Source organism: Tiliqua scincoides, chromosome 2, assembly GCF_035046505.1.
Source record: "Tiliqua scincoides isolate rTilSci1 chromosome 2, rTilSci1.hap2, whole genome shotgun sequence".
In the NCBI taxonomy this organism is placed as follows: Eukaryota; Metazoa; Chordata; class Lepidosauria; order Squamata; family Scincidae; genus Tiliqua; species Tiliqua scincoides.
Window position 1 is genome coordinate 256,147,046 of NC_089822.1, and position 102,947 is coordinate 256,249,992.

General features: G+C 47.9%; 1 protein-coding gene, 2 long non-coding RNA genes and 1 pseudogene across 5 annotated transcripts; all 4 read right to left on the reverse strand.

Annotated features, from left to right (window-relative positions):
* Positions 1-12,305: 12,305 nt before the first annotated feature.
* LOC136640658 (uncharacterized) lies at positions 12,306-17,348 on the reverse strand. 3 transcript variants are annotated; one of them, XR_010793816.1, is made up of 7 exons: positions 17,296-17,348; positions 17,178-17,204; positions 17,005-17,100; positions 16,875-16,916; positions 16,687-16,785; positions 16,398-16,502; positions 12,306-16,265 (listed from the first exon to the last, which is right to left on the reverse strand). It is a non-coding gene; the product is annotated as an uncharacterized lncRNA (long non-coding RNA). The 3 variants fall into 3 exon arrangements; XR_010793814.1 differs by having other exon boundaries at positions 16,398-16,505; XR_010793815.1 differs by lacking the exon at positions 17,005-17,100 and having other exon boundaries at positions 16,398-16,505.
* Positions 17,349-17,434: 86 nt separating this feature from the next.
* LOC136640659 (uncharacterized) lies at positions 17,435-56,699 on the reverse strand. Its single transcript, XR_010793817.1, has 5 exons — positions 56,380-56,699; positions 17,807-17,853; positions 17,679-17,720; positions 17,552-17,596; positions 17,435-17,467 (listed from the first exon to the last, which is right to left on the reverse strand). It is a non-coding gene; the product is annotated as an uncharacterized lncRNA (long non-coding RNA).
* On the reverse strand, positions 19,559-21,826 carry LOC136641702 (uncharacterized). Its single transcript, XM_066617695.1, has 2 exons — positions 20,528-21,826; positions 19,559-20,406 (listed from the first exon to the last, which is right to left on the reverse strand). Exons 1-2 carry the CDS (start codon positions 21,065-21,067, stop codon positions 19,885-19,887), a joined length of 1,062 nt encoding a protein of 353 aa, XP_066473792.1. The 5' UTR covers positions 21,068-21,826; the 3' UTR covers positions 19,559-19,884.
* On the reverse strand, positions 29,318-29,434 carry LOC136643046 (5S ribosomal RNA; annotated as a pseudogene).
* Positions 56,700-102,947: the final 46,248 nt, after the last annotated feature.

A 102,947-nucleotide genomic window follows, 5' to 3' on the forward strand; every position in this document is an offset into this window, starting at 1 on the left:
TGTTGGGCGGGTTAGGACAGACAAAAGAAAATATTTCTTTACTCAGCATGTGGACGGTCTGTGGAACTCCTTGCCACAGGATGTGGTGCTGGCGTCTAGCCTAGACGCCTTTAAAAGGGGATTGGACGAGTTTCTGGAGGAAAAATCCATTACGGGTTACAAGCCATGATGTGTATGCGCAACCTCCTGATTTTAGAAATGGGTTAAGTCAGAATGCTAGATGTAGGGGAGGGCACCAGGATGAGGTCTCTTGTTATCTGGTGTGCTCCCTGGGGCATTTGGTGGGCCGCTGTGAGATACAGGAAGCTGGACTAGATGGGCCTATGGCCTGATCCAGTGGGGCTGTTCTTATGTTCTTATGTTCAAGTAAAGATAAAAGAAGGGCTCCTTTGTAAGTGGCCCCGCTCCCTGCAGTGCATGCAAATCCAAATGCCCCAAATTCTCATTTCTTCCACAACTTCATAGGCAGTGGTGATGCAATGGCTATAGATTGCACTTCTCCTGCACTTTAAACACCTTGAGTGCCCTTTGCTGTCCCCACACTCCAAGTGTCAAGAGATGCATTCACGGGCATTTCAGAGAAGAAAGAACCATCCTCCCCAATCCACGTGTCTGCTCCTGCAGTAGAGCAGCACAGAGTTTGGAGCAGGAAGCTATACAATATGCTAGAGCAGTGTTGCTCAAACTGTGGGTCGGAACCCACTAGGTGGGTCTTGAACCAATTTCAGGTAGGTCCTCATTCATGTCAATATTTTATTTTTGATAGATTAGACCTGATGCTACCATGTTCTGTGACTGCATTTGGGGAAATGTTACAGAGCTGTACATTTAACAAGCTACTATGTATATTCTTTTAACAGTCAATAGGACTTACTCCTGGGTAAGTGTGGGTAGGATTGCAGCCTAGGACTGTTAAAAATTCTCCTGCTTGATGATGTCACTTCTGCTCATGACATCACTTCTGGAGGGTCCTGACAGATTCTCATTCTAAAAAGTGGGTCCCGGTGCTAAACGTGTGAGAACCACTGTGCTTGAGAAACCTTATGGTCCAATCATATGTTGTTATCCTTTGGCACGAACCTCTCAAGGCACAGCTTGTGTGAGGAGGTGCTGACAACTGTTCCTGCCTCCCCACAAAATTTTTCCCTTGAAACCAAACAGGAAAAAAGAAGGAGATGATTTGCCAAGCACTAACGCAGGCAATGAAAACTGGCCCTGATCCATAGGACAAAATAAGAAGTGTGAATCAGAATCCGGTGGAGCAGCTGCAACTCCATCCCCACCTGATTACTTACGCTATAAATCTGTTCTGAGGAGATTCAGAGAAAACATATGGTTGAAACAGAGTATTTGCGGTCGAGATGAGCCCACTGATCTGGTAGTCTCCTGGCTTGTAATAATTCAATGGGCTACTTCGATCACGGATCCTCCTAAGAGGGCATTTTGTCTTCAGCATCCCACAGAGAGTAAGGGGCAGCCACAAAAGCAAAAGCAGCAGCAGCATTGCTGAGAACCCCTGCCACACTGACTACTAGGTTAAATGGAGCCCAGTCAGAGCTTCGGATCTGAAAGGGAAGACGTTGAATTCCACATTGGCAGAAGTCCACATGCCCTGAATCTGACTCTGGCTCTTATCGGTGTAGGAGGTTGGTCTGCACCAGTCTTTTTAAGATCTGTACAGAAATTTCCCTCTCCAGTTGTTCTCAGCTGTTATCTTTGGGAGAATCCCTTGAGTTTTGCTCAGGAGAAGAATAAAGCACAGTATTGTTGATAATTGCTAGGGACAGAGTCGCTCTTGCACCATCCTGAACTCTCTGTGCGGCTCCATGCGCAGGTGTACGACTGGAGAAAACATGTTTGTGAAATGTCCCTCTGCTCAGCTATCATCTTCCGTGAATAAGGCAAGGAGTAGCTTAGCAGGGCTACAGTATCCCAGAAAATCCCATATGCACTCTATAGGTCACCTCCGTTGTGCCAATTACGTCGGGCATGATCAACAGAGAAGTGCCGCCGAAAGCAGAGGTGTCAGACATAAGGCTTGTGTGCTGGATGCGGCCCGTGGAAGCCCTTTATGAGCCTGTATGATATTTGGGCTCTCCCAGCACTACATCAGGTACTGAGCTGCAAACGGACACGGTGGCAGAAGCTACACTGCTAAAAGTGCGCCCCGTATGAATATTTGACTCTCCCGCATCTTGAAAATATGACCAAATTTTGTGTATTCTCTCTTCTGTCGCTTTCAGCTAATGAATGTGAAAAAGAGTTTTTTTATGGTCTTCACCAGCTTAATGATAGTGCCTGGGCAGGCATGTCCATTCAGGGATAGCAGGTCACAGACACCTGACAGACACCCTGCATCCACACCCAAAGCCTGTAAAGGCAGCCTTGGCCCCCAGAGTGAACTAGGAGATGGCACTGTCATGGGCCCTGAAGCATGAACAGGAGCTCTCCATGGGCTTTTCTACTGTGACCTCATCCAGGGCCATGGTGTGTACAGGGCCTGCGGGTGGCTGCTTGCGGGGGTTCTACTCTGGATCCCCATTCAGCTCTCTCTGCACTGTACCCTGAAGCAGAGCAGCAGACCTCACCAGCAGTGGGGAATCTTCCAGGACATACTTTACCTCCTGCGGCCCACCATTGTGGGCTGCCACCCCCCCCCCAGCTGGGGCTCAGCCAAGTGGCTGCCCCAGCCTTGCTGCCACTTGCACATTGGCCCCGTTGGCTGGCACTACTGCACGCAATGGCAAGCGTCTCTAGGCGAGAGCCTGGTAGTGTTCTAACTTTGAGGCGGTCCCATCCCCAGGTCCCCAGGTTCCACAGGGACTGAGGAATTTAGGAAGGGGGTGCAATCAGGCATCTTGCCCCAGGTCCAATGCCAGCTCTTAGTGTCTCTGCCTCAATTGGAAGCTGATGGCTCCACAGCTGGCACCAGGGGGCTCTGCAGGTGGCACCAAGGAGTGAAGGTTGGATCCTCATCCAGTTTAGCAAGGAAGAGTGGCACATTCAGCCAGCACAGGAAGGGCTCTAGGGCGGGGGGGGGGGTGGCAGGCAGGCTACACTCCAAATGTAGGCTCCATTTTGAATCTGCTTCTCTATGCTATGGAAAATCATACCACTGCACCCCAGTTGAATTTCTAATGTGCACCACATCAAGTAACACTTTTTATGAAGATTGACACAAGGATGTCCTGGAGTTCTAACATACAGTCATCATCCCCTTCAATTTCAGCAGATACGAGCATCCGGATTTACTGGCTGAAGGTGTGCCTGCAAAGCACAGCACAGTGTTATACAGGAGGGTCCTCTTTATCCGCGGATTTAGGACCAGCAGGTTTGACCCACTGCAGGTCCCAAACCTGCAGCTGAGGACCCACTGAGTCCTTCTTTTGGTCTCATCTGGGAGCACTTCAGAGACCCACAGAGCCTCATTTGTTGCTTCTTCTAATAATAATGCTCAGACATCCATGGACTGGCTTTCTCTCTCTCTGATTCTGAAACAAAGCCCAGGTGAAATAAACTTGCCCAACCTTTTTTTGATTTTTCTTTTTTTCTTTCTCTTTTTTCCTTTCGCTTCTGTGCTTCAGATTTAAATTTGTACTTTAATTTCACCTCCAAAGAGCACCAAAACACATCTAGATTTGATCTCATGCCAGATGGTCCAAACACACACTAAACTACAAGGAGTGGCACTGATTATTGGGGTCTGGGAATTCTGTGAACTGAACTGGGTGGCATACTACTGGGGCCTAGTAGTTCTGGTCTGAGGGTGCAAAGTTCACTTTCCCATGTTTGAACTGGTCTAATACATGTTGGTGCTTATGGAGAAGACCTGGGCTGTATTTCCACTACAGCTTTAATCCGCTTTCCATGCTATTCTTTTCTCCCACTGCATGTTTATAGCAGTGTTTCTGAACCAATAGTACTTGTATCACTAGTACTACCAGTGGTACTTGAAGTGATAACAAGTAGTACTGCGGGGACCCCCCAGATCCCCACTGTCTTGTGGCAAAACCAGCAATACAATGCAACAAGCAGTAGTCGGAGTCTTGGTTTGGTGGGCAGAGCTCCAGCATGCCCTCTTGTCTGCCCTGAGCCTCATACCGGTTATGCCAGATCCCAACCCCCATTCCTGTGGAGTTTGGAGTGGCTACAAGCTGCTCTGCTCTCCTTGGACTTGTGCCACCTTAGGGACCAGGTGCCTTACCCAAAGGTAAGGGGAAAAATTTCCCCTTACCTCTGTCTGAGCCACTTTGGACTTCTATCCCACGCTGGATACAGCACAAGCCTCTTGACTTGCCTGTTCCAGCGCATGATAGGATTGTGCCCTTATTCTCCATTCCTTTTCTAATGATCCCAAGCATGGAATTAGCCTTCTTCACTGCTGCTGCACATTGGGTTGACACTTTCATCAACCTGTCCACCAGCACATCAAGATCCCTCTCCTGACTTGTCACAGACAGCTCAGAACCCATTAGCTTATATGTGAAGTTTTCATTTTTTGCCCCAATGTGCATTACTTTACATTTACTTACACTGAAATGCATCTGACATTTTGCTGCCCATTCTCCTAGTTTGGAGAGATCCTTCTGGAGCTCCTCACACTCTCTTCTGGTCTTCATCACTTGAAAAAGTTTGGTATCATTCGCAAACTTAGCCACCTCGCTGCTTAACCTGGTCGCCAGGTCATTTATGAAGAGGTTGAAAAGCACCGGTCCCAGGACAGATCCTTGGGGCACACCACTTTTCACCTCTGTCCATTGGGAAAATTGTCCATTGACACCCACTCTTTGTTTCCTGGTCCTCAACCAGTTCCTAATCCAGGTGAGGACCTGCCCTCTAATTCCTTGACCGTGGAGTTTTCTCAGTAGCCTTTGGTGAGGGACTGTGTCGAAGCCTTCTGAAAGTCCAGACATATAATATCCACGCGTTCTCCAGCATCCACATGCCTATTGACCTTTTCAAAGAATTCTAAAATATTCATGTGCCAAGACTTACCCTTACAGAAACAATGCTGATTCTTCCTCAGCAAGGCTTGTTTGTATAAGGGCACAATCCTAATTTTCATTAGGCCAGCACAAGTTGCTTAATAAAAGTTTCTTTAAATATGTTAGCTTCAAATAAGTCCCTTGCTCCGGCCCAGAAGGGTCGCAAACATGCCATAAAACAGCCTCCCAAGTCACTCTAAGCTTCCTGGGAATGGGGGTTGGGATCCGGCACAACTGCCAAGTTCCATTCCCGCTCTCCACCGCCGGCCCCCAGGGCCACCCACCGCCCACCTTCCCCCCACCCTAGAACTCCTCCCTCTGACCTCCTCCTTCTCCCACCCCAGAGTCTTGCATTGACCAACCTCGGCCAATGCAAGACTCAGTGCCTCTGTTGGTGTGGAGGCTTGTGCCAGCCTCCACAGATGGGAATGCATCCATACGCCAGCCTTGCTGACTCACAAGGAGGCACAAACATGCCTTACGACACATTTGCGACACTCCTGGGCCAGCGCAAGGGACTTCCTCCAGCCCAAGTACTTCTCTGGATTGTGCCCTTAATGTATATAATTAAAACAAAATGTCATACAGGCATTATACTTTATTTCTACTAGATTCTTGCACAGAGTAGGTGTAGAAAGGAGAATGGTTTTGCAATAGTCTCTGGGGGTGGGTTCACTCACACAGCAAGGATTTAGATTTAGTAACAGAAATGCTCAGCCAGAATTGGAAGGGAGGTTTTCAAAATTAGATGGCATCTTTGGTGGCACCTTTAGCTTTAATAATTAGATGCTCCTTTATATTGAGCTCAGGTCTCAATACAATGATGTAGCATTTAGGAATAAAGATGCAGCCCAGTAACCCAGAACTGGAGGCCAAGATGGAGAAGACCTGCACAGCGACCATGTATTTGCCCTTCGTGCTCAGGTAGGTGGGCACAAAAGACACCCAAACACTGCAAAAACCAGCATGCTGAAGGTGATCAACTTGGCTTCAATGAAGGCTCTGGGCAGTTTCCTGGCTAGGAAGGCCACAGTGAAGGAGACGGCAGCCAGAAAGCCCATGTAGCCAATGGCAATGTAAAACATGGCGACACTCCCTTCGTTACACTGCAGTATGATGTGACTAGGCTGGGAGTGGATGTCTGAATCTGGGAATGGGGGAGAGATTCCCAGCCAGACAGCACAGATGCCCACTTGAACAATGGAAGAACAAAAGGTAATGGAGTTTGCTAAAGTCTTCCCCAGCCATATCCTCATCCTGCTCCCTGGCTTGGTGGCCATGAGTAGTATATAGTACATACTTCATTTCAAAACTATCTTGCCAGCGGAAGTCCCGCCCCTCTTTACCGGAAATCCCACCCCCTAAGGGGGTTCAAGTGACCCCTCAAACCCCCCCCCCACGACCGTCGACCACTAGGGAAGGGTTTTGTGGCGCCCCGACATTTGGTTTGGCAGGAAAAGGAGCCCGCCAATGAAGTGTAGGAAAGGGGTTCATGTGACCCCTCAATCAACTCAACCCCCCCTGACCACTAGGTAGGGGTTTTGTGGCACCCCGACATTTGGTTTGGCGGGAAAAGGAGCCCGCCAATGAAGTGTTGGAAAGGGGTTCATGTGACCCCTCATTCAACTTGCCCCATCCCCGTTGACCAATAGGCATAGGTTTCGTAGCTCTCGGACCACTGCAGGGACCCAATGGGGAAAAGGGGGAATGGGAACAGGCCCAGGCATGCCCCCTGTATTTAAGACCCTGGCCTTCGGGGAAGGGAGAAAGCCGTACAGCCTGCTGCAGCCATGGCATTGCCTCTGAAAAGCTCACCCTCTTTGCCTGCCGGGATGGAGACCCCCCAGATGCCCCCTGAGTCTGAAACCCCTGTTAGGGATTTGACCAAGATGGAGAATGTGCCGCCTTCTGGGGGGAGACCCCAGTCAGACCCACTGATTCTCAAAGCCCCCCTGAATCGCCTAACACCCGAGTGCTCAGATCAGTGTTTGAGAACCTTCCCCACCAAGCTTCAGTCTCTGAGCGTATGACGGGATCTCCACCAAGGAAGAATAGCCGCTGCTGTGAAATCGATGTCGGTGATGAATTTCGTAGACCGATACCTATGGAGCTTCTTTACAAGCTAGCATGGGATGAAGAGACTGTGTGTTTCCCCCCAATCGGCTGTGACTGTGGGTTTGTGCTTTTGCACACAGTGACCGAGTATCCTGAGGCAGCGGCAGTCAAGATTGCGCAGGTAACTTTTTTTTTTTTTTACAGACATGATTGAAACTCATTATTGTTGTATTAATGGGCTAGAAAGACAGAAATATTAGAAATTAAGTTTGTTTTTAAATTTTTTAAAGGAATCCCCAGAGGAGAAAGAATGTTCCGGTTCTCCAAAGACCCAGAAGGTTCCAGGAAATCATGAAGGCCGTACAAGTTTCCGTGATATTTTAGGCCTTCAGAAGACCCCCTTGGAGCAATTCAATTCAAATTGCCACTCAGGCGCTATGCAATCACTAATCAGAGCGACATTGTATGTGATTCTTAAGCATTGTTATAAGGGGTATTTACTTGACTGCTGCATTGGTTGTAAAATTCAATCCAAGGATAAGGAAGCTCATGAATGTAGAAATTGGAGGAATTACGATAGAATAGGATTCTTCGAAGTTGTGTGTCAAAGAATCTACCTGCAGGCAATTCTGAACACTGTGATTAATATAGCTTACAGTTTACGATTTTTGCATGTGACCGCCACAACCGTTGATTATATTTTAAGCCTGTTCGCTAGCATGAATGCCTTTTCTGATCCCCTGGTATGGCTTGATTCAATGATGAGAGAGGCGGATTACACTTACCTTGAGTATGTACAGCCCATGGTTTCAAAAAAGAGTATCAGAAGTTTCTTGCAAGAGGCCACTGTTGTCTAAGTGTTCGTGACAAGTGAAGGAAATGTAAGAAAACAATGTATGATTTTAAAAAAAAATAAAAGAAATGGAAGACCCACAATGTTTGCTTTTTGAGGGGGGAGGAATGGGGGCGTGGTGGAGGGGGAGGGAGGGAGGAATGAACCAATAGGAAATGGCTTTCAGGAACATGTCCGAGCATGCCTGGCACCGGCTATGTATTTAAGACACAGGACTGAGTGTAAAAAAATAAAACAAAAAAAAATGGAGAATGTAGACGGGCAGTGCTTAGGAACAATTATCAATTTTTATAATGCCATGGATCCGTGTAGTAATTCACTTGAATGGGGTACACACAAGGATGATTTAACTGAAAAGGTCCCCCTCGAGAGTGAAGAACCGGAGCCCTGTATTGGACCTCCAGAGGGGGTTTTATACAGGGGAAATTCTCTGTCTGACAGCGAGGAAATAGAAACGGATTCAGCACCCTATAGGACACATTCCATGGTAAGCAAAAGCGTTTTTTTTTGTGTGGGGGGTGCATGGGGTGGTTTCAATATTGAGCACATGGGCTGGGGTGGTAATAATTTGCATATTTCTTTTAAATAACCTGATGCGGGAACTAGATGTTGCGCCACTAGACTGGTTGGCTGATGGGGATACCGGTGAAGATATCTGGAAAGTCCCAAAGAAGACAAAGCCCTGGTTTCTGTGCATGTCTGTATGTAAATTTTACTGGGGGATCTGAAATATATGCACACGGTTATTTTTAAATTAGCTAAATACCTCAATCAGTGAGGAAAAAAATGTGAGCAGGGGTTGATGATGAGAAATGATTTTTTTGTCTTGTCTAGGAAATTGAAGAGGCTGTTGAGGGTCTTGAAAAACTGAGTCTCAGTGAACCGCTAGGCCACTCCTGCTCCCCTAAAATTCCTGAGGAATGAAAATAAATGTGAAGAAAAAATAAAATTGCATTACTTTATCTGATTGTGTGCATTTCTGTGCTAACTGGAACCATGGCAAAGCATGAGGAAATATATATTATACACCTGAGGCTGTCGGGAGCTTTGGAGGGGTAAACACCCTCTTTCAACAGGCCAAAAAGCATAGTAAATCTCTGACTCAAAAACATGTGGCTTGCAGAGCAAGGTGCTTACACATTGCACAAGCAACCTCGAGTACGATTTAAGAGAAACAAAATGGTTGTTTTGGGAATGGATACACAATGGCAGGCTGATTTAGTGGATATGCAGCAGTTTTCTAAGTACAACGCGGGGCACAAGTACATTTTAACGGTGGTGGATATACTTTCTAAATACTCATGGGCCAGAAGCTTGAAAGACAAATCAGGCAGACAAGTGGCTGCTGCTTTTCAGCACATTTTCAAACAGGGGAGAATACCACGCAAACTGCAGACTGATTCTGGTAAAGAATTTCTAAACCGTACTGTGAGAGAACTATTGAAAAAACAAGGCATCCATCACTTTGTTACAGGGAATGAGGTCAAAGCAGCTGTTGTGCAACGTTTTAATAGAACATTAAAAACAAAAATTCACAGATTTTTCACAGCTAACAACACTTTTAGATACAAGGAAGTGCTGCCGCGACTTATAAGCAGTTATAACCACACGGTGCACAGAACGACCAGGGTTCGACCTGCGGATGTGAACCATTCCAACGCTTTGTCTGTCTGGAAAACAGTGTACGGAGATTGGGTTAGAGGGAGAAAAGAGGTTTCTGTGTTCAGAAAAGGAGATCATGTGAGGATCTCTAAGCTCAAGGGGGTATTTGAAAAAGGTTACAAACAAAGCTTTACCAGTGAGATTTTCATAGTCGACCAAGTCAGCAGCAAGGGGAGAAGACCCGTGTACAGCTTAAAAGATTACAAGGGAGAGAGCATTGCGGGGACTTTCTATCCTGAAGAATTACAGAGAGTGAGGACGGGAGAGGATAGGGTTTACAGGGTTGAAAAAGTTCTAGCTACGAGGGGGAGGGGTAAGAAAAAGCAACACTTGGTGAAATGGTTAGGGTGGCCTGACAAATTTAATAGTTGGGACGCAGACTCTGAGCTGCGTGAAGCTAAGTAGCGAAGGGGGGGAAATGGCGGAAAACAATTTTTACATCACCCTTCCTAGCAACACCTACAATAAAATATTTCAACAGAACAACAGTGCTGCCTTCACGATCCATCTGGCATGCTCCCTGGATCTGCAGGGGGAGTGGGAAGTGGGATTAGCGGAGATACAGTACCCTCACACCTGGGACACACTCAGAGATGATAGAAAATTTCAAATTGACGATGGAAGGACAGAATGGCTCTTCACTCTACGGAGGGGTTATTATTACGCTTCAGTACCTGACATACTGGATAATATGAACAAGGTAATAACGAGCCATATAAATCCACCACCTGATACATCTCTGACCTATGATTCTGTGGATAGGAAGGTATATCTTAATGCTCCGTCGCTTCACAAAATTGAAGCAGAAGCAGAACTGTCTCATATATTAGGGCTGGACACGAGCTTAGCCACCAGAAAATCAACCTTCACTGCGGATAGTACAGGAGGATTTAGCACCCTGTATGTTTACACAGACATTATAGACCACCAGGTCGTGGGGGACTTGTATGTGCCTCTGTTGCAATGTGTTCCTATTCGCGGGGAGAATGGTGAATGAGTCACAATCACTTATGATAGACTGCATTATTTGGTCGTAAACAGGGACCATATAGATACCATCACAGTGGAGATAAAGACAGACCAGAACAAAAACGTGTCATTTTGTTTCGGCAAAGTGGTTGTGAAGCTGCACTTCCATACCAGGAAAAACAGGTTATTTTAAAACATGGTCCTTCTAAAACGTTACTGGGATCCCGCCCTTTATAGCAACTATTATAGGGTGCAGGCGGGGCAAGGCCTTCAAGGATTTCATGGAGCGCCTGTTATGTATGGAGCGGGGGTCGGCGGCATATTCCGAAGTCTTTTTCGAAAGGCAGTTCCCCTTTTGAGGAGGGGATTAGAGATTATTAAGCTGCACATAAAATTAGCTGCCCGCAATATTACCCGAGACTTGGTTGGGAACGTTTCTCAGGCCGTATTGAATAAAGCTATTCCGCAAAGGGGGCTGGGGCTGATGTACGTGGAAAGAAGGAAAGCGGTTAAATGAAAAGCATCATGAGCGCTGCTGACAGGCCCACCCCGCCCCTTTAAAAGAAGAGCTAAAAGTCGAAGGACAACGCAGAAGAGAAAAGCTCAGAGACTGAGGTGTAGCCCTCTCAGAGACTCTGAGACAGTCTCTCAGAGACTGAGAGAGCCCTCTCTAGAGACATATTTTAAAATGATCATGGCCTTTATTCACAGGTGCTCAGAAGAGTGTACAAAATCCGAACTAGACCTGTTCCAAATAGCCCCTACACAGACCAGCATTGAAGGAAGCGTTTATGTGGAGGTGCCTCCGTTGACGGCTTCCATTTGTAGTCAGCTGGACGTGACCCTGGGAGACAGACTCATCAGTCAAAGTAACAACTGCTACCCCTATAGGGCTTTCATCGAGTCTGTGTTAAACTATGGTGAAGACACGCTATCCAGCCAGTTCTCTGCAGGGCTGTTTTACAAAGACACTCCTGGTGAACACAACTCAGTGGACCTGGACGGCCACAACCAGGGGTTTATTAAAAGAGCGGGTCTGAGTGCTGAAAGTAGAAAAATAGAACTCCTGGGGCATCTCCACGCGGACCTCTTTTTTCAAGAAAAACTACTGTTAAACGGCGTGAATGTGAAAATTAAACTCACCTGGAGCAAAGACAGATTCTGCTTGATGACTGATGATGCCAATGTATGCTACAAGTTTAAGATTTTGGCAGCGTCGCTGTTTGTAAAGAAAGTGAGAGTCGCCCCGGGGGTACGGCTGGGGCACACCGAAGCTTTGCTTACAACCACCGCCAAGTACCCCGTGGACTGTGTCAGTATGAAATTGTTTAGTCTCCCTGAGGGGAGTCGCGTCTGTAACCAGGAGAACCTGTTTCTGGGGCAACTTCCGAAGATGGTCGTAATCGTCCTGGTGGACAACGAAGCTTTCAGTGGGACATTCAGCAAAAAACCGTTTAACTTTAAGCATTATGACATCAGTTTTTTTGCTATTTACCTGTCAGGCTACCAAATCCCTGCAAAACCGTTTCAGCCAGACTTTCAAGAAGGAAGCTGTGTGAGGGAGTACATGCCTCTGGTACATGCCTCTGGTAAGCAAATGAAAGACAAAGGGCTGATAGAGAAGACTTTGCGAGGGGTTACACGCTCTTCGCCTTCGATATGTCCCCTGACCAGGAATGTGGTGACCACTATTCCTTGATCAACACGAAGAACCTTAGGGCAGAAGTTCGGTTTGCCAGACCCCTCCTGCAGACTGTTAACAAACTCTGTGATTCGTTCATTTAGGGGTATCTCGTTTGTCAGATCCCCTAAGTAGTCTCCTAAGGGGGGATGCTAATCCCCCTCACGATGTACAAAGATCACAGAATCTGTGTCGTGGTACAAACACCTGTCTTGTAACTTGTCTAGCAAGTTGTAAAGCTCTAAGCGTGCGAATGCAGTTGCAAAAGCACCTATTAGTACATTTGTTCTCTCGGACCATGTGTATCTGTCTTTTGATTGTCTCCAGGATACACTGACAGCCGCCTCGTCAAGAATTTCAAACCCTGAAATTTCATAGGCAGGTGAGAAGGCATACTCCAGAAGCTGAGTAGGGTCCCTCACAATGCTGCTGTTCAGCAAGTTAGAACGCTGAGCAAATTTTCCCCATAAATAATTTAAAAACAACTTTGCTATCTGCCGCTTTGCGGGGTTCACAGCAAATTTTTGGGGCATAATTTGATGCCCTCTTTTTTATGATAATCAGAGCTATATTTTTTCTTCTTTGCCTCATCCGTGCACCACGATGGGTAGCCCGATGCATCTTGTTTCTAGCGTAGATGCATTTTAATGTAGCCAGAAAAAATCTCGTCAGATTTCCTAGGAAATTCCCAGATTTCTGAAATTGTCAAGACCCTGTACCCCTTTTCCAGGGCTTTCATCAGCTCAACAGTGCACCAGGTGCCTTTGAGGGCTCGTTCCTCATCTGAGTGACGGCAGGGCTCCTGCTGGCTAGTTTCGGTGCATTTCTGGCGCAAAGGGAACATGAGCTTTCCCCGCACCCTAACTGGTAATACTGGGAAAAAGAGACTTCTTGGGAGAAGCACTTTTGTTTTTACAACACCAAAGTAGCAAGAGAGGGGCAAAAAGTTCTTGGTGATAATATCCAGATGCCCCAAAGGATATTTCTTTGTTTTGTTCACATATGGGTACAGGCTCGTGAAGTCATAATAACATATTTCCTCCCCCTCTTTGGGCTTGTAATAGAGGTTTATGGCATTTGTTCTCCCACCAAACAGAGCATTTCTAGGCTGCTGAGGCTGCGGGGGGTTTATTTCAGATAGAAATGCTTTAAGCGCTGCATCGCTGGCTAACATAGTCCGCCATTCGTGTTCCCAAATGGTAATGATCTCAAAACCCATGTCTTTGATCTCACCCTGCCTGTGCATGGTATGATAATAAAGCATATGGTAGGTTGTGTTCCTGAGCGGGTTTATATCCGTATCCTTGTAACAAATGGGACATCCGTGATAAAAACACCCGTAAAATTCAAAAGCTGTCAGTTTGCCCCCAATCACTGCGTACCCATCCAGATAATATTCACCGGCCCGAAATTCTCCCCCTTTCAGAGCATGTCTGATCTTGATGGAATCTTTATGCTCCAGAAACATCAGCCATTGTATAGCCGGAGAGGAAAACCTTTTTCCTCTCAAGAGGTAGTTGTCCCACGGAAGAATAGCTATGGTATCGCTTTCTAAAAACATGTATCTAAACATGGCCATAGCAACGCTAGTGATGGTTAGGTACTGAAAGGGGTCTAGCCCGTCCCTCTTCTTCGATTTAGACATCCCTAGGATTTCATTCCTGAACAGCATACAGGCCTTCTGGAGTATTTTTACATCCTGCTGGCAGTAATGCCCTAGCTCTTTTTGGAGATTAAAAGTGTTGTTCTTATTTTCCTCATACCATGCGAGAAAATCTTTTTTCTCATCAGGCATCATGGTGTCATACCTATAAATTTTCGGGTGGGGGAGAGGCCCTTAGTAATCCCAGTTTTCAGCAGTGTTAAAAAAGTGGGGAAAATTACCTTTGCATCCCTCAAACCCCAAAGCCTTGGGAAGCTTCCCAAGCTTCATGGGGAGGAAGTTTAAGCTGTCTATAAAGTGAATTTTTAATTTTTTCACCATCACGCACATAAGTTTCCCCCCCTGAACAATAGGATTCACCTCCATCCTTTCCTTCACCATTTGGTTTAAGAAAAAGTAACTCTCATAGCCCTTTGCATTATGTGCCAAAAATGTGAATTCTTTGAAATCTGGGGAAATAAAAGTTGTGATGAAGTCTGTAAGACATCCTTCACCCTTGAACTCCCAAGGTGCCCCTTCCGTTGTCCCCATTGCATATATGTAATTGGGGATGTGAATATCTGTCTCCTGCGTACATTCAAAATCATAAAAGATATAGTTGTACGAAAGTTCAGGCTCCCTAAGAGGGGGTATGTGACAGAAATGGCCAGTAATAGGTATATTAAGACACTCCAAACACATTTGTGGCTTGCAATAGTGTCCCTTAGCAACATAACCTCCACATTATTCACACAGCTCTTTGGAGAAATAGTCAATCTCCTTTTTGGCCGCTAATTTTTTATGGATGTTTAAACAACTCTGAGAAGGGCATATTAGATTGCAGCTTTCACACTTTACCTCAACCCCCCTGGTACACTGTCTTCGCAAACAAAAACGACAGCAAAACCTACAAGTGTTTGTGTGAGCATAAGGAGTCCTGCAGAGGGAACAGTAATTTCTAGAGCCAAAGAATCCTTTTATGTTTCGAATTCCATAATAATGCTCATCGTGTAACAGCAGAAAGTAGGACTTGTCATGTATAGGGGGACCCGTTCTAAAGATTTCCCAGCCTTTATCACCATGAATGACAACCTCTACATTCACTTGTAAATACCTTTCAAATCTCCCCAGGTCTGATAGCATTATTTTTTTATCAGGGCCAATCCCTACCGCTGCATACAACTGTCTTGCACCCTGTAATAATTGATAATCAGTAAACCTTTGACCACCTATGACAGATAAGAGACTTCCCCCAAAGCACAGGTTGCTGTCCCCATTATTCAGGTCCACAAGGTGTTGCTTTTTCTTTTCTATGATCTTGCTATAAAGGATAGTGCTTATGAGTCTACGCCCTCGCCCACCTCTGTTTCTGATAACAGAAACAATGAGATGCAGCAGACCATTGAGGTGAACTTCTGCGTTGCTCTGAATGAGATTCCCAATGTTAGCAAAAAATGAGGCAGCGTCCAGAGCTCTCCTGTGTCTCCTCAAGGAGAAGAGAGGGTTATTTAACCCCCCTCCCTCAAGGCACAATTGCACTAAATCAGACTCCTCTATCTCATCACGTAACTCATCAAGCAATTGCTGAATGCTGTTGGTAATGGCTTGTTCCACCAACAAAGGGTGACTTAAGTGCTCCAAGTTTACAAAGTGGAAGGAAAAAGTGTATCTGGAGACAGGGAGTCTTGGAGCATGCCATTCCCAAAGCCCCTCCCTTTCCAGGCAGACTCTTGGCTGGACATCCTCCTCCTCCTCCTCCTCCCCCCCTGTAGTGCTTATGGTGGAATAACCGCTATCAGAAATCAGGGAGTCTGGGTGTGCATTGGAGGAATAGCCACTATCAGATTGATCTTCCACAGCCGCATCTGCCGCAGGGGCAACAGCAGCAGCAGCAGGAAGAGGGGACCCTTGGGGTGTGGGTGAAAGCCCCCTCTGCCCTGCATCAGATTCATCATCAGAACCCTCTGAATCAGAGGAGTCCTGTGGGGTGTGTGGGAGGCTCGCCCCATATTGGTTCACCCCTACAGCAAGTGGAGAGTTGTGTGGTGTCTGGCTCAGGTCCCCCTTCAGACTCTCAGGATAGATGTGGAAGTTTTTAATACTTTCTTGAAAAGAAACAAGCATCTCTTTATCAAGCCCCTTCCCCTGAAACAATGAACACCAATATTTTTTTAACTATGAATTCCAGTAGTTAATCTGAGCTACCATTTTTCTCTCATTCTCTCATTCTCTCATTTCTCTCATTCTCATTAACAGAATTCATACACTGGTTCAATATTCCACCCAATTCAAAACATTCTTCTGAGTCAAGGTATATGGATTTCTTCTGTTTTTTCTTAGGAACATCCGCAACAAAATCTTCGGTATCACTGCTATGCTTGCGGTCAGGGAGTGGTCTGCCAGTAGGTGTAACACTTCCTAGAAGGAAAAAATAATAATTTCTTTTACTGACTTGGTTGACTGTAAGAGTAGAATAAGCATTTTTTTATCATCATCATTATTATTAATTAATTTTTATTTTATTCAGGATGGTCATGGAAAAACTGTTACCTTTCTGAATCCCCGCTGTAGAGGTAGTTGCTCTTGGGGTCATGGGAGATTTTCTTTGGACCACATTAGCTCCTGCTGAATGTTTTTGCATAGGGGGTGGATTCCCTGCTTGTGAAAAAAAAAAAAAAAAACAACCAATTTTTAAAATCAAAATCTCTTAAAAAAACTGTCATTCCTAGAAAAAAAGAGGTGTCAGATTACCACACCCCACCCACCCAATCCAACCCATTATTATTATTAATATCAATATTATCTAATTTATACAGGCTGGAAATGGAACAGCTGATACCTTTCTGATTCCCCGCTGTAGAGGTGCCAGGTCTTGGGCTCATAGGAGATTTTCTTTGGACCACATTACCAGGTGCTGGAGGCTTTGGCCCTGGATTTCCTGCATGTGGGAAAAAACCAGATTTTAAAATCAATTCTATTTTTTTAAAACTGACATCCATAGAAAAAAAAAGAGAGGCCAGGGATTACCTCCCCCTGGACCTGTGCTGGATTTTGCTGAGCCTCCAGCAACTAAAAGAAGAAAGGAAAATATTTTTTAAATATTTTTTTATTGTAGAAATTCCAAAACATTTTTATGTTATTAATCAGGTTTTATTACCTCTCTTAAAGAGGTTTGTGCCACCATTACATCTGTCAGTATGAGCAAGCTTTTGAGTTAGGTTGATTCTGACTGCAGCAGCGGAATTTCCTACAACTGAAATAACCACTTTTATTTTTTTATACTGCTTGATTATATATGTGCAATAATAGGGACAAAACCAAATTCCTTACCTCTCGTGAAGGTGTTGGCTGAATCTCCTTCAAAAGAAAAAAAATAATTATGGTTTTTGTAGGAGACACAATTCTTATTTTTAAAAAAAAAAAAAATAAGAGGAAAAGTATAACACACCAGAACTTGGGGGAGTTAATCTGATACTTGAAGGAAGTCCTGCAGTTACTTTAAAAAGAAAAGAAAAGGGAGCTCACGTTACTGATATTTTTTAAAGAGAGACTCTGGAAACTTTTTTTTAAACACAGGTACAATTTACCTTTACGAAAATTAAATGCCTTTTGCTTACAGCCTGAAAAAAGTGGAAAACCAGTATTAAAAAAATAGACATGAATAATCAGTTAAATGTTATAGACCCCTCTTTTTTTTTTCTTACCAGAACTCCCACCTGACAGACTTGGGCCTGCTTGAGTAGGGGGATCTGAAAAAAAACATAAAAGAGCATTTTTTTTTTTGCTCAGTTTTTATCTAAAAAGGAAAATAAAAATTCCACTAAGAATTACCTGGCCTAGCTGAAACATCGTTGAGCACATCAACAAAAAGAACTAGAGAATTAAAACAGAAGACAAAAGATTTGTAACTTGTACTTTTAAAAATTAACAGGATACTAATTTTTAAAGATAATTCTCACCATCCGATTCTTGTGAAATGCCCTCTTCATCCTCTGACATATTCAGTCTGAAAATTATAACACAACAGGAAAAAACTCAAATAAGATTTTTCCCATATTAGCACACACACAGCCTTTGTTCAGCTGAAAAATGTTCAAATTTTCAAGACAGACAGCCCCCATGAAAAAAATCAACATTTCAGAGCAGAAAACTGTCTAATCTGTCCCACAGCCTGAATAAAAACAGCAAAATTTAAATCTAACAGGATCACACAGTCACACAGCCCCTGCAGTGTTGGACAATGCTCAAAACATTCCCACCCCTCCCAAAAAATCAGAGATTTCAAACAATTTGCCCTGACCATTTGTAAAGTGAAAAGACAAGACAGCCCCACATTGAATAAGGGATGCCTCTGCTGACACCCACACATACAATGCACAGACACAACAGAACACATGAAAAAGCATATTCCCTGAATAAGCCAGCATATGGAAGTTTTTACTCAGGACAAGAATGCCAAGAGCACATGAAAATCATTTCACACCCTCCTCTTCCCCAAAAAATGAGTAGCCTGACCCCCTTGAAATAGAGACAACATTTTTAGGAGTCTGAGCTTTCAAACAGCATGTATACAGCATATGAAAACTGAAAAAAGCATGACCCACCCTGCCCTGAATAAAGACATCAATTTAAGGGAATCTTAGTTTCACAGAGCCACACAGACACACACACACACACACACACACACACACACACACACACACACTCCGACAGAATCCATGGCAAGGAGAGAGAGAGAGAGGATTAAACTCACCAAAAAACTGCAGCCTTCTTTCTTTTGGAAGATGTACTGGCACCAAAAAATGTGTCCCCCTTTTATAGGAAAAAATCTCTGTACCCTCACACCTGGTCATTTCATTTTAGTGGATGTTCCCAGGCCTTGCATAAACAAGATATATGGTAAGATACTGTGTTTTTCAACCCATAAAACATAAATGAAGTCTCTGATGTTTTCTATGTTTCCCACTTTTGGAAAAATACCGTGTAACAGTCCCAGATCTAATTCCCATGTCATCCTGATCAATCACCAAAATATTGATGTTTTCCCCATCTAGAAAAATACCGTGTAACAGTCCCAGATCTAATTCCCATGTCATCCTGACCATTACCTTTTTTTTATTTTTCCATCTGGAAAAGAATGTGTGTGATCAGTTTTCTGTATTTTGTTTGTCAGCCTGGACATTTACCCATAGCTGTTAATCAATTCCATGTTTTTCCACCCCTTTTGTTGTTTTTCCCATATGGAAAAGGTTGTGTGTATCCCTGTGTGAGCAGCTTCTTTAGTTTTATTCTCCCAGGTCCCACAAACCCATGTCTTCTCTGTACTTCTAAATTCAAATAAAATAACCCCTTGTAATCAACAAACACACTCACAAAACTTGTAATGAATGTGATTTTATTTCCAAACATCATATGACTCTCCCAAAAAAATTTATTTCACAATCCTACGGTTTGATCATTTACCAGATGTTCTTATCCCTCTGGAAAAGGTTGTGTGTGATCAGCTTCTGTTTTTTCACCCCTTTTAGTGTTTTGTTTACACATTTGGGTAAAGAAAGTGTAACCATGGGTGAACAGCTTCTTTAGTTTTATTCTCCCAGGCCCCACAAACCCATGTCTTCTCTGTACTTCTAAATTCAAATAAAATAATCCCATGTAAGCAACAAACACACACGTGTCTTGTAAAGTTTTGATTTTATTTCCATACATTCATACACATAGAACAATAATAAGCAACCCCATCCCTCACACCCTCATGTCTTCTTCTTCTTTCTATACTTCTACATTTTTTTCATTGAAAGCATCAGCCTATATCTTCATTTTCCCTAACATGCAAGACCTGTATTATATTTTATTTCATACATACACAGAGAACAATAATAAGCAACACCCTCCCTCACACCCTCATGTCTTCTTCTTTCTATATTCTACATTTTTTTCATTGAAAGCATCAACCAATATCTTCTTCAATTCCCTAACATGCAAGCCCTGCATTTTATTTCCAATCAGCCACATATTAATAAACCACCCCACCCCATCAGTTCAGATAAAACCAGAAAGATTTTGCCTTGACTACTCTTCCAACAGAGAACAGCAAGACACGGTCTTCAAATCTGATTAATTTGTCTACTGTTTTATGGGGTTCAGAATCAAATTTTTGTAATTGATGTAGCAAGGACATCAAATATTCTGGAAAATCCTGCCTAATTTCCAGACACCCCAGTGAAAACGCTACACAAACACATGTATGGATAATACAGCCAATATTTATTTTTTTCATAACCCTATGCAATTTATCTCTAATAAAGTCCTGACTCCAGTCTAAGCATTCGTGCCCGTCTTGCGCTGGTGCCCGTGTTCTGCACCCCTCGCATGCCACTTCAAGATATTTGGACACACAGTACTTCACAATGGCGAACAGGCTTGCTCTCAGCACACTTTTTGTGATTCTTTGTCGTGTTTGTGATGTCAAATTGTTGTTATGTCTGTCCAGCGGGAGAACCCCCAGGATGCTACGTAAAGTTTTGTAAGCGTCTTGCTTCTCATACACTGGATTAGCCTACAGAAAAAAAACACACAAAAAAGTATTTTTTTACCTTTTTTGTGTGTTGTTTTTTTTTTACATTTCAGTCAACACACACACACATGCAAGCAGTTTGCACTCTAACACACAGATTTACCTCTGGCTCTGACCCATTCTCTGCTTCAGTTTTACGCGGTACAGGCGCATCTTCCATTGCAAACTGGTAAACCAGGTTCAGAGATGGAAACACGTCTGAAGTTTCATCATCATCATCACCATCACCACCCTCATCATCATCATCAACATAACGTCTGCGTTTCTGCTTCTTCTTCATAGGGGCCGGCGGTAGGCTTTGAGAATCAGTGGGTCTGTCCGGGGTCTCCGCCCCTGAAGGCTGCACAGTCTCTGGGTCTTCAGGGCTCTCCATCTTGAACAGTTGCCGAATGTAGTTTTGAGAATCGGCGGGTCTGACCGGGGTCTCCCCCCCAGAAGGCGGCACGTTCTCCGTCTCTTTGGGGCGCTCCATCTTGATCATTTGCCGAGCATTGCTTTCACACTCCATCTGGGGAGTCCCCCCAGAAGGCTGCACAGTCTCCATCTTGGTCAAATCCTTAGCAGGGGTTTCAGACTCAGGGGGCATCTGGGGGGTCTCCATCCCGGCAAGCGAAGAGGGTGAGCTTTTCAGAGGCGATGCCATGGCTGCAGCAGGCTGTACGGCTTTCTCCTTCCCCGAAGGCCAGGGTCTTAAATACAGGGGGCATGCCTGGGCCTGTTCCCGTTCCCCCTTTTCCCCATTGGGTCCCTGCAGTGGTCCGAGAGCTACCAAACCTACGCCTATTGGTCAACGGGGATGGGGTGTATTGAATGAGGGGTCACATGAACCCCTTTCCAACACTTCATTGGCGGGCTCCTTTCCCCACCAAACCAAATGTTGGGACGCCACAAAACCCCTACCTAGTGGTCAGGGGGTGGGTTGAGTTGATTGAGGGGTCACATGAACCCCTTTCCTATAATTCATTGGAGGGCTCCTTTTCCGGCCAAACCAAATGTCGGGGTGCCACAAAACCCCTCCCTAGTGGTCGATGGTCTTGAGGAGAGTTGTTTGAGGGGGCCACTTGAACCCCCTGAGGGGGCGGGATTTCCGGTAAAGAGGGGCGGGACTTCTGCTGTCAATATAGTTTTGAAATGAAGTATGTACTATATACTACTGCCATGAATGCCACCACCACGGTGACTCTTTTGGCCAACACAGAAGAGACTGCAACAGAAAAGGTGACACTGAAGACAGTTTGACGGAGAAGGCAGGTCACCTTCTGGGGATGACCAATGAACAGAAATGAGGAAAAGAAGGAAAGCAGGAGGGAGACCAGGAGCATGTAGGTGAGGTCACAGTTGTTGGCTTTGACTACTGGAGTTTCATGGTACATAATGAAGTTTCCAAAAACACAAGCAGTGGTAAGGGAGAAGAACAAAGTAAAGGAAACAAGAGCGGTCCCTAAAGGCTCTGTGTAGGATAGAAAGGTTATAGCTTTGGGGATGCATTGTCCTTGATCCTTGTTTAGATGCTGATCTTCAGGACAGCTGGTGCAATGGCCTGCATCTGCAAAGCACAAGAGTGACTTTAGCATTACTAATGACTACCCTAAATCCATAACAATCTGTGATCTACAATGAGATCTTCTAAGGCATGTTTGTGTCTCCTCCAGGGTCAGGTGGGCCAGCACAGAGTCAGGCCATGGCCAATGCTAGCACGGAGATGAGCTCGGCCAATGCAGGGCTCTGGGGAGGGTGGGAGGAGGCAGGGCGGAGGCGTTCCAGGGTGGGGAAGAGCACGCAGAGGGTGGTCCCTATGGCGGGTGTGTGGGGAGTAGGAGGTGGGGCTGGTACCTCATGAGGTGGTGCAAGCACAAGGACACCCATAGCGGCTGTAGTGGCTTACCTGGGAGTAGGGGAAAGAGATTCCCCTTACCTTTGGCTGAGTCGATTTTTCAGCCCTATCTTGTGCTGGGTACAGCACAAACCTCCTGGCTTGCCTGTTCCAGAGCACACTAGGATTGTGCTGCAAGTTACATACTTTGAGAGGAACATGTTGCAATCAGTTGAAAAGCAGCAGTGACCCTCCTGGCTGCTACAGTACCTTCTCCTGAACCCTCCGACCCCCATGGGCACTCAGGAAGTTTGCGCAGCACTCTGAACAGGCGACAAACCTTTTTGTATTTTTTTCTCCAAAAGGTGAAAAATGGCTTAAAAAGCCATCAGCCTCTCAACATGGCAAGCAACTGCTCTGAGTGCACCATAACCCAACTTTCAATATAATTGGTGGTGACATCCAATTACTTATGGGTCAGGCACTTCAGGGGAGCTAAGGTAGCGAGTCATGGCGTTGGGTGCCAGAGGGGCCAGCTTCACCACAGGTTGGGCCATATGTGGTCTTCAGTGCAGTTTTGGCATGTGCAAGCTTAGTCAAGTTTGAGTCCTGGTGCCAGGGTAAGGCACAGCGAGTTTAGCATCTGTGTGAGTTCAGCAGCAGGGCAAGGAAGCCAGGGCCCCAGATACTGTCCTTCACTTCCCTTGAGAAGAAGGGCAGCAAAACAGTGTAGGTTTTTTAAGTACCCCTAAAACAACAACAGCAACTATGCAGTCAGGCAGCCAGCAGCAGGGTGGGGGCTATCCAGTGTTTTGCATCGAGTGTAACACGTATGACTATATGCCTCTGGGGCATAAGTCATGGGTGTGTCCTCAGTGCAAGGAGCTCCAGGGACTCAGGGAACGCGTCCGCTCCCTTGAAGCCTTGGTGGCTGACCTGGAGAAGCAGAGGCAGGCAGAGAGGACCGTGGGGAGACTTCCGGGGACGATCAGGCTTCGTCCCACCCTCAGGCATGCAGCTCCTCAGCTGCCCAGGTGGGAAGTCTTGGGGCTGGAGGACGTCATCCTGGAGAGGAGGGAAACAATCCCCTAGGGGGTACCCCTTCTTCAGGGGACGGGCCCCTATCTGAATGCACTCAGGATACTACTCGGGGGTGGGGGCTTCTTGTAGTGGAGGATTCGATTATCAGAAACATAGAGAGGGGGTTTGCAACGGATGTGAGGACCGCATGGCGACTTGTCTGCCTGCAAAGGTTACAGAAATCACTTCTTGTCTGGACAGGCTGGTAGATAGTGCTGGGGAGGAGGTAGCGGTTGTGGTGCATGTTGGCACCAATGATGTGGGGAAGTGTAGCAGGGAGGTCCTGGAGGCCAAATTTAGGCTATTAGGAAGGAGGCTGAAAGCCAGGACTCCAAAGGTAGCGCTCTTGGAAGTGCTACCTGTTCCATGCGCAGAGCCAGCTAGGCAGGCGGAGATCATTGGTCTCAGTGTGTGGATGAGACAGTGGTGTAGGAAGGAGGGGTTTAGATTCGTTAGGCACTGGGGGAACATTTTGGGACAAGCAGGGACTGTACAAGAGGGACGGGCTTCACTTGAACCAGAATGGAACCAGACTGCTGGCGCATAACATTAAAAAGGTGGCAGAGCAGCTTTTAAACTGATCCCTGGGGGAAGGCCGACAGGAGCTGAGGGGCATCCGGTTCGGGACTCCTCATCCCTATGGGACGAGGATGGGGAGGTTAGAGAACAACAAGGTAAATACAGAGTAGGAAAAGAAATTGGGAAGGTAGCATGATGGAATGTGATAGATGGTTTAGCACAATGAGATGATGCAGGGATAAAGGAGCGAATAAGCAGCCCACCCTTGGGCATTCCATGTACAAATGCTTTCATGCAAATGCCCTAAGTCTCCAAGCAAAGATGGGAGAACTGGAATGTCTGGTGACTAGAGAAAACTTTGATATAGTGGGCATATCGGAAACCTGGTGGAATGCGGAGAATCAATGGGATACTGCAATCCCCGGCTATAAACAATACAGGAGGGACAGGGAGGGGCGTGTTGGAGGTGGGGGGCCATTTATGTTAAGGAAGGGGTAGAATCCAGCAAAGTAGAAATTGAAGGCAGGTCTGACTCCACCGTAGAATCTTTGTGGGTTAAATTACCAGGCCTGAGGAGCGATGTAATACTGGCGGCGTATTATAGTCTTCCAGACCAGAAACCTGAAGGGGATCTTGAAATGAGGAAACAGATCAGGGAGGTGACAAGCAGGGACAGGGTTGTAATCATGGGGGACTTAAATTATCCTCACATCAACTGGGTCAATTTGTGTTCTGGTTAAGAAAGAGAGACCGGATTCCTTGACATGCTAAATGACTGTACCTTAGAGCAGCTAGACATGGAGCCCACCAGAGGACAGGTGACTCTGGATTTAATATTGTGTGGTACTCAGGACCTGGTTAGAAATGTCAATGTTACTGAGCTATTAGGGAACAGTGACCATGCTGCGATCCGTTTCAACATGCACGTTGCGGGAAGTTTCTGTGGAATGTGGAATGGAACTATTAGATTCCACTCATCCCTAGAGGGACATTTGCTGGACAAGGTGCTTTCTGGTTTTCAGCGCTCATTACAGGACAGGAGAGTAGACATCTATCAACAAAGACATGGTAGTGCAGTGGTTCCTATACTGTGAGCCGCGGCTCCATGGGAAGCCAACCAGGAGAGCTGCGGAATTCTCACAAAAAACCTGCCTCCCTATACAATATATGGGATTGTAGTTCTAATGGGGAGCTGTGGCCCATGGCCCACTAGGCCAAGGGAGCTGCCAGATGAAAAGGTTTGGGAACCAATGGCATAGTGGGTTTGGGGTGGTGAGTATGACTGCATTCCCACCCCACTGACCCATACACTTTTCCTTTTGATACAGAGCACCACTTTTGCTTTCCACCTCTGCTGTTCCATCAGGCAGATGTGCAGGAATGGCTTGTGAGGCACATCCAGCATAAGAACATAAGAAGAGCCCTGCTGGATCAAGCCAAAGGCCCATCTAGTCCAGCTTCCTACATCTCACAGTGGCCACCAAATGCTTCAGGGAGCACACAAGACAACAGGCACAACCTGTGTCCTGGTGCCCTCCCCTGCATCTGGCAATCAGAGGCAGCCTACCTCAAAAACAAGGAGCTTGCACATACCTACCAAGGCTTGTAACCTCTTAAAGTCGTCCTCATTTGCTTTTTCTTCCGATAATAATGCTCAAGCATCCATGGATTGGCTTTTACTATCTCCCTCATTTCCATATGATGATTTTGAAAAATAAAAAATCTGTCACGTCCCCCAAGCTGCTCACTGCCTCCCCACAATACCAGCTCCCTCCTACTCACCCCCAAGCCCCTGGAGCAAGGGAAAACAAGCCACTGCCAGTTCTACGAAGAAGAGGTTGCTTCTCACCGCCGTCCCCTCTGAGGGGGCTCTTCCTCCTGCCTCCTCTCCTGCTACCACCGTCCTGGCTCCTCCAACCAGACCACTTGTTTGCTATGTGGGGGGGGGGGACTACGCCCACGTACCACTTCCTTTGGGCTGCTGCACATCATGGCTGGAGAGCCATCTGAGGGTGTAAAGCAGTGGAGCAGCAGTGGGCACAGGCACAGAGACACTCTGTTGGTGGGGCTGGATATAGGCTCGTGCCATATTTCCCTTGCTTCTATCCCCTTCCCTTTCACCTCCCATTCCATCCCTCCACCACTTCCTCCTCCCCATGAACCCTGTGTGCTGTTTCACTGTGATGTGGGACTGGCAACACTTGCAGTAGGTCGCATGTTTATTTGCCAAGCTGTACCCAGGAATTGGCCTCTGCAAACATGTCAGTACCATACATGACCACGCCATGATCCCAGCTTCCCTGCAGCAAGCTGCTGATGTACAGGAGTGCCTTGTGTGGGGGGCTAGATGGATCGCCTTGTACCTGTGTGTTGGAACATCTGTATTTATATCAGCTTGGAGGTGTGTTTCCAAGTGCAGGATGGGTATGCTGGGCTTTTTTCTGGCAGCTGTGCCCAGGGGTGTTGGCTGTTGTGCTACCCTGGGAGTGGGTTGCCCCATTGCTAGTTGCCTGGTGACCTTTGATGCTGTGGTAGCTGCTCAGACTTGCTAGGAACATGTGGGCCAGTCGCTGACCAGCTGCTGTGCATGCACGTTTCACTTGCCACATGGCTTTTGCTAGTCCACTGGTTGCTCTTCGGACCTTCAGTTGCTGAATGTGGGCTGGATGTTGCTAACTTTGCAGTCCATATGCATGATACTGTGTTCCTGCCAGCATTGCATATAATGGTCTCTATACGGTGTGTCTATCCAACGTTGGCGTGACAGTTGGATAGGTCTGGGCCATCGATCTTGTGTCTGTCCCCCAGGCATCTTCTTTCTAGACAGACGTGCCCCAAACATTGGGAGTCATAAAGCAGGTTCCCCAGCCCACTAACCATTTTGGTTGCTCTCATCTTCACCTTTCCCAGATCCATTGAGATATTGGTGCTGAGTGGGGAGGTTTCCAAAGGAGAGAGTCTGATCCGGCATGTGCCACTGCTGCCCCTCCTTGCCCTCCAGGTCCTCCCCCAGAATGCCCCATTCCAGAATGCCCAGGAGCTGGTTGGCAACTGTGGGCCACTGCGTCTTTTTGCAGTGGCAGCTCCAAAATGGCAGCAAGCAGTGCCCTTTGAGCACAACAAAATGGACAGTTACGACTGTGCAACCCTGCTATGCTGTTGTAAACTAGTTTTGGACTGTAAACTTCTTTAGGAATTCAGGTAGTTACTTTCAACTCATAAGAGCATAGGAGGAGCCCTGCTGGATCAGGCCATAGGCCCATCTAGTCCAGCTTCTGTATCTCACAGAGGCCCACCAAATGCCTCAGGAAGCACACAAGACAACAAGAGACCTGTGGCTACTCCTGTGGCTACTCCCTTCCACCCGGCATTCAGAGGTAGCCTCCTTCCTATGGCTTGTAACCTGTGAAGGACTTTCCATCCATGAATCTGCCCAGTTCCCTTTGAAAGGCATCTAGGCCAGATGCCTTTACCGCATCCTGTGGAAAGGAATTTCACAGATTAATTACAAGCTGGATAAATATTTTATTTTGTATGTTTTAACTCTCTCAACGCTCAATTTTAGTGGATGTCCCCTGGTTCTGTTGTTGTGCAAGAGGGAAAAGAACATCCCCTCTATCCACTTTATCTATCCCGTACATCATTTTATTTGTCGCAGGGCACAGGCCTATACATATCTACTCAGAAGAATGTCCTATTAAATAGAACCTACTGTGTTCAGTGAGATTTACCCCAGGAAAATGTGCATAGGATTGCAGCATCAATCATGTCCCACCTTAGGCACCTTTTTTTCTAGACCAGGGGTGCCCAAACCCCAGCCCAGGGGCCACTTGCGGCCCTCGGGGACTCTCAATCAGGCCCTCAGGGAACCCCCAGTCTCCAATAAGCCTCTGGCCCTCCAGAGACTTGTTGGAGCCCGTGCTGGTCCAGCGCAACTGCTGTCAGCATGTGAACGACTGTTCGACTTCTCACCTGAGCTGTGGGGCAAGGACTCCCTCCACTGCTTGCTGTTTCACATCTGCGATGCAGCAGTGACAGCAAAAAAAAGGCTGGCCTTGCTTTGTGCAAGGCCTTTTATAGGCCTTGAGTTACTGCAAGACCTTCATTCATTCTTGTAAGTACCATCTCTAATATATTCATTTATGTAAATTTATTCAAATTTTAAATTGTAAATTGATTCTTTTTTTCCTGGTCCCTGACACAGTATCAGAGAGATGATGTGGCCCTCCTGCCAAAATGTTTGGACACCCCTGTTCTAGACTGACAAGCCCCTAAAGCTGTAGTCTATCCACATAAGGGAGATGCCCCAGCCCACTAATTTTGGTCACTCACTCATATACCTTTTCCAGCTCTACTACATCCTTTTTGAAATGTGGCAGCCAGAACTGTACGCAATATTTCAGATGTGGCCTTACCATTAATTTGTATAATGGCATTATAATGCCAGCCATTTTATTCTCAATGTTTTTTTTTATGATCCCAAGCATGGAAGTGGCCTTTTTCACAGCCACTCCACATTGGGTTGACACATCCATTGAACCCTTTTATGTTTCCTGCCACTCCTCCCTTGTTTCTTTCCATGGCTTTAGCTGGTAGGGTCTTTAGCTGGAAGAGCAAGGACTCCTGGAACTCACTCCCTAAAATGTTGCTCTTTTCCTAACTTCATCAGATACACCAAATACACTCACACACCACTATAGGATGGGAACACAATATACACTGCTTAGGGCACAGCAATATTTCTTTATTGATTGGAGTAAAAAAGGTATTTCTTTGTATACAACCCTTCTGTTACTGTACTTATATAATAGAACCGTAACCATCTTCCAGTCTTGAGGGAGGGGGATTCTCTACAATATGCTGATCTGTAACACAAACCCAGATCCCATGGTTCCATCAGGGCTTCATGTATTGCTATTGTCCACAGTCATTCTCAGAAGGTTACATTGATGCAACCCCCCCCCCGAAACTTGAAAGACAAATACCATATATAAAAATCAATCATGCCACTTGTCAGCTCTTTTGTTGACTTAGAGTCCAATCCTATGCCTGTCTACTCAGAAGTAAGTCCCATTATAATCCATGGAGCTTACTCTCAGGAAAGCATGGATAGAATTGCAGCCAAAGAAAGACAAGAGAAGAGTAGGTCAAATCTCACAAACATGTTTTCTCCTGCTGTGCACCTGCGCATAAAGCCGCATGGAGTGTCAAGAATGGGCTGGCTCTGTCCCTAGTAATTATCAAAAACATGGTGCTTTATTCTTCTTCTCAAGGGATTCTTCCAGAGATAGGTTTTGAAGCCAATATGAGAAACATTAGAAATGAGAGCAACCAGAGAGGAGATATCTTGTACTGGGCATGAATGGACTGGTGCATAAGGACCTCCTGTCCTGCTGAGAGCCAGAGTCAGATTCAGAGAAGGTGGAACTTGGCCAGTTTGCAGTTGGTTGGTAACCTTCAGTCTCGAAAGACTATGGTATAAGCCTACAGCACCTGGTATTCTGAGGCGGTCTTCCATCCAAGTACTAACCAGGCCTGACCCTGCTTAGCTTCCGAGATCAGAGGAGATCAGGCATGTGCAGGGTAACAGTTGCTGCCTTGGCCAGTTTAACAATGTTTAACAAAGTCCCTTTCAGATCTGAGGCTCTGGTTGACTCCATTTGTTATTAATGATGGCTGTGTGTTTGTGTTTGTGTTTGTGGGTGTGATGGGAGATATTCCCAGAATGCTACTGCTGCAATTGCTAACACTGGCGCTACTACCCTGTCCTCCCCGGGCAATGCTGAAGACAAAATGCCCTCTTGGTTGGATAAGTGATCAAAGAGGCCCATTTAATTATTACAAGCCAGGAGACTACCAGATTAGCAGGCTGATCTCGACAACAAATTCTATCTTCCGACCGTATGTTTTCTCGGAGTCTCCCATTCACAGATTTTCAAAGTAAGTAACCATGTGGCGATGGGAGTCACAGCAGCTGCACCTGGTTCTGATTCACTCCTCTCAATCCTATTCATCAAGGACTGTCCTGATTTCCTGCTCCTGTCCTTATTGGAATCTGGTAAATCATGCCTTTTCTCCTCTGTTGGGAAAAATGGGAATAATTTTGCGGGGAGGCAATAAGGTGAAGCCACCACCTACTCACAACCTGCCATTTCACAAGCTTTAAGGTAAAGGTAAACCTTAAGGTAAAGATTAGACAAATGAGAGAGTACACTTACTTTCTCCTTCCTTCGCCTAACTTCTCAGTCTCCCTCCCTCCCCTCACAAAGATGCTTAGCACACTTACCTTGGCACTATCCTGTTCGACTTGCAGCCAGGTGTCTCTTCCCTACGTACACATGTGCATAGCACATGGAGTGCAAAACACTGAAGCAGAGTAAAATCCAGACATTTCTGGATGCACCTTTTTTTTTTTTTGCAAAAGATGCAGGAATTTGACTCAGTCATTGAATAGATGATCCCAAGACATGTTTTCATTGCAGCATAGCAGGCATGCGTTTCTGGAACCTCCTGCCCTTTTTCTTTGCCATTCATGAGATCAACCAGAATCCCAGGCTCCTGTCCAATGTCTCCCTTGGCTACAACGTCTATGAGAACTATTTCAATGCAAAACTGACTTCCGATGCCATGACAGACCTGCTGTCTACTGGGCAAAAGAGTCTTCCAAACTACACCTGTGGAAGGAGGAATAAACTGGTGGCGGTTCTGGAAGGGGCTGACTCTGCAATCTCCAGTCAGATTTCAAGCATGTTGGGCATCTACAAAATCTCACAGGTACAAAGAATGGGTGGTTCAGACTGCATGTAATTCCGCTTCATAGGCTGACTTGCATGGTCAAAAACAGGACACTGAGTATCTACAATGGGAACTGAAGTTCAGAATAGCAGTTCAGGTTGCTAAAAAGAGTCTGAGTGAAATTTGGCTATACATGTACACACAAGTCTCTTTGATCCCTCTGTCACCTTTGCATAAAGAGGTTTGTCAGATTTTGGACACAAGTCCAAGGAAATACAAGCTTAGATGAGTGTACACACAGCTAGTGGCAATTCCAATTTCAGATTTCATGTAACTCTCTAGAAGAAGAAAGAAAAGAGAAGGAAAAATCCCCAAGATTTGTGTGTGTGGATTTATCTTTCTTCTCTATTTTTAGCCTTCTCCCACACCATTTAAGCATCCCCTCCCTACACAGGGCAAAGAATCAGTGGTGGCTGCAAACATTACAGCTGGTCAACAATTACAGTTGCCGGAACCCCCACAGATGCAGAAACCTGTGGATAAGTGAATCCATGGGGCTGGGCACTCAACAGACCTCTAAAAACAACTGGAAGCACCTTCTGGTCACATCCGGAGGTAGTCTGAGGCCTGGGGAAGCTGCATGTGGCTTCCCTGTGCCTCAAAAAGTTTCCCGGATGCCTCCACCGCCGGTTCAAAGCTCATGGTGTGTTAAAACAGGGGGTTCCGAACCTGCAGCTAAAAAGGGCAGACCTGTAAAAAGGGCAGACCACACATGAGCATGGAGATTAGAAGTCCTAAATTAGCTGGGCAATTGAGGGCACAATCCTAACCCCTTATGTCAGTGCTTTCCAGCACTGCCATAGCAGTGCCAATGGGACGTGTGCTGCATCCTGCAGTTGGGTGTCACTCACGGGGGCCTCCTAGGAGTAAGGGAATGTTTGTTCCCTTACCTCAGAGCTGCACTGCCCTTATGTCAGTGCTGGAAAGCACTGACATAAGGGGTTAGGATTGCACCCTAAATGACATATTAATGGTGAACTGGTTTTTCATCACAACAGTGTTTCCCAGTGCAGAATTTCTAACCACAGAAATGAATCACAGTTGCATGCTTGCATCTGACAATGAATAGGGTTGTAGTCTGGGCTACTGTTGGGGCAGGCAATAAACTTGTTTCTTATGCCTGGTAACCAGCTCAGCACTCTCCTTCTCTCTATATTTCCTCCTCCTCTCTGTTCCCCCTCTTCCAATCCAGGGAATGGAAAAGCAGTTGAGGTAAATCTGTGGACACAGATGGGTCATCCCTCCAGCAATCCCCTGCCTAAGGCAACCATATCAGTTGACCTCTTGAATGGGCTAGTCCTAAATGGGTGACAACGGAAGACAGTTAGAACTCCCTGTTGGCTCAGGGAATCAGTCTTCCCGTGTGCACCATCAGAACTGTATATGGGTTACCATACACTGAGTATAAAAGACAGGACCTGCCCCAAAGAGTTTCCACTAGAGTCCTGCAAGGAACCCCTTGACTTCCTCTGTTCAAACTTGAACTTTCATTCAGTTCTTTGACAAAAAGACCAGAGCTGCATGTGGGATGATGAGAGCAATATATGGGTCTTCCTTTAATGTATATTTCACCCATCAGAACGATGAACGTTTTGTGAAATATATCTGAGATCATCCAGAAAACAAAAATCCAACTTTTTTCCTTTCCTTGATAGGTCAGTTATAGTTTTCTGAGTCAAGCTCAAAAAGATAAAATTCAGTTTCCTTTTTTCTTCCGGGTGGTCCCCAAACAAGAACCCCCTTTCGTGGGGATTGCCAAGCTACTCCTGCATTTCAAATGGACGTGGATTGGGCTCCTGGCTCCAGACAATGACCATGGAGAAAAGTTCATCAACACCTTCACAGATGTGATCACAAAGAGGGGTCTTTGTGTTGCCTTCTCAGAAAGAATCCCAGTGCTGAATTTGGAATATGAGCAGTTCAACATGGAAGCATTTCTGATGCAGGATCAAGTCAATGTAGTGGTGTATCATGTGGACTCCAATGCAATGCTGATGCTGGCAGCATTAATGAGGTTATTTCATATGAGAACTAAGCCAACTGCGGGGAAAGTCTGGATTGCAGTGTCTTTACAGGACCTCAGCTTGAGATTGTTTTACAGAATGGCTGGCATCCAGCACATCCACGGTTCTTTGTCTTTCTCAATCCAGGAACGTAAGCATACAGAATACGACAATTTTGACTCACAGTTGTCTGCCATCCAACTGTTTGGGGAGAAAGCATTTCATTGTTTTTATTCAAGGACTGTGTTTTCTGTGAAAGGTTACATAAGATACACAGAGAAACAGAGAAGGGAGAGCTTGCCCCAGGATGTGATTGAAAGAGTTCTGTCTCAGGACAGTTACAGCATTTGCAAGACTATCCAGGCTGTGGCACAGGCCCTCCACGCTGCATTCGCATCCAGACCACTGAATCGGAGACTGACAGCGGGTGCCAGAAGGCTAGAGCATGAATTGGCCCAGCCCTGGCAGGTATTCCTCTTTCCTCACAGATACCTGGACTGACCATCAGTTGTGCAATTCCAGGTCTAGGCTCTGAAACCTTTTCAAACGTTGCAGTGTCTATTACTGATATCCCACTAAAAATCCCCTCTATAGCAAATGGCGCATTTAGAGTTAATGTTGAGAGAAGTGGAGTTTTCTGGGGGGTGCTAGAAAAAAAGTGGAAAGACCCCCTACCTCCACACTATACTCCCAATCCAATTGGTGGTCTCTTGAGACTTCTACACAAGACAGTACTAAACCTACAAGTGCTATGTTTGGTGTTACACGTTCTTTGGCCTGCCTCTTCTCAACGGATTCAAGCTGTGTAGTTCTAGGGGATCTACCTTCATTACTGGAGGAATCCTGTCTGAAGCAGGGCCTGCAGAACTGTCACCATCGATAACTCATCCTGGATGGAATCCATCCTGGTAGGAGCTGTCACTGACTCCATCTGCCTGTACATGCTGCATGTACAGCTTCCAAGACCTGCAGCACCTACTTATAGGACAGTGGTTCTCAACCTGAGGTATGGGTACCCCCAGGGGTACTTGCCAAGACCTTTAGGGGGTACTTGGAAAAGCATTGAATAACGGTGGGAAAAGGCAGGTCCGTATTAGAATGCCTTGTGGGGCTTATGAGGGGCACAATTTATGGAGATGGGCTGCCAAAGGGTACGCAAGTCAAAAAATGTTGGGAACCGCTGTTATAGGACAGTGGAGCTTGGGTGCCAGCAGAGCACATCAAGGTTATCAGGAAGATGCTGCAAAGCTCCACGGTCATTTTTAGTCTGCATCACACCTGTGCAGGTGGAGCTCTTTTAATGGGCAGGGCTGATATATTTAACACCTTTCCCGTTCTGTAAATGTAGCTTCACGCTTTTCTGAGAAACTCCCATTTCTACAATACTTCCATGGATAGATTTTATGTGGATGAGGATGGGGATCTGACAGGTGACTTTGATATTGTGAATTTTGTGGGGTTTCCCAATCATTCCTTGACTTCAGTGAATGTTGGGAGACTGGAGAGGAAGAATGTTACAGAGATTCAGCTCACCATTGAACAGGATGCCATTGTGTGGCCCAAAGCATTTAACCAGGTAGGAAACCCCAATGATTTCACTTTATCCCCTTTAATATCATCAACTGACCTCTAAGGACTTGTTTTGTACTGTCCATCATACACAAAGGGTGAGATTCCTGCCCCAAATATGTGACATGATCCAGGGCAAGCAGTGTGGAGAGAATAATCAGACAGGAAGTAGATTACATACCAAGTTGTGTTGGAAAAGAGGTAGAGAACTGGGCCAAGCCCCATGGTGGCTAAACAAGGGTGCAGTCAAAGGGGTGCAGAACTTGGGCACATCCCCTGCATGGGATGTCATCAGCAGGAGCACCCAGGGGCTGCCTTGGGAACTTGTTTTGAAGGACTTTGATCAAGCAGAAACATTAGGCTCAGTACAGGGCAAACTGAGAAATTTGCCAAGGTGCATTGATCAGTCATCTTTCCCAAGGGCTGTGTGAGACGCAGGATGTAGTTCATGGTACAACAAGGGTACAATTCTGTTCAAATTTATCCAAGAGGAAGCACTATGTAAAAATACAGAGATTAGCACCCTGCATAATAAGAACCTAAGAACAGCCCCTCTGGTTCAGTCCATAGGCCCATCTAGTCCAGCTTCCTGGATCTCACAGTGGCCCACCAAATGCCTCAGGAAGCACACAAGACAACAAGACTCTCATGGTGCTATCCCTTGCATCTGGCATTCCGAGGTAACCCACTTCTAAAATCAGGAGGTTGCATCATGGCTTGTAACCCATGATGGACTTTTCCTCCAGAAATTCCTCCAGAAATTTTCCTCCAGAAATTTGTCCAATCCCCTTTTTCAAGGCATCTAGGCCCGATGCCATCACCACATCTCCTGTGGCAAGGAGTTCCACAGACTAATTACACACTGTTAAGAAATGTACATGAGTAAAGAAAGTACCTGATGTACCTTTTATATGTATCAGGCGTATTTTTTTCGTTCAATATTTCCATTTTTACGGTGTAGCTTTAATACTGTACAAATGCAACACACTCCAAGAGTTCGGGATGAAAGGCGGTAACTCTTTAAATGAAGATTAATATGTATCAAAATAGGAACTATTGGCAGGAAAAGAAAAAACCAAATGGAGAAATTGAAAGTTGATTCTTTTGCTGTATACCCTGAGTGGGGTGTATTATAAGAAGCCACAACTTCAAAAATGTACCACTACACCATGTTGCTAACCTTGATCCCATCAGCCAAATGGGGATATTCTTCATTCTTTTAAGAAATCACCTGCACATGATCATCATGTGGCTGGATGATGCCTTCCCCTATAATTTAAGAGTCTGTCCAGTTTACTTGTTGCTTTTTAAGTTGCTGAATTCATTTGAATAGTTTCAGGTTCTTTTGCTACTCCCAAATGGCTGGCACCTTGCCTAGCGGTGAAATGGAGAGATAGAGACACACTGCACATTGTACCACTTCCAACAGTATGTTACCCTGCACATGCCTGATCTCATCTGATCTTGGAAGCTAAGCAGGATCAGCCCTGGTTAGTACTTGGATGGGAGACCACCTGGTAATACCAGGTGCTGTGGGCATATACCATAGTCTTTCGAGACTGAAGGTTGCCAACCATTTTCTCTGGATATTTCCACTTCACTTTGCTGGTGCTTAACTTTAAAGCCCTACACATGATGTAGCCCCAGGGTAATTTTTCACATGACTTCTCATTTAAAACATATCCCTTCCCCATGCTCTTTGAACATCTCATGAATTCTGATTTGAGTGGCTCAATCACCTGGAGTATTGTGTCCAATTCTGGGCAGCCCACTAAGAACATAAGAACATAAGAACAGCCCCACTGGATCAGGCCATTGGCCCATCTAGTCCAGCTTCCTGTATCTCACAGTGGCCCACCAAATGCCCCAGGGAGCACACCAGATAACAAGAGACTTCATCCTGGTGCCCTCCCTTGCATCTGGCATTCTGACATAGCCCATTTCTAAAATCAGGAGGTTGCGCATACACATCATGGCTTGTACCCCGTAATGGATTTTTCCTCCAGAAACTTATCCAATCCCCTTTTAAAGGCGTCTAGGCCAGTCGCCATCACCACATCCTGTTGCAAGGAGTTCCACAGACCGACCACACGCTGAGTAAAGAAATATTTTCTTTTGTCTGTTCTAACTCTCCCAACACTCAATTTTAGTGGATGTCCCCTGGTTCTGGTGTTATGTGAGAGTGTAAAGAGCATCTCCCTATCCACTCTGTCCATCCCCTGCATAATTTTGTATGTCTCAATCATGTCCCCCCTCAGGTGTCTCTTTTCTAGGCTGAAGAGGCCCAAACGCCGTAGCCTTTCCTCATAAGGAAGGTGCCCCAGCCCCGTAATCATCTTAGTCGCTCTCTTTTGCACCTTTTCCATTTCCACTATGTCTTTTTTGAGATGCGGCAACCAGAACTGGACACAATACTCCAGGTGTGGCCTTACCATAGATTCGTACAACAGCATTATAATATTAGCCGTTTTGTTCTCAATACCTTTCCTAATGATCCCACTGTTAGAAAGATGCAGCCAAACTGGAGCAGGTTCAGAGGAGAGCGACCAGGATGATCAGGGGGCTGGAGGACAAGCCCTATGTTGAGGAAAGGTTGATGGAACTTGGCATGTTCGGACTGGAGGAGAGAAGGCTGAGAGGGGATGTGAGAGCTCTCTTCAAATACCTAAAGGCTGTCATATGAAATCAGGGAATCATTTATTCTCAGCTGTCTCTGAAAGTAGAACTAGAAACAGTGCATACAAACAGCAACAGAGGAGAGGAAAGGAAAAAAATTCCTGACGGTCAGGGCAGTTCAGCAGTAGAGCAGATTGCCGAGAGAGGTGGTGGACTCTCCCTCACTGGAGATCTTCAGACAGAGGCTGGACAAGCACCTGTTGGAGATGCTCTGAGAGGATTTCCTGCCTAAGGCAGGGGGTTGGACTAGATGACCTATTAGGCCCCTTCCAACTCTATGATTCTATATGCAGTGTGGCTACCAGCACTAAGGAGGAAAGCATTTTCTATTGTGAAAGTTTCCTTGTGGAGTTCTCGACCTCTGGAGGTTCCTGTGGCCAATACCCTGAGAGCATTTTGCCCTGAGAGCATCCTGTCAGTTTCAATTGTTGTGCACCACATTGGAGACTTGCTTTGATGGTGAAAGGAGGTTTAAAAATTACAGCATTTTGGGTCCGATCCTATCCAGCATTCCAGCATGGATGCAGCTATGCTGATCGGCCATGTGCTGCATTCTACAGTGGGGGGGGGGCAGTCATGGAGGCCTTCTCAACACAAGGGAAAACTTGTCCCCTTAATTCAGGGCTGCATTGCAGCTGCATCCGCATTGGTACGCGTGGACGCGATTGGGCCCTTATGGCACAACCACATCCTCCAGTTGTACCAGTGGCGTACATGCCAGTTGTGAACCTACCATTAGGTCCGATGGGCAAATGCCCCAGGCAAGAGCCTCTAGGACCCCGTGGAAGCCTCTCTGAGGCTCCCGACGGGGTCAGAAACTGTGCTTCCAGTTTTCCAGAAGCACAGTCTATAGTGTTGGAGAACCTCAGAGAGGCCTCCCCAATGCGGGCTCAGGTCGTGCAAGGCTCCATGATTCTCAGGTGAGGGGGGGTGGATTTGCACATGGGGGATTGACGACAGCCCTCATTGCGGACCTTTGCCCCGGGTGCAGGGCTGGGGAGATCTGCTGCTGCTGCACGCTCCACTGGCACACGCTGTCGCCAATGTGCTGTAAAGCATATTGTGATAAAACACCAGTTAAGAGCACCAGTGGGAAACCTCTGCTGTCCCGCTGATGCCAACTCAGGTAGCAGTGCATGGCAGAGAAGGCAAGCCAGCTCAAGAGGCAGAACAGGGCACAGGGAGGGTGTAACAGAGGTGGTACAATGGGGCAGAGGTGGCAATGGGAGCAGGGGATGAGCGGGCTGAGCCTGGGGGAGGGATCAGGGGCACTGGAACATGCCATATTCTGTCCCCCTTCCCAAGCAGGATCCACCAATAGGGGGCGACATGGATGTGTGCCAGCAATGTAGCCGGTGCAGGTCTGAGTTGTCCCATTGTAGCCGCTTTATGCCCCTTCAGAGCAGAGAAAGGAGCTGTTTATGCCCCTTCAGAACCTCTTCCCGTGTTTGGCTGATGTTCTTTGACTTTCTGCTCAGACCCTGCCTCAGTCTAAGTGTACGGAAAGGTGTCGTCCTGGATACGTCAAGGTGATGAAAAGGAGAGTCGGTTTGCTGCTACGACTGTGCTCCCTGCGAAGGGGAGACCGTCTCCGCTCAGGAGGGTAAGGGGCTCAAGGGGGAAGGCTGGCCATGAGGAAGAGGGCAGTAGGAGGAATCAGCATGATCCACCGGTGGGACCGGATGCTTATTCCCATTGGCCCAAGCCAAACAGAATTAGTGCACTTTGCATAGCATGCTCACCATCTGCCTTACATGCAAAAGGGGCAGATGCGTAAGTGAAGCTAGGTTTGAGACAGGTCCAGGAAGGTGGACAAGTCACACAGAGAGTAGCACTGTAGGGGCTGGGCTTGCTAGTAGTGGGAAGGATGGGGGAAAGGAGAAGAACCAGAATAATAGAAGGCACTTCCCCAACTGCATAGTCATGAGTAATGAAAAAGTGCTTTTCAGATGCAGCTCATTGCACCAGCTGCCCAGAAGATCAGCATCCAAACAAGGACCAAGATCAATGCATCCCCAAGCGTATAAATTTCTTATCCTACAAAGAACCCTTGGGAATAATCCTTGTTTCCTTTGCTCTATTCTTCGCCCTTACCACTGCCTTTGTTCTCGGAATCTTCATTCAGTTCCGTGACACTCCAGTAGCCAAAGCCAACAACCGCAACCTCACCTACATGCTCCTGGTCTCCCTCTTGCTTTCCTTCTTGTCCTCCTTTCTATTCATTGGTCAACCCTGGAAGGTGTCCTGCCTTCTCTGACAAACTTTCTTCAGTGTCATCTTTTCGGTTGCCGTCTCTTCTGTATTGGCCAAAACAATCACTGAGGTGGTGGCATTCATGGCCACCAAACCAGGAAGCAGGATGAGGAAATGGCTGGGGAAGACTTTGGCAAACTCCATTGTCTTTTGTTCCTCCATTGTTGAAGTAGGCATCTGCACGGTCTGGCTGGGAGTCTCTCCCCCATTTCCAGACTCTGACATACACTCCCAGCCTAGTCACATCGTACTGCAGTGTAACGAAGGGAGCATCATCATGTTTTATGTTGCCCTTGGCTACATGGGCTTTCTGGCCGCCATCTCCTTCACTGTGGCCTTCCTAGCCAGGAAGCTGCCTGGAGCCTTCAATGAAGCCAAGCTGGTCACCTTCAGCATGCTGGTCTTCTGCAGTGTGTGGGTGTCCTTTGTGCCCACCTACCTGAGCACGAAGGGGAAGTACATGGTTGCTGTGCAGGTCTTCTCCATCTTGGCCTCCACTCTGGGATTATTGGGTTGCATCTTTATGCCCAAATGCTACATCATTATATTGAGGCCTAATCTGAATACAAAGGAGCATTTAATTTTAAAATCAAAAGATGCCATCTAAGATGATATTTGAGTTTGAAGACTTTGCTTTTAATTCTGTTTGTGCTTTGCTGTTAGAAAACTCAAATACTTGCTGTGCGGGTGAATCCATTCCTGGACAGTGTTGCAGCACATCTCTCTTTACTTCACATACCTTATACATGAAAGTAATAAAAATAATTAAAGTAAATATATGACACTAGAGTGGCCATATGAAATTTTGTTTTCATTATCTACATATATTTTACCACTTTTTATACCCCTTTTGCCCTGCTTTTCAATCTCTAAAGGGTCACTCATGGTGGCTTACAACAGAAATTAACATGAACATTTATAAAACATCACAAATGAACAATAAATAGTAATCTACAATTAAAACAAAATGAATATAATAGGGGTTAGAAGAACTAGTTAAGGACTAAAAGACAGTAGCTAACTGGGAACTGGGAGCAATAAATCATGGGGTATGAATTCATCCGGAACATCTGAACAAACAACAAAAAATAGTTTGCTAGATGGTGCAAAAATGACAACAAGACCAGATGGATCCCGCAGCGCAGAGGATTCCACAAAGCTGGGGCTACGGCAAAATGGACCATGTCACATGTTCCACAAAATGAACTTGGGAGTAGGAATATGGGAGCAGGATCTCTGATGTTGAACAAAAAGACTGAGCAGACTCAAGTTTTGAAAAGTTAGCTCCTTGAACATCCTGGTTCCAGACCAGTAAAGGCTGCAAAAACAACCAGCACCTTCCGTAGAGCACGGAAGCACACTAGGAACCCATGAAGAATGTTCAAAATGGGAGTTAGATGCTCCCAGTCCTGAAAAGAACTTGTGCATCCCATTCTGCTCTGCCTGCAGTTTCCAGAATCCTTTGAAGGATGCGCTCTTAAGAGCGACCCCATTTTAGCCCTTCATCACCGTCTGATTCCAACTAGACTCTTGTGAAAATGTCCAGTTGAAATTGATAGACTTCTACGTTTGCACACTCTGCCTTCCCTTGTGCTTTATCCCTCGGGGCAGGTTCCACATCAAAGGGGGAGAGGTAGGACAGAAAGTTACTCAGCAAGCTGTGAACAGAGTCAGGAGATGACCGATACAGGCAGGATATCTGCTATACAGCCATTTATTCCAGGATTTGGCTTGGTTTCCAATGCAGCCTATACCTTCATCTTGACAGGGCAGGGGGTAAAGGAGGTTCCTCTAGTCTTGCTCCTACGTTGAGCTCTGCTAGCCCCTGACCCCTTTTACATGAGTAACACCCCATGGAGGGTTGAGGGATATGGGAGGGGCTCACCGACCTGGGTTCCCCACTTGCTTCGCCCCTTCTGCTGCCACTCTTCCTGCTCTCCGTGTCTTTTCCTCTTGCCCCTCTGCAATCTTCTGGTTTTTCTGGCTGTTCCCTCGTTGCTCATTTGGCCTCATCTCTTGGCTTTCCACCAGTCTCACCACTGCTGCTCTGTCCTCCTGTTTCCCAATGTGCTCGCCCATGACCCTGGTTTCCTCTGCTTTCCGCATCTTCCCCCCTTCCCCCCAGTTCAACTTCATCTAGTTCCTTCCTGTCTCTTCTACCTTCTCACCTCTCTTCCCCTTCCTTGAAATTCTCCCTTCCGTCTTCACTGTCCCCACCTTTCTACACTTCTACCCTGGCCTCAGACTCCAGGTTCCTCCTTGTCTCTGTCCCCATTGCTCTCTCTGCTTCCACTTTCACTGCCTTCTCCCTGACTCCCCCTTTGTCTAGAACTGTAATATCTCCTGCCACCCCTTCTCTTTCCCCGTCCCTGTCTGAGCCAACTGTGTTGTGACTCAGCTCCTGCAGTTGGGCGAGATGTTCAGAAGCCTGGCACTGATGCCTCTGCCAGCCAGGCCTCATGCACTGCAAAGGCACTTCTGGTTTCTGCTAAATCCATTGGGCACAACATTTTTTTTCCCAGCAGTTCATGTCAACTTGATGCATATCTGAAGCTTAACATGCGTTTATACTGTGTATGTGTTTATATAACACATTTTTATACTGCCCTTGTTGCGAGCTGCGTTGTGCCCAGGCCGCTCCGGAACCACTCCGGTCTGCTGCTGGAGCTCCGCCAACGGCTTGGCACGGCAGACAGCTGCACAGCTGTTGTTGTTTCTGCGCCTCAAGGCCGAAGCACTATCACCCCCGGCGACAAGGAAGACTCAGAGGCAGAGGTTCTCCACCACACTCCTCCTTTACTTATGTACAGATATTTACAGAGTCCAAGTAGTACAAACGGTACACGATCCACTCTCCAACCAATGTAGCCTCCGGCTCACAATGCTCTGCTTCTCCCACACACTTGCTTGCCTCTGCTGGACATTTATACTTCCTGCATTCAATCAGAGCGTTGGAAATACTGCACAGTCATGCTGACTGTGCAGGTGCTGCCACACGCACGCACACTCACATTATGTCACCTGATGCACATCACCTGATGTTGCATCAGCTTGAGGCTCCCAGGATGCTGTGCAGTCCTGGTTTGGCCAAGGCTTCAGGCCTGTTACTGTACAGCCAGCAAATTACTTGTCAGGACTGGGGATCAACCCGTGACAGCCCTTCCTCCAAGGAACTACTCCCCTTCTTTTGTCCTCCCAACAGCCCTGTGAGGTAGGTGAGGCTGACTGGCCCAACATCACCTAGGAAGCCCCATGGCTGAGCATGTGGGTCCTGACAGACAGTTTGAGAAACACTGGCATATAAGATCATGTCAGATGTTATTGGTACAACTGAGGCAACAAGCAGACTGCCTGTGGGATTTCCTGGGATGCTCTATTTGATGATTTGCTCCTTTGCTAAGTCACAAAAGACAAGGGAGAAGGAGGTTGAGCCTCACAAAACATGTTTCCTCCAGCTGCACACCTGCGCATGGAGCCGCACAGCGTCCAGAATGGTGCAAGGTTGTCTCAGTCCCTAGCAATTATCAAAAACACTGTGCTTGATTCTTGTTCTCAGCAAAGCTCAAGGGATTCTCCCAAAGATCACCTTGGAAGCCAATAAGAGAAACATCAGAAAGGAGTGTGGGCGCAGCGGAGATTCTCAGAATGCTGCTGTCGCTAATGCTACTGCCCCTTACTGCCTGGGGGATGCCGAAGACAAAATGCTCTCTTGGTTGGATAAGTGATCGAAATGGCCCGTTTAATTATTACAAGCCAGGAGACTACCAGATCAGCGGGCTGGTATCGACTACCAGTGCTATATTTGACCCATATGTTTTCTCTGAACCTCCTGTGAACATTTTTATTGCGTAAGTAATCACGTGGGGGAGGAAGTTCCAGCCGCTCCACCTAGTTCTGACTCAAACGTCTCGATTATTCCCATTTTGTTCAGGGACTGTCATTAATACTTGGTGCTCGTGTCTTGTCAGGGTGACCAGATACAGTGGAGGACAAAGTACTTCTGTCTTTATAGATATAGTACCCATATAGTATCTATAACCAGGGCTTTTTTCTAATGCAATGCGGGGGGACGGCATTCCGGCACCTTTTTGCAGGGGCCCCTCCCCTTCGGAGGCATTCCGGGGGGGAGCAAAACAGAGGCATTCGCTGGGTAGGTGCTGGGGGGTGCAGGGTGGGCGGGTGCCTGGCCCCTGCCTGACAGCACAACGACCCCCTCCTGCCCCCATCTCCAAGCTCTTGCCTGAGCCCAGCCCACCTCCCCTCCCCTCCCCCGTACTCTGCTTCCCCGCGCAGCTTCCAAGCCAGTGGAGGGTGCGGGGGACACGTGCCGACGCCAAGGAGGAGGATGGACAGCCAGCCAGCCAGGGAGATGGCTGCGGCACCCATGGACCGCCCAGTTACTGACTTGGCAGAGGAGGAGGGGAAGGAAGCTGGCTGATGCAACCCCCATGCCAATCTGCAGCAGGAGCCTAGGCGTGTCTACTCAGAAGTAAGTCTCATTGTGCTCAATGGGGCTTGCTCCTGGGAAAGCGTGTGTAGCCTTGCAGCCTGAGAGCCCAAGCCTATGTATGTCTACTCAGAAGTAAGTTCCATTGTGTTCAATGGGGCTTACTCCTGAGAAAGTGTCATAGCCTTGCAGCCTGAGTAGACTGGCAGAGGAAGAGCTCTGAGGCTGCAGTCCTATCCACACTTTCCTGGGAGGAAGCCCCACTGCCTCTACTGGGTCTGACTTCTGAGGAGACAGGCACAGGATTGGGCCCTGAGGCTGCCATCCTATCCACAGTAAGCCCCATTCACTAATATGGACTTCTGAGTAGACATGCATAGGAGTGGGCTCTTAGGCTGCAATCCTAGGCACTTTCCTGGGAGTAAGCTCCATTGACTAGAATGAGACTTACTTCAGAGTAGACATACCTAGGATTGGGCTCTTAATCCTGGCAGAGATATATATCTGCACCCATTTTCACATGTTAAGGGCAGGTGAAAAGGGATTCTACGTGTGTACAACGTGCTGTCCAGCCTTGCCAGAGATCCTCCTTATCCTTCCCTCCGCCAGCCAGCGTTTGCAGCTCCTCTCCAGCAATGCACAGCAGCTGCTCAGGGCAGCAGAGAACATACAATTGCATGCCAAGCGCCTTCCCAAAGACACAGAGTATTCTGATACCTGAATTAAACCATATTTAATCACTTGTTTGCAAACGTAGCTGTTTCTGTGTGCACCTAAGGACCCCTCTCATGTAAGAATTCCTTTTTTGTTCTTACTCCCACAGTTGCTTAGAGTAATTTTACTACATGGAAGCCATTTTCCGGAATCCATTCACTGCTTCCTCTCCTCGAAGTAGTGCCATACTACACGCTACAAGTGCACCTGTACAGTATTTTTCCCCATGTGTAGAAAAAGTAACTAGGGGAAAGGGATGTGGAGATTGACAGCCCAATTCTATGCATGTCTACTGAGAAGTAAGTTCATCTTTAGGGGGGAAGCACATAAAAAATATTTTATTTCTCTAATAAAAAATGGCTTATAAATAAATGAATGAATGAATGAATGAATGAATGAAAGATTAAGAAGTTGTGAGTTCCTGCACTTTTTTTTTTTTTTTTTACAAAAGAAGCACTGTCTATAACTATAGTATAGAAGAAGGGGCTGGCTAAGCCTAGCAGTTACTTCTATCTCAAACTGCATGTGAAGTCTAATCCCAGCTTGTCACTGAAGTAATGATGGCTTCTTTTCTACATGCCTCTAAGAGAATTAGACAAATTTCTGGAGGAAAAGTTCATTACGGGTTACAAGTCATAGTAGGTATGCTCCTGGTTTTAGAGGTAGGCTGCCTCTGATTGCCAGATGCATGGGAGGGCACCAGGACGCAGACTGTGTCTTGTTGTCTTGTCTCGAAGCATTTGATGGGCTGCTGTGATATACAGAAAGCTGGGCTAGATGGGCCTTTGGCTTGATCCAGCAGGGCTCTTCTTATATTCCTATGTTCTTATGTGCAGTGCAAGGGCAGCAGGTGAGGCAGAACTGCCGGCTCATGTTACATGGAAAAGCACCACAGCTGCTCCACCTGCTTAAACCAGAGGAAGCTCTCGTTATAGCTGAGAAAGTGGGTCTATGGAGTGTTTCCTTGGGTATAAGCACACGTCCCTGCAGCACACAGCCTGTCATTTCACAAGCAGATCCTTGCACCCACCCCTGCTCCCTCTCTCTGCAATCCTGCATTAGCCCCACCCCTGCTCCCTCTCTCTGCAATCGTCCATTAGCTGCACCCCTGCTCCCTCTCTCTGCAATCGTCCATTAGCTGCACCCTTGCTCCCTCTCTCTGCTATCGTCCATTAGCCCCATCCCTGTTCCCTCTCTCTGCAATCGTCCATTAGCCCCATCCCTGTTCCCTCTCTCTGCAATCGTCCATTAGCCCCACCCCTGCTCCCTCTCTCTGCAATCGTCCATTAGCCCCACCCCTGCTACCTCTCTCTGCAATCGTCCATTAGCCCCACCCCTGCTCCCTCTCTCTGCAATCCTCCATTAGCCCAACCCCTGCTCCCTCTCTCTGCAATCATCCATTACCTGCACCCCTACTCCCTCTCTCTGCAATCGTCCATTAGCTGCACCCCTGCTCCCTCTCTCTGCAATCCTCCATTAGCCCCACCCCTGCTCCCTCTCTCTCTGCAATCCTCCATTAGCCCCACCCCTGCTCCCTCTCTCTGCAATCGTCCATTAGCCCCACCCCTGCTCCCTCTCTCTGCAATCCTCCATTAGCACCACCACTGCTCCCTCTCTCTACAATCCTGCATTAGCCCCACCCCTGCTTCCTCTCTCTGTAATCTTCCATTAGCCCCACCCCTGCTCCCTCTCTCTACAATCCTGCATTAGCCCCACCCCTGCTCCCTCTCTCTGCAATCCTGCATTAGCCCCACCCCTGATCCCTCTCTCTGCAATCATCCATTAGCCCCACCCCTGCTCCCTCTCTCTGCAATCCTGCATTAGCCCCAACCCTGCTCCATCTCTCTGCAATCCTCCATTAGCCCCACCCCTGCTCCCTCTCTCTGCAATCCTTCATTAACCCCACCCTGCTCCCTCTCTCTGCAATCATCCATTAGCCCCATCCCTGCTCCCTCTCTCTCTGCAATACTCCATTAGCTGCAGCCCTGCTCCCTCTCTCTGCAATCATCCATTAGCCTCACCACTGCTCCCTCTCTCTGCAATCCTGCATTAGCCCCACCCCTGCTCCCTCTCTCTGCAATCCTGCATTAGCCCCACCCCTGCTCCCTCTCTCTGCAATCCTCCATTAGCCGCACCCCTGCTCCCTCTCTCTGCAATCCTCCATTAGCTGCACCCCTGCTCCCTCTCTCTGCAATCCTCCATTAGCCCCATCCCTGCTCCCTCTCTCTGCAATCCTGCATTAGCCCCACCCCTGCTCCCTCTCTCTGCAATCCTCCATTAGCCCCATCCCTGCTCCCTCTCTCTGCAATCATCCATTACCTGCACCCCTGCTCCCTCTCTCTGCAATCCTGCATTAGCCCCACCCCTGCTCCCTCTCTCTGCAATCCTCCATTAGCTGCACCCCTGCTCCCTCTCTCTGCAATCCTCCATTAGCTGCACCCCTGCTCCCTCTCTCTGCAATCCTCCATTAGCCCCATCCCTGCTCCCTCTCTCTGCAATCCTGCATTAGCCCCATCCCTGCTCCCTCTCTCTGCAATCCTCCATTAGCCCCACCCCTGCTCCCTCTCTCTGCAATCATCCATTACCTGCACCCCTGCTCCCTCTCTCTGCAATCCTGCATTAGCCCCACAGCTGCTCCCTCTCTCTGCAATCGTCCATTAGCCCCACCCCTGCTCCCTCTCTCTGCAATCCTGCATTGGCCCCACCCCTGCTCGCTCTCTCTGCAATCGTCCATTAGCTGCACCCCTGCTCCCTCTCTCTGCAATCGTCCATTAGCTGCACCCCTGCTCCCTCTCTCTGCAATCGTCCATTAGCCCCACCCCTGCTCCCTCTCTCTCTGCAATACTCCATTAGCCCCACCCCTGCTCCCTCTCTCTGCAATCGTTCATTAGCCCCACCCCTGCTCCCTCTCTCTGCAATCCTCCATTAGCACCACCACTGCTCCCTCTCTCTACAATCCTGCATTAGCCCCACCCCTGCTCCCTCTCTCTGTAATCTTCCATTAGCCCCACCCCTGCTCCCTCTCTCTACAATCCTGCATTAGCCCCACCCCTGCTCCCTCTCTCTGCAATCATCCATTAGCCCCATCCCTGCTCCCTCTCTGCAATCCTGCATTAGCCCCACCCCTGATCCCTCTCTCTGCAATCCTCCATTAGCCCCACCCCTGATCCCTCTCTCTGCAATCCTGCATTAGTCCCACCCCTGCTCCCTCTCTCTGCAATCCTGCATTAGCCCCAACCCTGCTCCATCTCTCTGCAATCCTCCATTAGCCCCACCCCTGCTCCCTCTCTCTGCAATCCTTCATTAACCCCACCCTGCTCCCTCTCTCTGCAATCATCCATTAGCCCCATCCCTGCTCCCTCTCTCTCTGCAATACTCCATTAGCTGCACCCCTGCTCCCTCTCTCTGCAATCATCCATTAGCCTCACCACTGCTCCCTCTCTCTGCAATCCTGCATTAGCCCCACCCCTGCTCCCTCTCTCTGCAATCCTCCATTAGCTGCACCCCTGCTCCCTCTCTCTGCAATCCTCCATTAGCTGCACCCCTGCTCCCTCTCTCTGCAATCCTCCATTAGCCCCATCCCTGCTCCCTCTCTCTGCAATCCTGCATTAGCCCCACCCCTGCTCCCTCTCTCTGCAATCGTCCATTAGCCCCATCCCTGCTCCCTCTCTCTGCAATCCTCCATTAGCCCCACCCCTGCTCCCTCTCTCTGCAATCATCCATTACCTGCACCCCTGCTCCCTCTCTCTGCAATCCTGCCTTAGCCCCACAGCTGCTCCCTCTCTCTGCAATCCTGCATTAGCCCCACCCCTGCTCCCTCTCTCTGCAATCATCCATTAGCCCCATCCCTGCTCCCTCTCTGCAATCCTGCATTAGCCCCACCCCTGATCCCTCTCTCTGCAATCCTCCATTAGCCCCATCCCTGCTCCCTCTCTCTGCAATCCTGCATTAGCCCCACCCCTGCTCCCTCTCTCTGCAATCCTCCATTAGCTGCACCCCTGCTCCCTCTCTCTGCAATCCTCCATTAGCCCCATCCCTGCTCCCTCTCTCTGCAATCCTGCATTAGCCCCACCCCTGCTCCCTCTCTCTGCAATCATCCATTAGCCCCATCCCTGCTCCCTCTCTCTGCAATCCTCCATTAGCCCCACCCCTGCTCCCTCTCTCTGCAATCATCCATTACCTGCACCCCTGCTCCCTCTCTCTTCAATCCTGCATTAGCCCCACAGCTGCTCCCTCTCTCTGCAATCCTGCATTAGCCCCACCCCTGCTCCCTCTCTCTGCAATCCTCCATTAGCACCACCCCTGATCCCTCTCTCTGCAATCCTGCATTAGCCCCACCCCTGCTCCCTCTCTCTGCAATCCTGCATTAGCCCCACCCCTGATCCCTCTCTCTGCAATCCTGCATTAGCCCCACCCCTGATCCCTCTCTCTGCAATCCTGCATTAGTCCCACCCCTGCTCCCTCTCTCTGCAATCCTCCATTAGCCCCATCCCTGCTTCCACAATCTTCCTTTCTGCTCTTCCATTCCTGCATCTTCAAGTCACTCTGCACTCAAATAAACATCTATCCTATTTAACCTGCAGACAGGTATCTCTTCTGGGCCTACACACGTACACAGCACAATGTTGCGATTTGTTGTTATGCATCAGATGGCAGTGGTGTAGCTAAGGGGGTGCAGGTGGTAGCAATTGCACCAGGCATCAAGCTTTGGGGGGGGGGGGCAACAAGCTGAGCTTGACACAAGTGACCAAAATTGTGAAAATCTTGGTATGTATGAACAATACCATCATGTTATATATCATTGGAAAGGTAATTTAATGCTGAATGCAGTGCAACAAACCACAATGGAATATCTGTATTCTATCAAAAGTTATGGCCAATTAACTAGAAAATGAAAACACAACTGCCTTATGGAACAAAAAGTGAATTTGCTTAACTCCAAACCGACCTGTGAGACTGATTGTTCTACGTGCCAATGAGATGTTATGATACAGCATGGAACCAATAACTTTTCATTTATTTAATTAATTAATTAAATTTGATTTTTGTCATGCGGGTGGGTGGCTACAAAACATTTCACCTCAGGTAGCAGATATATACCTTAACTATGCCACTGACTGGGGGGAGGCAGCAGAGCAAGTGGGTGGTGAGCTGCTGGGGAGAGGAAGTGGGTTCCTCCCAATTTTCACTTTTTGAAAATTCTGAGTGTGATGTCACTTCCTTTTGTGACAGCACTTCTGGAGCAACATTTTGAATTTGGCACCGGGCAACACGAACATTAGCTACGCCACTGCACTGAGGTAAAGTAGAATCCAGAAATTTCTGTTAACGACACTGACCCTTTCTGCAAAAGAAGAAGCCATTTGACTCATGTTCATTGAACGTGTTGCCCTTGAAGCCCAAAGGCAGGGTGAGTTTCCTTGCCTGGCATGCCCAGTCCCAACTGACCCTGCTGAGGGAAGGTGTAGCAAAAAAAAACCTTGTTTATTGCTGGTACCAAAGCAAGGCAGCAAGGAGGCATAGCCTCAGATCATGCCCAAAGTTCAGCTGGACGCAGCCAGTCTTTTATACTCAGCTCAAAGCAATACAGTTCAATAGGCAAAAGTTAAGAAAATTTCCATCTCTGCCTCACTCAAGTTCCCCCTTTACACCTCTTTTAGGTTGCTGCTCTTTCAAGATAACACAGACCAATGCCATTATGGGTTACAAGCCATGATGTATCTGTGCAACCTCCTGATTTGAGAAATGGGCTGTGTCAGAATGCCAGATGCGAGGGAGGGCACCAGGATGCGTGTCTCTTGTTGTCTTGTGTACTGCCTGAGACACTTGGTGGGCCACTGTGAGATACGGGAAGCTGGACTAGAGGGACCTATGGCCTGATCCAGAGGGGCTGTTCTTATGACTCTGTCTGGTCTTCAAAGACCAAGGTACTGAAGAACTGGAAGTAAAAGCACCGAGAGAAGGCATGAAGGCAAAAGGTCTGTAAGTTGGCTCCTGAGGTTATGTTATTGCTTTAACAAGGCACAGGGTGAGGGGTGGCACACAGCTTTTTGCTAACAATCATTTTAAGACCAGAGGCAGAGTCAGTAAACTGATGTTAAAATGGCGTTACTTTGGCCAGAGTTTTAGTGGGAGCCCTTTGGCTAAGACATCAAATGGAAGATTGGAATGTGAGGCATATTTTTCTTGCAGCATAGCAAGCATGCATTTCAAGGACCTCTTGCCCTTCTCCTTTGCCATTCATGAGATCAACCAGAATCCTCGGCTCCTGCCCAACGTCTCTCTGGGCTACAGCGCCTACGAGAACTATTTCAATGCAAGACTGACTTACGAGGCCATGACAGACCTGCTGTCTACTGGACAACAGAGTCTTCCAAACTGCACCTGTGGAAGGAGGAATAAACTGGTGGTGGTTCTGGAAGGGGTTGACTCTGTGATCTCTAGTCAGATTGCAGGCATGTTGAACATCTACAAAATCCCACAGGTAGGAAATACAGGTGGGTGGATATGTGTGGCTCAGACTATATCTAAATGCACTTCGTAGGTGGAGCTGAGTGATGTTTGCATAAAGAGGTTACTCAAGGTTTGGAAAGAAATCAAAGGCAACAGATGGTGGGAGAATCCACAACAAGCAGAAATCTCTTATTCAGATTTGATGTAACTCTTGTGGACGGATGGATGTTCCCAGAACTCAGTTTGTTCCTTAGTAGATGTTCATTAGTAGATGTCTGGAGGCGGTTGGGGTCTGAATGAGGTCCGATAGTTGAGGTTTAATCCAGAAAAGACAGAGGTCCTTCCTTGATGCAGGTACTGAGTCATCAGCCTGCTCTGAATGGGGTTGCATTCCCCCTGCAGGAGCAGGTGTGCAGTTTGGGTGTGCTCCTGAATTCACAGCTTTCCTGGAGAGCCAGGTGATGTGTTCCTGTGTCCAGGGATGTGTTTGCTCAGGTCCAACTGGTGTGCCAGTTGCGGCTGTACTTGAGTTGATTGGACCTGACCACAGTGGTCCGTGCCTTTGTGACTTCAAGATTGGATTCATGTAATGTGCTCTACGTGGGGCTGCCCTTGATGACAGTTCGGAAGCTGACCACGGAGAAAGTTTCATCAGCACCTTCACAGATGTGATCAGAGAGAAGGGTCTTTGTATTGCCTTCTCAAAAAGAATCCCAGCGCTGCATGTGATCAGTAGTAAACATTTCAACATGGAATGGTTCCTGATGCAGGACCAAGTCAATGTAGTTGTTTATCATGCAAACCCTCAGGCTATGTTCACTCTAGCAATGCAGATTAGAACATTTGAAATAAGGAAGCCAACTGCAGGGAAAGTTTGGATTGCAGTGACTTTGCAGGACCTCAGCTTGAGATAGTTTTACAGAGTGGCTGGCATCCGGCACTTCCACAGTTCTTTGTCTTTCTCAATTAAGGAACACAAAGGCACGGAATATGACAATTTTGACTCACTGCTGTCTGCCATCCAACAGTTTGGGAAAAAAGCATTCAATTGTTTTTATCCAAGGCCTGCATTGTCTGTGAAAAGCTGGACAAAATGCACAGAGAAAGAGAAAAGGGAGATCATGCCCCAGGATTTGACTGAAAAAATCCTGTCTCAGGACAGCCACAGTATTTACAAGACGATCCAGGCTGTGGCACAGGCCCTCCATGCTGCGTTCGCATCCAGGACACAGAATCAGAGGCCAATAGCAGGCTAATTCAGGCTGGAGCGTGAATTGACACAGTCATGGCAGGTATTTCTGTTCACAATCTCATTTCCCGCATCTTGTGGTGGTGAACTTTGGGACAGTTCTTAGGGAAATCCAGTTAGCGAGATCCCAGCAGGGGTTCCTTTTTTATCCTGAAGCAGAGCAACATATTTATTTGGACGAATTTGAAATGCCCAAAGTCCAACCCTGTGGAGGTCCATTTTAGAAGTAACCCCATTGTGTTCAATGGGGCATACTCCCAGGAAGTATCAGCTCTTCCACTGGACTGGAGTGAAATACTTTTTCTGTTTCCTAAATGTAGCTCCACCCTTTCCTGAGAACCTCCCACTTCTACAATACTTCCATGGAGGGAGTATATCTGGATGAGGAGGGCAACGTGGTGGCTGACTTTGACATTGTGAACTTTGTGGCATTCCCCAATCAGTCCATTGCTAGAGTCAAAGTTGGGAGTATCGAGAGACAGAACAACCCAAAGATCAAGTTCACCATTGAACAAAAAGCCATTTTGTGGTCCAAGGGATTTAACCAGGTAATGAAACCGAATGATTTCCCTTTATCACCTTTATCCCCTTTAATAACAAAAATCTGTTTTGTACTATACATCAGTGGCTCTCACACATTTAACACTGGGACCCACTTTTTTAGAATGAGACTTTGTCAGGAGTCTCACCAGAAGTGATGTCATGACCAGAAGTGACATCATCAAGCAGGAAAACTTTAGCGATCCTAGGCTGCAATCCTATCCACACTTACCCAGGAGTCAGTACCATTTACTATTATTGTTAAAAGAATATACATAGTAGCTTGTTAAAAGTATAGTTCTGTAACATTTCCCCAAATGCAGTCACATACCATTGCAGCATCAAGTCTAATATATTAAAAATAAAATATTGAAATGAATGGGGACCCACCTGAAATTGGATTGCGACCCACCTAGTGGGTCCCGACCCACAGTTTGAGAAACACTGCTATACGTGATCCATTTTTGTGTTGGCAACCTTCAGTCTCTAAAGACTATGGTATCGCGCTCTGAATGGTGGTTCTGGAACAGCGTCTACTGTGGCTGAAAAGGCCGATTTGGGAGTGACAATACCTTCCACACCGGGAGCAAGTGCAGTCTGTCCCTGGCCTGTCTCCCTGGCTATGGGCCTTCCTTCTTTGCCTCTTAGTCTCAGATTGTTGGCCAAGTGTCTCTTCAAAGTGGGAAAGGCCATGCTGCACAACCTGCCTCCAAGCGGGCCGCTCAGAAGCCAGGGTTTCCCACCTGTTGAGGTCCACTCCTAAGGCCTTCAGATCCCTCTTGCAGATGTCCTTGTACCGCAGCTGTGGTCTACTTGTAGGGCGCTTTCCTTCCACGAGTTCTCCATAGAGGAGATCCTTTGGGATCCGGCCACCATCCATTCTCACAACATGACTGAGCCAACGCAGGCTTCTCTGTTTCAGCAGTGCATACATGCTAGGGATTCCAGCACGTTCCAGGACTGTGTTGTTTGGACCTTTGTCCTGCCAGGTGATGCCGAGGATGCGTCGGAGGCAGTGCATGTGGAAAGCGCTCATTTTCCTCTCCTGTTGAAAGCGAAGAGTCCATGACTCGCTGCAGTACAGAAGTGTACTCAGGATGCACGCTCTGTAGACGTGGATCTTGGTATGTTCCGTCAGCTTCTTGTTGGACCAGACTCTCTTTCTGAGTCTGGAAAATGTGGTAGCTGATTCATATAATCCATTAAGTGTAGATCTCCTGTCTAATAAATTTGACTGATCTGTGATCCATAGGGGATAGGATTCCTAGCTAATAAGATGAGAATCTAAATAGCCAAGCGATATTGAGTTGAAAAGATGAGGGGAAACCAGCGGCTTAGCTAGAGGGGGTAAAAAACGCTACAAATGCAGCAAAGTTCTACGTTTTTCAGGGAGCCTCACCACAGCATGCAAGGGGCCCATTCCCCTCCCCTTAGGTGCCATTCCAGGCAGTGAGAGCGAAACAGAGGCGTCCCACCTCTTCTTCACAGCTCCCTGCATAACGTAGCGCTTTGCACCCCCTCTAGCTACACCGCTGGGGGAAACAGGCAGAATGTGATCCAGCCACACAGTCAAATCAATGCTGCTGCCTTTAAAGCAACCCCTTTTGCCCACTGAGGAAAAGCACTCCAGTCCAACCAGTGAAGGGCCAAACTACACGTGGCACAGAAATGCTGTGTAAACACGCAAAGTCTTGCACTCTTAAACCCAAACCTACTTAACTCCCTGCACAGCAATGCAGCCACACCAACAGGGCACATCCTGCAGGAGAGTTTCAAGCCACAAAGGCCGCCTCAAGGTAAGGAAGCATTTTTACCTTTGCCCCGGGTTCAGCTGTCACAGCCTCACTGGGTCTACTAGAACCTGCGCTACCTATAGAGCTGTCCGAGTGGACCTGGAAAGATGGATCAAGGCAGGGAACGGGAGAGAATTTCAGGAGCAGCACTAAGTGTTTGGCCCTCTGTATGAAATGAGTTTGACACCCCTGGTCTAGATCATTTCATCCCTCTTGGAGTGAGTTGTAGTCGTTTAAAACAATCCCATCAAAAAGGCAGTGTTAAGGTTAAAAAATAGCCCAGATAAATAAAAAAGGCACTACACCAAATCATCAGCCAAAAGGGGGCAGGTGCAGGGTGAATGTGATCAAAACAGAGTGGGGGGAGAGGAATGGGGCAGAGATCAGGGCAGGCACAAGGGTGGGTGAATGCTGGAAATGGTGCAGCGGTGCCCACCCTCTTTCTGGGGGGATAAACTGGAGGCAACAAAAGTGGAGCTGCACGGAGACCACCGGTTTGTCTGGCGGCAGCGGTGGCGCACCCCCCTCTTGAGCTGCAGCATGAGTGAGGGAATGGTTAACACAGGGAGGAGGTGGGCCAGCCTCTGTGAGGGCGAACGAGAAGGAAGGAGGGTGAGTGAGCAATGGGGGAGTGTGGGTGCCACGGCGAGTAGCAGCTGCCCCGGGAAGGGAGGGAGGACAAACCAGCCAGCCAGCCAGCAGAGCCGCACAAAGGCCACCACAGTGCCAGCACCTGCCTGCCCACAATAAACAGCCATGTGGGTGGGGGGTTGAATAGTGCGGAGGGGCAGCTTCCTGGAGCTTGGAAGTCTTCCCTTCATGGAAGTCTTGCAAAGACTTGTCCAGCATCCCCATATTCAAAGACATCTCAGCCCCAGCTCTTTACAAAGCAACTTCTTTGTTGCTTTGCAAGGGAGGCAGGAGTTGCGGGCATGTGGGGCTGTCATCCTTCTCTCACTTTCCTCAGAGTAAGCCCCTTTGACTATTATGAGGCTTACTTCGGATTCTACATGCAGAGGATTGGGCAGCCAGCCAGCCAGCCAACCAGTGGTGGTCCTGATCCAGGGATGGGGGGAGCGAGCCAGAGACTGCAGGGGTAAGGGTGGATGGGTGAGTGAGGCTGCAATCCTAGCCTCACTTTCCTGGGAGTAAGCCCCTTTGATTATTTAGGACATGCGTAGACATGCGTAGGATTGAGCACTCAGCCAGCCAGTCAGTGCTGGCCCTGATCCAGTGATGGGGCGGAGCCAGCCAGCCAGCCAGAGACTGCGGAGGTAAGGGGGAGGGGCTGCTGTGCAGAGGATGCTGTTTTGTGCAAGGGGGAAATTGTGGTGGTATGCTCTCCACTGTTGGAATTGTTAATCTGTCTCTGAGCATGTGCAGAGTGCACTTTCCTCCAGTGACTGCAAAGCCCTTTGGGGCATATGTGTGGCACAATGTTCTCATGCTCAGGCTGCCTGCCTGTGCTCAATTTGGTGATTGCGGAGCTGAGATTTGGGGAGGAGGGTAGTCTCAGGAGGAGTGGAACAAAAGCTGTAGGATATGTATTTGGGGGGAGCTGTTAGATGGAGGATGCTGTTTTGTGCTTGGGGGAAATGTGTTGGGGAATTCTCTGATCTGTTGGGGAATTTGGATGCAATAATAAATGATTATTATAATTTTATTATTCATTTATTAATTATTATTAAATTCTGTTATGGGGTGACAACATTTTATGGGCCCTGGGTGCCAAATGGTCTTCATATGCCACTGTTTGTGAGTTTGATTCACGTCTATTTTTCTTGGGTTTGCTAAATTCTTCCCAGAACCGCAACTGGTCCATGGAGTGTTAAAGGGATTGTTAGGAGAGGAGTGCAGGAGCCACACTTAGGGTAGCAGTTAATTGATGTTATAAAACTTTATGCAGCAAGAGGTATAATTGTTCTGAATAAAGCAGTGAGCTCTGTAGTCTTCCAATCTAAAATATCATCCAACTAACACTTCCTAGCAATCCATCCTAGCAATTCCCCATAAGCAGACTCACACTCTCACATGCAAATTGAGCGGCCAACCTGATTCGATGATGGTCCAATTAAAAGGCCACATGCTGGCATTTCATTGCATCCTTGTTGCTTCTTTGTGACTTGGACCTTGCTTGCTCTCCTTATAGTCCCTTTTGATGTCAGTTGAGGAAAACTGTTCCTCCCTCTCTGCTTTTGGTAGTACTTCCTCTGACTGTCCTCATGCTCATCCCCTTATCCAGCTGACCCTCACCCAGTGCCTAATCTTGCAAAGACTTGTCCAGTATCCCCATATTCAGCATCCCCATATTCAAAGACATCTCAGCCCCAGCTCTTTACAAAGCAACTTCTTTGTTGCTTTGCAACAAAGCGGTTTCTTCTTTCATATTGTTTAGAGGTCAGGTCATTGTGTTCCAAGCTGTCATCCTTTCAAGGACACAGGGCTCTCATGCGCTTTCACTGGAGCAACCTTTGGAAAGCAAATCCAGCATAACAGCTGTTGGCTCCAATCAGGCTCTAGCAGCCGATTGCCCCTTCCCTGCCTCGTGCTCCAGGGCTGAGGCTTGAGCTGCGATTGGGCGAAGCGGCTGGGGAGGCGGGACTTGAGCTCCAGCAAGGAGCGCGCGCTCTGGCTGGAGCTCAGTTTGTTCCCGGCTGGCAACAAGGATGGAAGGATCAGCAGAAGCGGCTAGGGCACCGGAGCAAAGGAGGCAAAGGAGGCTCTTGGTTGAGGCTGTAGTGCCCTGCCTCGCTGGCGTGGTGGTTCCTGCATCTGGCTTCTGGCGGGGAGGAGCAGCCAGAATCGGCTAGGGTGCCGGAGCAGCATTGGTGGCCTACCACAGGGCACCACCGCAGGGAACTGGACCCCTGTTTCGTCACCAGGACGCCTCTCCTTTGACACTTTACCAGTTCAGAGTTGTTTTCCATGCTGCCTTACAGAGGCGTGGTGTGTCACCCGGCCAGTTTGGCCTGCACTCCTTCCGGATCGGTGCCACATCTACGGCGGCTAGGCTTGGCTTCCAGGCAGGAGCCATTCAAAAGATCGGTCGTTGGCGCTCCGGTGCCTTCAAGTATTACGTGCGTTTGGCCCATTGTTAGGTGGGGCTGGATCAGCGGTTTGCGGGCTCCCTCAGCAGTAGGGGGGGCATGTTGACTGGCGCTGCCAGCCTTGGTGTTCAGTGCGGGCTCCCTCAGCGGTTGGGGGGGGCGTGTTGACTGGCATAGCCAGCCTTGGTGTTTAGTGCAGGACTGCCCGGTGGGAGTCCCAGTTCTGTTGCCTGCGGGCATCTTGTGGGTTGTTGTTACATTGGCTTATGTTCCCCCCCTTCTTGTTACAGGTCGGCGTTGGTCGGCTCCAGTGAGGGTCCTCATCTGCGGACATTTGATTATATTTTGGGCCCGGAAGAGAGCGGTGGCAAGCAGCTTCGGCTCCCAGTTGGGACTGGGGGGTCTGGCCAGTGTCACCTGGGTTGCCAGAAGGGGCATGTGCTGGGGTCAGTTCATGCCCATGCTGCTGAATTATTTAGAATGGCATCCCCCTCCCCAGGTAATTGTGGTGCATTTAGGAGAGAACGATCTGGGCCAGAGGACATCAATGTCCTTGAGGCTCCAGGCACGTAGGGAGTTCTCAATTCTCCGCAGCTGGTTCCCGGGGATGGCGATCCTCTGGTCGAATCTCCTCCCGCGGCGGGTGTGGTGTGGAGCATGTAGCGTCCGCAGGATTGATGTTACTAGGAAACGAGTCAATGATTACCTGGGGAGGATAGTGGTGGAGCAGGGCGGGGCGGTCATTCGGCACCAGGCTATTGGGTTCAAGGAGCCCGCCCTTTTCCACAGTGACGGGGTGCATCTGTCACCAGTTGGGAATGATTTATTTTTGCTTGATCTGCAGCAGGGCTTGAGAGAGTTTATCCTTGTGGGGAGCAGTGAGGACAAGTGCTAGGCTGTCTCTCCCCTGTGGCAGGGTACGTGCGGGGCTGGGTACGCAGGTACTTGGCTCGGTGTTTATCCAAGGCAGCAGTGTGAGGGGTAAGTCTGAACCGCTCCTATGATGCCTGACCGGCTCCAGGAGGCAGGCAGGCGAACCCCTGGCCTGGACTGACAGGATGGTGCAGCTCGGCCAGCTAGCCTGAAGTCCAGCTGCCTTGCCCCCCTTTGGGGGGTGGCGGTGACAGACCTAAGCTGGCATCTGACGGCTGGGGCCTCGAACCAGGTAGTACGCCCAATGAGAACGCAGGGGAAGGCAGACGGCTAGGACCGTTTCCCCCATATGGCCCCGCACGATTGATGTTCAGTGTTATTGCCCTGCTGCAGTTAAAGTTCAATAAAGTGGCCCCTTTTCATCCAAGCCGAAGTCTGGTGTCTTTATTTGCGGGTGAGGGGGTAATCGGTTTTCACTCTTTCCACCTCCAGACTTATGTCTAAATCAGTCAATGATTTAATGCTAGGGTTCCCAACCCATGGTCTGCGGACCACAAATGGTCTGCAGTGCCCTCCCAAGTGGTCCGCGACCTCTCTGGTGAAAAAAGAAAAAAAAATGCCCTTCCAGGCTGGAAAAAAAGCCTCTGCAGCGCCAGCAGCCAATCAGAGCAGCTCAGAGCCAATCAGAGCATAGCCTTTCTCCGTCTCCTGCCTCCCCCTCCCTTCTCTCCTTGTCTGAGTGCCCAGACAAGTGGAAAAGTGAAGCGCAGGTGCCTTGTAAGGTGCAAAAAAGAGTGAATAAGATGATTACTGGGCTGGGGCACCTTCCTTATGAGGAAAGGCTAAGGCATTTGGGCCTCTTAGGCCTAGAAAAGAGGCGCCTGAGGGGGGACATGATTGAGACATACCAAATTATGCAGGGGATGGACAGAGTGGATAGAGAGATGCTCTTTACACTCTCACATAACACCAGAACCAGGGGACAGCCACTAAAATTGAGTGTTGGGAGAGTTAGAACAGACAAAAGAAAATATTTCTTTACTCAGCGTGAGGTTGGTCTGTGGAACTCCTTGCCACAGGATGTGGTGATGGCGACTGGCCTGGACACCTTTAAAAGGGGATTGGATAAGTTTCTGGAGGAAAAATCCATTACGGGGTACAAGCCATGATGTGTACGCGCAACCTCCTGATTTTAGAAATGGGCTATGTCAGAATGCCAGATGCAAGGGAGGGCACCAGGATGAGGTCTGTTGTTATCTGGTGTGCTCCCTGGGGCATTTGGTGGGCCGCTGTGAGATACAGGAAGCTGGACTAGATGGGCCTATGGCCTGATCCAGTGGGGCTGTTCTTATGTTCTTATGTGCAGCAGTCTGGCTCAGCTGCATGCAGAGGAGAGGTGCCCTGCCGCCGCTGCCTCCAGCCTGCTGCCTCCATTCCTTGACCCTGTGCCTTGAGGTGAGCCCTCGCAGCCTGGTTTTTCAGGACTGCAGCCAGCTTGGGAAGTCTCTTGGACGGGCAGTCGGGTGGGGGGGCACCACCAGAGGAGGAGGTGGGGGCCTTAGGAAGGGAGGAACGGGAGTAGTAAGGCAGAGGAGGAGAAGGAACGGGCTCCCAAAGGCATCGCTGGCTGGCTGGCTGAGGGGTTTCCCTGGGAGTGGGTTTCTTTGGATGTGATTTCCCTGGGAGTCCGGACTCCAGCTATCCAGGGAACACAGAAGAAGGGAGTTGGAGGCATTGCTCAACCCCCAGCCCTGGTACAGTTGGCAGGATTCGGCCCCCTGGATGTGCTCTTCTAACGTCCAGGGGTGGAGCAAGGGATCCAGGCAACCAGGTTTTGGCACCCCTTTGGGAGAGGGAAACAGGCAGCACCTCTGCTGTCTTACTGCAAGCTGCCCACCTGGGGAGAAGCAATCCCAGAAGTTCCAGAACAGGCACCGCCATAGCCAAGTACAGCAGGTGCAACCCCAGACTCTTCCTCCTCAGAGAGCAGCAGCTGTTTGTCCATGGGCAGCCCTCCCCCACCCCACACTTGGCCAGTTCTCTGTCTCCTCAGATTGCAATCCTATGCATGCTTACCTTGGAGTAAGCCCCATTGACTATAATGAGACTTACTTCTGAGTAGACAGGCCTAGAATGGGGCTGTTAGTCACATTGTGGCTGTGATGCACTTCTCCAGAAATTTCTCCAATCCCCTTTTAAAGGCATCTAGTCTAGACACCATCATCACATCCTGGGGCAAGGAGTTCCACAGACTAATGGCAGAGTAGGCAGCTGTTGTTTTGTGGCTGCAGCCTACCTATAGGCTTGCTCACATTCTCTTAGCTCCAACCAAAGTACTCCACAGTTAGAGCATGACAGCAATTAGAACAGGAGGTGGCTTTCCCCCCCCCAAAGACCTTGCAGTGCACACCAAAAGAACTTTTCTTCCTGAGACATGCAGCAGCCATTCTGAGATTTCTCTCTCAGCTGGTGCTTCCTTCACACGTCTCTTCTCCTTCAGGACCCACCTGCCTAAATTGTGTTGAACATTTTCCTAAGGACTCTGGACTCACAAGTGGAGGGGAGCAGGACCAGGGCTGTGTAACAAATGGTGGAGGGATGTGTGTGCTTTTTGTTGGCTCATTTAACTACTTTGCATGACTTGTCTGTAATCCTCTTGCTTACCCTCTCCCTTTTTGAGGTGTTTTTCCACACCTGAAAGAGGAAAGGGCTGTGCATCATGTGGTCTGGTGTGGGGGGAAAGAGACTGGATTGAATTGGGTGGGTGTGTAAACCTCTGAGTTGGGAGGGAATTATTATGTGTTCCATGTAATCCATGTAAACCCAAGACTTTCACAGCTAGTGCAGCAAACGCAAGCACAACCATCACATTAATTATTAAATAATCTTTTTATGTATTACAAATTTTATTTTAATTTTTGTGTGCGAGGGTGGGGGGTTGCAAGTGGTCCACATCTTCTCGAAAATTTTGCCTTAGTGGTCCCTGAGCTCCTAAAGGTTGGGAACCACTGCTTTAATGGAAGGAATAATAGGTTTTTATATAGACAGACCTAGTATAATAAAAGGGGGGAGTAGGACCCTTAAATGAGGAAATAATAGAGCAATAATGATTATAATTAAAAGAGGTGTAACAGGCACAGTGTGACAGAGTGTAACAGGCACAGTATCGTGATGTCATTCAAGGAGCCAATCATTGCATTCAACCAAGCCCAGTGCTGGGGGCCAGAGAAGCCCCTCCAAGATGAACTAAGGTGGGGGCAGGCACTGAGTCAATGATTAGAGATACCCCCTCCCCCGCTGGAATGTACCTCCCCCTATGCTAGCCAGCCAATAAGAATCAGCAACACAGCCACAGGTACCCCTACCAACTACAGGGAGATCCCCTAAAGATACCACAAAGACACAGGGAGTAATTCAGTCGTGCTACCGGAACCGCTGAGTCATACCCTGCTGAGTCCTACACTGCAGCCGGCTGATGTAAGTAACACCAGATGGGATGAAGAGACCCCACCCCCCAATCTGCTAACAAACAGAAAACAAGTGAGATCCATAAGAACAGAAGAGCGGCCCCGCTGGATCAGGACATAGGCCCATCTAGTCCAGCTTCCTGTATCTCACAGTGGCCCATCAAATGCCCCAGGGAGCACACAAGGCAGCAAGAGACCTGCATTCTGGTGCCCCAACCAAAGCTTTCACTGAACTGGTAAGAGGGTATTTGTGTCCTGGAGGATGGTGCCCTGGCCAAGTGCCTCCTGGCCATTGCTGTCCCTACACATTCATGTCTGGTTTTATTTTGCGTCCCGGTCATTTGCATCCCACTGTAACTGGGCAACAATCTCCATGTTGTATATCCTAAGCTTCTTATCCCAGCCCTAACCCTAACCTATGTTTGCATTTTAAAAATAAAAAGTCTGGCACACAAAAAGAATGGATGCAAATGTCCAGTACCAGGAGACATCTGACCAGGGCACATTTGTCCAGGATGCAATGGTCCTGTCACTTCACTGACCAGTATCAGTGATTGAGCAGCATCTAAAGAAGAACACACAGATAGGGTTGCCAACCATCTCCTCCCAGCAGGGCTATTGTGCCATTGCAAGTGGTCCAACAGACACCCAGACATCATTGTGCCAGGGATGTCAGGCTGCTCCGGTTGAGTTCAAGCCTGCCATGGAATTTGGAAAGCCACAAGGGCCTGATAAGTAAGGGCCAAATCCTATCCAACTTTCCAGCCCTGGTGTAAAGTTCCACAGCAACTTTCTTAGCTGTGGCAAAAGGCAGGCATGGTTAGGCAACACAGGTAGGCTCCAAGGGGCTTGCAAGGGACTTGGTGCAAGGGACTTGTGCCGGCCAAGAGCTTCCTTAGGATTGCCCTCTGAGGCACCATGAACCGCGAAAGCTTGGAAATTGTGGAGGTATAGTAATCAACACAACAAAGAGTCTTACAGTATAGAGTCATCAAATCATAGAATTCTGAATTTGAAAGGGACCTTGAAGATCATCCAACCCAAACCCATCTCTGGCACAGGCATCTTTGTTGGCTTAAATTTCCTCCCCTGTGTTTTCAACCCATCTGTTCTATTCCTGCCCTCAGAAAACACAGAATGTAATTCCCCCCCCCCCACTTCCACAGGAAGATACACAGAATCTGATTCAGTCCTTGATACTTGAAGATGGCTGTCCTGTCTCCCTGCAGTCTTCTCCACACCAAACATAACAAGCCCTGTTAACTCTTCCTCATAGGACTTGGTTTCCAGACTACCCCCCCCCCCCACTATCTTACTTGCTCTCTTCTGAACCTGCTACAGCTTATCAATTCCTTCTTAAAACATGGTACCCAAAGCTGGATGGAGTATTCCAACTGAGGTCTGGGCAATGAGGGATAGAGTGGAATGATTGCTTCTCCCGATCTGGACCTCCCTCTGCTACTGCAACCCAGCAATGCATGAGCCTTTTTGGCAACTGCATTACACTGTTGGCTCATGTGCGGATTGTGGTCCACTCATCACCTGCAGCCTGTTTAAAGGATTCAGAATTCTCTGAGAGAAGTTTTATCAGAGGGTGCAAAGTTTCTTTTGGGCCCCTTCCCAAAGCGGGGGAAGGGTGGTGGTGTGGTGGGCAGAACAGGAGGGGTAAAACAGGGTGGGGAGGGTGGCAACAGCCTGAAGAGTCTTTGGAGCCCAGGTCTACCATGCTTTCTGCTGCAGAGCCCAGGTCTACTTGCCCGTGCAGCACTGGCAGCTAGAGAGAGTAGTACAGAAAAACAAACAAACTCCTAAGATGCTGTAAATTATTTTAAATATAGAAGATCATTTCAGAAAATAAGCATCATTGTGTTTAGGCTCCCACTGGAATTGACAGTGTCCTGCATGCACCAAAACTTGCTTCTGCAGAGCTGTGTCCCTGGGCTCCTATATACTGTGGTTAGCAGATGCACGAGCCAAAGTGCGACTGTAGCAGGCCAGTTTCCTCTTAGATTTGACACTACGCTCAGGAGTGTCAGGTATGTGTTCCTGGGTTCGGTTCATGTGGTTTGCAAAGCAGCCACTGCCACACACCCATGGTAGCACTTTCAGCATCTGGCATGGAGAGTGAGTCCAGGTAAGATAGGAAAATGTAAGATCCCAGGAAATTTCTTGGTCTCCTCGTTTGGTTCTTGGACCCCTTTTTGACCCTGGCCTGGGTGCAAATGATCCCCTTTACCCCCCTCTCATGGGTCCTGTCTGGGAGAGACACAGGCAACTAACCACTAAGCTGAGTCTCACAAGATGGATTGATCCTGAGAATACCTCTGATAAATGAACCTGCTGGGAAGTTGATTGGGCTACATGATGGAGACATACAAAATTATGCAGGGGATGGATAGATAGAGAGATACTCTTTTCCCTCTCACATAACATCGGAACCAGGGGACATCTCCTAAAATTAGGACATCTACTGTCCTAAAAGAGTTTTTACTTTTTAGGACATCTACTGTCCTAAAAGAGTTAGGACAGGGAAAAGAAAATATTTGTTTACCCAGCATGTAATTAGTCTGTGGAACCCCTTGCCACAGGAAGTGGTAATCTGCATCTGGCCTAGATGCCTTTAAAAGGGGATTAGACAAATATCTGGAGGAAAAGTCCATGATGGGTTACAAGTCATCGTAGGTATGTGCAAGCTCCTGATTTCAGAAGCAGGCAACCAAATGATTACTGGGCTGGGGCACCTCCCTTATGAGGAAAGGCTACAGTCTAGAAAAGAGGCGCCTGAGGGGTAACATGATTGAGACATACAAAATATTACTTTACCCAGTGTGTAGTTCATCTGTGGAACCCCTTGCCACAGGAAGCAGAGATGGCATCTGGCCCAGATGCCTTTAAGAGAGGATTGGACAAATTCCTGGAGGTCATGGATTGACCTCATGGGGAGAAAGTGGAAGCTGTCCCCATGGTTGCACACATATATATAAGACAGAAAAATGGATGCTCTTAAATAAAGGAGAAACATTTATGTATGCTGGAAATATTTATTTTGTAACTCTGGTGTATTTCATATAAACACTCATATAATATTCATATATATTCCATATAATATTCATGTAGGTGCCTCAGAGAAGTACACAGCATTCCTCTACATCCTGCAAGGCAGTAAGATAAACGGGTGCGGATGAAGAAGGTTAATGAGTGTGTGCTACTGGAATTAGCAAGAAGTGTAGCTTTGCTCTTTTTAACAGAATCAGAGTGAAACCAAAGGGGTTGTGTCTTTGGCACACTGGATTACTTGTATGTATTATTATTTATTTAAAATAGTATTTACCCAGCACCCCCCAATAAAGACACAGGCAAGGGCATAGGGCCACTTTATTAACTATTTAAATATACTTCAGATTGCAACAGGGCCTAACATATAAGTCATGCGGCGGTTCTACATGGGGGAAATGGAGCTGCTTGTCTACTTCCCCCTATAGTGATTTGGGCGACCACACCAGACTCTGGGCAGCATCAGTACAAGCCTGCCACCCCCTTCACTGTCACCCCGAAGGGGCAGGGTGGCAGGCTATCTCAGGCCACCCGAGCGAACCTGTGGTGCGCCTTTACCGCCAGGCCAAGGTTCATCCAGCCTGCGTCACCCAGCCGGGAATGCCAGCATGACCAAGCTTGGAGTCCACCCGGCCCTTGCCACCCTGCGGTGTACACCAAAACCCACTCAACACCTGCCACTCAGGGGGTCAGCCTAGCGATTAGCCCCACCGCCCCACATGGAAATAAATTTCCGCAGGCCCTGTTGCAATTCAAGAAGAAAAACATCATTGCCCAACACTGAAAGGTGTACTCCATCGCTTCTGAACAATTGGGGCGCATCGTAGCTGATGCCTGGGTGAGAAATGACACCGCCTCCTCCATAAAGGAGCACTGCCCGCCTCACATACGAATTTACCTTCTTCCTGGCCAGTTTGATCTTTTTAACATTAGAGGCATAAAATCAAACCCTGCGAGGCAAGAGGTCAGACCATAAGATGACCGTCCAGCGAAAACACTGACTACTGTGGAGAATATCGCTGCAGGCCTGAAGCCTCAAGGACAGAGTCGTCCTCTGGCCCAGGTCGTTCTTTCCCAAATGAATAATGACAATGTGAGGCAGGGCATGGGCATGCACAAATGCATAAAAAACAGGAAGAAGCTGATCCCACAGCATTCCCCGCCGTGCAACCCAATGCACAGTAGCCAAGGAACCGAGCTGCAACTATGTGCCAAAGCTACTGGAGGCCGCCCTCTTCCTTGCCCAGAAAACAATGGAGTGGCCGCAGATAAGGACCTGAACTGTTCCCACCCTGGAACCTGTGGACAGGAAAAAACAGGAATCACAAGTCCAGAAACAGGCATCACTTAACTATATAGCACCTGGCAAAGTCAGTGCAAGTGAACGCACATCCGCTGTCACGGGACAAGCCCGGAAATTACCGTGCAATACATGAACATGTGGCAGTGCCATTATAAATACCTGGCAACACCAGTACAAAGAGCGCCCAACCGCTGTCACAGGCCGCGCCGGGAAAATTTTTTGTGGTGTCTGCATCACTCTTCGCCCCTACCACCTGGGAAGGGGGAAATGGCTGAGCCAATCCCGTTCAGCGCTCGTCAGGCTCTCTGACGTAATATTTAAATGTGCAGGAGCGCCAACAGCCAATCCTCTGAATGTCCTGAGCTGGGAGGCCGATATCAGCTGCAGCTGATGCAGCCCCAATCTTGAAAGAGTGCAGGCCGTGATCTTCTGCCCGAAAACCAAGGTCCGCCACTGCCCTGCGAAAAAGGACCCTAAACTGGAAAAACGTAACAGGTGAGGCATCAACATGGCAGAACAAGGCACCCCGAACCGTAGGACACGCAGCCAAATAAGACCGAAGTGTCCTTACCAAGCACAAGGTTAGGTTCTGTGCCAGGCCCAGTTGCAATTTAAAACCCACCCCCCGCTGGTCGGTTTTCGAAAGACGAAGGGTGATAATGACCATGTCAGCCGTAATAAGTACGTTCTGCAGCTGTAAGGCCCCTCCTGAATCGTCGCCCACTGAGGCACATAAAACCTCACTGGGATGGAAGGCACCAAAAAACAATGATGCTGACGGTTCTAAACAATAAGACTCATAAGGAGTCAAACACAGCACCTCAAAACGATTGATCAACCTGACTAAAATCCTGGGGGTAATGGGCTTACGCCGGTCAGGCTTAGGAGAACAGATCCGCTTCAAACCCTCAACCAACTTGCGTACCCTAAAATCTGTAGTAGCATCAGCAAAACCTGAGGCCTTGGCACAAAATGCCAATGCCGCCAAGTACACTGATAAAGACCTGCAGGTATAACAGGAACCACATCAGGTGTTCCGGAGGAATAGACCAGACTTGGGGTAAGGCCAGGGCTGCCCGAAAGGCCTCAAATTCCCTTGCCTTACTTTGATAGCTGTGACGGGTACAAGGCGCGAGCGTAGACCAAATTATATGTTGTGCTCCTCACAGCCAAGGGTCCAAACCCAAAGGGGCATCGGGTGGGGATCCCGCTGCGCCCCCGGTGCCAGCTGATGGAAACGCTCCACCTGAAAATGAGATAGGGAGTCAGCTATGCTGTTGTCAAGACCCGGGATATGCTTAGCCAAAAACAAGGTGTTGTTTTTAAGGCAGTGCAAAACGAACACCCTCACTAGCCTCATTACCTGTGGGGACCGGGACGTCTGCTGGTTAACGACAAACACCACAGCTTGGTTGTCGCACCAGAAATGCACGGTGGAGTTGGCAAATTCCTTTGCCCATAAATGAACTGCCACCACAAGGGGGAACAGCTCCAAAAGAGTCATGTCCGCTCTAACTGCCTCTGAAACCCATGCATCCAGCCAAGGGGCAGAACACCACCTCTCTCTAAAATAAACTCCAAACCCAAAAGCAGCCGCAGCATCAGAGTGAACCTGCAGCTCCGCCTCAAGTAAACACTCCTGCCACCAAAAGGATACACCATTATAAAATTCCAAAAACTGTAACCAGATTGCCGAATCTGCCTTCACGTCCTGGGTGGTCCACAGGCAGTGGTGAGGCTTCTTGATACCCGCCATGCAATCACACAGCCTCCTCAAAAAGGCTCGACCGGGGGCAACTACCCTGCAGGCAAAATTCAAATGCCCCACCAGAACCTGCAAATGCCTCAAGGACAATTTCTGAGCCTGGAGACCAGCACGAATTAACTGCTGCAGCCTAACCAACTTATCGCCAGGCAGTCTACTGCACTGCTGTACTGTCACGGGTTGAACCCCAGACCTGACAGGTAATTTGCTGGTTGCACAGTAACAGGCCTGAAGCCTTGGCAAAACCAGGAGTGCACAGCATCCTGGGAGCTTCATGCTGATGCAATATCTGGTGATATTGCATCAGGTGATTTCATGTGTGTGTGTGTGTGTGTGTGTGTGGCAGCAGCTGCACAGTCAGCATGACTGTGCAGTATTCCTAATGCTGTGATTGGCTGCAGGAAATATAAATGTCCAGCAGAGGCAAGCAAGAGTGTGGGAGAAGCAGAGCATTGTGAACCGGAGGCTACGTTGGTTGGAGAGTGGATGGTGTACCGTTTGTACTACTTGGACTTTGTAAATATCTGTACATAAGTAAAGGAGGAGTGTGGTGGAGAACTTCTGCCTCTGAGTCTTCCTTTGTCACCGGGGGTGATAGTGCTTCGGCCTTGAGGTACAGAAACCACAACAGCTGTGCAGCTGTCTGCCTTGCCAAGCCGTCGGCCGAGCTCCAGCAGCAGACCGGAGCGGTTCCGGAGCGGCCTGGGCACAACGCAGCACGCAACATGTACAGTGTCCAACTCAATACCCAAAAACGTAAGGGTAGTCGTGCGGCCCTCAGTCTTGTTGTGGGCAAGGGGAACACCCAAGTCCTTGCACACAGCCACATAGGTATGTAGCAGGTGCAGGCACCGATCAGATCCACCCGCACCCACGAAAAGAAAATCATCGAGATAATGGACCACTGAGACAAGTCGTGCCCTGCTCACCACTATCCAATCCAAAAAGGAGCTAAATTTCTCAAGAAGGGCACAGGAGATTGTGCATCCCATTGGTAGCGCTTTATCCAGGTATAGGGAACCATTAAACTGAAAACCAAGCAAACAAAAATCATTGGGGTGGATGGGCAGGGGTCTGAATGCAGACTCAATACCCACCTTGGCCATGAGGGCACCACAGCCACAGCCACAAACCACCCCGATAGCTTGGTCCGAAGAAGTGTATCGTACTGAACAAAGGTGTGCAGGGATCCTATCATTAAGTGAGTCCCCGTAAGGATAGGACAGATGGTGAATGAGACAGAAGGTTCCAGGGACCTTCTTGGGAACTACACCTAAAGGGGACACCTGGGAAACGGAGGAGACTTAAAGGGGCCCGCCAAACAGCCGGCTCCCAGTTCCTTATCTATCTTAGCTTGAACTATCTCCTTCATACCCTTGACCGACAGGAGATTCCTGGTCCTGGTAGATCCAGAGGGAGGGGGTGCAGGAATCCGAAATCCCTTGTCAAAACCTTCCAGTAACAGTTGAGCATTCTGAAACTTCGGATACTCCTTCAAAAATGAAGCCACCACCTCTACTCTAATCATGGTGGGCCCCTTTCCAGCTTGAGGGGGCTAACCGCCCCCTCTCTTGGCCTGCCCAGCATGGGGCCTGGGACCCCTCCTAAAACCTGCCAACTTGGGGCACACGGACACCGAGTGCTGGCCGTTGCACTGCCCGCAGAGAAGTGCAGCCTGCCTTACCGCACCATCCTGTGGAGTTAAACTCATAGCAGGAGCGGGGGGGGGGTTGAACTCAACGCACTCCTGACATCCCTGCCACAGGCCCGTTGCGCTCCGAGCAATCAAATGCCCGCTATCGGATCGATCACCCAAATTGGACTGGGCCAGCAGGATGATTTGGACCCACAAGTCCCACTGTGGAACCTGCCAGTCGAGGGTGGAGTCGTGCGAAGCACGTAAACAAAAATGTTCATCATACACAAGCCAGGCCGCGCCCGCATATTCGTGAAAAGCCCTGTGGATAATATCCAGGTACTTAAAAAGCACCGTTGCCCGTGCTGGCTGCATCTGAATAACTACTGCAGCATAAATAATGTATCCACTTAACCAATTATTCCAATTTTTATCAATTTTCCACCTTCGTGCCACATGGGGGTCAGGCGCTGGGTCACCCACCTTCAGGACTGGCTCAGGTTCCTTCTGCAATAAACTAAACACATCAACAAACTCGCCCCGTCAAATTTTCTCTTTAACTGCCAAGGCGAGGTGACCACCCAAAGGCAGGGCCACATCCCCATAAGCCACTTGCAGATGCTCACCTGACCCTTCCGTGGCTCCCTGAGAGAAAACCCCATGTAGGACACTGGCATAAGGGGCGAGGCTATAAGGGACACCAGAGACCAGGGAAACCCCCTGTAATGTCCATAGCGGGAGGAGGCTCCTTCCCTGGAGTTGCAAGAGAGGGCGAGGGGCTTACCCGGTCGATGAACAATGGTCGGCAGTGGATTAACAGATGGGAGGCGGGTATAGTTGCTCGACACAGGCGGTTTAATTGCATCAGCTGTTTTACATTCATTTGGACTGTTATGTCATAGACCTACATACATTATGCTGACTTGTGTCGTCGACATTGGATGGTCTCTGGACCTGACCCTCCCCGTTTCTGGGCATTCTCAGCACCAGCCTTCAGCTCCAAATTCCTTGGCCCAAGGTCAGCGCTCTTGGAGGATGTAACCCTGCTGGTCGTGGTCAGGCTGCCTGGCCCTGGGAGGGCCCCTGATGTCTCTGTGCTGGCTCCCCAGCCAGCTGCCTCCCATGGGGTATAGTTGGCTTCAACCCCCCGTCTCCACGATCCTGTCTCTCTAGGGGTCGCCCTCTGTGTCCAGGAGGGTCCTGGATCAGGGAAGTCTCCCCCCAGCCTCCTCTCTCCAGGGTGGATGCCCGTCCCCTCCCTCTGGAAGCCTCTCTCCTTTCCCTTAGGCAGGGATGATGTTCTCCCTCTGGCGACCTCCCTCTTCCCTCTCTAGGCTCCTTATGTGTCTTCTCCCTGGTTGGGCCGGCTCCATCCCTTCTAACCACATGCCTGCTTGTTGTTCCCAGTTGGTCCTTGTTCCTCCTCCCAGGTAGGTGCTCTGTAAGGGTCCCCAGTCCTGTGAGTATTTGGGACTTACTCCCAAGAAGGCCTCTACCCTAGAGGAGATCCCTGCTCCTGGGGAGCTCCTGGACACCCGGGCTGGACTCAGGTGACACCCCCGTAAATGGAAGAGCGGCAGCTACGGTCTGCCCCACCTGGGATGCCGGCGCCCCTGGGGAGATCCCAGGTTGCTGCCATATTCCTGGTGAATATGTAAAGGGGGGACTTGCAGCACCTGAGAATAACCCCAAGTCGGCCAATAGGGCGCCAAAGGTGCCAACACTGGGGAATTCACTCCTTCTCCCTCATCCCATACACCAGCCCAGGCTGAGCTATCCATCTGCCCGCTCTCACCCGTTAGAGGCATGGGTACTGCCTGGGAAGATGCCCCTTGTGAATGCTGCTGCTCATCCGGGTCCGATGCCTGCACCTGAACAACTGGAGGTCCAGGTGGAGCCTGCCGCTCAACGGGTTTCTCCAAAGCGGTTAACCTGGAAGAGAGAATTTCCATGAGCTTCACACCATGCCCCTTTCTGCTAGACCTCCGACTGGGCGGGAGCACCTTATGTGCTACCACCATCTCCCAAACCAGCATCATGCATTGCTTCTCCTTCTCAAGAGCCTCCACCCGTGCAACCAGGGCCCGCAGCTCAGCTGTGTCATTCTCATCCAAGGAAGAACCTGGTGTGGGATTGGGGGGGATGCTTCGGGGCCTTCCCCCCTGGATTTCTTGTTTCTCTAGGCATATTGAACAACTGTGGGGGAGGGCACTGTTAACTAACCTATCACCCCTACAATACTTACCACTAAAATACTCAAATGTTGCCCCTCCCTTGATCCTATTTTTATTTAATTTTAATTTCAATTTTTTTAATCTTTTAATTACAACTTTCTTAATTATTGAGAAAAAAATTTTAAAATTTTATCCCACCTTTTTATTCATTTATTCATTCAAGTTTTCTTATCCTTTTTTAGATTTTATTATGCAAAGGACACAGCAATACTGCCATCCAATTTGAGGTCTCCCATCCAATTCAGGACCACAGCCGACTCTGCTTAGTTTCATTCAGTTTGAGTGTCAACACCACTCAGCCACCAGGCCTCACAGCCTAGTGAAGGAAGCAAACTACAGAAAAAATGCTCGTCCGCACTATGCGCTGGGGAGGAGGAATGCCCAGCGCTGCCCACAAGCCCCAAACACAGGCAGGAGGGCACATGGAAAGTGCCTGGTGCCCTTGCCAGCAGGCTCAACAAGCAGCTGACAAGAAGCACAGGCAGGGCACTCCAGCGACCCCAACGACAGCAGGCACCAGCCGCAGCCAGGCACGTGCCCAACAGCACTATCACAGGGCGCCTGCAAACAAAGTGGTGACCCATTCCTTGCAGGCACCCCACACAATGGGCAGGGCAGAGGGCAGGCTCAGGCACCGACCTGCCTAAGCAGAGCTGCCAGGCGCCCAAGTTCTGGCCGCCCAAACCGCCCAAGGGAGGTGGGGGGGAGGTCGAGAGCTCAGCGGCTCCCACTGAGCGCAGCCGGCAGCCGCAAGCGCCCTGTCTCAGCCTGTGAGCGGGGAGTCTGAGTAGACCCTAGCACCAGCCCCAAGGCACACCAACCCCACCGGAGGCGTAGGCACACTAGCCGTGCACTCGCGCCCAAAGAGGGGCCCAGCCAGACCGCTGCCCCTACAAGGCAGCCCCCGCAGCCCAGCCAAGAAGCCCAACCCGGGCACCACCGCCAACAGCCGCTCGCTGCCCATAGGTAAGCCAAGAAGGTGGGTGGGCAGTCAGGTGCCCACAGCCAAGTCTGCTGGGCTCAGGGCCACAGCAACGTGGCCTGAGTCGGGGAGCAGCACGAAGGAGTTTCTTCCTTGACCGCTGCCTGGTCCCAACTGCACTGGCTTCTTCGAGCAGCCTGCATGTGGCCCCAAACCAATTAGCCCCTAGCCAATCGGCTGCGAGGCTGGCCCCTCCTGTGCCTCGTGCGGGGGCAGGGCAAATGCCGGTGGTGCACTAATTCATGTGCCACCAGAATAGCTTTACATTTACTTATATCTGCCATTTTCCTGCCCATTCTTCCAGTTTGGAGAGATCCTTCTGGAGCTCTTCATAATCTCTTCTGTTTTTCATCACTCAGAAAAGTTTGGTGTCATCTGCAAACTTGGTCACCTCGCTGCTTAGCCTTGTATCCAAGTCATTTATGAACACCTTGAAAAGCACCGGTTCCGAGACAGATCCTTGGGCAGAATGCTTGTCACCTCTGTCCACTGTGAAAATTCCTCATTGACACCCACTCTCTGTTTCCTGGTCCTCAACCAGTTCCTAATCCATGAAGTAACTCCCCTAGGACATCCTCCAGCCCTGAGACTTCCTGCCCGACGGCTGGGGAACTGCCTGCCTACTCATCCCCAGAAATCTCAACATGGTCTCTCTGCCTGCCTCTGCCTCTCCTGGTTGGCAACTAAGGCTTCAAGGGAGCAGATCCATTACTGAGACCCTGGAACTCCTGGCACCGAGGACACATCCACGACTTAGGCCTCAGACGCATACAGTCACGTGGCACTCAGAGCAACACACGGGATGGTCCCCACTCTGCTGCTGGCTGTCTGGCTGCATAGTTTTGTGCATTTGTTTAGGAATCCTTAGAAATCTTACCTTATGCTTATCTCCTCCAGATGCTCTGCCCTGGAGTTCACAGGCTCTGGTCCATGGGCAAGGAGCCCTTTAGCTCCCACCTCTGGCAGACCTCTGTGAGGGATATTTGCACCCAGCACACATGCTCCTCCTCCCCAGCTCTCCTAACAGCTGTTCTGCAATGGAGTCACTGCCGCCTTCTCCTGGAGTCACTTTTTCCTCAGAGTTTGGGCACAAAGCAGTACGGCGTGCTAGAGAAATCTTATTGCCCTATCATATATTATTAGGTTGCAATCCTACCCACACCTACCTGGGAGTAAGACCCATTGACCCTAATGGGACTTCCTTCTGAGTAGACATGCACAGGATTGGCTGACAGTCCTCAGCATGAACCTCTCTAGGCACAGCTTGTGAAATGACAGGCTGTCCTGTAAGTGGTGACTTTATGTTCCTGCTGCCCCATAAAGTCCTTTGACACAGAACGGGAGAAAAGCAGGACATGATTTGCCAGGCTCAAGCACCAGGCAAGAAGAACAGCCCTTGATCTGGGAATAATCTCAGATTTTTAATGATCTCCTTCACCCCCCTCTCTCCCTAAGGATCCAGCCACAGACCTACTGCATCAATCATCAAGCCCTCTTCCGTCCAGTGCATGGAAAAAAAAGTCAGGAAACTGCTTGCACTCACCCCAAATCTGATGCCAGACCTCGGCAGCAGCCTTGGAGGACCTTGCAATGGGCATACTTGCCACTCAGCTCCCAGGGGAAAAAAGATGGAGGACACTCAAGCACACGTTGTTCTCAGTCAGGCTTGTCCTCTCCTATGCCTAGCAGTGTCATATGTACCCCCTAGCGATGCCACCGGGCTGCCCATTAAGCACAAGAATCTAGTAGGGATTAGGTTGTGATCAATGTATGTTGTTAGAACAACTTGCCCTATAGGTATTGCAATATTATTTTATGTGCGCATTTAGAACTCATTGCTAGCTTCTGTGAAAGGAAGAGAGATCTGTATAATACAATCGTAGAGGTTCATGCATAAGGTAAGAACACTGGATCAGTCACAACTATACAGGGGCAAAATCATTGCCCGATTTCAAAGGAATGTGTAAAGATCAGGTGATATCTTCAGTTTCCATCCTCAGATGCAACTTTGTATTCAGAATAGACTTGAATGCAATCATAAGATCTTAAGAACCTAAGAAGAGCCTCACTGGATCAGGCCAAAGGCCTATCTAGTCCAGCTTCCTGTATCTCACAAAGGCCCACCAAATGCTTCAGGGAGCATGCAAGACAACAGATTTTGTCAGACAACAGAGCACAACAAGGCAACACGAGACAAGAAGACAAATCATATAAGATTTGGGGGGAAAGATGCAACCCAGTAACCCCAAGCTGTGCATGTGTGATGTAAACTTAAAGCTGGAGTGAATCTTAGCATCATCCTGAAACCATAATGCATTCTGCTGACCCACCGCCGTTATCATATAAATGATCTCAGTAGCTGCAGGCCAGTCAGGCGGCATGTAAAGGCAGATGGGGTCATCTTATAAATAATAATAAAAATCAATCAATAAATGGCAAGTGGTGCTGGCTGCGTGGCAGTGGCCTTCTTGGATCCACCCAGCTCTGTGAAAGCATAGGGGGCAGGCTATGGGAGGAGGAGGGAGAGGGTTGGTGCATTTCACGGGAGGAACTGGGGACAGAGAAGTGGAGGAGGGTGGATCTGGCAGCAATAGCACAAGCCAGATTGTATTCCCTCCTTATAAATCTCCCTGCCCTTTTCTCTCCTGTATTGGGACCTACACAGGGAGAGAATTGCACACACTTTAGTGATGAGCCAAGCTTCCAAAAAGAGACAACAAGTGGATCTTCTAGCTTTGGATGAACCAGTGAAGGAAGTTTGGTGAGGATGCCTGAGACTGATCTTGAGTCTCCAGTAAAAACGAGTTGGAAAAACAGACTCAACCCACACACGTGTGGAGCCTGGCAAAGAGGCCCCTGCTTATCATGGTCGTATTCTTCTGAAATCCAGAATTTGCTGTGTGTTCCTCCCATTTCCCTGATTCTTGAATCTGTAATGCTGTGATCAATGGATCCCAATCAGTGGTGTTCCTGGAGAGAGGGCAAAACACTAAGTTTTTTTCAGGAGCAGTGACACCTCTGTAAATCGCTCTCCCTGCCTTCAAAGCCAGCTTTTGCTGGCTGCAAAAGCCTTTGCTTTCAAAGCTGCAACTGGCTCTGAAGGCAAGGGGGTGCTTTACACAGGCATCACTGCTCCTGAAAAAAAGTTTAGTGTTTTGCCCTCTCTCCAGGAACACCACTGATCCCAATGCTCTTTGCACCTCCATATTCTCTATCTCTGGGAATTATGCAACAGAACAACTGATTGAACTGCTCAGTTCACTTGCATCTTTTGCCTGAGGCCAGAACTGGGTGTCATGTGAATCACCTGGCCACTGCCAAAATCAACAGCCCTGTTCCTCCTCAGTCACTGCCCAGCAATGGAGAGTGCTAAACCTCAACAGCATCATAGTGCTGCTCCAAAAAGATACTTTGTTCTAAGGCAGAACAATTAACTTCATGCAACACTGTGTTTCTTCCCAGGAGAATTGAGCATCCTGTCTTCTTACCCTACCCAATACCTGCTTCCCTGCAGAAAATAGATTGAAATTGCACACCTGCCTAGATGGACCTGTGACCTATAGACAGACCACAATTTCTGTCATGTTCTCCTTGGTAATCACAATGCTGATGTATAAGATGCTTCTACTTGCTTTATTTGCATTGATCTTCTGGGTGGTGGGTGGGTAATATAAAGGGCTGCAGACAGAAAAGAAGGTCATGGTAGAGTTGGGAGGAGGTGTCAGTGGGACATGCTTTGCACCCACGGAGTGATACGGATAGACTGTACGTGACTCGAAAATCTGGCGGCAGAGAGCTTTTGCAAACAGCGGAGGAAGAGAAACATGCATTGGCTGATTATGTAAAAGAGAGCCAGGAACAAGCACTGGTTGAAGTAAAGAATAGGAACTTACTAAAAGCTAAGCAAATGAAACAAGAGTATAAGAAAAATGCTATAAAAATAAGAACTGAAAACTGGCATAATAAACCGTTGAATGGCCAATATATGGAAAAGAGCAAAGACAAAATAGATATTGCAAAAACCTTGCTGTGGTTAACATCTGGAAGTTTAAAGAAAGAAACAGAATCACTAATATTAGTAACCCAAGAGCAGGCTGTTCGAACAAAGGCAGCAAAGGTCAGAACTGAAAAATCATCAAATGATGCAACTTGCAGATTGTGCAAAGAAGCCGAAAAAACAATTGATGCTGTAGCATTTTGGTGCTGCTTGAGGAGCAGCCTGAGATGCTGCGTTGGTGTGGCAGAAAAGCCATGGCAAGAATTAGACAACAGACACAGGTCTCAGAGAGTTTGAAAGTGCTGGAAGCAGGAGCAAGAATGAAATCAAGGGAGAAGTGAAGTGCTCCCTCCCAGCTCCTGACCCAGCCTTTTATTAAGTCTCAAAATACATGATATAAGATTACGTAGTTGGGAAATTTCCACAAGGATACTACTTTTCATACCGGCTGTCTACTAGCTAGTTCTAGCTTCACCGCAAACACATTCCTAGATAAGATTCTTCTTCCTAGCATTCTGCTGCTCACAGGCACAGAGTTCAATGACCCAACGTATTTTCAAGGGCAGTTGAGTGTGCCCAAACTGCGCAGGTGTGCCTGACTTGTCCTTGATGCCAAATATGCTAAGACATCTTACCTCAGTGCCTGGGCATATAATTCTACATCTCACCCTTTTTTTTTCTTTCTAAATTGCGCTATGGGATTACAAATTGCATGACTTGACAAAACAAAAAAAACATTAAAACTTAATCAATTGATTAAAAAGAAAACATCATAACACAACATTTTGCTTCATTACTTAAATTGGCTAAAATACAATTGAAGGTTTCATATTTACATATCAAAACTTTTCAGAAAATAATAACACATCATTGAACTGGTTTTCATGGGTATACAAAGTTTGTTATGGCTATTGCTGCTGTAAAATGGGACCGTGCTAAGGTGTTTTTGTCCATTTGGTTATGCAGGAAAAATGTTTTTGCAAAACACAGGGATTGTACGTCTGGAAGAGTTTTTTGGTTCTTTTTGCCATCAAAACAAGCAATTGCTTTTGAACTTTTAAATGTCAATGTTTTTTAAATCTTTCCATGATGCTAAAAGTGGGACGGGTCTTTGGTTAGGCTTCCTTTTTGTCTTTTTCGGTTTTGAGTTTTGTTTTTGTAGCTGGGAATTTGGAAATTGGAAATTAGATTCTTTTCTTTTCAGGCCTTGGTTCTTCTGGCTGATTTTGTGCCGACATCAAGCGTTTCTGAAAAATTAAACACAATAATACAGCCTGCTCTAAATTCTTGGGGTTTGGGCGTGTCCCTTTTTTGGGCCTCACAATTGTCTAAACATATAGATTAGTTACTGAATTTTTTGGCTAAAAGGCAATACTGTGCCTTTTTGTGGGGAGTGCTTTTCTTTTCTGCAACTAATATTAAACAAACAATTACATTGTCACATATATTTCATTTAATAAAACAGGGAGGCTCTAGGCCTATGAAATTTCTCTAAAATATATATTGATCTTAATCAAACAAACAAACACATCATTGTCATATCCCTCATTTTAATTCTTTTAAAAAAATTGAAAGATACACTTTGTATGTATTCGTGGGGAAAAAACATAAAACAAATTTTTCTTATAATGTGGGGTGCTATCTTTAAAATACATATATTTCTCACTAGAAACTATTTTGTTTAATTTTATACATATATTATCCCTCTTATTTACATACTTTAACAGTGGTATTGTACTTTACTTCTGGCTTTCAACAGGCAACATAACTGTTACTAAAACTAACATGCTTTTGCCTTCTTTGTGAAATCTTAAACTTTAAACTTTTTGATGTAATTAAACCACCACAATTAACTTAAAATATTACTATTTGCTAATCATTTATACATATACATTAAACTATAAAAGAACTAAATTGACTGGTATCTTTCTATACCAGATCTGAGGATCTGATATGGTTTTCTTTAGATGGTATTCTGAAGAGGTTTGCAAACCGAAAAATTTAAACATAAGAACATAAGAACAGCCCCACTGGATCAGGCCATAGGCCCATCTAGTCCAGCTTCCTGTATCTCACAGCGGCCCACCAAATGCCCCAGGGAGCACACCAGATAACAAGAGACCTCATCCTGATGCCCTCCCCTACATCTGGCATTCTGACTTAACCCATTCCTAAAATCAGGAGGTTGCGCATACACATCATGGCTTGTACCCCATAATGGATTTTTCCTCCAGAAACTCGTCCAATCCCCTTTTAAAGGCGTCTAGGCTAGACGCCAGCACCACATCCTGTGGCAAGGAGTTCCACAGACCGACCACCCGCTGAGTAAAGAAATATTTTCTTTTGTCTGTCCTAACTCTCCCAACACTGAATTTTAGTGGATGTCCCCTGGTTCTGGTATTATGTGAGAGTGTAAAGAGCATCTCCCTATCCACTCTGTCCATCCCCTGCATAATTTTGTATGTCTCAATCATGTCCCCCCTCAAGCGTCTCTTTTCTAGGCTGAAGAGGCCCAAACGCCGTAGCCTTTCCTCATAAGGAAGGTGCCCCAGCCCCGTAATCATCTTAGTCGCTCTCTTTTGCACCTTTTCCATTTCCACTATGTCTTTTTTGAGATGCGGCGACCAGAACTGGACACAATACTCCAGGTGTGGCCTTACCATCGATTTGTACAACGGCATTATAATACTAGCCGTTTTGTTCTCAATACCCTTCCTAATGATCCCAAGCATAAACTGTCAGAGCATTTTTTTTTCTTCTCTTCTGTGATTGTAAACACTGCAAAACTTTCACGGTTGTTTACAATTTCTTATCTATGTTTGGGAACACTGTGGTTTACTATTAAATTAAAACAAACTGCTGGTGACTATCGGTTTGCTTTTAATATTTAAAAACATAACACTTAATAACTTATAACTTTAAATGCTATAATAACTGCTACTAATGGGTAAAATGGTTAATAACTACAGTTTTAAAAAATATGGAATAAGAGAACATAAGAACATAAGAACATAAGAACAGCCCCACTGGATCAGGCCATAGGCCCATCTAGTCCAGCTTCCTGTATCTCACAGCGGCCCACCAAATGCCCCAGGGAGCACACCAGATAACAAGAGACCTCATCCTGGTGCCCTCCCCTACATCTGGCATTCTGACTTAACCCATTCCTATAATCAGGAGGTTGCGCATACACATCATGGCTTGTACCCCATAATGGATTTTTCCTCCAGAAACTCGTCCAATCCCCTTTTAAAGGCGTCTAGGCTAGACGCCAGCACCACATCCTGTGGCAAGGAGTTCCACAGACCGACCACCCGCTGAGTAAAGAAATATTTTCTTTTGTCTGTCCTAACCCGCCCAACACTGAATTTTAGTGGATGTCCCCTGGTTCTGGTATTATGTGAGAGTGTAAAGAGCATCTCCCTATCCACTCTGTCCATCCCCTGCATAATTTTGTATGTCTCAATCATGTCCCCCCTCAAGCGTCTCTTTTCTAGGCTGAAGAGGCCCAAACGCCGTAGCCTTTCCTCATAAGGAAGGTGCCCCAGCCCCGTAATCATCTTAGTCGCTCTCTTTTGCACCTTTTCCATTTCCACTATGTCTTTTTTGAGATGCGGCGACCAGAACTGGACACAATACTCCAGGTGTGGCCTTACCATAGATTTGTACAACGGCATTATAATACTAACCGTTTTGTTCTCAATACCCTTCCTAATGATCCCAAGCATAGAATTGGCCTTCTTCACTGCCGCCGCACATTGGGTCGACACTTTCATCGACCTGTCCACCACCACCCCAAGATCTCTCTCCTGATCTGTCACAGACAGCTCAGAACCCATCAGCCTATATCTAAAGTTTTGATTTTTTGCCCCAATGTGCATGACTTTACACTTACTGACATTGAAGCGCATCTGCCATTTTGCTGCCCATTCTGCCAGTCTGGAGAGATCCTTCTGGAGCTCCTCACAATCACTTCTGGTCTTTACCACTCGGAAAAGTTTGGTGTCATCTGCAAACTTAGCCACTTCACTGCTCAACCCTGTCTCCAGGTCATTTATGAAGAGGTTGAAAAGCACCGGTCCCAGGACAGATCCTTGGGGCACACCGCTTTTCACCTCTCTCCATTGTGAAAATTGCCCATTGACACCCACTCTCTGCTTCCTGGCCTCCAACCAGTTCTCAATCCACGAGAGGACCTGTCCTCTAATTCCCTGACTGTGGAGTTTTTTTAGTAGCCTTTGGTGAGGGACCGTGTCAAACGCCTTCTGAAAGTCCAGATATATAATGTCCACGGGTTCTCCCGCATCCACATGCCTGTTGACCTTTTCAAAGAATTCTATAAGGTTTGTGAGGCAAGACTTACCCTTACAGAAGCCATGCTGACTCTCCCTCAGCAAGGCCTGTTCGTCTATGTGTTTTGAGATCCTATCTTTGATGAGGCATTCCACCATCTTACCCGGTATAGATGTTAGGCTGACCGGCCTATAGTTTCCCGGGTCCCCCCTCTTTCCCTTTTTAAAAATAGGCGTGACATTTGCTATCCTCCAATCTTCTGGTACCGTGGCCGTTTTGAGGGACAAGTTGCATACCTTAGTCAAGAGATCTGCAACTTCATTCTTCAATTCCTTAATAACCCTTGGGTGTATGCCATCAGGGCCCGGTGACTTATTGATCTTTAATTTATCAATGAGGTCTGAAACATCTTCTCTTTTAACCTCTATCTGACTTAACTCCTCGGTCAGGAGGGGCCGTTCGGGCAGCGGTATCTGCCCAAGGTCTTCTGCCGTGAAGACAGATGCAAAGAACTCATTTAATTTCTCTGCCATCTCTAAGTCTCCTTTTATCTCCCCTTTCCCTCCCTCACCATCCAGAGGGCCAACCGCTTCTCTGGCGGGTTTCCTGCTTCTAACATATTTGAAGAAGCTTTTATTATTCTCCTTAATGTTGCTGGCCATGCGTTCCTCATAGTCTCGCTTGGCCTCCCCTATCACCTTCTTACATTTCTTTTGCCACAGTTTATGTTCCTTTTTATTCTCTTCATTAGGGCAAGACTTCCATTTACGGAAGGAAGCTTCCTTGCCCTTCACAGCCTCTCTAACTTGGCTGGTTAGCCATGCGGGCACTCTCCTGGATTTAGTGGAACCCTTCTTTCTTTGCGGTATACACCTCTGCTGGGCCTCTATTACTGTTGTTTTAAGCAGCCTCCATGCACTCTGGAGAGACTGGACTCTTTTTACCCTCCCTTTCAACCTCCTTCTAACCAGCCTCCTCATTTGAGGGAAGTCTGCCCGTCGGAAGTCAAGGGTTTTTGTTAGAGATTTGCCTGGTATTCTTCCCCCAACGTGCACGTCAAAACGGATCGCAGCATGATCACTGTTCCCCAATGGCTCAGTAACGTTTACATCTCTAACCAGGTCCTGCGTACCGCACAAAATTAAATCCAGAGTCACCTGTCCTCTGGTGGGCTCCGTGACTAGCTGATCTAAGCCACAGTCATTTAGCACGTCAAGAAATCCGGTTTCCTTATCGTGACCAGAACACAAATTGACCCAGTCAATATGAGGATAATTGAAGTCCCCCATGATTACAACCCTGTCCTTCCTTGTCACCTCCCTGATCTGTTTCCTCATTTCAAGGTCCCCATCAGATTTCTGGTCTGGAGGACGATAGCACACCCCCAGTATTACATCGCTGCTCAAGCCTGGTAATTTAACCCACAGAGATTCTACGGTGGAGTCGGACCCACCTTCAATCTCTACTTTGCTGGATTCTATCCCTTCCTTAACATAAAGGGCCACCCCACCTCCAACACGCCCCTGCCTGTCCCTCCTGTAGAGTTTATAGCCCGGGATTGCGGTATCCCACTGATTCTCCGCATTCCACCAGGTTTCCGTTATGCCCACTATGTCAATATTTTCCCTTGTCACCAGACATTCCAGTTCTCCCACCTTTGCTCGTAGACTTCGGGCATTCGCATAAAAGCATTTATACACGGAATGCTCCAGGATGGGCTGCTTATTCGCTCCTTTGTCCCCGCATCCTCTCATTGTGCCAAACTGTCTATCACATCCCATCTCCCTACCTTTCCCAATTTCTTCTCCTACCCTGCCTTTGACTTGTTGTTCTCTAACCTCCCCATCCTCATCCCATAGGGATGAGGAGTCCCGAACCGGATGCCCCTCGGCTCCTGTCGGATCTCCCCCAGAGATATCAAGAGATACTATGAAGTTTAAAATCTATCATAGTAGCTTCAACTTATGGGGAAAAAGGTTTGGGAAATTTTTTATGGAAACTTACCAAACTTAAAATGGCTGGTGGTTGCTGTCTTAAAGGGTGTAGAATAAAAAACACTGAAAAAGATGGCTATGGTTTGCTTACACGTTTTATAGCTCATCATTGGTTGTTGGTGCTTTTTATAAAATTTTTCTACTAATGACTATAATTAGGATGCTTTTTTCATCTTTAATTAGAAAATGGAACTGTATTCTTAAGGGCACTGGACAAAACTAAAAGGTCAGTGCTGTTGCTGTTGTTGCAGCTTTTCTGAGCTTTTAAAATGATTGGCCTCACAGGCTATCCTGCATTTGGTGCAGGAATTAAAATTTAGGGGTTAGCCTTAAGGGCTTCCCACTATAAAATTTTTCTTAAGGTGATAGCTTGTTTACTATATTTTACAAGTCTTTGGCATATATTAGTGATGCCAAAAACTTTAAATGCAATCTGTACCTATAAAAGGCACAGAACGAAAAAAAGTTTACTATTTTTTAAAGACTTGCTTATATTATTAGGACAGGCTTATAATTCTTGAGAATATTTGTCTGTGCTATTTGATTTAAAATTAAGGGCTTGCTCCATAATTAAATGGCTGCAAGGCTTGATTTACCTATTATTAACACAAGATGGGGTTATTTAACATCATAACATTTAAATTTGGATTTGGGAGGCCAAATTAACGGGGTTCCATGGGTTGAATTCGTTTATTTACTTCATGGAGATCATAAGAGTCTCCATTTTCTAAATTTCTTTTCTTATGACAAATATTGGTATATTCCATGGACTGATGAAAAGAACAATATGTTTGACTTATAATTGTTCTTAAATTAATGGGTGCAATGCCTCCAATTTTTCTTTAGACAGAGGCTATTGCTTCACCTAAACTGGGCTACCTGGTAGCCAGGTAAGGGGCAGGACATTGCCTGTGGAGTTGTGCCACATGGCAATTTATACTTTTTATTCTAATAAGATGAATACACAAGGAAGATTATGAATAGCTTAAGAGTTTCTTTTGTTCTGTTTGCAAAGCACCACGTTTAAAGGTGCTTCTCTCGGACTACTGAGGGCATTGTTTTTGTTGTTCTTGTGGAGGTCTAGTTTTGGCTTTGCTGTGTGTTACTCATGTTTACCTATGCTTGCTTACTGTGGAGTTCTTTTCTTACTAAATTGGTACAGGGGGGGAACAATACAAGCTAACAAAAAGGGTTTTTTAAAGAGCACCTGGAGGAACACAGATGAGTGCTTTTAATCTCTTGCTCTGTTGCTTGGGCTAAAAAGCACAGTTTCTGATAAGAGGACAGATGTATTCCTGTTTATTTCCTCTAACTGCTGTAACCACTCTGCCTGCAGAGTGAAAGTTTGGATGGTAAATTAAACCTGTGACCTCTTAGAAGGAAACAAGGTGCTCAGCTTTATAAAAAGTGTGTAGCCGAAGGCTTGTACTATTTTTAATACTTACCTAAGTACTTATGCTTACCATTGGGATCTCGAAAGATGAATGAGCTCTTTAACCCTTGCTGGGTGTTGCTAAGCGATTTTCTTGGCCCCACGGGCTGGGCACCTGATGTAGCAGCACAGGATGCTGCTCTGGGGAGCACCCAAGGCTTTTTGGGGCCTTGGTGCTTGATGGGAGACACACAAGACTGTACCTTGTTGCCTGAGGGAGAGTGCTAAGGCAGAAGCACTCTGAGCGTTTAAAAGTTAGAACTGGAGCAAGACAAGGCAATGAGTTCGGAGGCAGAGGACAGGCCGCGTGATCAAGGCCACCTGGCTCTACTATACTCGCTCATTGCAGAAAGTCTCTGCCTGCTGCGCTAGATGTAGCAATAATGCTACCTGGGAAGCAGCCCGAGACCCCGGAAGTCAAGGACTGCTTGATGTGGCGCAGAAGCCAGAGCAAGAAAGGGTCCCCATTTGCTGTGCTAGAAGTAGCAGCGAATGGGGAACAACAAAGAAAGTCAGGCTGCTAGAAATAAAAAAAGCAAGGGTCTTTGTGCCAGGGTGCCAGGAGTCCCTGTGCCAGGATTAGAGGTCCCTGTTCGAGGCGCCAGATGTAGCATTTTGGTGCTACTTGAGGAGCAGCCTGAGATGCTGCGTTGGTGTGGCAGAAAAGCCATGGCAAGAATTAGACAACAGACACAGGTTTCAGAGAGGTTGAAAGTGCTGGAAGCAGGAGCAAGGATGAAATCAAGGGAGAAGTGAAGTGCTCCCTCCCAGCTCCTGACCCAGCCTTTTATTAAGTCTCAAAACACATGATATAAGATTACGTAGTTGGGAAATTTCCACAAGGATACTACTTTTCATACCGACTGTCTACTAGCTAGTTCTAGCTTCACCGCAAACACATTCCTAGATAAGATTCTTCTTCCTAGCATTCTGCTGCTCACAGGCACAGAGTTCAATGAACCAACATATTTTCAAGGGCAGTTGAGTGTGCCCAAACTGCGCAGGTGTGCCTGACTTGTCCTTGATGCCAAATATGCTAAGACATCTTACCTCAGTGCCTGGGCATATAATTCTACAGACCAAATACTAAGGGAGCAATCCTGGGTCATCCTTGGGCCAGCACAAGCCCCTTGCACTGGCCCAGAGGGTCGCAAACATGCCATAAAGTACATTTGTGCCTACTCAGGAGGACGCCACATCAGTGCACGGAGGCTGCATCCAGCCTCCACGGCAGCTTCCCGGAGGTAAGTTGTGTCGGCCGAGCTCAGCCAACACAGAGGTCTGGGGAGGGCAGGGAGGAGACAGGAGGGAGGCATTCTGGGGTGGGGGGAGGGCAGGTGTGTGGGGAGTGGGAGGCGGGGCTTGGATTCGGTTGTTATGCTGGATCCTAGCCCCCAAACCTGAGCAGCACGGACTGGCTTCAAGCTGCTCCGCTCTCTTTGAACTTACACTCCCTCAGGAGGTGGCGCAAATACGAGCAGAGCCATTGAAGCTGCAGCTGCTTAGCCAGGGGTAAGGGAAGGAGTTTCCCTCTGCTCAGCTACCTCGGCTGAGCCACTTCAGGGGCCTTTCTTGCACTGCATACAGCACAGGCCTCCTGGCTTGCCTGTTCCAGCGCAAGATTGGATTGCGCTGTTACTTCCTGCAAAAAGATTGCATAGATTGATTATAAATTGAGACATAATACAGTGGCTCAAATGATCCATTGGGATATATGTAGAAATTACAACATCAAAACAGTTAATAACTATTGGGAGCATAAACCGGAAAAAGTGATAGAAAATGCAAAAGCAAAGATCTTGTGGGATTGTTGAATACAATGATAAAGTTTTGGCGCATAATACACCAGACATTACAGTAATAGAAAAAATGAAGTGACCATCATTAGCATAGCAATAGTTGGCGATAGTAGGATTAATGAAAAAGAGCATGAAAAAATCAGGAAATATCAGGATTTTAAAACTGAAATTATCATCATCATCATCAGTATTCATATACCACTTTTCAACGGAAAGTTCCAAACTTTCCAAATCCAAAGATTATGGCGCAGACCAGCAGTGGTCATCCCAATGGTGATTGGCACATTAGGTGCAGTGCCAAAAATGCTTGAATCATGTTTAAAGCATCTGAACATTGGCAGAATTACTATCGGTCAAAGTCGAAAGCTACCTTGCTTGGTTCAGCACACGTTATTTGCAAATATATTACAATGTCCTAGGCCCCTCGGTGGGGCTCGACTAGTAATTAACGCCAAGTCCAGCTAATTAACTGGCAGCTGTGTCATCAGAAATAATAATCATAATAATAATAATGGTGATGATGATGATGATGATGCTGGAGGGGAGGGGTTTGGCCCTGGGAGAATTTAAAGGATAACTTGAAAACTCTTTCCCAGCTCAGAAAATCACACCTTCGTTCCCATTTCCATGATATCACTCTCATCCCTAATAAACACAAGGGTTTTATTCTTGAAATACTTTCAAGAAATCATTCAAGAACCAGGCGGGTTCCCGTGAATCTTTCGAGATACGGTGCCTGACATGATGCGCACACAGACTCGAGACAGACACTGATGCTTTGGATGCCTGTTTATTACTCCATTTAAGCTATTTCAACAACAAACACTCCTTCAGGAAAGCATCAGAAGCAGAAGCATCAGAAGCAGAAGCATCTTCCAGTATGTTAAAAATTATGTGGTCTTACAATTTTACAGTAAATATGAGGCCCTATAATTACAAAGATCGGTTGTGCAGCAGGTAAATATTTCTCTTTTTGTATGATTTTGTCGAATTTCCTTTTTCTGATATGTATTGCATAGCTCAATATCCGCTGTTGCTTTTCCAAACGTTATTGTTTTAGCTGTGGAGGGAAAAGACAAGAGAATAGTGAAACTTTGCCAGTTGCCAGAGTCTCACCACAGTGGGGTAGGGTTCAAGAACCACAAGTTCAACTCTCTCTTGGGCATATGGGACAATCACCCACTTCTTGCTAGACCATTCAGTGTAGACCATACTGAGTACTGCCTCGGGAGAAGGAGGCTTTGTGTAATCCAAAATCATGTTGAAAACCTTTTTTTTCAAAAAAAAAACCTTTTGGTTTAAGGTCAGGAAATAGGGAGGTGCTTCTGATGTCCCCTCAAACCCTCCCAAGTATAGGAAATTGATGTGATGGGTGTAGTTTCCATGTCGTGCAATCAGTAAAGCCTTTCAAGTGTCTGAATACTATGCAGGCTTCACAGCTGCCCCCCCCCCCCCCATAGTCAGCACACACTCCATTGGCATTCCTGCATCAACAAGTAGAAGTAATTAGGTAGGATTGGGCTGTGAGCACCCTGGTAGAAATCTACTAGAGCAATGCCCAAAATCGTTTGTCACAAATGAGTAAGTAAGAAAATGTGCCATCAAAACCAATTTATACCCAAGCATAGCTAGACTGTAAGCCCAATGGGGCAAGAAACCATTTCTGCTGCTTCAAATTCTTTCCCCTTCAATTTTGAAAAGTAGACTCCTGGAGAGGTTTTATAACACTGGTTCCCAACCCCCGTGGTCTGGGAACCGCAGGTGGTCCATGAGACCCTGAGAAGTGGTCCATGAAGTCTCAGGAAAAAACATCTGTTTTATTGCTTCCAGCAAGTATTCCCCCATGGACCACCTGAGAGGATGGTCTGTTTTTGCTGACAGACAAAGCAGCAAACCACAAATCTTCTCTATTAATAATAAATCTCTAATAAATCCTTTCTAATTACAGACAGCCTGTGTTATCTGCAGGTTAGTACCTGCAGATTTCTTTCTCCTTGGTTCCCCAAATCTGTGGTGAGGGCCAACCTGGAGCCTCCAGAGGCTCTTCTGAAGCCTGCAGAGGCTATGTACCTCCACCTGTGGCCTCTGCAAGTTTCAGAAGAGCCACCGGGCCAATTGGTACTCAGCTCCAGTTGGGTTTGGGGTGGGGTGCAGGTTTCCTTAATCATGGGAGTTCCAGGAATGGTTAATGAGGACTGCCTGTATTACAAATTTGAATGCATTTGTGTGTGTGGGGGGGGGGGGGTAAGGCAAGGGTTGCATGTGGTCCATGACAATTCCAATTTTTGCCTCAGTGGTCCCTGGTCTTCTAAAGTTTGAGAACCACTATTTTAAAGGAGCATCTTGTGAATACTAAATCGACCTTTATTTCTATGGCAGTGGGGATTTTAAAAGTTTCAAAAATACTATACTTACTGTCTTTGGCTTTCAGCCAAACTAGTAACTGACAGACTTCAAAATCATGAACTGTTAGCTCTGATTTGTACAAATTACTCACATACTCATAGCATTTTCTTCCTGAGAGAGAGAGAGAGAGAGAGAGAGAGAGAGAGAGAGAGAGAGAGAGGAACACTTCATTGTTCCATGCCGCCAGCGATAACCAAACTCAGTCCTTTCAATGCCCAGGCCAAGCATCAGCACCCACCAGCACTGGCTGGTGCTGGGCTGCCACTGGGCAGGCACCCAAGCTCCACTGCATGGCGGTCGCACGGACCACTGAGCAGCGGAGAGGTGAGTGGGGGCATGGGGGAGGCAGGGCAGAGAGCAGGGAGAGGCTGGGGAGGAGGCGTGCCGGGGAGGGAGTGGGGAGGGAGGAGCTCCACCAGATCCAGTGCCTTTGTGTTGGGCTCACCACCTGACATGAACGCTCTTCGTTCACCAACAGCATTTTCATTGGCGGTGAATCGAGTAGCCCCATTGCAGAGCTACTCCATTTACCCAGGGGAGCCACCGGCAGCTGCCTGAGGCACGCAGGAAGCAATGGCAGCCATTTTCAGAGCAGTTACAGCCCAATTCTATGCATGTCTACTCAGAAGTAAGTCCCATTAGAGTCAATGGGGTTTACTCCCAGGAAGGTGTGGATGATTGGGCTGTTTTAGTCAGTCAGTCAGTTAAAGCAGCGAGGTGGCCAAGTTCACTGATGGCACTAAAGGTGAGAGATCCTGGGGTACTGCTGCGCAGCTCGATGCAATTGTCAACCCCGTGTGCGGACAGGGTGAGCGGATAGATGTCCTAACCGCAAAAGAGGACAAGGCACCCTAAATGTGCCCAAATGTAGGACGTCCAATATAAACCCCGTATGTGGACAGGGTGACTGAATAGATGTCCTAACCACAAAAGAGGACAAGGCACCCCAAATTAATTAATTAATTAATTAATTTAATTAATTAATTTAATTAATTAATTTAATTAATTAATTTAATTAATTAATTAACAGTATTTATATACCGCTTTTCAACTGAACGTTCACAAAGCGGTTTACAGAGAAAAATCAAATAACTAAATGGCTCCCTGTCCCAAAAGGGCTCACAATCTAAAAAGATGCCAAGGAATACCAGCAGACAGCCACTAGAACAGACAGTGCTGGGGTGAATGTGCCCCAAATGTGGGACAAATGTGGGACAAATGTGCCCAAATGTAGAACGTCCAATAAAAACATGTAAGATATGACAAAATAAAAGCTAAAAATATTTGTTTATGGATTCCATGTGGATAATTTAAACACAATATTACTTATTAACACTATATTACTTCTATTACTTATGATTCAGTTTAAAACTATATTACATACACAAGCCGTCCCTTGTTATCCGCTGCATTTCTGTTCCAGAACCCCTACTGGATAAACAAAATCCGTGGATAAAAAAACTTTAGAAAAATAGATTTAGGGCACAATCCTAACCAGGTCTACTCAGAGGTCAGTCCTATTTTGTTCAGTGGGGCTTACTCTCAGGAAAGCATGGTTAGGATTGCAGCCTTAAAGACCCACTTCCAGGTTTCTTGCCCCTCCATTGGAATAAGGTTGAGCCTCAACACCTGCAGGCGTTTGATTCTGGGACTCCCTGCTGATACCATAAAATATGTTAAATAAAAGCAGTTTGAAAAAATTAAAAAGTGCATCCCTTTACAACTGTGCTTTAAAAACAGAGGCAGTCAGCAATTAGAAATGCAAAGAACCCCTTGCCTTTGCCTGGCTCAGCTGAAGGACGGAATGATTGCCTGCATGCTTGGCTCTCCACAACAGTAAGAAAAGCAGTTTTTTAAACTGTGATTTGAAAGGGATGCATTTTTCCCCTTCTCCAGGGATCAGCACCTTCCTTCTCATATGCAGTGGACATTCGTGTTGAGTCCGTGTATAACAAGGTTGGACCTGTAATTTATTACATAGAACTTATTACAGGTCATGCCTCATTAACCACTGGGGTTCTGTTCTGGAACCTCCAGAAGATTAAAAAAAAGCAACCGTGAATACCAAATCAGTGAAAAAATAGCTTTAAAGACCCACCTCCAGGTTCCTTTCTCCTCTCCTTTTTTTCTCCGCAAAAAATTCAGTGTATATTATTTCCTTGTCCTATCTGCGGGTCACTCAGGAGTTGGGGGGTAGAGATTTTCCCCAATTTCTTGCACTTTCCTCTTCTCTCAAATACAAGGGGAATGAACGAACACACACACACCATCACTTAGCCCAGCTTCAGCTTATGAAAAATCTCCTTTTACACACCTGTTTTGTCCTGGAAGAAGGCAATGGGGGAGGGGGCCCACAGGAAGGGGAATCAATGTAATTAGCAAGATGCCTTTTAAACAGGACAGGAAGCTAGCAAGAAAGGGAGACACAGACCATTTGCAAAGGATATCAAGGAATGAGAAAGGAAGGTGGAATGCAGCCTTCTCATCCCCTTCCCCCCCAGGATAAGGATGGTAGTTAAGCCACACTATGGACAGAAGATGAGCCACCCTGCCAGGAGTATGAAAGTAACAAAAGGTCAAGGTGTTTTTGTTGTTGTTTTTTGGGGGGAGGCATTATTAGGTCAATTCGACAACATTTAGAAAGGCACAGGAAATAGCTGAGGTGTTGATAGGGGACTAAAATCACCTGTGCCAGAGCACCAGGTATGGGGAAGTAGACTGTTCGTGAACCTGGAGGTTCCTTTCCCAACATTAACAGCTGTGTACAGTGCCAGAAATGATTTACTGGATGGGAACCAGAGTCCATCTAGCTCAGGGGTCGGCAACCTTAAACACTCAAAGAGCCATTTAGACCCATTTTCCGGGGGGGGGGGGGAACCTCGGGAGCCACAAAACCCTTTTGACATCTAAAATGAAAATAACACTGCATATATAGTTTTTGTTTGTTTTTTACCTTTCTGCTCTTATAGGTCCCATTTTTATAATGTAGCCCCCTCTTGTAGCTTTTAGTAAGTTTTGTCATACATTCTTGTCCTGTGTTTTCAGACACCTGGTCCTCTATGGTGCTTTGCCTGATTCCAAGGCCATTCTCTGCCTGGAGAATTATGCCCACATTAAGCAAATTAGCTCCCCTTCTTTTCCCCAACAAATGGTTCTGCCCTGCAGTCCTGCTGGACCCCACCTCCAGGGTAGCTCGCCTGTTCAACCTGTAGAGGTCCTCTCTCCTGCCAGCAGCCTCCCACCACTACAGCAGACCCTGGGTCATCAGCAGGTCTTGGGCACAGCAGCCACACTTCAAACTCCAGTGTCTCCAGCAGTCCATTAGTCACAAAGTCAGTCAGAGTATCCAGGGCAGAGTCCAAAGTCAATAAGCCAAGTCACAGTCCAAGGTCACATTCCAAAGTAAGTCAGTCAAAGTATCCAAGTCAAAGTCAATAAGCCCAGTCACTCTCCACTCCTTCTACAACCCATACCCCCCTCCTACATCAGGAGCTTCTTATATCCCTGAGGGCCCTATTGCCTTCAAGTGACTGCAGCTGTGCAGCACACTCTGCTGGATGCCCAGGCCTTATCCTTAAAGGGGCCACTGTTGACACCACATCTACCTCCTCGCCAGATCTTCCAGGATTCCAATACATATGGCAGCTATGACATCTGCTTATCTTACATGGATACTAAAGAACTCCCCCCACCTTCCAGAGGCACCCTGCTGGAAGGAAAAAAGGACACAGACTCCAGAGGTGGGGAAGAGAAGAAGCCTGAGCTGGGGAAGAAGGTGGGGGGGGCAGCCACAGGCCAGCTTCTGCCCTCCCTGCCTGCCTGCCCTCCCTCACTCAGGCTGCAACCCTCTCCACACTATCCTGGGAGTAAGCCCCATTGACTACAATGGGACTTCCGAGCAGACAAGTTGGTTGGAACTCTCAGGTTGCAGTCCTCTCCACACTTTCCTGGGAGGAAGCCTCAGTGACTACTTTTCAGTAGACCTGCATAGGAGGGGGCTGAGGCTGCAGCCCTCCACACCTTCCTGGGAGGAAGCCCCACTGACTACAGCGGGGCTTACTTGTGAGTAGACCTGCACAGGAGGGGGCTGAGGCTACAGCCCTCCACACCTTCCTGGGAGTAGCCCAGGGACTACAGCGGGGCTTACTCGTGAACAGACCTGCCCAGCACGGGCTCCCACTCACCCATCCTTGTGCTTGGCCTTGAGCAGGCTCCAAGGCTGCTATCCCAGGCACCCTTTCCTGGGAGTAAGCCTCATCTGCCGTAATGGGGCTTACAAATGAGTAGACATGTATGGGAGCAGGCTCCAAGGCTGCCATCTCAGGCACCCTTTCCTGGGAGTAAGCCTCATCCACTGTAATGGCGCTTACAACTGAGTAGACACGCATAGGAGCAGGCTCCAAGGCTGCAATCCCAGGCACCCTTTCCTGGGAGTAAGCTTCATCTGCTGTAATGGGGCTTACAACTGAGAAGACACACACAGGAGCAGGCTCCAAGGCTGCCAGCCCAGGCACCCTTTCCTGGGAGTAAGCTTCATCTGATGTAATGGGGCTTACAACTGAGTAGACACGCAAGGGAGCAGGCTCCAAGGCTGCATACCCAGGCACCCTTTCCTGGGAGTAAGCTTCATCTGCTGTAATGGGGCTTACTACTGAGTAGACACACAGGATGTCTCCTCCGCTGTGGAGGAAAAGCCTCCCCTTGCACTGAGTGGTGACCTGCTCAGGGAAAGGCAGACTGCAAGGGCTGAGGAGGAGGGCGTCCTGTTGGGGAAGGGAAAAACAGGGAGCTTAAGCCTGCAGAGCAGGCAAAATTGGGGCAGGTGGGGAAACCAAAGCGGGACAGGTGGGGGTGTAGGAAGAGGAGGGCAGTGAGCTCAGGGGGCAGAGGGAAGCAGCCTGCCCTCCCAACACAGGTGCCTCCTACCAACCCCTGGTCTAGCTCTTCCCTTCCACCTCTTTCTAAACCCCACCAGGGGAGAGTCAGTCTGTGCTCTGGCTGAAGAAAAAAAAGTCTTTCAGCTCCAAACGATGGACACCTATTGGACACTCAGCTCTCCTGGAGGTGTGCACTTCATGAGACGCATGGCGTCCGTGCCCACTTTACTGCTGCAACTTTTGGTGGAGGCAAGAAGCCAGCATGACGCCCAAACTCTCCTTTTCATGCAGGCAAAAGATAAGTGTTCTCCTGAGCAAATACAAAGGGCAGTTCCCTCAATGACAAACAGTGCCTCAAAGGGAGCCTGTCCTGCTTACATTTAACCCAAAGGAGAGTTTTATTCTGGGGAAGATTTCTCAATAGCAGCAGCTGCTCCTCATAGGTAGACCACCCCTGAACAAGGAGATTCCATTCCTGACTCAAGTTTTCTTTTCCCCAGTTCTGTTCTAGCCTTCTCTCAGGGAGCTCAGGGGGACTACATGGTTCTCCCCATTATCTTCACAATAACCTTGAGAGGTGACTGAGCAATCAAGACTGAAGCAATGACATCAGAACATAAGGAGAGCCCTGCTGAATTCAGGCAGTGAATCATCTAGTCCAGCATGACTGAAATCAATGCAGTTATTAAAGAAACATGTGCCTTTTGTAACGGACAATACAACTGGTGCTTTTTGTCTCATCACTATGCATTATTTTTCCATGAAAGAAGCTTTAATGGAGTAGACCAAACTCCTGGAAATTTCACGTAACTGGGGAAGTTTATTGCATATATAAGAATGTCGGGCTCCATTTAACTAAAGGGCACACAACATGGTTGTGCTATGGTAGCTATGGTAAGCCTAGACAACTTAACGAAAAGATGAGGCATCACCTTGTCAACAAAGGTCCATATAGACTAGCTATGGTTTTGCCAGTAGTAATGTATGGCTGTGAGAACTGGACCATAAGGAGGGCTGAGCTTCGAAGCATACTTTTCAACTATGATGTTGGACAAGACTTTTGAGAGTCCCATGGACTGCAAGGAGATCAAATCAGTCAATCCTCCAGGAAATCAACCTGACTGTTCATTGGAAGGACAGATACTGAAGCTTCAAAACTTTGCCAAATACTTTGGGCAGGGGAGGATGGGATGGGGGAAGAACCAAGGTGGAAGGGGGGCAGGATTGGTGGAGCCCTGCTTCGCCAAATCTTGAACTCCATGTTGGACCGGAAAGCTTGACCTAGATTCTCTCAATTCTGCACCATGAATATAGCTCCATTGTGGGGTTTTGGCTTTCCCCAGGGGAGGGGATGAAAGTCCCCTTCCCCTGAGAAGACCTCTGGCTACTTCTCAGTACCCGCTGGATACAGCCGTAGCTGCTTTGTTGCCACTGCTGCAGTGGGTACCAGGAAGCTTGGGATTGGACTGTTAGTGCTCATTCTCTCCATTTTCCCTTGTTCAACCATCTCCCTGAAGGGTTCACCCACAGCAAGCTCAGTAGGAACCACATCCAAAATGGTAAAGGACACATATATGAATACAAAAAGATAAATATTTGAATTTCCACTAGATCTTACATGGGGCTTGGCTTAGCTAAGACTATGCAATTATTAGTAACAATTTTCTGGAATAAGAATCCAATCACTTGAGAATAATATCCTGGAGAATCTCCATAAATGTCCCACTGTTTCCCAACCTCACTATGGCCCTCTATTCTGTGTATAGTCCTTTATATCCATCCAATACTCACCCCCCACACAGAAGGCCTGTGCAAATAAGGCAAGGAGAAGCAACTTGTACATCTGGATTTCAGCTGTGCGATTACCCAGGAGGACAAGGCAGAAGACTGGTCTGTCTCTAGGTCACAGGTATATCCAGGCAGGAGTGCAATTCCTATTTATTGTCTGCGGGGAACAGATATTGGGCAAGGAATCAGGGGAGGGTATCAGGTTGTCCTAGGAAGAGACCAAATGTTCTATAAAATTAATTCCCATGTTGCAGGTCAAGCTTTCTTCTGGGAACAATGTGACGCCAATGACAATAGCTGTCTGCCTGTAAAATGCCTTTGCCAAGCAAAATGATTCTGACCTACTTTCCAGAGGACACTCTGAATGTCCATGAGAGCCACACAAGGAAAGTTGTGATTGACAGCTCTGAGCAGTCAGTGGGGAACCTACTGCTGAATGAAATCTTCTAGTGGGCGCTTTCTTGATCTCCTTTTCCAGTCACTGTGATTCTTGGGAACTATGGCAGTGGGAAACCATATAGGTGTGAATAGCTGTTTTCTCTCCCCTGTGTGAATTATCTCTTGGAGTAAATGTTTCCAGAAACTTTTGGGGTGTTCTTTAAATTTATAAATTCCTTCTCATTCCATTGTTCTCAAATTATCTTCTCAAAAATGCCTGTTTTGTGAGCACTAGAATCGTGATCACACCCCCCATGAGCTGAAGCATGAGTGAGGGAATGGTTAACACAGGGAAGAGGTGGGCCAGCCTCTGTGAGGGCGAACGAGAAGGAAGGAGGGTGAGTGAGCAATGGGGGAGTGTGGGTGCCACTGCGAGTAGCCACTGCCCCTGGAAGGGAGGGAGGGAGGACAAACCAGCCAGCCAGCCAGCAGAGTCGCATGAAGGCCACCACAGTGCCAGCACCTGCCTGCCCACAATAAACAGCCACGTGGGTGGGGGGTTGAATAGTGCGGAGGGGCAGCTTCCTGGAGCTTGGAAGCAGCAAAGGCAGGAGGTGCGGGCAAGTGGGGCTGTCATCCTTCATTCACGTTCCTGGGAGTAAGCCCCTTTGACTATTATGAGGCTTACTTCTGATTCTACATGCAGAGGATTGGGCAGCCAGCCAGCCAACCAACCAGCAGTGGTCCTGATCCAGGGATTGGGAGGGAGTCAGCCATAGACTGCGGTGGTAAGGGTGGATGGGTGAGGGAGGCTGCAATCCTAGCCTCACTTTCCTGGGAGTAAGCCCCTTTGATTATTATGGGGCTTATGTCTGAGTAGACACATGCGTAGGGTTGGCCTGCCAAGCTGGGCTCCCTGGCCAGGTGAGCCTCTTCTGCTGCAGCTGCTGCATCCCCCCACTGGGGCTCCCTGCTCTTCTCAGTTTGACCAGTGGGCAGTACAGCCCCTTTGGCTCTGGTTGAAGACCCAGTAAAGAATGGGAGGGGAGGGGAGGCAAGGAGCAGCAAGTCTGCCCATCAGAAATTCCCAAGCACGCGTCCTTCCAGAGCACCCCAAAGATAAGCCCCGGAAACCACATACCACATTGGCTTAGCACAGGAAGACTTTCCTCAGGCACAGGGTTTCTCCCTGAGACATCTTCAGGGGGTCCACAAGAGCACAAGCAGGCTGCAATCTTACCCACACTTTCCTGGGAGTAAGCCCCATTGACTATTATGGACATGCATAGACATGCGTAGGATTGAGCACTCAGCCTGCCAGCCAGTGCTGCCCCTGATCCAGTGATGGGGCGGAGCCAGCCAGCCAGCCAGAGACTGCGGAGGTAAGGGGGAGGGGCTGCTGTGCAGAGGATGCTGTTTTGTGCAAGGGGGAAATTGTGGTGGTATGCTCTCCACTGTTGGAAAGGTGAATCTGTCTCTGAGCATGTGCAGAGTGCACTTTTGTCTAGTGACTGCAAAACACTTTGGGGCATATGTGTGGCACAGTGTTCTCATGCTCAGGCTGCCTGCCTGTGCTCAATTGGTGATTGCGGAGCTGAGATCTGGGGAGGAGGGTAGTCTCAGGAGGAGTGGAACAAAAGCTCTGTTGGATATGTATTTGGGGGAGCTGTTAGATGGAGGATGCTGTTTTGTGCATGGGGAAATGTGTTGGGGAATTTTCTGATCTGTTGGGGAATTTTGATGCAATAATAAATATTATAATTTTATTATTTATTAATTATTATTAAATTATGTTATGGGGTGACAAAATTTTATGGGCCCTGGGTGCCAAATGGTCTTCATATGCCACTGTTTGTGAGTGTGATTCACGTCTGTTTTTCTTGGGTTTGCTAGATTCTTCCCAGAACCCTGACTGGTCCATGGAGTGATAAAGGGATTGTTAGGAGAGGAGTGCAGGAGCCACACTTAGGGTAGCAGTTAATTGGTGTTAGAAAACTTTACTCAGCAAGAGGTATAATTGTTCTGAATAAAGCAGTGAGCTCTGCAGTCTTCCAATCTAAAATATCATCCAACTAACACTTAGCATCCATCCCAGCAATTCCCCATAAGCAGACTCAAACTCTCACATACAAATCGAGTGGCCAACCTGATTCGATGATGGTCCAATTAAAAGGCCACACGCTGGCATTTCATTGCATCCTTGTTGATTCTTTGTGACTTGGACCTTGCTTGCTCTCCTTATAGTCACTTTTGATGTCAATTGAGGAAAATTGTTCCTCCCTCTCTACTTTTGGTAGTAAATCCTCTGACTGTCCTCATGCTCATCCCCTTATCCAGCTGGCTCCCACCCAGTGCCTAATCTTGCAAAGACTTGTCCAGAGACAGGGTTCTTGTGTGTCAGCACCCCCATATTCAAAGACATCTCAGCACCAGCACTTTACAAAGCAACTTCTTTGTTGCTTTGCAACAAAGCAGTTTCTTCTTTTATATTGTTTTGAGGTCAGGTCATTGTGTTCCAGGCTGTCATCCTTTCAAGGACACACGGCTCTCATGCACTTTCACTGAAGCAGCCTTTGGAAAGCAAATCCAGCATAATCGGTTTTCACTCTTTCCGTCTCCAGACTTATGTCTAAATCAGTCAATGCTTTAATGCTAGGGTTCCCAACCCGTGGTCTGCGGACCACTGGTGGTCTGCAGTTCCCTCCCAGGTGGTCCGCGACCTCTCTGGTGAAAAAAAAAAAAATGCCCTTCCAGGCAGAAAAAAAGCCTCTGCAGCACCAAGAGCCAATCAGAGCAGCTCAGAGCCAATCAGAGCATAGCCTTTCTCCATCTCCTGCCTCCCCCTCCCTTCCCTCCTTGTCTGTGAGTGCGCAGACAAGCGGAAAAGTGAAGCGCAGGCACCTTGTAAGGTGAAAAAGAGAGCGACTAAGATGATTACTGGGCTGGGGCACCTTCCTTATGAGGAAAGGCTATGGCATTTGGGCCTCTTCAGCCTAGAAAAGAGGCACCTGAGGAGGGACATGATTGAGACATACAAAATTATTCAAGGGATGGACAGAGTGGATAGGGAGATGCTCTTTACACTCTCACACCAGAACCAGGGGACATCCACTAAAATTGCGTGTTGGGAGAGTTAGGACAAACAAAAGAAAATATTTCTTTACTCAGCGTGTGGTTGGTCTGTGGAACTCCTTGCCGCAGGATGTGATGATGGCGTCTGGCCTGGATGCCTTTAAAAGGGGATTGGACAAGTTTCTGGAGGAAAAATCCATTACAGAGTACAAGCCATGATGTGTATACACAACCTCCTGATTTTAGAAAAGGGTTATGTCAGAATGCCAGATGCAAGAGTGGGCACCAGGATGCAGGTCTCTTGTAATCAGGTGTGTCCCCTGGGGCATTTGGTGGGCCTCTGTGAGATTCAGGAAGCTGGACTAGATGGGCCTATGGCCTGATCCAGTGGGGCTGTTCTTATGTTCTTATGTGCAGCCTCCTGGCTCAGCTGCATGCAGAGGAGAGGAGCCCTGCCACCGCTGCCTCCAGCCTGCTGCCTCCATTCCTTGACCCTGTGCCTTGAGGTGAGCCCTCGCAGCCTCGTTTTTCTGGAGTCAAATCAGGACTGCAGCCAGCCTGGGAAGTCTCTTGGGCAGGCGGGCAGGGGGGCTGCCACCAGAGGAGGAGGTGGGGGGCCTGAGGAGGGGAGGAATGGGAGTAATAAGGAGGAGGAGGAGAAGGAACAGGCTCTCAAAGGCATCGCTGGCTGGCTGGCTGGCTGGCTGGCTCGGGGGTTTCCCTGGGAGTGGGTTTCTCTGGATGTGATTTCCCTGGGAGTCCGGACTGCAGCAGGCCAGGGAACACAGAGGAAGGGAGTTGGAGGCACTGCTCAACCCCCAGCCCTGGTACCCCTTCCCCATTTGGCAGGATTCAGCCCCCTGGATGTGTTCTTCTAAAACCCAGGGGTGGAGCAGGGATCCCAAGGGATCCAGGCAACCAGGTTTTGGCACCCCTTTGGGAGAGGGAAACAGGTAACACCTCTGCTGTCTTACTGCAAGCTGCCCACCTGGGGAGAAGCAATCCCAGAAGTAGCAGAACAGGCCCCACCGTAGCCAAGTACAGCAGGTGCAACCCCTGACTCTTCCTCCTCAGAGAGCAGCAGCAGCTTTGTCCATGGGGAGCCCTCCCCACCCCACACTTGGCCAGTTCCCTATCTCCTCAGATTGCAATCCTATGCATGCTTACCTTGGACTAAGCCCCATTGACTATAATGGGACTTTCTTCTGAGTAGACAGGCCTAGAATGGGGCTGTTAGTCACACTGTGACTGTGATGAAATTCTGCAGAATTTCTCCAATCCTCTTTTAAAGGCATTTAGTCTAGACACCATCATCACATCCTGGGGCAAGGAGTTCCACAGACTAACGGCAGATTAGCAGCTGTTGTTTTGTGGCTGCAGCCTACCTATAGGCTTGCTCACACTCTCTTAGCTCCAAACAAAGTAGTACACAGCTAGAGCATGACAGCAATTAGAACAGGAAGTGAAGAGAGGCTTTGTTCCCCCTAAAGACCTTGCAATGCACACCAAAAGGACTTTTCTTCCTGAGACATGCAGCAGCCATTCTGAGATGTCTCTCTGAGCTGGTGCTTCCTTCACAGGTCTCTTCTCCTTCAGGACCCACCTGTCTAAATTGTGTTGAACACTTTCCTAAGGACTTTCCTAAGCCAGGGCTGTGTAACAAAAGGAACTGTGGAGGGATGTGTGTGCTTTTTGTTGGCTCATTGAACTACCTTGCATGACTTGTCTATAATCCTCTTGCTTACCCTCTCCCTTTTTGAGGTGTTTTTCCACACTTAAAAGAGGAAAGGGCTGTGCGTAATGTGGTCTCGTGTGTGGGAAAAGAGACTGGATTGAATTGGGTGGGTGTGAAAACCTCTGAGTTGGGAGGGAATTATTATGTGTTCCATGTAATCCATGTAAACCCAGGACTTTCACAGCTAGTGAAGCAAATGCAAGAACAACCATCACATTAATTATTAAATAATCCTTTTATGTATTACAAATTTAATTGTATTCTTTGTGTGTGAGGGTGGGGGGGGGGTGGCAAGTGGTCCCCACTGTCTCAAAATTTTGCCTTAGTGGTCCCTGAGCTCCTAAAGGTTGGGAACCACTGCTTTAATGGAAGCAATAATAGGTTTTTATATAAGACAGCCATAGTATAAAAAAGGGGGGAGTAGAACCCTTAAATGAGGAAATAATAGAGCAATAATGATTATAATTAAAAGAGGTGTAACAGGCACAGTATAGTGATGTCATTCAAGGAGCCAATCATTGCATTCACCCAAGCCCAATGCTGGGGGCCAGAGAAGCCCCTACAAGATGGGGAGCAGGCACTGAGTCAATGAACAGAGAGACCCCCCTCTGCTGGAATGTACCTCCCCCTCTGCGAGCCAACCAATAAGAATCAGCAACACAGCAACAGGTACCCCTAACAGCTACAGGGAGATGCCCCAAAGATACCACACAGACACAGGGACCAATTCAGTCGTGCTATCGGAACTGCTGAATCCTACCCTGCTGAGTCCTACACTGCAGCCAGCTGATGTAAGTAACAACCAGATGGGAAGAAGAGACTCCCCCCATCTGCTAACAAACAGAAAATCAGAGAGATCCATAAGAACATAAGAACAGCCCAGCTGGATCAGGCCATAGGCCCATCTATTCCAGCTTCCTGCATCTCACAGTGGCCCATCAAATGCCCCAGGGAGCACACAAGCCAGCAAGAGATCTGCATTCTGGTGCCCCAGCCAAAGCTTTCACTGAACCGGTAGGAGGGTATTTGTGTTCTGGAGGATGGTGTCCTGGCCAAATGCCTCCTGGCCATTGCTGTCCCTGGACGTTCACGTTTGGTTTTATTTTGCGTCCTGGTCATTTGCATCCCACTGTAACTGGGCAACAAACTCCATGTTGTATATCCTAAGCTTCTTATCCCAGCCCTAACCTAACACCCTATGTTTGCAATATAAAAATAAAAAGTCCATGTAATATAAATATACATTTATTGGAACTCAAATGTCCGGCACACAAAAGGAATGGATGCAAATGTCCAGTACCAGGAGAAATCTGACCAGGGCACATTTGTCCAGGATGCAATGGTCCTGTCACATCACTGACCTGTATCAGTGATTGAGCAGAGTCTAAAAGAGGAACACACAGATGGGGTTGCCAACCATCTCCTCCCAGCAGGGCTATTGTGCCATTGCAAGTGGTCCAACAGACAGCCAGACAACATTGTGCCAGGGATGTCAGGCTGCTCCGGTTGAGTTCAAGCCTGCCATGGAATTTGGAAAGCCACAAGGGCCTGATGAGTAAGGGCCAAATCCTATCCAACTTTCCAGCCCTGGTGTAGCAGTGGCAATAGGGTGTGTGCTATAACCTGTGGTGGGAGGGTAGATTTGGAGGCCTCCACAAGGTAAGGGAATATTTGTTCCCTTGCCTTGGGGCTGCATTGCAGCTGCACCGACACTGGAAAGTTGGATAGGATTGGGCCCTGAGAGCCCAATCCTGAGCTTGGCGCACTGGCTTACTGCCGGCATGCACTGTAGCAAATGTGCCTTAAGGCAAATTTGTGGGCCCTACTGCCAGGTGAGCACCGGTGATATCCCAGCGCTGGCTGGCGCCGGGCTACCGCTGGGGGGGCACCCAACCTCCACCACTCTGTGGTTGCATGGACCACCAAGTAGCAGAGGGGGGGGGGTGGGAGGAGGCGGGGAGGAGTCATTCCAGGGGGGTGAGCAAAAGGCGGACAGAGGGCGGGGAGGAGGCATTACGGGGAGGCAGGGAGAAGGTGGGGAGGAAGTGTGCCGGGGGAGGGAGCGGGAAGGGAGGGAGGAGGGACTGGTGGAGCGACGCTCCACTGGATCCAAAGCCTCCATATCGAGCTCACCGCCTGACTCAGAGGCACTTGATTCATCACTGACCTTTTGGTTGGCGGTGAATCAAGTAGCCCCATTGTGGGGCTACCCTGTTTATCTGGGGGAAGGCGACGTAAGTCCCCTTCTCCAGAGGAGTTGCCGGTGGCTGCCTAAAGCACACAAGGGGTGGCAGCAGCCATTTTCGGCACCGCCACAGCCCTGCACCCTGGACAGCTCAGGATTAGGCTCTAAGTCAGCAACCCTGCCGAGCAGCAGGGCTCACACTGGTCACTACAGGCAGGCAGGCAGGCAAGAGACCTCCCTTGGGGACTGCACCTTGACCTTGCCTGTGGGACAGAGACCTATGGTGAGAAAGGAGGATCACA

Excerpts from the sequence above, each read along its gene's own strand:
- LOC136641702 (XM_066617695.1), bottom strand. The coding sequence starts at position 21,067 with ATGGCATCGCCTCTGAAAAGCTCACCCTCTTCGCTTGCCGGGATGGAG. Across the intron at positions 20,407-20,527 it reads AGAATGGGTCAGAGCCAGAG|GCTAATCCAGTGTATGAGAA; the intron begins GTAAATCTGTGT and ends TTTTTTCTGTAG.